Below are 144,179 nucleotides of genomic sequence, written 5' to 3' on the forward strand. Positions count from 1 at the left end.
GAACTTCCTCTCTCGTTACCGCTATTTGTCTCAGTTCCTCAGAATCCCTTCCTGCAAATGTTAGTTCAGGTTCAGGGATCTGCCCTATATCTTCCACTGTGAAGACAGATGCAAAGAATTCATTTAGCTTCTCTGCAATCTCCTTATTGTTCTTTAGTACACCTTTGACTCCCTTATCATCCAAGGGTCCAATCGTCTCCCTAGATGGTCTCCTGCTTTGAATGTATTATAGAATTTTTTGTTGTTGGTTTTTATGTTCTTAGCAATGTGCTCCTCAAATTCTTTTTTAGCATCCCTTATTGACTTCTTGCATTTCTTTTGCCAGAGTTTGTGTTCTTTTTTATTTTCTTCATTCGGACAAGACTTCCATTTTCTGAAGGAAGACTTTTTGCCTCTAACAGCTTCCTTGACTTTGCTCGTTAACCATGCTGGCATCTTCTTGGCCCTGGCGGTACCTTTTCTGATCTGCGGTATGCACTCCAGTTGAGCTTCTAATATAGTGTTTTTAAACAACTTCCAAGCATTTTCGAGTGATGTGACCCTCTGGACTTTGTTTTTCAGCTTTCTTTTTACCAATCCCCTCATTTTTGTGAAGTTTCCTCTTTTGAAGTCAAATGTGACCGTTTTGGATTTTCTTGGCAATTGGCCAGTTACATGTATGTTTAATTTAATAGCACTGTGGTCACTGCTCCCAATCGGTTCAACAACACTTACATCTCGCACCAGGTCCCAGTCCCCACTGAGGATTAAGTCCAGGGTTGCCGTCCCTCTGGTTGGTTCCATGAGCAACTGGTCTAGGGAATAGTCATTTAGAATATCTAGAAACTTTGCTTCTTTGTCATGACTGGAACACATATGCGGCCAGTCTATGTCTGGGTAGTTGAAGTCACCCATTACTACCACATTTCCTAGTTTGGATGCTTCCTCAATTTCATATCTCATCTCAAGGTCTCCCTGAGCATTTTGATCAGGGGGACGATAGATCGTTCCCAGTATTAAGTCCCTCCTGGGGCACGGTATCACCACCCACAACGATTCTGTGGAGGAGTCTGCCTCTTTTGGGGTTTCGAGCTTGCTGGATTCAATGCCTTCTTTCATGTATACAGCGACTCTGCCACCAATATGTCCTTCCCTGTCCTTCCGATATAGTTTATATCCAGGGATAACCGTATCCCACTGGTTTTCTCCATTCCACCAGGTCTCCGTTATGCTCACTATATCAATGCTCTCCTCTAAGACCAAGCACTCCAGTTCTCCCATCTTGGTTCGCAGGCTCCTAGCATTAGCGTACAGGCACTTGTAAGCAGTGTCTCTCTTCAAGTGTCTTTGGCACTTGTGGTTAGGCCTGTGGTAATTTTGCTCTTCTGAATTTATATCCTGTGCCCCTGCTCTCACAATGCCTACTTCTAGGCCTACCCCTTTTAAAATTTCATCATTTCTTTGGTTTTTATCCCAGGGGGGAGGTTTATTCCGAACCGGACCTTTCTCAGCTCCTGTCGGGTTTCCCCCCTCAGTCAGTTTAAAAGCTGCTCTGCCACCTTTTTAATTTTAAGTGCCAGCAGTCTGGTTCCATTCTGGTTCAAGTGGAGCCCATCCCTTTTGTACAGGCCCGGCTTGTCCCAAAATGTTCCCCAGTGCCTAACAAATCCAAACCCTTCCACCTGACACCATCGTCTCATCCACGCATTGAGACTGCGAAGCTGGGCCTGTCTGACTGGTCCTGCGTGTGGAACTGGTAGCATTTCAGAGAAAGCCACCTTGGAGGTCCTGGCTTTCAGCATCCTACCCAGCAACCTAAATTTTGCTTCCAGGACCTCACGGCTGCATTTCCCCATGTCGTTGGTGCCAACGTGCACCACGACCACTGACTCCTTCAAATGACATTGACCAGACCCCCCTCATAATCCTAGTAAAACCCTTTCTTCCTTTTCCTTTTTTAAAATTAGGTAGTCAGATACAGGTTTGAGTGAGAGTGAGAGAGTGAGTGAGAGTGAATGAGTGAGTGAGAGAGAGAGAGAGAGAGAGAGAGAGAGAGAGAGAGAGATGCTGCTGCAATGGCTGCCATGGCCCCCACATTCTGCACAGCCCAACATTCCCTTTCTTCCTGGAGCTTCACTTTTGCAAAGCCCAAGAGAGTTTGCATGGAAAGAGTTGTAGCCATGCCGAAGTTTAAAAAAAGAAAGAAAGAACAGGAGTGAAGGAAGGCAGTTTACTAGGTGAGAAATGGGTGAAAGACAAGAGGGCTGCAGCAGTTCAGGAGCAGTCACTCCAAAGTTGCTTTTTGAGCCTTCAGAAATAAAATGGAATTCATGGAGAGTTTAGTGGGTAGAGAAAGGGGAGTATCTGAAAGTGACAATTCACCCCCCAACAAAAAACCTCAGAGCAAAGCACCTACATGGGAGGAGCACAGCACTTTCCCTTCACTTTTTGCATTTCCAGGGGGTTGGTTTGATTCGGATTTAAAGGGAAAAACAGCAACATACCTTCCCTTTGCCTGCAACGTCATGTAAACCCTGTGAGTTAAACGGGGATGCAAGTAGCACCTATCTCACATTAAATTGCCATGTGAACCAGCTCTGAGTCCTGTAAGTTATTAAGAGAAAGCCTGTAAGTTAACTTCCTTACCTCAGAGAGTTCAGGCAAAGGGGCAAGTTGTAGAGCACTGCAGAAATATTTAATGGAAATAACACACGCACACACACCCCTTGCAACGATAACACTGCATGCACCAAGAGGCTAAGTGCCCTGAGAAATTGACAGAAAAATAGAACCTCTTCCTCATGGGAAGAATACTTTTAAGAAACTGAAGGACAAAGCTTGGCTCAGCACCAGCTGCACACAGATATTATCAGAGTAAACCTTGCAACTTCCACGTAAGGTGAGCCAATGTTACACCTTAACCTCATCTCCTGCTATTGTTTTGTGCTGTTCTGTAACTGTTTTATTATGTTGTGGGTATTGCTGTGGGACACATGCGAGTAATAAATCACAATATTAGAGACTGAGGCAAGGTGAGGATTGACAAGACAGCAGGTTGTCTAGCTTCCTCCTACCCAGGACATTAATGGCTGGGCAGAGATTTGCCCTAAGAACGTCTAGCGCATGAACTTGAGCTGGAGACAGACATACTGACAGCAGCTTTTCAGAGGGTTGACTGTGCTTTTGGAGAGGCTTCATTTCCCATGGTGGACACCAGGAGTGGGGAAACTCAGGTCTGTGGGCCAAATGTGGCTCTCCAGGCTTCTCTATTTGGCCCTCAGAACTCTCCCAAGGCCACCCTCCCTCCACAGCGACACCCTTCAAGGGACTTGCATTCACACTCCTCAAGTGTTTTCCCTGTGGCCTAGAATTCTGATAAGCAAAGATGCACCTGGGATTTGAATCCATGCAAGGAGCCCCCTTCTCCGCCCTCGTGTCTATACTGTTCTGGGGACAAGGGACTGTGGAGTTCATGTAGCTCACACAATCAGAATTCAGAATTCAACATTTTAGAATTCAGTTTTAGTGGGTATGAGGTGGAGCTTACCTTATCACTGACAGGTGGCCAAGGGTGCATGTGTCTGCTTTTCTCTCCGTTGCTTGCACTACCTGACCTGAAAAAACCCCATGGGCAGTGGCGTCACTAGGGGGGTGCGGGGGGTGCAGACTGCACCAGGTGACACCATCAGAGGGGGGTGACTCTCAGCTTTAATTTTTTTTAAAATTAAGTTTCTAGGTGGTCCAGTTCTCGAGATATACATAAAAATATCAGCCGCCCCCAGTGGTGTCACTAGGGGGTGCGGGGGGTGCAGGGTGTGTGGACCACACCAGGTGACACCATCAGAGGGGGGTGATTCTCAGCTTTAATTTGAAAAAAATTAAGTTTCTAGGTGGTCTGGTTCTTGAGATATACATAAAAACGTCAGCCCACCCGTTAAATCTTTTTTTAAACTACTGTATAGCACTTCGTAGCTTTAACCCTGCCCGTTCAGGATTGCAGCCAATCAGTGAAGTGTTTGTTTGACCTGTGGCAGTGTCTAGTAAACCTCATTGCAAGGCCAGAAAATGGTGGTTCCCCCCCACGTTTATCTGAAAATCTCATAAATTGGGTAAGTATATATATTTCAGTTTTTCCCCCTCTTGTGTGTAGGAGTCAGATCCTGGGCAGTGTTTTCAAAACCTTCCCAATACTTGCTTTTGTGGGGGTAAAAGCATTGCTAATCCCATATCTCCAGAGTAAATCCCATTGAATTCAATAGGATTTACTTTTGAGTAGACATGGTTATGAATGTGCTGAAAATCAATGGGACTTTGGAGTGAATGTAAAAAAGAATTGTGTTTGTGTTGTCTTTCTGTACCCCCCTCCCTCCAGTCCTATTTTAAAGCAAGTAGGCAGGGTTTACTTAGATATTGCAGTTTTTATTCTGTAAAATAAGGATCACCTTCACTTGTTTACTTTTCTCACTATTGAGACCACTTCATATATTACTTTTTCATACACAGAAATTCAATCTTTGTATAGGAAAAAGTATTCTGTAAAATGTGAAGGACAGTGGCTGCCCAGTCAGTATAACCACTGTACAAGATCTACTCAGCCACTGTAATTACCTTTTTGTTTTGAGTGCCCTTTTGTCTGGGTCTTGGTTCAGGTGTGTATCCAACTTTGATGTGCTTATGGAAGGGGTGTGCAAGTAGTGCGCCCCCAAGTGTGGAGGCTTGGACAAACATTGTGTTATGGAAAACCAAAGTCTGTATGAAAGTACATATTTGGGAATGCCATCAGTGTAATCCTAAACACATTTAATAAATAATATCGAACTTGCACATCACAAAATATATTACGGTCATGTCCATAAGCACCAGGAGGGTAGTCGCCCAGGGGATCTTAGTCCCTCTGCTTTTTTGGGAGCAGGGTCCCTACAGTCAGCATGAAAAGGGAGTGTGTTAGTCACTGAGAAGAGTCTTCTAATAGGCTTCCTTGCCTTTCCTGCTGATTGGAGCCAATCAGAGTGAAAGGAGGTGAGTCAGCCACTGAGAAGACTCTTCTCAGTTGCTAACACTCTCCACCTACATGCTGATTGGCTCCTAGAGATGTTTGCTGTTGTGAGAGAATGCATTAACAAAGATCTCATTCTTAATCCAGGAGCAAAAAAGGGTGTACGTGGCTGCAACTATCATGAAGGGACTCTGCACTTCTGAATTTTCTACTAAACAACTGATAAATACCTATGTAACTTTGTGCCTGGAGACTTATTATTAAGAATCACTTTCCATAATTGTAAGGAGGTGTGTCCACACACATGCATCCCAGGCACCTAAATGAGGGGAGAGAGCAGCATAGGGACATAAGCAGATGTCTTATTCCAGGGGTTCCCAAACTGTTCTTCTACATAGGCCACTTGAAAACTGCTGAGGGTCTGAAAGTATCTGAAGATTTACTATGGGTATATGCAAGATAATTAACTCCCATTAGTGATAAGAGCAAGAATTTGGGCTGTGCGTATGATATTGTAATTTAAAGGTGTAATTTTAATTTTGCTAGTTGTTTATGTCACTACTATTGCCATTACATTCAGTGATATACAGGAATTACGATTTACGAGTAACATTAGTACAAAAAACACTACTAAGGATTCTGTATGGTCTGGTACGGGAGGAGTTCCATGGGGGTGACACCATGAGTTACCGCACCAGGTGACACCAACCCTAGTGACACCACTGCCCATGGGAGGTGTCTCACAACATCTTCCCCTGGCCTTCAGTTACATTGCAGGAAGCCAGGGAGGCTGGCCACCAGGCACCTGAGACTGGGATGCTTACTGCTTTTGTTTTCAAGCAAAGTCATTTTACTTTAAAGAAAACTTTCTCCACTCTTAGCATTCACCTAATAATCTTTTTTAAAGTAAGAAGACTACTTTAAATGAGCAGCTGCCAGGCACATAATTGGCAGCCTTCCCACCTTATCTTATCAGTCTGGTTTCTTTAGCCTGATGGATTACAGATTATCTTCACCCATTCCAGTCTGAGCTCAGGCCTGGTATGGAGACTGAATGGGCTTTGGTTGCCTTTATGGATGACCTTTATTGGGAGAAGGGCAGGGGGAGTGTGACCTTGTTATTCTAACTTGATCTCTCAGCAGCTTTTGGTATCATTGACCATGGTATCCTTCTGAGCCAACTTGGTGAGATGGGTATTGAAGGCACTGTTTTACAGTGGCTCCGATCCTATCTCTAGGGTTGTTTTCAACAAATAGCATTGAGTGATTGTCTTTTTCCCCCCTGGCAGTTGTGCTGTGGCGTGCTGCAGGATACCATCTTGTCCCCAATGAAGCCCTTGGGAGCGGTCATCAGGAGAATTGGGTCAAAGTGTCAGTGTCAGCAGTACACTGATAACCTCTATTTCTCTGTAGCATCTGAATCAGGAGAGGCTGTTCAAGCCCTGGACCAGTGTCTGGACTCGGTGGTTGGCTGGATGAGGGCCAATAAACTGAGTCTGAATCCTAGCAAGACGGAGGTGCTATGGGTTGGTGGTTTTCGAGTTCAAATAACTGGTCAATTGCCTGCTTTGGATGGGGTCATACTTCCTCTGAAAGAGCAGGTTCATTGTATGGGGGGTGCTTCTGCTTTTTGTCACTATAGGCTCAGTGGTTAGGAGTGTCTTTTACCAGCTTCATCTGGTGAGACAGCTGCTGCCGTTTCTGGACCAGGATAGCCTGACCACTGTTGTCCAAGCACTGATATCTTCCAGGCTGGTTTACTGTAATGTGCTCTATGTGGGGCTGCCCTTGAAGTTGGTCCAGAAGCTGCAGCTGGTGCAAAATACGGAGGCACAACTGCTCAATGGGGCAGGGTATCCTGCTGCTGAAGGAATTGCACTGGCTGCCCATTAGCTACCAGGTGAAGTTCAAGGTTCTAGTTTTGGTGTACAAAGCCCTATACAGCTTGAGACCAGGATACCTGAAAGACCGTCTTACCCCTTATATACCCAGTTGATCACTGTGCTCTGCAGGTGAGGGCCTCCTGCAGATACCATCTTATCAGGAGGTCTGTTCCACACAACATGAGAAGCGGGCCTTTAGTGTAGTGGAGCCTACTTTCAATAAGCTGTTTAAGTAGAGACCTTATCCCAGTCTTGTCTGTACTGGAATTACTTTTTAAGATGTTTTTAAACCTTTTTTAAAAATATGTTTTTAAAGACGTTTAGTATGTTTTTAAAAGTATATTTTGTTTTAATATGTTAGAGTGTTTTTAGTGTTTTTGTTTGCCACCCTGGGCTGCTACTGGAAGAAAGGGTGGGATATTATTATTATTATTATTATTATTATTATATAGATACATACTTTTGTATGCAATTTTACTTACTATAATGCATTTTTGTATGTTATTTTCACTGATATCTGCATTTTCATGTACGCTTCCCCATAATGTATACATTATTTGGAGAACTGCATTGCAAAATTAGGAGAAGTGCATTGCATTACATTGCAAAGTTAAGAGACAGTTATATTTCAGTTTCCATATTGTTTCAGGAAGGGAGAATTAAGTAATTTCACCTTAAATGTCAACCAAACGAAATCCCTCCCCCACACCTAGCAACAACTGGGTCTTGCTGGAGAAGTAAGTAAGAAGCATCACTTGCTCCCCAGCTAAGGAGTTCTGAATACGAAACATCACCTGCTCCTTAGTTGAGCCATTCTTAGTCATTGATTTCTACTCTTTGTCCCTAAATCCATTTCTTGAACTTATTATATGAATAACTAGTGCTGTTATGATTACTACAACTGATGATGGGGAGCTAGTACACACTATACACTTTAATGGCAGCTCATTAAAAATAATATTCTCCATATCTTGGGACAATGCTCAAACATCTGAAAAAACGGTGATGTTTCTCACACACTTGTATTCACTAGGGCTGTGCACAACTCCCCCAACCCATTCTATGGCTCCAGTTTGGGAGATCTTTAGGCCAATGAGCCCTTGAATGTCCTCAGGACCATCCCGCTACCCAGCCTCATATTTTCTCCTGACTAATTTTGGGGGCAGGGCTACTGTTTAATTAAACGTGTAACAGGGAGACTAGCAGGGAAAGAAAGTGCGTCTCCTCCTCCTCCCCACAACCAAGACGGGTCAATTCTGCAGTGTGCTGGGATGCCTCCCTGCACAATCAATGCCTCAGCAGGCGCATTGGGAAGGAGGCATTGCAGCACCCTGCAGATTCACCCCCTCCATGGAACAGCTGATCAGTGGGGTCCGATTCTGCGCCGGTGATGCTAAGCATGTGACTTTCCTTTAGGACAGCCTCTTGCACAGCATCCCTCTTACCATGCAGACTCTCCAAAGGATCAGGGCCTTATACAGTAGGGCCCCACTTTTCAGTCTCCCGCTTTTCAGTGTTCCACTAATACGGCGGTTTTCAATTAGAGTAAGGCCCCACTCATATGGCACTTGTTCTGCTTTTATGGTGTTTTTGGGTGTTGGGCACCATTTTATTGACGTAGTTCTGCTTTTCAGCGAGTTTCGCTTTTCGGCGGGGATCTGGAACATAACCCGCCATATGAGTGGGGCCCTACTGTACTGAGTCAGACCACAGGTCCCTCTAGCTCAGTATTGCCTACCCTGACTGGCAGCAGCTCTCCAGGATTTCAAACAGGATTCTCTCCTTGTCCTATCTAGAGATGCTAGAGATTGAATCTGGGACCTTCTGCATGCAAGGCGGTGCTCTACGACTAAGCAACGGCCCTTCCCGCTATGGGGCGAGGTGGGAGGCAGGCAGGAAGCTGTGCCTACCTTCTCCAGGAAGACAGAGCTGGGATCTGAGGCAGGCCTTGTTTTCCAGAGCTGCGTGCCTCTTTGTCCTGTCCTATGCCCTGCCCCCAACAGCCATGGATTGCTCAAGGTCATCCAACCCAACCTGTAGTGATCTGTGGCTGTCTGAGCCCAATTCTGTCAAGGCCCAAATGCCTCCAAAGAGGCCCAATTTGCCTCTGGCCTCGCCCGAACACAGAGCACAGCCCTAGTATTCACTAGAAATACCCTCTACACACATATGCCATCCTCAAGTGCTTTTGCCTAGCTATAATGCGTCCACTCAGTCTAGAGTCCTCCGCTAACCAGCTGCAGGGTGCTGCTTTGCTTGCCAAAGAACATCCTGCTGCCTGCAGGATTGAATCCTCTGCACCAGGGGTGTAGTCATCCAGGGTCTCAGGGGGTCTTAGACCCCTTACCTTTTGGGGAGCAGGGTCCCTATGTGTCCAGCATTGTATGATCCAATCAGTATGAAAGGGGATTGTGTTAGCCACTGAAAAGAGTCTCCTAGCCACTGAGAAGAGTCTCCCAACATGCTTCCTTGTCCTTTCCAGCTGATTGGAGCCAATGAGAATGAAAGGAGAAGATTCTTCTCAGTAGCTTACACTCTCTCCTTTCATGCTTATTGGCTCCTAGGGATGTCTGTTGTTGTGGGAGAAGGCATTAGCAAGAATCTCATTCTCAACCCAGCAGCAAAAATGGGGGATACGTGTGACTGTGACTATCATGAAGGGACCCTGCACTTCTGCATTTGCCACTACACTACTGCTCTGCACTCCAGCTGGTGAGAGGAGGATTAAATCCTGCTTCTTCCTGTTTCATGAGCACCTTCCCTGTGAAGAAGGTGCTTGCAAAGGAGCACCCTGTAGCCCATAAAATTAAATCCTCCATTCCCCATCCTGCTGGTGTCCGCTTCCCCAGCATGATCCCTGCAGCAGAACATGCTGAAGCTGCCTGAATCTCCTCCTGCCTGCTCGCCCCCCCACAAAGCCCCAGATGGCTTTGGGCAGCCCAACACAATCCACAGTGATCCAGGACTGGCTCCACCCAATTTGGGGGAAACCTGGATCCACCCAAATTGGCCCAATTCAGTTCAGGATTTGGGCTTTGGCTGAATCCATTGCACAACCCTAGAAAGGAATTAACAGTTCTGGGGCATTAGCTAGACAATCTCTCTAATGTGCTCTTCCTGACATATTTTTATCCAATATTTTGCATAATAGTTAATGCAATATTATGCGTAATATTTTATGCAATGGGGGTGTTTGCTTCATGGCATTAGAAATAACTGTTTTTAGAAATCCACAATAACCTCCTTTGCTTTCTGACAAATCTTTCAACAGCTTTCATAAGTGACAACATCACAAATTCCATTGAGTGTGCTAAGAGAATTGTGCTGACATCTCATTGCTTGCAAGATTCAATAGCACCGAACTTTCAATTGTTGCGGCTGTACAGAGAAAGGTGGCTTTCACTAGGCTTCTGTATAGCTGGCAGCTTAAGATGCTTCCTCAGTACACACTGATGATGGCTAAAAGATGCTGCCTTGGTTTTAGATGGCTGGTGGCTACTAGGAGCAGTTAGTATCTAGGTGGGATTTAAGGAAACAGTCTGGGAACTGAGCCAATGTGGAGTAGTAGTTAGAGTTTTGGACTAGGACCTGCAAGGCCAGAGATCAAATCCTGACTCAGCCATTAAGCTTGTCAGGTGACCTTGGGCCAGTCACCATCTCTCAGCCTAACCTACCTCAAAGGGTTGTTGTGGAGATTAATTGGAAAGGAGAAAACCATGTAAGCCACCTTCAGCTCTTTGGAGGAAAGAAAGGATATAAATGTAGTAATAAATGAACTGGAATGTAGGAAAAGACGTGAGCACCTGAATTTTGTAGCTGACTAGAGAGAAACCCAGGGGTGGATGACTGAGTATGTTGGGAAATCTCAGCTATTTTAAAGTTTTAAATTGTTTCCTAGCTTCCTCATGCCCCAAAGGAATCATTGTAAAAATGCATGTATCTTTCAAAGTTGCATGATAGCCCAATCCTATGCATGTTTACTCAGAAGTAACTCCCAATGAGTTCAATGGAGCTTACCCCCAGGGTAAGTGCAGATGGGATTGCAGTCTGAGCTGTCAGAACTCTTTTGTCTCCTCTATCTTTATCCTCTTACGGGAAAAGGCTTATTCAGTTCTCTTGTTTTGTAGCTTTCCCATTGTTCACGGCCCTGGAGAGAAAAGAGGTTCATGAGAAAATTGGAAGAAGGGGTATGAAATAGGGCTGTGCTCTAGATTCAGCCGAGGCCTGAGCCAAACCGAGCCTATTTGGAGGCATTTAGGCCTCGGCCACAGGGCCGGTGTAACATGGTAAGCAAGGTAAGCACTGCAGGAGGACGTAATGCTTGAGGGGTAGCAAGGGAGGCCAGCTCCACTGCAAGAGGACACTGCCGTTGAGGAAGTCGTTTGCCAGCAGGTCGCTGGGCGCCTCCTCCTCTGGTTGCCATGGCGACGCAGAGCGGCGTTGGTTAATGGCGGTTGGGAGACAGTTCGCTGAAGCAGGCAGGCGACGGGAAGGTCCCTGTGGGGGGCCATGGAGTGGAGTGAGTTTCCATCCCTTTCCTTTGCTTGGATGAGGGCTTTTGGGGAGCCCCAGAAATGGCTTTCCTGGCCAGCTCAACTCCCTCCTTGAGGAGGGGTGAGGACTAGCGCCTTGTGGCACCCTTACAGCCGAACAACATTTATTACGGCGTAAGGTTTGCTGGGTCTTTAACGTGCCACAAGAGGACTCTTGCGGGTGGCATTTAAGCCTTGTCCTGCTCAGAGTAAACCCACTAAAGTTAACGGACCTGACGAACTTACATTCATCCATTTCAATGGGTCTACTCTTGAGTAGGACTTAGTTGAAGACATCCCTTGGTGGCTTGGGCTGCAACAGGGTAAGTCTGAGACTACTCTAGAAATCTTTCCTTCAGTGTTTCTTTTTTCTCTCTCCTGACCTCACACCTGATTTTGGGCAATTCATCCTGAGCAAGTGCTGGGAGTATCCCCCCTCAATACTATAGCCAGAAGATATGTAAAGGAAGTGTTCCCCAAGCCAAGAGCAGCTGCGGGGGGGGCATTATCCTAAGGCAATGAACCAGACCATGCACAGAGGGCACTTCTCAAGCCAGAGAAGGCATTTCCCAAGCCTTCAGCATCTGCAGAGATCATTTTCCTATGCTAGGAGCATGCGTAAAGGGGGCATTTCCTGAGGCATTTCCTGAGGCATGAGCATGTGCATCTGGTTTGAGCATTTCTCAAGCCAAAGAGCCAAATGGGGGTGGGTATTTTCCAAGCATGAGCAGAGGACATTCTCAAGCAAAATAGCCAAGAACATGTACGGAGAGGATTTTCAAGCATGTGGACGGGGGCTTTTCCCTAGCCAATGAGCTTTCTCCATGCAACCTATATAAATTCTAGGACCAGGCAAGAGACTGAAAATTCAAAAGCTGTCCTCCAGGTTGTCATGAACAGTCAGTACCTGAGTTCAGGAAATAAACCACTGCCTTCAGCAAAGTTTTTTTGTGCCTCACCAAATTAATTATTTTGGAACACAGTAATAGCTCAGTTAACAAACTAGATGCATTTCTGGACATTTCTTTAACAGAAACTTTAGTACCAGAGGTAGGAAAAACATGGAAATAACAGGGATGTGTTCCTACACCTACTCATGGTCAAAGGCTTTGTTGTAATCTATAAAGCACAGGGTGATTTCCTTCTGAAATTCCTTGGTCCATTCCATTATCCAAGGAAGGTTTCAATATGATCTCTGGTGCCTCTTCCCTTTCTAAATCCAGTTTAACTAACTCCAGGAGTTGTTGGAGGGCAACCCTGTCATCCCTGGCTGGCCACTTGGCTATACTGGCTGGGTCCAAGGGGATCTGGAGGGTGGGAGGCCTCCTGGGGACGTGCATGAAAGCACCCTGCTCCCTCCAGACGGGAGTGCTACAGCCCAGGCTTCCAGGTCAGCCCTCTACCGCTGCGCATGGAGGCCGCCAGAGTGGAGCGTGTGGCTCCACGGCAGTATGCGCTGATGCGATGCTCTGAGCTGTTGGCCTGCAGCCCCCATCATCACTGGCTGCGCTGGGCTGATGCTGAGAGGCCAACAAGATGCACAGGGCCACAAGCTCCCCACCAGAGGCCAGGGAGGATTCCTCTCCCCCTCAAAAAAAAAGATGGTGGAGAAGCCCATGCAACCCCACCACTGCTGCTGTAAGGAAGGCTGCCCAGGGGCCTTTCTGCGCTGTGAGCAAAAGTGCAAAGACTTTGATGAAGGGCTCCGCAGGGACCTCCAGGGCCACTCCATCTGGCGCAGAGGCGAGCAGCACCACGGCCAGAGGCCTCGCCTGGTTCCTGCCGAGCAGCTACAGGTCTTGGGTGAGTAGCAAGCAGGTGGGAAAAGGGGGCACAGGAGGTGCCCCAAAGGCCCCTTTTTTTGTGCTCCCAGAATCGTGCGCCACCTCCGGCTCTCCCCAAAGATGGAGCTTTCTTCACAGGCAGGCCAGGCTGCTGCACCCCGAAGCGGACTTGCTCTGGTCGAGGATTGGCCCTGGTAGGAAGAGGGCGCTGTGGAGAATGGCCTTTGCTGGGCGCGCCGGGAGAACGTGGCTGATACGGGCCCAGGCTGCTGCACTGGAAGAAATACCGCACGCCCAATGGAAGACCAGAAGGCAGCCTAGGCCTTGAGAACAGCCCGACCACGAGGCCATGCGGGGGCCATTGGCTGACGTGGTTGCCAGCCTTTTTTTCTGTAGTAAATTTAATTATTTATTTGGGGGGATGGAGAATTAGGGGGGAGAAAAACAGTTGCCCTCCCCCACCAAGGGACCTGCTTTGGAGCCCAGGAAAGGCCATAGGTTCCCCCACTTCTAGTTTTATTGGGAGGACACTACAGGCTGGAGCCTCCTTTACCAGCATCTCAGCAGCAGAGCAGCAGAGGGTCGCAAGGCCAATCCCCTGCATCGGTAGCGAGGCCTGGAAAAGATTATCTGCCTGAAGCTCTAGACAACCACTGCCAGTCAGTGTTGGCAGTACTAGCCTTGATGACCCTATAAGGTAGCTTAATATGCTTCTGTTGTAGCTTCTGGTAACTAAGCCAACCATAGGGGAAATCTTTTTCCTGGACTCCAACTCTCCAGGTGGCAGCATGTGTTCAACCCGTGTGTGTGTGCGTGCGTGCGTGCATGTGTGTGTGTGTGTTACACCTGTGGCCTAATGTTGTTGGACTCTAGCACCCATCAGCTCCAGACACCATGGCCAATGGTCAGGGATGATGGGGTTTATAGTCTGACACCGTATCTGAGCATTTAGCGACCCATGCACAACCACTGCTAGCAGTTCTCTACTCCAAGTCAAGAGGTCTATCGCATGTGCCTTTGTTCTGAGTGTCCAAAGCTGCAGGGGTCAGGCATATTCCACCCTCATCTTCCTCCAGTGGCAGCTGGAAGGAAGCTGCCTCCTGCTTGGACTGAAGGGAGGGATCTCTCTGGCTGGCCAGCTGTGACTAAGAATAGAAGCCAGAGGGATGCTTGGTCAGTGCTGCTTGAGGGCCGGGCAGGGGACACAAATGGCTGCCCAGGCGTGATGTGTGTTCCCAATTAAACATTAGTGAACTAATTCATAAGTTCGCAAACATGAAAGCACGTAAGGCTAAATTCATGTAACTATGTATCTTTTTGCTAAATAAAGGCAATACAAAAAGGTCGTTTTCTTTTTATTTTATTTTACTATTTACACAAAACATTTTCCTACTCCATAATGATTTTCTTATTTGTCCTTATTTGCCTTGTTATATTTTTTATAACATTTGAACTGAAAAATGAACCAAAGAAAATTATAAAAGGTAAGGGCGCCAATTTATAATTTGCAAGGGGGCGCCAAACACGCTAGCTCTGGCCCTGCTCAGCCAAGTTGGGCATAGGTAACCCCAGATCTCTACAGGTTGGGTATGGCAGCCCAGATGGATCCAGCTAGGGGTGGAAGGATCTGCCAATTTCGGTTCTCTCATTTTCTCATTTTTCCAGTCTTAAATTCAGTTCTCTACATTTCTGCAGCAATTTGCAAATTTTTAAAAGAAAAATCTTCATGAAAATTCTCCAACATTTCAGTGCAAATTTTTCCTAATAAACACATTTTTGTAGGCAATTTTTACTGATGTATTATTTATTCCATTTGTATACTGCCCCATAGCCAAAGCTCTTTGGGCGGTTTACAACAATTAAAAACATTAAAAACAAATATACAAATATACAAATTTAAAACACTTTTTAAAAAAAATGTGATGTACACATTTTTGTAAGCAATTTCCCCTAGTATAATGCTTTTTTGTTATTTTCACTCATATTCATTTTTATGCACACTAACCCTTAACATTTGCATTTTCATAAACATTGGTTGGTTGGTAAACTGCCTTGCAAAATTCAAATAAGTGCAAATTTCAGAGCATGGCTGAGTTTTGGTTCTTATATTGTTTCGGAAAGTGCAAATGTGATAGATTCAGCTTTAAATGCAAACTGAATTGAATTTCTTGCCCTTTCCTAGATCTGAGGATATCAGCGGGCAGGGAGTAGGGCAGAAAGAAGAGGCAGGTGTGGACAGGAAGGAGGAAGTCTTTGCTGCGGAAGGTAGATGTCTGCCTTTCCCGCCTGACCTTCCTGACAGGCCTCCCCAAGCCCTGCACACCCATTCCCCTTCACGAGGGGCTTCTCTGCATGCAAAGGAGAAGCACCCCACAGTAGGGAATCCTCTTGCTTATCAGATGTTGCTGAACTACAGCTCCTATCATTCCTGGCCATTGGCCATGCTTGCTGGAGCTGACGGGAGTTGTAGTTCAGCAACATCTGGAAGGCAAAAGACTGCTCACAGCTGGTATATAGGATGCTTAAAGTTCCCCAGAGAATTGGAATCAGAAATCTTGCCAGAAGTGCATTGTGGGGCATGGATGGGTAGACCCCACATTTGCCACCAACACTGATCATCAGCAGAGATAGATGAAGATCCCTGTCATACCTCCCTCAGATGAGTCCTCAAAGGAAGATGAGGAGCAGTGGATTGCACAGCAGACCCAGGAGAGGCAACCAGCAGACTCACTGAAGATGCAGCTCCAGACCTCCCACCACTGGAAAATGTTCAGGACACAGCTGAGATCCATCATTCTTCTGGTTCCCCTTGATGAAACTGAGTCCCCTGTCTCTCTTTCTATGCAAGCATTGGTGCTCCACAAGGTGGAAGAGAAAGGCATTCTTTGTATATGAATGAGGGAAAGTTTTTTTAAAATGTGTCTGCAGGTAGGCAGTGATCTTACTCTGTGGGCATCTCTGCTTGAAAACCTTCAATAAACTGAGCCTTTTGTTTCAGTCTGTATTGACAGCAGAACTCCAATCCATGCTTTTCTATTCCCTCCCGAGACTGCTTAGCAATGTCTCCACAGTGGTAGCAGCTCACACAATGGATCAGGCCCTCAGGCAGCCATATATTTTTCTATACAGTCCCCTGGTAAGAACACTATGTCATTGAGTAGAATTGTTACCACAAGCATGTGTCCCCATATCTGAAATGTGTTACTGCTGCTGAGCCATGGCCTAATTTAAAAGTATAGAGGTGAAGGAAGAATTTTCTCTGATTACCTCATTATGAAGTATTATGAAGTATTACAAGCCCCATGTGAAAGTCGGGGGATTCCCCTCCAATGTCCATGAATTTCTCTTCCCCCCCCCCATATTTGTACAATGCTGTTGGGAGGAGGGAGGTGTGCTTTCCTACTCTGAAGCCCCATCTTTGCAACCTGATCCAAAATATTCCATGGTATCAATAGCCACTGGCAGATCCAGCTAGGGTTGGCAGGCCCAGCCTCCAAGAGGTCTTCTGTATCTTTAAAAGTTGTGCAGGGGGAAGGGAGAATTCCACCTTGTGGTTTTTCCCATTACAGGGTTGCAAGAACACCTGCACTTGACTGACCTTCTCTTCTCCTAAACATACAGGATCAGTCTCAGGCCCTGAACCTGGCAACCCTAGTCTGGAACCAGGAAAATGTAAGGGCTGCTTTCTCCCTTGTGAATCTATTACTCACCACAGCCTTGCTCCATATCCACTTCCCACTGGGCTGTACCCAAATAAGAACTACTCAGAATAGACCCATTGGAATTAATGACCCTAAGTTAGTCATGCCCATTAATTTCATGGCTATGGTGCTTTTTTGTTTTAAGCCCCTTGGCCTCTAACCTGTAGGGTGCTGTAAAGCCGATCTTGACTCCTATGCTTTTAATATCTACACAAAATGAATGGGTGACATTGCTCAGAGGTGTGTGCTATGGTGTCATCAATATACTGAAAATGCTCTATTTCTCCTTTCCATCCAGATCTAAAATAGCATATAGAACCCTGAAAATGAAAATGAAATGTTGAGATTTTCCCAGAGTTGTTCTGTGATGTGGGGTTTTCCTCTTCTTTTTAAAATAAATTCAGGATACTATTATCATATGACCAGTCAACCCAGAATTGCAACATCTCTCTCTCTCTCTCTCTCTCTCTCTCTCTCTCTCTCTCTCTCTCAGAGCTTGTAAAAGTTACTTTTTTGAACTAGAACTCCCATCAGCCCCAGCCAGCATTGCCAATGGTCAGGAAAGATGGGAATTGTGGTCCAACTATATCTGGAGGCACACTGGTTGGGAAAGGCTGCTCCAGGGAGTCGTAGCGATGAAGGTCCTGGCCCTCACCCTCCTGTGCCTCCTCATTGCAGTGAATGAAGCCAAAGTGTTTGAGAAATGTGAATGGGCTCGGATTTTGAAACAGCATGGGCTGAATGGATACTTCGGCTACAGCCTGGCCAACTGTGAGTTTGCGATTCCTTTCTCTTTCTCTTTGTCATTTCATATTGTTTTTAGGGCAAAGCTGAAATGGGGACTTCTTTTCAGGAAACAGTCCACCCTTACCACTTTCTGGCAAAATGTTCCAGCTTTCATTAGACTTTGAGAAAGAGAGAAACAGGGATAAGAATCTTCACTCACTGCAGTTCTACGCAGGGGTGAACCAAAACAAATGTCTTCCCCTAGTAATATGAGATTGCCACAATGAAAAGTACTAGCCTTCTGGAGTGGAGGAATAAGTCAGAGATGAGGAACTTTGGCGGAACTACATCTCCCATCAGCCCCAGCAAATATGACCAATGACCTGGGAAGATGGGGGTTGTAGTTCAAGCCAAAGAGAGGGAGACCCTCAAGGTACCAAAAAAGCAAACAGCAGAGAGTAAAAAATGAGGAACTTTTATTGTAGCTCAACATGTTTCAGGAGTTGACACAACCCTTTGTCAAGGGCAATCTGCAAAAGTATATATAAAAACATAATTAAAATTAATTACAGAGTAAATTCTAAAATATAGAAAGAACTACAAACAGATATCTACTCAAAATAAACAAAACAACACTCTGCATGATGCCGACAAATGTTAGAATACCACCTGCTTTCAGTAAGTGGCTTCACTCACATGAGTGGGTGTGCTCTTTATCTTTTTTCCTTTCAGAGCCAGCTGTTTTTAAGGATTTCTTCAGCTATACTGATGAGATACCAGCTTTCTATCTGCACAAGGTCTTCTGGTCTTCTGTTTTGATTCTCTCTTCCATATTCTCTGTTATAGTCAATCCTGCTTTGCTTACAGCTTTGTCTACATTTTTATATTTTTCTTGTGGAGTTTATGTGTAACCAATCCAAGTTCTTAAAAGGTTTTTAGTTTCCATTTTGTATGTTTCGTTTTCGTTGTCCTTTCCTTTGGATTCTAGCATTTGTCAGCATCGTGCAGAGTGTTGTTTTGTTTCTTTTGAGTAGATGCATGTTTGTAGTTCTTCCCATATTTTAGAATTTACTCTGTAATTAATTTTAATGATGTTTTATATATACTTTTGCAGATTTCCCTTGACAAAGGGTTGTGTCAACACCTGAAAAGATTTGAGCTGCAAGAAAAATCCCTCATTGTTCACTCTCTGCTATTTGCTGTTTGCTGTTTTGGCTCCTTGAGGGTTTCCCTCTCTTTGGCTGGAGGTTGTAGTTCAGCAACATCTGGAGGGTCAAAGTTTCCCCATACCTGACCTAACTGGAGATTTCTATTTAGCACTGGGGTTTTTTAAACAAAAAAACCCTTTGCTACAATTAATGTAGAAAGTTTTTTTTTAAAAAAAGCATGCCTACAGCATAACCACATTGTGGATTTTTCCCTGTCCACTTGATTCCAGGGATCTGTACTGCATACAGACCTTCAACAGCAGAGCCATGGGAGCCATGGGTTGACTATGGGGTTTTTCCAGAGCTTGGAAAAGTTACTTTTTTGAACTACAACACCCATCAGCCCCAGCCAGCATGGCCACTGGATTGGGCTGATGGGAGTTGTAGTTCAAAAACGTAACTTTTCCAAGCTCTGGATTTTTCAGATAAATAGCCGCTGGTGGTATGACAATGCAAAATGCCCAATAGCTAATGGCTGCAGAACCTCCTGCTATGGTAAGCAACTTCACACTATAGGGATAACTAGCAAAAGGCCTCTGCAGTTTCCCAAATAGAGTGAATCATGTTACTGTTCTCCTGTTTCGGTCCAGACTATTGATGGGTGAGAGGTTTCATTCACTTCACATTCAAAATGCATCCACCTAATTTGCAGTTTCTGAAACACTCTGTGAACCAAAACACAGCCATCCTTTGAAATTCACACTTCTCCGATTTTTGCAAAGCAGTTCTCCAACCAAGTAATGTCTACAATAATGCATATAGTAGGGTAATGTGTGCATCTAAATGCATATGTTAGTGAAAATAACATACAACAATGCATTATGTTAGAAGAAATTGTTTGCAAAATGTGTATATTAGGAGAAATTTGCACAAAAATACTAATGAATAGTCATGAGGACTTTTTTAAAAAATGCACAAACTAGAAATGGGGAGAGCTGAACTTAAAATTGGGAGAATTGGAAACTGAGGGGAACCAAAATTGACATATTTGCTCATCCCTAATCCTAATGCAAAAGGTCACTTAGGATCCCTACTCCCCACCTTATTAGTACATTCAAACTTCACACACACACACACCAGTAAATCCCAAATTGTGGCCCCATATAACGCACCAGTCATTTCTCCGTTCTACTGGGCATAGGGCAGGGACAGGTTGAGTCTTGCTTTGTCCAACCCAACAGCCTCAGGCTTCTCTCTTGCTTCCCTGACTCACCATCTAGCATGGAGGCCTTGCTGCTGGAAATGCAGAAGGTAAGGCCAGCCTGCGTGGCAAACCTAGCTTGTCACAAGTTCACTGAAGCAAGAACTAGGGATGGACAAACTATCAATTTCAGTTTCTATTTTTCCAATTTCAAATTCTGTTATCCACATTTCTGCACCAGCTTATTTTTTAAAAAATGTAAGAGTCTACGTAAGAATTCATCACCATTTTAGCATCGATTTCTCCTAATATTACACACCTTTGTATGCAATTTTACTTAGTATAATGCATGTTATTTTCACTAATATATGCATTTTCATCTACACGTCCCCCTAACATATACATTATTTAGAGGACTGCATTGCAAAATTAGAAGTGTAAATTCTGAAGGACAGCTGCATGTCAGTTTTCATATTGTTTCAGGAACTGTAAATTGGGTAATTTCACCTTAAATGTCAACCAAACTGAATTTCTCCCCATCCATTGCAACAACTGTGTCTTGCTGGAGAAGGAAGTAAGAAACATCACTTGCTCCCCAGCTAAGGACTTCTGGATAGGAAGCATCACCTGTCCTTTAGTTGAGCCATTCCTAATTATTGCTTTCTACTCTTTGGCTCCAACTCCATTTCTTGAACTGAGGTGGGAGAACATCATCAACACAATGCCCTCTTCGCTTCCCATTTCCCAGACGGGATCTTTGACCCTCCATGATTACAGCATGAGAAAAAGGCATTTTCAAGCTTTCAGCCATCCAAGGTGAGAGCCAGAATGCTTTGAGTGATGCAAATTAATTACAAGAATTAGTGCTGTTAATATTACCACAACTGATGTAGAGGAGCTAGAACACACTGCACTTTTTAATGATAGCTCATTAAAAATAATATCCTCCATATCTTGGGACAATGTTCAAAAGTCTGAAAACATGGTGCTCTTTCTCGCACACTTGCATTCACTAGGGCTATACATTCATACTTCATTCTTTTTATTGCGGTCAACGACCCAACAAACGGATAAAATTTACAAAGAATGCATCAATTAAAATAAAATTTACACTCAAATACTAGAGTGGCACTAAATCAACTACAAGAGAGGTTAAGAGTAAATGACGGTCGTTTGCTCTGAGCTGCATTAAAATATTTAGCCACAGCAATCAAATGGGGACTATCATTGCCGGCTAGCAACCATGTCATCCACTGCTCTAGGGATTTGTGAGGGTGCTTTTGTATGAGGGGAGTAATATATTGGTCCCTTTCCTCAGCGTATAACGGGCAATCAAAGAGAACATGAGCAAGTGTTTCTACATGTCCTTCTTTACACAGACAAAGGTGTTGTGCTAGTGGAATCCCCTTAAATCTGCCCTCCAGTAGGACTGACTCTAGGCAGTTGAAACGGGCCTTAGAGAAGGCTGCTCTGTATTTAGGATTCGTTAAGATGTCTAAATAGGGAGCATGTTTTGGAAAGTTAACATTCAGATTGTGTTGGAGGGGGAGCAGACTTTAGCTGCAGCTTGCATTGTGGATTGACTGTCGATGTCCTTAAGCCGGGACCTGATAATCTGCCTAGCCTTACTGGGATCTTGGGAGGCGAGAAATTCTATGGATAGGCCTAGATAAGGAAGCTTTTCTAGAAAGCATTTCATCCAGGTGGAGAGATACCGATCTTCCCCAAGGAGCGACAGAAAGCCTGACGGACGTACAAAAGTAATTTGGATCCAGAGATTGAAGGCAAGGGACCAAGCTCGGCATTCGACCGAGCTGAATCCCACCTCTACTCTCAAAACAGCATTTGGCACACAATTAGGGACTCCAAAGATCCGTCAGAGAAAGTAAGACAATACTGATTCAACCGAAGGATTGAAAGCATGTACCCAAAGTTGGACACCATACAGTAATTGGGGTAGTATTTTAGCTCTAAACACCTGGATGGCTGCCGGTATGTATTGTCCCCCATTTTTATAGAAGTAGCATATAATACTCTTCATCGCTGTCCGTGCCGTCGCAACTGACGCACGTATGTGTGGCACCCAGGAAAGGGAGGAATGAAATACAATGCCTAGATATTTATAGGATCTAACTTGCTCAATAATATGTCCGTTGATTTTCCATACAGGGGTTAAAGAGGATTTTGCAAATGCTAGGATTTTGGTTTTGGAGAAATTAATTGTGAGGGAATTCTCTGAGCAGTAGGTCATGAAAATCCTAATCAGGTGTTTAAGGCCAACTTTAGAAAAAGAGAGCAGAGCCGCATCATCCGCATAGAGCAGGATGGGACAGCTCTTTCCTCCAATTTTGGGCGGGTGTAGGTCTGGCGAGAGGCATTTGGGAGCCAAATCATTCAGAAAAAAATTGAAGAGGAGAGGGGCCAGCACACATCCCTGTCTGACCCCTCTTGACGTAGTAATTGAATTGAAGAGGTCTCCCTTAGGGCCACAACGGACCCAGAGGGAAGTATTCAAATGCAAATTGCGTATCAAAAACAGCAGCCTCCTGTCAATAGATGTTTTAGCCAATTTGGTCCACAGAATATCCCTCGGAATACAATCGAATGCCGACTTCAAATCAATGAAGGCAACGTATAGGCCACTCCCTACCTGGTTTCTGTATTTTTCGGCTAGGTGATTTAATAGAAGGCAGTGGTCCATTACTGATCTGCCGCTCCTGAAGCCTGTCTGTTCCCATCCCATCACGTTTTCCTCCTCCATCCAGTTGGACAGTTTCCTCTTAAGGTAAGTGGCGTAAAGCTTGCCAATCACCGAAAGTAGGCTAATAGGTCTATAGCTGGCGGGCTCATTAAGAACATAAGAACATAAGAAGAGCCTGCCGGATCAGGCCAGCGGCCCATCCAGTCCAGCATCCCGTTCTCACAGTGGCCAACCAGGTGCCTGGGGGAAGCCCGCAAGCAGGACCCGAGTGCAAGAACACTCTCCCCTCCTGAGGCTTCCAGCAACTGGTTTTCAGAAGCATGCTGCCTCTGACTAGGGTGGCAGAGCACAGCCATCACAGCTAGTAGCCATTGATAGCCCTGTCCTCCATGAATTTGTCTAATCTTCTTTTAAAGCCATCCAAGCTGGTGGCCATTACTGCATCTTGTGGGAGCAAATTCCATAGTTTAATTATGCGCTGAGTAAAGAAGTACTTCCTTTTGTCTGTCCTGAATCTTCCAACATTCAGCTTCTTTGAATGTCCACGAGTTCTAGTATTATGAGAGAGGGAGAAGAACTTTTCTCTATCCACTTTCTCAATGCCATGCATAATTTTATACACTTCTATCATGTCTCCTCTGACCCGCCTTTTCTCTTAACTAAAAAGCCCCAAATGCTGCAACCTTTCCTCGTAAGGGAGTCGCTCCATCCCCTTGATCATTCTGGTTGCCCTCTTCTGAACCTTTTCCAACTCTATAATATCCTTTTTGAGATGAGGCGACCAGAACTGTACACAGTATTCCAAATGCGGCCGCACCATAGATTTATACAACGGCATTATGATATCGGCTGTTTTATTTTCAATACCTTTCCTAATTATCGCTAGCATGGAATTTGCCTTTTTCACAGCTGCCGCACACTGGGTCGACATTTTCATCGTGCTGTCCACTACAACCCCGAGGTCTCTCTCCTGGTCGGTCACCGCCAGTTCAGACCCCACGAGCGTATATGTGAAATTAAGATTTTTTGCTCCAATATGCATAATTTTACACTTGTTTATATTGAATTGCATTTGCCATTTTTCTGCCCATTCACTCAGTTTGGAGAGGTCTTTTTGGAGCTCTTCGCAATCCCTTTTTGTTTTAACAACCCTGAACAATTTAGTGTCATCAGCAAACTTGGCCACTTCACTGCTCACTCCTAATTCTAGGTCATTAATGAACAAGTTGAAAAGTACAGGTCCCAATACCGATCCTTGAGGGACTCCACTTTCTACAGCCCTCCATTGGGAGAACTGTCTGTTTATTCCTACTCTCTGCTTTCTGCTTCTTAACCAATTCCTTATCCACAAGAGGACCTCTCCTCTTATTCCATGACTGCTAAGCTTCCTCAGAAGCCTTTGGTGAGGTACCTTGTCAAACACTTTTTGAAAGTCTAAGTACACTATGTCCACTGGATCACCTCTATCTATATGCTTGTTGACACTCTCAAAGAATTCTAATAGGTTACTGAGACAGGACTTTCCCTTGCAGAAGCCATGCTGGCTCTGCTTCAGCAAGGCTTGTTCTTCTATGTGCTTAGTTAATCTAGCTTTAATCATACTTTCTACCAGTTTTCCAGGGACAGAAGTTAAGCTAACTGGCCTGTAATTTCCGGGATCCCCTCTGGATCCCTTTTTGAAGATTGGCGTTACATTTGCCACTTTCCAGTCCTCAGGCACGGAGGAGGACTCAAGGGACAAGTTACATATTTTAGTTAGCAGATCAGCAATTTCACCTTTGAGTTCTTTGAGAACTCTCGGGTGGATGCCATCCAGGCCCGGTGATTTGTCAGTTTTTATATTGTCCATTAAGCTTAGAACTTCCTCTCTCGTTACCACTATTTGTCTCAGTTCCTCAGAATCCCTTCCTGCAAATGTTAGTTCAGGTTCAGGGATCTGCCCTATATCTTCCACTGTGAAGACAGATGCAAAGAATTCATTTAGCTTCTCTGCAATCTCCATATCGTTCTTTAGTACACCTTTGACTCCCTTATCATCCAAGGGTCCAATCGTCTCCCTAGATGGTCTCCTGCTTTGAATGTATTTATAGAATTTTTTGTTGTTGGTTTTTATGTTCTTAGCAATGTGCTCCTCAAATTCTTTTTTAGCATCCCTTATTGTCTTCTTGCATTTCTTTTGCCAGAGTTTGTGTTCTTTTTTATTTTCTTCATTCGGACAAGACTTCCATTTTTTGAAGGAAGACTTTTTGCCTCTAAGAGCTTCCTTGACTTTGCTCGTTAACCATGCTGGCATCTTCTTGGCCCTGGCGGTACCTTTTCTGATCTGCGGTATGCACTCCAGTTGAGCTTCTAATATAGTGTTTTTAAACAACTTCCAAGCATTTTCAAGTGATGTGACCCTCTGGACTTTGTTTTTCAGCTTTCTTTTTACCAATCCCCTCATTTTTGTGAAGTTTCCTCTTTTGAAGTCAAATGTGACCGTGTTAGATTTTCTTGGCAATTGGCCAGTTACATGTATGTTTAATTTAATAGCACTGTGGTCACTGCTCCCAATCGGTTCAACAACACTTACATCTCGCACCAGGTCCCGGTCCCCACTGAGGATTAAGTCCAGGGTTGCCGTCCCTCTGGTCGGTTCCATGAGCAACTGGTCTAGGGAATAGTCATTTAGAATATCTAGAAACTTTGCTTCTTTGTCATGACTGGAACACATATGCGGCCAGTCTATGTCCGGGTAGTTGAAGTCACCCATTACTACCACATTTCCTAGTTTGGATGCTTCCTCAATTTCATATCTCATCTCAAGGTCTCCCTGAGCATTTTGATCTGGGGGACGATAGATCGTTCCCAGTATTAAGTCCCTCCTGGGGCAAGGTATCACCACCCACAACGATTCTGTGGAGGAGTCTGCCTCTTTTGGGGTTTCGAGCTTGCTGGATTCAATGCCTTCTTTCACGTATAGAGCGACTCCGCCACCAATACGTCCTTCCCTGTCCTTCCGATATAGTTTATATCCAGGGATAACTGTATCCCACTGGTTTTCTCCATTCCACCAGGTCTCCGTTATGCTCACTATATCAATGCTCATCTCTAAGACCAAGCACTCCAGTTCTCCCATCTTGGTTCGGAGGCTCCTAGCATTAGCGTACAGGCACTTGTAAGCAGTGTCTCTCTTCAAGTGTCTTTGGCACTTGTGGTTAGGCCTGTGGTAATTTTGCTCTTCTGAATTTATATCCTGTGCCCCTGCTCTCACAATGCCTACTTCTAGGCCTACCCCTTTTAAAATTTCATCATTTCTTTGGTTTTTATCCCAGGGGGGAGGTTTATTCCGAACCGGACCTTTCTCAGCTCCTGTTGGGTTTCCCCCCTCAGTCAGTTTAAAAGCTGCTCTGCTACCTTTTTAATTTTAAGTGCCAGCAGTCTGGTTCCATTCTGGTTCAAGTGGAGCCCGTCCCTTTTGTACAGGCCCGGCTTGTCCCAAAATGTTCCCCAGTGCCTAACAAATCCAAACCCTTCCACCCGACACCATCGTCTCATCCACGCATTGAGACTGCGAAGCTGGGCCTGTCTGACTGGTCCTGCACGTGGAACCGGTAGCATTTCAGAGAAAGCCACCTTGGAGGTCCTGGCTTTCAGCATCCTACCTAGCAACCTAAATTTTGCTTCCAGGACCTCACGGCTGCATTTCCCCATGTCGTTGGTGCCAATGTGCACCACGACCACTGACTCCTTCCCAGCACTGTCTACCAAACTATCTAAACGACGGGCGATATCCGCAACCTTCGCACCAGGCAGGCAAAATACCTTGCGGTCTACACGCCCATCACACACCCCATTGTCTATGTTCCTAATGATCGAATCACCCACTACAAGGATCCCTCCACCCCCTGAGATATATCCTCGGCACGAGAGGATAGCTGCTCATCCCCCAAGGAATGGGTCCCTTCTAAGGGATCGTTTCCCTCTTCCTCAGCTGGATGCTCTCCTTCCCCGAGACCATCGTTGTCCATGATAGCAGGAGAGCTATCATCGTTGGAGTGGGACACAGCTATAACGTCCCTGAAGGCCTCCTCCACACCCCTCTCTGCCTCTCTCAGCTTTTCCAGGTCCGCCACCTTGGCCTCAAGGAAATGAAGTCGTTCCCGGAGAGCCAGGAGCTCATTGCACCGAGAGCACACCCACGACTTCTGTCCAACAGGCAGATAGTCGTACATGCTGCAGGCGGTGCAAAACACTGGAAAGCCCCCACACCCCTGCTGGCTTCTTACCTGCATAGTAAGGTAGGTCCTTTCTTATAGATATGACCTTTCCTAGGTCCTTTCTTATAGATAGGAACAACAATGGCTTCCTTCCAAGACTGTGGGAAGTGTCCTTTGTTATTAATCAAGGTGAAAAGGTTGGCCAAAACAGGTGCCCACCAGTCTGGATATGATTTTAAAATCTCTGGGGGAAGATTGTCACCACCAGGTGCTTTAGCCGGTCTTAGATTTTTGATCAAGTCAATTATTTCTGTCTGTGAGACCGGTGGCCATGTAGAAAGAGGTTCATAATTATCTGCTGGAGGGAGCACTGGGAGGGGATGCTGCAGATCCTTTTGGTAGTCCACAAAATGTTGCTCCCAAACACTGGGGAGGATATTACAAGGGGCTGAATTGAAGGGTCTGGTAGCGCCATTGACTAATGACCAAAATCTTTTGGGATTTTTATCTTGGGCTGCTTGTCTCAGGGATTCCCACTCTTTGTGTAGCGCTAGCCGTTTTTTAGTAACTATAAGAGTCTTATAGTCCCGCTTGGTCGTGTAATAAGCCTCAGGCAAGGCTTTGGCATTTTGGTGGTGATAACGAATATATATCTTTTTTAGTTGTCTCTTTAGATCTAAACATTCTTGGTCATACCATCTGTGTGGGCCTGAGTGGGCATTTACTCATCTAGGAGTGTTATTAGGTACTAATAATGGTTGAAATATCTCAACCAAGGAATCGAATATATTTAGTGTTTGGGGAAGATTTGGGGAGTTCTCAAGATACTCCTGTAAGGTCTTCGCCAGGGGAGATGTTATAAATTCCGCTACTTTGGAGGCAACTGTCTGAGTCCATATAGGGCGTTTATATTGGAACAAGTGGTTGACAGCCTGATTACATTTTGCCACTAGCCGGCCATTCATCTTTAATCGCAATGAGAGAGATAGAGGAAGGTGATCACTGTCTAGTCTATTGCCAACTGAAAAGTTCATTATTGAATTCAGAAGATGGTGCGAAATGATCGCATAATCGATCACACTACTTCCTCTATTTGAAATGTATGTATATTCCGCACAGGCATCAAGGGGGCTTAGGCCATTAAGGATGGTGAGATTATGACTGCCGGTAATGCGAATCAGACATATACCCAGATAGTTAATGCTGTGATCTTTGGAGGTTCTGTCTGGCTCAGGAACTAGATGTGCGTTAACTTCACCCCTCCATAGGTTAGAAGCCAGGAGGCTCTCATTGTTCTGGCCAATCCTAGCATTAAAATCCGCCAAGATAATTACCGGGGCTTTGGGAAATCGTGCCTCCAGCTCTGTAAGGAAATTATCTAGGTCCTCCCATATTTGCTCTGTAGATGCCTTAGAGGTGGCCGGGGGAATATAAACATTAATAAGTAAGAAAGATAGCGTGTCAAAGGTCAAATGGACAGCCATGGCCAAATTGTGGCAAGATGGGATCCTGTTACAATGGGCATTTAATGCTGTGGAGATCAGGATTGCTAACCCTCCTTTAGGGCGTCCCTTAGATAGAATTGGTTGTGGGACTGCAGGTAAGGATATAGAGTTAAAGCCATCAATATTTAGGTCGTTGGTATGCCAAGTCTCCTGTAAGCAGATTACATCCTGGTGTTTTAAGAAGTTGATAAAGTCTGGGACATTTTGTTTAGCAGGCCAGCCAGCTATGTTCCAGGACAGCATCCGTAATATACAAACGGTCAACGGTGAGGTGTTAGATTTACATGTAAGGTAAGTTGCCTCTAGTGTGGGTAGGTTATGCTGGGAGGGTCAGTGCAGCGTTTCAGTATGGTTCAGTAGGTTCATTCCTCCCTTGTGTGTTGCCCTGGAGGGTAGGCACGATTTCGAGGTTGTGGGCTGGGACAAGGATAGTTCAGTTGAAGAGTAGGACGTATCCGGAGTGGAGGAGGCAGGCACTTCCTCAGTGGAGCTCTTTAGTTGTTCCGTATCTAAAAGGAGTTGTATTAGACAGTATAGTTTATTAATAACCATACCTCTCTCCAGTTCTGTTAATCGAGGGTATAGATCCATCAATTGAATCTCTTCTGGTTCCAGCACCCCCAGTAAGGTCGAGAGGGATAGTGCCAGGACAGGTAGTGTGTCCGGCAAAGTTTGTTCTTTATGTTGTGGATATACAGGGGGAGGAGTTGCCTCTGTTTCTGTCTCTGAATATTGTGGACTCATTGAGCTTCCAAGGTGAGGCCAAAGTGGTTCTGGAGCTGCAGAATTGGTATAATAACGTTGTATCAAAAAGCCTCTACGATATAATTCTTCTCTTTTCCAAAATATCCGATTAGTTATTACCGTGGAATGTAATGTCACAGTTAAGCGCCATGTTCCAGGTCTAGTGGATACATTAATCATGGATTTCATATAATTGGTTGGTTGTCCAGGGTGTAAAATTTGGGCAAAACAGTTATCCAGATAGGTTATATTTGGAAAAGAGGGCCAGCTCCTTGTCATCCTAGAGTTATATGATAGTACCAGTTTCCCAGGCTGCAGAACCAGATTCCAAGGATGAGGCTGCATTTTAGTATAAAATGTCTTTTGGCTCTGTTGTACAGACAGTGAAGTAAAGCTCTCTTCGTCAGGAATAGGTTCGCTGAGAGAGCTCCCTCTAGGGTGTGAAGAGGATACTTCCTGGAGGTTGCTTGGTTTAGATGATAATGACGAAATATGCTCTCTCATAATGGAGGTCGGCTTTTGTGGTTCGAGTAATTTGAATAATGGTTTAAAGTCCATTCCCTTGGTTTTCTTACAATTCTTTGTTTGCGTTTCCTTTTCCCTCCCACAGGAAGCGACCTTCGGCTGCTGCTGTTTGTTCTTCTTCTTTCTTTTTTTATTATTAGCTGTTCCTTTTGCAGGCACCAGCTGCTGAGCAGAGCCAGGCGTGCTAGGACCCACCACCACAGGAGCTGGCTGCTCCAGATGGCCACATACAAACTGTGACCCCCAGGACTTCACCAAGGTGGTTAGTAGGCTATTAGTTTTATTAATGAAAGATTTGGTTAGTCTCAGTTCCTGTAAGATAATAAGTTGTCCATCTGAGTCTAATCCTTTATTATTTATTTATTTATTTATTTATTTATTAGGCTTATATCCCGCCCGACTAGCGATAGCTCTCTGGGCGGTGAACAGCAGAAAAATACAATAAATACAATAAGAAAAACAATACAGTGCAAAAATCCAATTAAGTTATATTAAGTTAAAAAGTACAATTAAAATGCTTTGGGAAAGAGGAAGGTTTTAACTTGGCGCCGAAAAGATGACAATGTTGGCACCAAGCGGACCTCCTCGGGGAGACTATTCCACAGTTTGGGGGCTACCACTGAGAAGGCCCTAGATCTTGTCACAACCCTCCGGGCCTCAGTGTGAGTTGGAACCCGGAGGAGGGCCTTCGTAGCAGAACGTAGTGTACGGGCCGGTTCATAGCGGGAGAGGCGTTCCGACAAGTATCGTGGTCCCGCGCCATACAGGGCTTTATAAGTCAATACCAGCACTTTGAATCTGGCCCGGAAGCATATTGGTAGCCAGTGCAAGCGGGCCAGAACAGGTGTTATATGCTCAGACCTTTTGGTCCTTGTCAACAGTCTGGCCGCCGCATTTTGCACTAGCTGTAGCTTCCGGACTGTCTTCAGAGGCAGCCCAACGTAGAGCGCATTGCAGTAATCCAAATGTGAAGTTACCAGAGCATGTACAACTGATGTAAGGTCCTCCTTACTCAGATACGGGCGTAGCTGGGCTACCAACCGGAGTTGGTAGAACGCATTCTGAGCCACCGAGGCTACTTGAGCCTCAAGTGAAAGGGAAGAGTCTAGAACGACTCCCAAGCTACGAACCTGCTCCTTTAGGGGGAGTGTAACCCCATCCAGGATAGGGTATATATCCATCATCCGATCAGAGAAACCATCCACCAACAGCATCTCAGTCTTGTCAGGATTGAGTCTCAGTTTGTTAGCTCCCATCCAGTCCATTGTCACGGCCAGGCAACGGTTCAGCACATCGACAGCCTCACCTGAAGAAGATGAAAAGGAGAAGTAGAGCTGCGTGTCATCAGCGTACTGATGACAACGCACTCCAAATCTCCTGATGACCGCACCCAACGGCTTCATGTAGATGTTAAAAAGCATGGGAGACAGAACTGACCCCTGCGGGACTCCATATTGGAGAACCCACGGTGTCGAGCAATGTTCCCCAAGCACTACCTTCTGGAGACGGCCCACCAAGTAGGAGCGGAACCACTACCAAGCAGTACCTCCAACTCCCAACTCTGCCAGCCTCTCCAGAAGGATACCATGGTCGATGGTATCAAAAGCCACTGAGAGGTCAAGGAGAATCAACAGAGTTACACTCCCTCTGTCTCTCTCCCGACATAGGTCATCATACAGGGCGACCAAGGCCGTCTCAGTGCCAAAACCTCTACTTCTCTACTACATCTCTACTACAGCTCTACTTCTCCTTTTCATCCTCCTCAGGTGAGGCTGTTGATGTGCTGAACCGTTGCCTGGCCGCGACAATGGACTGGATGAGAGCTAACAAACTGAGGTTCAATCCTGACAAGACTGAGATGCTGCTGGTGGACGGTTTCTCTGATCGGATGGTGGATACATACCCTATCCTGGACGGGGTTACACTCCCCCTAAAGGACCGGGTTCGGAGCTTGGGAGTCGTTCTAGACTCTTCCCTTTCACTTGAGGCTCAAGTAGCCTCGGTGGCACGGAATGCGTTCTACCAACTTCGGTTGGTAGCCCAGCTACGTCCCTATCTGAGTAAGGAGGACCTTACATCGGTGGTACATGCTCTGATAACCTCGCGTTTGGACTACTGCAATGCGCTCTACGTTGGGCTGCCTTTGAAGATAGTTCGGAAGCTGCAGCTAGTGCAAAATGCGGCTGCCAGATTGTTGACAGGGACCAAGTGGTCCAATCATATAACACCTGTTCTGGCACGCTTGCACTGGCTGCCAATATGCTTCCGGGCCAGATTCAAAGTGTTGGTACTAACCTATAAAGCCTTATACGGCATGGGACCACGATATCTGTTGGAACGCCTCTCCCAATATGAACCCGCCCGTTCACTGCGTTCTGCTTTGAAGGCCCTCCTCCGGGTTCCGACTCATAGGGAGGCCCAGAGGGTGGTGACAAGATCTAGGGCCTTCTCAGTGGTGGCCCCCGAACTGTGGAACAGTCTCCCTGAGGAGGTACGCTTGGCGCCGACACTGCTATCTTTTCAGCGCCAAGTTAAAACCTTCCTCTTTCCCAATGCATTTTAACTTAAGCTATTGATTGTTCATTTGTTGTATTGTTTTTAGACTGTTTTATTGTTATACGTTTTTATTGTATTATATTGTGTATTTTAGTATTTTTGTTGTTCACTGCCCAGAGAGCTTCGGCTAGTCGGGTGGTATAAAAGTTTAATAAATAAATAAATAAAACCGGGCCTAAAGCCCAATTGAAATGTATCTAGATAATTGGTTTCATCCAATAGCGCCTGGAGTTGGCCAGCAACCACTCATTCCAAGATCTTGCCCAGGAATAGGACGTTTGCTACTGGTCTGTAGCTGCTGAAATCTTCTGGGTCCAAGGAAGGCTTCTTCAAGAGTGGTCTCACCACTGCCTCTTTCAGATAGCTGGGGACCACTCCCTCTCGCAAAGAAGAATTTATCACCTCCTTGGCCCAGCCAACTGTCCCTTCCCTGCTAGCTTTCACAAGCCAAGAGGGGCACGGGTTGAGTACTGAAGTGGTTGCACGTACCAGTCCAAGCACCTTGTCCACGTCCTCGAGCTGAACCAACTGAAACTCATCCAATAAAACATGACAAGACTGTGCTCTGGACACCTCTCTAGGATCAACTGCTATAAATTGGGAGTCTAAGTCCCGATGGATGCATAAGATCTTATGCTGAAAGTGCTCAGCAAACTCATTGCAGCGGGCTACTGATGATTCAACCATGTCCTGAGGGCCCACATGAAGTAGCCCTCAGACAACCCTAAAAAGCTCTGCTGGGCGGCAAAGGGATGATTTTATAGTGGTAGCAAAATGTTGTTTTTTTGCCGCCCTCACCGCTCTCACATACAGTTTGCTACAAGCACTAACCAGCGCATAATTGGATCCGTCGGGAGTTCGCCTCCATTTCCGCTCAAGCCGCCTCCTATCTTGCTTCATCGCTCTCAGCTCTGGTGTATACCAAGGGGCTGTATGAGCTCTGCATAGGAGAGGGCGTGCAGGAGCGATCGTGTCAACGGCCCGGGTCATCTCCGCATTCTACAGATCAACCAGGGCTTCGACAGGAGCACCAGTCCTGTCAGCCGGAAAACCCCCGAGAGCCTTCTGGAAACCTTTATCTGCTTATCTGCTTTGGCATATAGTTGTCCGCAGATCAGAGACGTTTTAAAGGATTCCAGATCCAGGATTGCAGAGTTGCAAGGAATGTAGTGGTCACCCAGATTAATAGCGGCAATTAATCCAACTGTAGGGTTTCTGTTTACCCTGCTGCCGCTGTTTTATTGCTTTTTACTGTAGTCTTTCTAATACCAGCAGATGCTAAGCAAAAGCAGCTTGAATATGCTAAGGTCAGAGTTCCAAATAATAAAAGATTAAAACACATATTTGTTATAAGAATCTACTGTCTGCAAGAGCTTACAGATAAGCTTCTTACCAGAAGAAGAGCCTTGCCGGAAGTCACATTTTAATGATAGCTCATTAAAAATAATATCCTCCATATCTTGGGACAATGTTCAAAAGTCTGAAAACATGGTGCTCTTTCTCGCACACTTGCATTCACTAGGGCTGTACACAGGTCCCATGTCTCGCCCCGTGGCTCTGATTTTGAGGGTCTTTATGCCAACCTGCCCTTGAATGACCTCTGGACCACACTCCTGCCACACTTCATATTTGGTCCTGAATAAGTTTGGGGGCAGAGCTTCTGTTTAATTGCAGCACCCTGCACAATTGACCCCTCCACTGGACAGCTGTTCAGTGGGAGGTGATTCTGCACTGGTGATGTTGAGCAGGCGACTTTCTTTTAGGAAAGCCACTTGCATAGCATCCCTGTTGCCATGCAGAATTGCTGAGGGATGAATCCTGTGAGGTGGATTTCGATCAATACTGAACAAGTCTGACTGCCATTTTCCCTAGACAGGGGCTCACGTAGACAATAGAGAATAGTGCTGTTGTAGTGAAAATGTGCCAAGGACACTGATATTGCAGGAATGGAGGGAGGATGGATGGAACAGGGGGCAGAGCATCATTGTAGCATTGTAACATAAAATAAAGCAATGTAACTGTTGCCATGATTGTGACGGAGGTAAAGGTATATAACTGTCTGTAACTAACCACCATTTTGAGGAAGAGAGTTGAGTCCTGTACTCTACTCTGGCTAAGCGCTTAGCTAAATAAACAACCTTAAAACAGGCTTTGGCTTTATTATTAAGTCTCCTCAAAAAGAACTCAGTCGTAAATTCCACCACACCTGGAACACAAGAACATAGGAAGTTGCCTTATACTGAGTCAGACAACTGGTCTGTCTAGCTCAGTATTGTCGGCACTGACATGATTCTCTCCTTGTCCTATCTGGAGATGCCGGGGATTGAACCTAGGACCTCATGCGTGCAAGGCAGATGCTCTACCACTGCGTGACGGCCCTTAATGCTGGGCAGGAGGGAGGCGGCAGACAGGTAGGAAGCTATGGCTATTTTCTCCAGGAAGACACAGCTGGGATTGGAGGTAAGTCTTCAGCTTGCTTTCCTGCTCTGCCTACCTCTTCTTCTTGTCCTACATCACACCCCCAACAGCCACGGATTGCTCTGGGTCATCCAACCTATCCTGTCAGGATCCATGGCTGTCTGAACTGGACTCTGCCAAGGCCCAAATGCCTCCAAAGAGGCCTGATTTGCCTCAGGCCTCAGCCAAACACAGAGCACAGCCCTAGTGTCCACTATAAATACCCTCAACACACATATAACCCTAACACAGGAGTGAAGAACCTCAGGCCAAACGTGGCTTTCCAGGCCTATCTATCCAGCTCTCAGGACTTTCCCTGGGCCAGTTCCCCCTCACCAGGCCATGCCTTCTCTTCCCGGCTCTTCTCCGTGCCATTGTCAAGTGCTTTTGCCCAGCTTGAATATCTCAGCTCTTTCTAGAGTCCTCTGCTAACCAGCTGCAGGGTGCTGCTTCGCTTGCAAAGGAACTCCCTGCTGCCTGCAGGACTGAATCCTCTGCACACCATCTGGTGAGAGGAGGGTTCAGCCCTGCTTGTTCCTGTTCCATGAGCGCAAAGGAGCGCCTTGTAGCCCACAAAACTGAACCCTCTGCTCCCCATCCTGCTGGTGTCTGCTTCCTCAGCATGATCTCTGCAGGAGAACATGCTGGAGCTGCGACAACCCATCCCCTTAAAGCCCCAGATTGCTTCAGGCAGACCGACCCAACCCACAGTGATCCAGGACTGTCTCATCTCAATTTGGGCGATGTCATGGACTTGTGCCACCAGCCTGGCATGCAACACAGTCCCAGGATCCAATTTCCCACCCAGGGCAATTGATCCTGGCAAATGTCTTCCTTGTAGGGCTGAGGAAACCAACAACCACCCTGCAAGGTAGGTAGACTGCCACCACTCCTTAAACTGGCAACCATTCTGATTCAAGGGGAAACCCAGAGCCCAGAACTAGACCTGCCAAGGATTCCAAAAGACAAGAGCCAAAAGAGCATTTCTTGCCTTGGAGCCTTAGGCAATAACCAAATACACTGTAGTCTGTGGTTAGTTAGCCAAGGTACCAGATTCAGTGCCAAACTCATCCTGCAGTAAACAATAAGAAGTAGCTTTACTGAATAAAATATAAGTGCATAATTAATAGCAGCAAAATGGTTCCTTAAACCCACAAGAGGGACCAGGTAAAACACAGAGTTGAGTCACAAACAAAAATAAAAAAACTAACCATAGGTTGGGTAGTAGATGGAAATGGAATCCACACAGATAACCACCTATGGCAAGATGGAACCCAGGAGAACAAAAGCTAAAGATTTCACTCCTATACTTATGGAAAAGTCCCTAGTAACAGTCCAGAACTAATTAGCCAATCAGGGGGCTTTCTTGTGACGCAATACTTCTTCAGTCTTCGAGCCTAACTAGCATGTCCTCCCTGAATCTTCCCAGGCCTTGGGTCCTTGAGTACCAGGCCCTTAGCTGATAAGCAGGTGTGGTAGCGCAGGCCTTCTAATTAGCTTCAGCTGGGAAATGAAACTACAAAAATCATTGCTCTCACACAAAGGCCTCCCTTCAGACAAGATGAAATCCCACAATACTTCACCAACAGCCATTGTAAATTCAGGCTTTCTTGTCAGGGGAAACCTGGATCCATCCAAACTGGCCTGATTTGATGCAGGATTTGGGCTTTGGCTGAATCCGTTGCACAACCCTAGAAAGAAATTAACAGTTCTGGGGCTTTCACTCAACCATTTCTCTTATGTGCTCTTCCTGACATGTTTTAATGCAATATTTTGCAGAATGTTTTGATGCAATATTTTGCATAATATTTGATGCAATGAGGGTGTTTGCTTCATGGTGATGGAAATAACTGTTTTTAGAAATCCACAATAATAACCTCCTTTTCTTCCTGACAAATTTTTCAACTGCTTTCATAAGTGACATCACAAATTCCATTCAGTGTGCTAAGAGAGTTGTCCATGACCCCCAAGGGATGAGTGTCTGGTGTAGGGTTGCCAGATTCCTGGCCTGAGACTGATCCTGTATCTTTAGGAGAAGAGAAAGTCAGCCAAGTGCAGGTTTTCTTGCAGCACTGTAAGGGAAAAACCACAAGGTGGAATTCTTCCTTCCCCCTGCACAACTTTTAAAGATACAGAAGACCTCTTGGTTGCATTAACCCAATTGTTGCTGAAATAAGAATTAACCCAATTGTTGCTGAAATAAGAAGTGGTTCTTCTTTATTTTTGTTTTGTTTTGTTTTTGTGGTTTTAAAAATGGCAATCAAGAAAGTGGCTGAGAATCTGGAAGTAATTATGTTTCAGAAAATAATGGATGAGATTGAGATAACGAAACAAACCCTGCGACAGGGCAGTAAGGAGCTGAAAATTGAACTGAGCAAAATGACGCAGGAGCTTAAAGAAATAGGGGATCCTGTGAGAGAGGAGAATGAGATCAGAGATGAGAAAAGAAAAAATAAAGGGAAGATACAAGCCCTGGAGATTGGAACAAATGTGGAATTGGAAAAAGATCTGGAGTTTATGGATATTAGAAATAAAATCTACTGTTTGGAATTTAATGTTATCTCTGAAGAAATTAATGAAGATATTAGAGATAAAGTTATCAATGGCTTGGATAATTTTCTGGACTGGAATGACGTGATGGAGCTTGATATAGAGAAAATCTATGGAATTAACTGCAGCCATGTGACAATGGAAAAACTCTCAAGAGATGAGCCAGTGCATTTTGTAAAAAAGAAGAACAGAGATATGACTTTACAACAATATTTCAGCAACACATTCAGAATCGATGGCAAGAAAATATTTGGGATAGAGGAAATTCCCATCAGACTCTTATTATATGACTATGGCTATGATGACAAGATTATTATGGAATACTGATAATGGAAGATTGGACACTGAAATTACTGGACAACAGGACTATTGAAGATGGAAGATGGAATTAATATGGATAATGGAATAATGGCTATTGAAATTATTGGACTTAACAGATTTTGATGAGATGGATTAATCGATATGTTTATTTGGACTATGGTTATGACAATAAGATTATTATTATTATTAATGAGATGGATTAATCGACATGTTTATTTGGAGAAAAATTGATAGATATATTTCTTAAAGAATTGAAACCTCTCTTTGACTTTTTGTGGAAAGAATAAAGTAATGTTTATGAGATTTGATGATTAATTAAGATAACTACTGGAGGAAAGTGATTTTATAATATAATTTAAGAGACAGGATTGTTATATATTGTAGACCTATAACTGATCTGCGACAAATGGGAAGTCAACATTTTATTTTTTTGTTTAATCATTTTTGTTTTGTTTTGTTTTTTGTCTTTGAATGTTTTATGATTTTGTTTTGTTTGTTTTATGAAAATTTGAATAAAAATTATTGTAAAAAAAAAAAAAGACCTCTTGGTTGCCAGGCATAGCCTCCAAGAGGTCTTCTGTATCTTTAAAAGTTGTGCAGGGGGAATGGAGAATTCCACCTTGTGGTTTTTCTCATTACAGGGTGCAAGAACACCATTACTTGGCTGACTTTCTCTTCTCCTAAAGATACAGGATCAGTCTCAGGCCAGGAACCTGGCAACCCTAGTCTGGTGAGTTCTTCTCTTGCTAACATCCCATTGCTTTTAAGATTCGGTAGCACCAAGCTTTCAAATGGTGTGGCTGTACAGAGAAAGGTGGCTTTCACTATAGGCTTTTGATGGCTGGTGGCTATGAGCAGTTGGTATCTGTCTAGGTGGAGATTTAAGGAAACAGTTTGGGAATGGACTCAATGTGGAGCAGTGGTTAGAGTTTTGGATTAGGATCTGGAACACCAGAGACCAAATCCTGATTCAGCCATGAAGCTTGCTGGGTAACCTTGGTCCAGTCACCATCTCTCAGCCTAACCTACCTCACAGAGTTGTTGTGAGGATAAAGCAGAGATGGTAAGAACCATGTAAGCCACTTTCAGGTCCTTGGAGGAAAGAAGGGATATAAATGTAGTAATAAATGAACTGGAAGATGATTGGGATGGTTGTGGTACAGCAATTGCAAATATTTGTGGATGAAACAGATTATCTTGACCCATTCCAATCTGGGTTCAGGCCTGGTCATGGGACTGAATCAACCTTGGTTGTCCTGATGGATGACTATTATTGGAAGAAGGACAAGGGAGTGCAACTTTGTTATTCTTACTTGATGTCTCAGCAGCTTTTGATACCATTGGCCATGGTATCCTTCTGAGCTAACTGGTGAGCCGGGTATCAGAGGCACTGTTTTACAATGGTTCCGATCCTACCACCAAGATGGTTTTCAGATAATAGCATTGGATTATTGTCTTTCAGCCCCCTGGCAGTTGTGGTGTGAGGTGCTGCAGGGTACTATCTTGTCCCCAATGCTGTTTAACATCTATATGAAGCCTTTGGGAGCCATCATCAGGAGATTTGGAGCAAGATGTCAGCAGTAAACTGATGATACCGAACTCTATTTCTCTGTAACATCTGGATCAGGAGAGGCCGTGCAAACCCTGGATTGGTGCCTGGACTCGTGGTGGGCTGGATTAGGGCCAATAAATTAAGTCTGGATCCATCTATGTCGCTAGAGGCCCAGGTGACCTCAGTGGCTGGGACTGCCTTTTACCAGCTTCGGCTGGAAAGACAGTTGTGGCCATTTCTGGACTGGGATAGCCTGACTACCGTTGTCCATGCACTGGTATCCTCCAGGCTGGATTACTGTAGTGCACTGTATGTGGGGCTGCCCTTGAGGTTGGTCCAGAAGCTGCAGGTGGTACAATATGTGGTGGTGCGACTGCTCACTGAGGCAGGGTATCGCCAACATGTCACCCTGCTGCTGAAAGAATTGCACTGGCTTTCCATTAGCTACCAGGCCAAGTTCAAAGTTCTGGTTTTGATGTACAAAGCCCTGTACAGCTTGGAACCAGAAAACTTGAAATATTGTCTTACCCCTTATATACCCAGTCAATCATTGTGCTCTGCAAGTGAGGGCCTCTTGCAGATACCATCTTACCAGGAGGTCCATTCCACACAAAATAGGAAGCAGACCTTTAATGTTGTGGCACCAAAACTCTGGAATTCCCTCCCCTGAAATATTAGACAGGTCCATCTCTGTTATCTTTTTGGTGCCTACTGAAGGCCTTTCTCTTTCACCAAGCCTTTTAAGTAGAGACCTTGTCCCAGTCTGCGTCTGTGTTGGAAGGCTTTTTAAAGTGTTTCTAAAGCTTTTTCTTTAAACATGTTTTGTTTCAATATATTTTAAAGTCTGTTTTAAAGATGCTTTAGAGTGTTTTTAGCATTTTGTTTGCTTCCCTAGACTTCTTCTGGGACGAAGGGCGAGATGTAAATTTAATAAATTGAAGTGCAGATAGGATTGCAGTCTTAACCTTCAGAATACTTGTCTCCTCTATCTTTATTCTCTTATGGTAAAAAATCATGGGGCAATTTTTAGCAGAAATATGGCCTTGGGGGATGTTTTGAAGAACATACACACAAACACACATTTCACAGTGTCATTGAGTAGCACTGAAAATGCTTTATTTCTCCTTTTCATCCAGATCTTAAGTAGCATATGAGACCCTGAACCAGTATATAGTGTCAGTAATGGATTGGATGAGGGTAAATAAACATAGTTAATCAATACAAGACAGAAGTGTTGATGGTTCCAGGATAGGATGATCTAGGAGTAGGTATGAAGCCTTTTCTGTTTATTAAGCTTTTAGGATCTAGCATGGCTTCTGTACACCTAGATAGCAGGTATAGGCAGGACCACCTTTTTGTAGCTTAGCCTGCCAACCCAGCTGTACTCTCTTCAGGATAGAAAAGGCATAGACAGTATCAGCCATGCACTGGTAACATCCAGATTAAAATATGCTCTTTGCAGGGCTGCCTTCATACAGATGATTTGTTGAGATTCAAAATACTATAGCAAATAGAGTTGCCAGGTGAGAAGCATCCCAAACCCTGAGATTTCAGGGGTGGATCCTAGTGATGTCATTGGGGCATACCCTATTGTTGTCATAGGAGGCAGTCCCTAGTGATGTCATTAATCATGATACATTAAGCATTAACCACACTTGCTTGGAGCATACCACTCAAACAAAAAAAAATTCTCTGATTAGAAATTAACATAGAAATCTTAGCTAACGGAGGGTGTTTCCAGGTCCAGCTGAAGTGACAGGATCATTCCTTCTTACCAGTTTAGAGAGCCTGGGTAAGGAACATTTAATCTAGCCTACTTGCTTCTGGCAAGAAGGGTTTAAGTGCCCTCAGGCCAGTCACCAGAAGACCGTTGAAGGAAGAAAGCCTAGTGTTGTGGAGTTGTTAGATTGGAGCACTCAGGAGTAAAGATGGATGCCCTGGAAGGCTGCAATTCTAAACACACTTACTAAGCCCCATAGAACTCAATAGGACTTACTTCTGAGTAGATATGGTTTGGATTGTGCTGTTGGTAAAGCTTGACTAGGGATCCTCTGCAAAGATATCCATATCGAAGCAGGGTTGGCAACCCCCTGCCTGGAATGCCCTGCCCGTACCTTTTAACATGGCTGCTCCAAATTTCTTTACAGATTTGACCTTTCACTTCAGAAAGAGGTCAGAGAAATGAATAAGAGAGTAAGATGATTCTCTACCCTTTTCTGTCTGCCTTGTAGACTGCTATCAACTCACTTTGGCAGCCAATCCAATTCCAGTGAGTAACTGACAGAGAGAAAACACACATGGTTTGATCTACCTTCACAGACAGCAGCTTGGGAACAACAACTGCAGCCATGCTTCCCAATATGTGAATTCTCTTTTACCATTATTGGGCAAGAAACAAACCATCATGCAAATAACAAGGTGCATCATTAGTGGGTTTAAGGGGGTTGAGCTGAGCACATGGAACCACTGTTGTTGCTTCTATGGATGTAAGGGATATTCTATGGATAAGACCCCAAAAATCTGGAGTCCCCGGGTAAATACTGGACACCTGGCAACCCTAGTAGTAACAGAAGTTGGGGGGCAGCGGCTCACATTTTAGTTTATATCTTTTGAACCAGACCACCTGTTCTTGTTGTTATGTGCCTTCAAGTCAATTATAACTTATGGCGACCCTATGAATCAGTGACCTCCAAGAGCATCTGTCATGAACCACCCTGTTCAGATCTTGTAAGTTCAGGTCTGTGACTTCCTTTATGGAATCAATCCGTCTCTTGTTTGGCCTTCCTCTTTTTCTACTCCTTTCTTTTTTCACAGCATTATTGTCTTTTCTAGTGAATCGTGTCTTCTCATGATGTGTCCAAAGTATACTAACCTCAGTTTCATCATTTTAGCTTCTAGTGACAGTTCTGGTTTAATTTGTTCTAACACCCTATTATTTGTCTTTTTCATGGTCCATGGTATGGACAAAGCTCTTCTCCAACACCATATTTCAAATGAGTTGATTTTTCTCTTATCCACCTTTTTCACTGTCCAACTTTCACATCCATAACAATGTGTATTAGGTTTTTTGGTCTTTATTAGTCATTAAGACTACAACTCTTTGTTTCTGCTGCAAGAGACTAACATGCAGTTCCCCTCCCATTAGTTAGCTAATGATTTATTATTATACTTTAAAAACTGTATTCTTTTCAGATGCATACATGGGGTTTTTTTGACTGCCTGTCTTAATTTTACTCCATTGAAAATGAAAATGAGAAGGTTTTTCCACAGTTGTTCTGTGAGGTTTTCTTCTTTTTGCAATAAATTTAACACACCGTTATCATATGAGTAGTCAACCGAGAATTGCAACATTTCTCTTTTTTTGCTATTGCCACACCCACACCCACACACCCCTACAATCAACGTTCTGTTTCCCGTCTGTAGACACCTCCCTGAACTTTCAGCTACAAAAGCCACTGGAGATCTGAGGGAATCCCAGCATCACTCTCCAGGAGTCGCAGTGATGAAGGTCCTGGCCCTCACCCTCCTCTGCCTCCTCATTGCAGTGAATGAAGCCAGAGTGTTTGAGAAATGTGAACTGGCTCGAACTTTGAAACAGAAGGGGATGGACGGATACCGTGGTATTAGCCTGGCCAACTGTGAGTTTGCAATTCCTTTCTCTTTCTCTTTGTCACTTCATATTGGTTTTAGGGCAAAGCTGAGATGGAGACTTCTTTTCAGGAAACAGTTTACCCTCACCACTTCCAGGTAAAATGTTCCAACTTTCATTAGACTTTGAAAGAGAGAAACAGGGATAAGAATCTTCACTCACTGCAGTTCTACACAAAGGTAAACCAAACCCAACATCTGCCCCTAGTAATATGCAATTGCAATAATGAAAAGTGCTGGTTATGTGAAGTGGAGGAAATCTCAGTCAGGTGTGAGTAACTTTGGCCCTCCAGATATTTCTGAACTACACCTCCCATCATCCCCAGCAAATATGACCAATAACCAGGGGAAATGGGAGGTGTAGTTCAGCAACATCTGGAGAGTTAAAAGTTCCCCACACCTGACCTAAGTGGACATTTCTATTTAGCCATAGGTTTTTTTAAAGAAAAAAAATGCAGATTTGTAACAGTTAATATTGAAAGAATGTTTTTAAATTATTCTGTTTCAAAATGTTTCAACTTTTTAAAAAACAGATACACTCATAGCGTTCTTTTCCCTGTCCACTTTGTTCCAGGGATCTGTACTGCATATTATGAAAGCCGCTTCAACACCGCAGCCGTGGGGCCACCCAACTCAGATGGCAGCCGTGACTATGGGATTTTTCAGATAAACAGCCGCTGGTGGTGTGACAATGGAAGGCGCCCAACAGCCAATGGCTGCAAATCCTCCTGCTCTGGTAAGCAACTTGATACTATAGGGATAACTAGCAAAAGGCCTCTGCAATTTCCCAAATAGGTTGGATCTTGTTTTTAAAAGAAGCTTCTACTACTTCTCCCTCCAGTTACCATTTTCCCATTTCAGTCCAGACTATTGATGGGGGAGACGTTTGATTCACTTCACATTTAAAGATGAATCCACCTAATTTGCAATTTCTGAAACAATACATGAACCAAAACACAGCCATCCTTTGAAATCCACACTTCTCTGATGTTTGCAATGCAGTTCTCCAGCCAGGTAATGTGTAGAAAAATGCAAACATGTGCATATGTTAAAGAAAATCATACAAAAATGCATTATGTTTGCAGAAATTGCTTGCAAAAATGTGTGCATTAGGCAAAATTGCATACAAAGTGTGTATATTAGGAGAAATTTGCACTAAAATGCTAATGAATTCTCATGAGGACTTTTTTTTTTTAAGCACAATGTATGGAAATGTGGAGAACTGAACTGAAAATTGGGACAATTAGATACTGAGGGGAACCAAACTTGAAAAGCGAGCCTTTCTTGCTTCCTTGACTCATCATCTAGCACGGAGGGCCTAAGAAGTGAAGGAGGTAAAGCCAGCCTGCTTGGTGGACCCAGCTTATCACAAGTTCACTGAAGCAGCAACTGGGGATGGACAAAACTATCAATTTCAATTTCTATTTTTCTTAAGTTCACTTCTCCACATTTCTGCATTAGCTTATTTAAAAATAGTAAGAGCCCAGGTGAGAATTCATCACCATTTTACCATGGATTTCTCATAATATTACACTTTTGTATGCAATTTTACATAGTATAATACATTTTTGTATGTTATTTTCACTACTATATACATTTTCATGTACACTTCCCCCAAATGTATACATTATTTGGAGGACTACATTGCAAAATCAGGAGAAGTGCATTTCATTGCAAAATTAGGAGACAGGTATGTTTCAGTTTTCATATTGTTTCAGGAAGGGAGAATTAAGTAATTTCACCTTAAATATGAACCAAACTGAATTTCTCTCCCACCCCTAGCAACAACTGTGTCTTACTTTAGAAGAAAGAACATCACTTGTTCCCCAGTTGAGAACTCTGAATAAGAAACATCACCTGTCCCTTAGTTACACCATTCTTAATCATTGCTTTCTATTCTTTAGGCTCATCTACTGTGTGTTTGGTGCTACTCACATCTCCTTTAAATTTGCATGGTTCACATGATGTTATGAGCAATCAAAAGCTATCATACAGTTTTCTCCCTGTAAATCCATACTAACCCAATAAGCTGATAAAAAGAGGAGGAAAAACCATCTGTACTGTGCTGAGTTCTTCCTTGCAGACGCTTTGCTGAGATGCTTTTAGGTGGGTGTGTCAATCATTCCCTTCTCCATGGCCACTATCTCCTCCTCCTTTCTTTCATTTTGTTTCCTGTGAGCTGACAAGCAACTTCCAGCTGCTTTCTTCTGTTCTGCTGGCCTTTTTATGTTGCTGGAAATGGTGTCATTGTTTTTCTTTTCTCCCTAACTTGAGTGCAAAAATATAACACTGCTCAAATAAAGATTTGTACTTCAGGTGTATCATACCAGTGAAAATACAAATAATTGCACTTGCTGGTTGTTGTTTTTTTAAAAAAGGAACTACTGCAGCTGGTAGAACAAACTGAGCATGCTCGATTGCCGAACAACCAGAGGGAGTTGAAATGTTAAATTAGAGGGTGTGATCATTAGGAAACTGTGTGATTGATCCTTCCCCTCAGTGTGAATAGAAAACACCATGTTTGCAGGCGGCATTGAGCACTTGATGGTGCAAATAGAAAATGGAAGTAAAAACAGTGTCTTTAGTATAAAGTAATGCTCCCGTGGGGATAAGCTCTTTGTCTCCAAATCCATTTCTTCAACTGAGGTGGGAGAGCATCATCAATGCAGTGCCCTCTTCTCCATCCTTTCCTATACAGGCTCTTTAACCCTCCATGATTACAGCATTAAAAAAAGGATTTTCAAGCTTTCAGCCATCCAAGAGGACAGCTGGAAAGCTTTGAGTGATGCAAATGAATTACATGAATAACTAGTGCTGTTATGATTACTACAATTGATGTTGAGGAGCTATACAGTTTCATGGTAGCTCATTAAAAACAATATCCTCCATATTTTGGGACAATGCTCAAATGTCTGAAAATATTGTAATCTTTCTCACACACTTGTATGCCGTAGATCCATGCACACCCTCCCCTTCCTGCCCCATGACTCTGATTTAGGGGGTCTTCAGGCCAACTAGCCCTGGGTTGTCCTAAGGGCTACCCCCCTGCTCAGCCCCATATCTGCCCCGAATAAGTTTGGGTTCAGGGCTACTATTTAATTAGGCTTTTAAAACTCTAATTAAACATGTAGCAGGGAGAGTAGCAGGGAAAGGAGACCTTGTGTCTCCTCCTTTCCCCACAACCAAGATGGGGGTCATTCTGCAGGGTGCTGCAATGCCTTCCCCCCCCCCACAATCAATGCCTCAACAGAGGCATTGGGGATGAGGCATCACAGCATCCTGCAGAATCTCCCCATTCACTGATCAGCAGAGGGGACGATCCTGCATTAGTGATGCTCCGAAAACTGCTTTATAAAGGAAAATTGTGTGCAGAGCATCACCTGCACCCTGCAGAATTGACCTCTCCACTGAACAGCTGTTCAGTGGGGGGGGTGAGTCTGCACTGGTAATATTGAGCGAGCAAGCAACCTTCATTTAAGAAAACCACTTGCACAGCATCCCCCTTACCGTACAGAATTGCTGAGGGATTGATCCTGGAACACAGGAATCTGCCTTATACTGAGTCAGACCACTGATCCATCTAGCTCAGTATTGTCTGCACTGACTGGCAGCAGCTCTGCAAGATTTCAGATAGGATTCTCTCCTTGTCCTATCTGGACATACCGGGGATTGAACCTGGGACCTCATGCATGCAAGGCAGATGCTCTACCACTGAGCAACAGCCGTTAATGCTGGGGGTGGGGAGGTGGCAGGCAGGAAGCTATGCCTATTTTCTCCAGGAAGACACAACTGGGGTTGGAGGTAAGTCTTCACCTTGTTTTCCTGCTCTGCCTACCACTTCTTCCTGTCCTACGCCCAGCCCCCTGACAGCCACAGATTGCTCTGAGTCATCCAACCTGTCCGTTCGCAATCCGTGGCTGTCTGAACCCAACTCTGCCAAGGCCCAAATGCCTCCAAAGAGGATACATGTGAATTCTCTAAATACCATCTACACACATCTAACCCTAACACAGGAGTGAAGAACCTCAGGCCAAATGTGGCTCTCCTATCTATCCAGCTCCCAGGACTTTCCCTGGGCCAGTTCCCCCTCACCAGGCAATGCCTTCTCTTGCCGGCTCTGCTCTGTGCCATCGTCAAGTGCTTCTGCTGAGCTTGAATGTCTCAGCTCATTCTGGAATCCTCTGCTAACCAGCTGCAGGGTGCTGCTTCGCTTGCAAAGGAACTTCCTGCTCCCTGCAGGACTGAATCCTCCGCACACCATCTGGTGAGAGGAGGGTTCAGCCCTGCTTGTTCCTGTTCCATGAGCACAAAGGAGCACCCTGCAGCCCACAAAACTGAACCCTCTGCTTCCTCAGTATGATCTCTGTAGAAGAACATGCTGGAGCTGCGACAACCCATCCCTTAAAGCCCCAGATTGCTTCAGGCAGACCGACCCAACCCACAGTGATCCAGAACTGTCTCCACCCAACTTGGGGGAAACCTGGATCCATCCAAATAGGCCCGATATGATTCAAGATTTGTGCTTTGGCTGAATCTGTTGCACAACCCTAGAAAGGAATTAACAGTTCTTGGGCATTCACTGGACTATCTCTCTTATGTGCTCTTCCTGACATATTTTTATCCAATATTTTGCAAAATGTTGTAATGCAATATTTTGCATAATATTTTATGCAGTGGGGGTGTTTGCTTCATGGCATTGGAAATAACCATTTTTAGAAATCCACATTACCCTCTTTTGCTTTCTAACAATCTTTCAACAGCTTTCCTACGTGATGACATCACAAATTCCATTGAGTGTGCTAAGAGAATTGTCCGTGACCCCCAAGGGATGAATGCCTGGTGAGTTCATTTGTTTATTTATTTTATTTATATATTTTTTTATTTATATCCCGTCCTTCCTCCCTGCAGGAGCCCAGGGTGGCAAACAAAAGCACAGAAAACACTTTAAAACATCATAAAAACAGACTTTAAAATACATTAAAACAAAACAACTTTGAAAACATTTTTTAAAAGCTTTGAAGACATCTTTAAAAATTGTTAAAGAGCATATTGTTTTTTAAAAAAAGGTTTTAAAACAAAGCAATTCCAACACAGGAGCAGACTGGGATGAGATCTCAACTTAAAAGGCTTGTTGATAGAGGAAGGTCTTCAATAGGCGCCAAAAAGATAACACAGATGGCTCCTGTCTAATATTTAATATTTATTTGTTGCTAACATCTTGCTGCTTTTAAGATTCAATAACAGCTAGGCTTTCAGTTGTGGCTGGACAGAGAAAGGTGGCTTTCATTAGGCTTCTATATAGCTGGCATCTTAAGACGCTTCCTCAGTAGGCATTGATGATGGCTAAAAGATGCTGCTTTGGCTTTTGATGGCTGGTGCCTACTAGGAGCAATTAGTATATGTCTAGGTTTTAGGGGATTTAAGGAAGTCTGGGAACTGAGCCAATGTGGAGTACTCATTAGAGCTTTGGACTAGCACCTGCAAGGCCAGAGATCAAATCCTGACTCACCCATTAAGCTTGTTGGGTGACCTTGGGCCAGTCATCATCTCTCAGCCTAACCTACCTCACAGAGTTGTTTTGAGAAATTGAAGCAAAGGTTAAAACTGTTTGCCAACTTCCTCATTTAGAATAATTCTAAAAAAGCATATCTTTAAAAGATGCATTATACCCCAATCCTATGCATGTTTACTCAGAAGTAGCTCCCACTGAGTTCAATGGAGCTTACCCCTTGGGTAAGGACAGATAGAATTGAAGTCTTTGCCTTCAGAACACTTGTCTCCTCTATCTTTATCCTCTTCTAGAAAGGATCATGGGATAATTTTTAGCAGAAATATGGTCTTGGGATATGTTTTCAGAAGACACAGACACACAAACATTTCAGAATGCTGTCTTGTGTGTGCATACTGAAGAGGAAAAGTTGAAACTATATTATACAGCCACAAGAGTGGCTGTATACTACAGTCAGCATGGATTTTTCACATTCCGCAATGTTAAATTGAAAATACCTCCCATGCCATTCTGATCCTTCCCATTAACTCATTTCAAAACAAAACCTTACAAAACGTATAGTCCTGAACTCAGAAACACTTGCTTAACAACCCTCTCAATCTTCATGGTGATACACAAAACAGTCAGAGAGAACCGAGAATTCAAAAAGTAGAGAGACAGAGGAAAAACCAAACCCCTTTCAGACTTTTTTCTGTCAGAGTTCTCATAATCTGTTGAAATTAATTAAAAATCAGCCATGTTCACAGAGTACCTGTAATCCTATTACTGACCTTGCCCCATACTCTGACCTTCATCTTCTGCAGTTTCAAAGTTTAAAAAATGCCTGGCTGATTTTTAATTAATTTAAGACATTTTGGCATGAACTCAATGATAATGTTGGCCATGCTCAGTAAGAACCAACTGTCAGTGTTCTAAAAGCCAGACTCACAGCTGCTAGGCTTGGCTAATCAGGGGGCCACACCCACACCAGACTTGATTTCACATGAGACAGTCATGGCTTCCCTCAAAGAATCCTGGGAAATGTAGTTTGTGAAGCATGCTAAGAGGAGGCTTCCATTCCCCTGACAGAGCTCCAGTGGCCAGAGTGGTTTAACACTCAGCTGCTCTGATTGAAGGTCTGTGAGTGGAACAGGGCATCTCCTAGCAACTCTCAGCACCCTTCACTAACTACAATTCCCCAGATATTTTGGGAGAAGCCATGACTATCTAAACAGAAATAAAGGTGGATGTGGCCAGGGACTGGTTTGGTTTAAATTTGGGTGGGAGGCTACATGTGCCTGCTGTACAAAAAAAGGTGGGGGAAACCCTGAAAAAGAATGATACTGTTCACAATGTTTTCCTTTTGAGAAGGAAAGGGGCTTCCCCTCTGCCCAGTGCCCACCCACCAAATTGCCTCCCCTTCCCTTCGCCCCCCCTTCCTGTCCTCCTCCTCCCCCTTTTTTTTTACAATAATTTTTATTCAAATTTTCATAAAACATACAAAACAAAATCATAAAACATTCAAAGACAAAAACCAAAACAAAACAAAAATGATTAAACAAAAAAATAAAATGTTGACTTCCCATTTGTCACAGATCAAATCAGTTATAGGTCTACAATATATAACAATCCTGTCTCTTAAATTATATTATAAAATCACTTTCCTCCAGTAGTTATCTTAATTAATCATCAAATCTCATAAACATTACTTTATTCTTTCCACAAAAAGTCAAAGAGAGGTTTCAATTCTTTAAGAAATATATCTATCAATTTTTCTCCAAATAAACATGTCGATTAATCCATCTCAATAATAATAATAATCTTATTGTCATAACCATAATCCAAATAAACATATCGATTAATCCATCTCATCAAAATCTGTTAAGTCCAATAATTTCAATAGCCATTATTCCATTATCCATATTAATTCCATCTTCCATCTTCAATAGTCCTGTTAAGTCCAGTAATTTCAGTGTCCAATCTTCCATTATCAGTATTCCATAATAATCTTGCTGTCATAGCCATAGTCATATAATAAGAGTCTGATGGGAATTTCCTCTATCCCAAATATTTTCTTGCCATCGATTCTGAATAAGTTGCTGAAATATTGTTGTAAAGTCATATCTCTGTTCTTCTTTTTTACAAAATGCACTGGCTCATCTCTTGAGAGTTTTTCCATTGTCACATGGCTGCAGTTAATTCCATAGATTTTCTCTATATCAAGCTCCATCACGTCATTCCAGTCCAGAAGATTATCCAAGCCATTGATAACTTTATCTCTAATATCTTCATTAATTTCTTCAGAGATAACGTTAAATTCCAAACAGTAGATTTTATTTCTAATATCCATAAACTCCAGATCTTTTTCCAATTCCACATTTGTTCCAATCTCCAAGGCTTGTATCTTCCCTTTATTTTTTCTTTTCTCATCTCTGATCTCATTCTCCTCTCTCACAGGATCCCCTATTTCTTTAAGCTCCTGCGTCATTTTGCTCAGTTCAATTTTCAGCTCCTTACTGCCCTGTCGCAGGGTTTGTTTCGTTATCTCAATCTCATCCATTATTTTCTGAAACATAATTACTTCCAGATTCTCAGCCACTTTCTTGATTGCCATTTTTAAAACCACGAAAACAAAACAAAACAAAAATAAAGAAGAACCACTTCTTATTTCAGCAACAATTGGGTTAATATTCCAGGCTTGATGACATCACAGTATAAACAGAGCAGCCTGCCTTATCTCTCTATGTTCAAGAATACAAAACAAATTTAGTTCCCAGCATCAAAACAGTTAGTGGCGTCGTGAAGAAGCAGATTCGTCAAAATAAAATAGACCAAAAAGATAATAGTCCCAGACAATATAATGTTCCTCGAAATAGAAATCCCTCTTCTGTTTATATCTTTAGAATGCACTTCCAGGACAGCTTTTTGCAATAGAAACAGAGATAAGCTGTTAATTTCGTGAATAACAGAGAAGAGTTATAGCTCACCCAGAAGTTCTTTAAAGCTGATTCATTTGACAAATCTCTTTTTGCTGCAACAATTTAAACCAAGTAAAAAAAATAATAGAAAGAAGGGTGCTTGCCTGTTAGTCCGTTTTCTCTTTGAAGAAAAGATAAACGTATCGCATTAATCAGATAGAGCTTGTTCGGAAGTCCGTCCAGCATTGCTGGCTGGACCTTTTCTCATAAATTAATGAAATCCAGTCCTCCCAACAAAAACAGGCTTTTGAGGTTGATTTCTACGTTTCTCCCTGCCCGGGAGAAATTTCATCAGTCAAAAAAAATATGTTCTGACTGATTTATATCTGAATAAGCTTCTTTTGAGGCGGGAGCCCGTCTCAAAAGCACTGTCCTCCTCCTCCCCTTCCTGTCTTCCTCCTCCCCCCCTCTCCCCCAGGTCAGTTTCACCTATCCTAAGCTTGATTGCACAGGAGTAAATCCAATTGAACTCAAAAAGCATGCAAATGATCAAACCTGCCCTCCCCACCTTCTCCCTCCTATCCCCTCCCTCTTGCGTGACCTTGGGCCAGTCACTGCCTCTCAGCCTCAGACGAAGGCAATGATAAACCACCTCTGAATACCACTTACCATGAAAACCCTATTCATAGGGTTGCCATAAGTTGGAATCGATTCCATTTCCTTTTCAAGTATGATTGCATGGGAGTAAATCCCATTGAACTCAATGCAAATGATCAAACCTGCCCTCTCCTCCTCCTTCCCTCCCATCACCTCCCTTTTGCTCCTTCCCTCCCCCTTCCTTCACCCCTCCCCCTCCCCTTCCCCTTCCAGAACCCTCCTTCCCCCCATTCCTTCTGCTCCCCTCTCCGCCTTCTTCCTTCCTTCTACTCTCTCCTCCCCCTCCTACTCCCCCATTGTCAGTTTTACCTGTCCTAGCCATGATAGGAGTAAATCCCATTGAATTCAATAACCATGCTAATGATCAGACCTGCCTTTCCCCTCCTTCCCCTCCCCTCTCCCTTCCTCCTCCTTTCTTCCTCTCCTTCCCTCTTCCTCTCCTCCCCTCTTCCTCTCCTCCCCTCTTCCTTCTACCTCCTCTCCTGCCCACTCCAGGCTTCCCTCCCCATGGTCAGTTTTACCTATCCTAAGCATTTGCACAGGAGTAAATCCCACTGAACTCAATAAACATGCAAATGGTCCAACCTCCCCTCCTCATCCCCCTCCTGCCTGATCCCCTCCCCCTGCTCCCCTCACCATCCCTGGGGTCAATTTTACCTATCCTAAGCTTGATTGCAGGGAAGTAAATCCCACTGAACTCAATAAGCATGCAAATGATCAATCCACTCTCAGCAAACTTGCACAGGATCCCATTTCTTACCTCCTGGACTAAAAAGCAGTGAAATTCACTTACAGGCAAAAAACCCCTTGTGGTTTAAGAATGTACCTATAGCCAACAGATATTTCTATCAAACTTTGAAAAGCACGGAAATTGGGCAGCTATAGTGAATGCACCAGGGGAGCAGGAGACCTGACCTCCTCTCTGAGATATTGGACTGCCCTACAAATTTATCAAAGCGAAAACACAATTTGGGTTGGTGTTTCACAGTCCAATCCACTTCCTGTGTAGCTTGGAGGAAATTGGTAACATGTGCGTCTGAGCATATGGTGAGTGGTGGCAACTCCTGCAGTCAGCCCAAATAACAGAAATGAGACATGTGCTGTGCTGAACTTGTTTTAGCAGGGAGGAAGCAACTATATTAAAACAGTTGATATTGTTCAGATAGTCACTTTAAATATGTTTGATTTACTTTGCAATTTCAGTGAAGTTTCCTATAGCAAATCATTTCCTTTTGCTTCTGTTTCTGTAAATATGTGAACTACAGCAACACTTTGCAACACTAAAAAAAAGCTCCAAAAACAATTGTGGAATAATGGCACTGACTGTTCTGCAGAATATTTTCCAACGGACATGAGGAGTGTCTCAGTTTGCACAGGATAAAACAGTGAGAGGTGAAATATATTCTAGCAAAATTCTAGGTGTGCTCTATGTTTTTAGTTGACCATGCCCACCTTTCCTTAAGTGGAGTAGTTTAAGCATAGCAGGCTGAAGACATGCATCTTGGGCAGGCCAATTTTGTTTTTTCCAACAGCTGGAGTCATTGCTTAAGTAGCAACAAATTGTAATCTGTCTGATTTTAGATTCAACCATTATCGTGCCCAAAATAGAAATAGAGCATAACCTCCAGCTTGAAACAAAAAAGGCTATTTTTCACCATCAAATGACATTGACCAATAAAAAGGCTTTGAAATTAATAAAAATAAATTTGACACAGATTTCTAGGTTGAATAATGAAGGGAATATATATAATATAAGGGAAAGACCAACCCAAATTGTGTTTGCATTTTGACAAATTTGTAGGGCAGTATAATATCTCAGAGAGGAGGTCAGATCTCCTGCTCCCTCAGTGCGTTCACTGTAGCTGCCCAGTTTCCCTGCTTTTTAAAGTTTGATAGAAATACCTGTTGGCTATAGATACATTCTTAAACCTCAAGGTTTTTTGCCTATTAGTGAATATAAGTGAGCACTGAAAACACATAGTTTGGCCCTAAATTCTCATGGCCTTTGGCTAAGCAGTAAAGATTTAGATTTGGCCTTAAATTCAGCTGCACACTGTTAAGGAAGAAGCAGATCATTTGGTGGTGCAGTTCTAGGGTGTTCAAGGGTTTCATCCACATTTCTAACCAAACTGTCCTGATCTAATACGCAGATCAGAACACAGTTCTGCTTTGGGGTTTTGCGCTTTTCCAGATTTTCTCAGCTTTTTTTCTAACTATAAAATACATACAAAGATGTGTATTTCAGGTTAAAAGGCAGGGGGAAATACACTAAAAATAATGTGAATTTTTATGAAGTTTTTTCTTTACAAAAATGATGGTAGTAGATTAATGCAGAAACAGGATGGGATAGGCTGATGGCTGTAGACATGTGGAACTGACAGTGAGTGGAAATAGACTGATTCATCCATCCCTGTCAGCTCCCACTTTCTGGGGACTAGGATAGAGAAGTTACACCGAAGTGTGCCCTTCTATACCTTTCCTCATGCATTTTACCTCTACTGGTGAAAAGTCTCTGATCTTGTTCCATAGCAAGGTCCTGACTGAAGTTTGGCAAATAGTTTTGGGAACTGACTCTTCTATTAATGGATGCTGCAGAATATGGCACCGTGTAGGATAGCAGGGAGAAGGTTTGGTGGACAAAGCTGGCTCAGGCTGGGTGAGAAGACCCTTGGTGGGCAATGGGATGGAAGCTAGTGCTTTAAGAACCTCAACTCTTGGAGAACCACCCTTGTCCACTCAGAACAGTTTACTTAGGAGTAGAAAATCATGATGATTGAAGGCTATCGATGGCTACTAGCCTCGATTGGTTACTACTTCTGCTGTCTGAGACCATATGTTTCTGAATATCACTTGCTGGGAACTGCAGGTAAGGAGAGCACTGATACACTCAGATCTTGCTTGTGGGCTTCCCACATGGGCATCTGGTTGGCTGAACTATATAGTCCTTTACCTAATCCAGTAGGGATTCTCTTATGTTCTTGTACTGTAGCTTTGCCATTATTCAAGGCTCTGGGGAGAAAAGAGGCTCATGAGAAAACTGGGAGAAAGGGTACAAAAGCAAGGGTCTGTGGCAACCTTCCCTAATCTCATTCCTTCCCAATTATTTGGACTTCCATCACCCTCAGCTAGCATGGTCAACAGTCAAGGATGATGGAAATTATACTCCAAGACATATGGAGGGCACCAGATTGGAGAAAGATGGTCTATAGGAGGTGTGGGGATCCTTTGGCCCTCCAGATATTGCTGAACTACAACACCTCTCATCCCTGGCCATTGGCCATGTTTGCTGGAATTAATGGGAGTTTTAGTTCAGCAACATCTGGAGGTCCAAAGATTCCCCACAGCTGGTCTATAGGATGATTAAAGTTCCCCAGAGGATGGGAATCAGAAATCTTGCCAGAGGGGCATTGTGGGGTATGGATGGGTAGGCTCTGCATTGACCACCAATACTGATCATCAGCAGAGATGGATGAAGAACACCACCTCTTATTTTAAGTAGATTACAAGGGAGGAGAGACCAGGGCACAAGACATCATTTGATTCTCTGCTTTATCTGGCCCAGTCAAGGGAACTGGTTTGCCAAATGCCTAACCCCTGGTCAGACACAAAGCAAATTAGTTCAAAATTTCAAAAAGCAATGAACACTTCTGGTGGTGAAGAAGTTAAATGGAAATTTAAATTAAAAGCAAGCTGTTTAAAATTAAATTAAAGCAAGCTGTTTACATTTAGATGTCATTTGCAAGTAATAAAACGCTAAAATGAAACTAATGGCTAATGGGTCTCTGCCTCCCCCCTCCCGCCTTTGCTTTTATCTTCTGTTCATCTCCTTGGCTGGAAACCTCACAAACAGCACAGTGAAGATTCTTGCTTGAAACTCAGCTTTCTTGACCTCTTGAGGCTTCAATCTGGATGTTGCTTTGAGGCTTGTTGTTACTTCGAGGCTTTTCCTGACAGTACCTTGAGGCTTAATCTTCCTGATCTAGGGGTCCTTTATTTATACTCAAAAGACCCTCTGGGAGGTGGCACCTTATACCTATGAGATCATTATCATCCCAGCACCTAAACTGCTGGACGCTCATGCAGGTGGACTTTGTTTATCTTTCCTGACCCTGAATCTGCTACCATCTCACCTTGGAAATATAGCTGTGATGTTTATTCCCAGGTTTTGCTCGTGCCCTCCCTTAATGAGCTCATGGGCATAACTGCATTGTTTTGACCACCAAGAGTCTTTCTCTGACTCTTGTTTACATAAGCAAGGTAAGAACATTTACAAACCAATTAAGGTCACTGTCCCTTCAGAGCTTGAGAAAGCCATACACAAGCCCGCCTGGCTGAGCAGGCATGTGTGAGACAAGCTTTATTGTTTTGGTTAACTGAACAACTTTCCCAAGTTATGTCTTTGAACACAGAGTGAAACATTTCTTAACTTATTATCAGAAAGCCTGTGTTGTAAGCTTTCCAGATTTCAATCTATTGCAATTGCAGTGTGCAAGAAGCACCCTAATAAATCAGGGGTATGAGGCATGAATTATGGGACAGAGCCATGCACATGCCATCCTAAGCCTCCTCATTTACATCTAGATTCTTCCAGAAATATGTGGCACTACAGGCACACATAATAAATGGGAAAGATGGACAAGCAGCTGATGCTGATGCCTCACTGTGACATTTTCCTAAGCTTTTAAATTTAAATTTTTATTTTAGATGAATTGATGTTATGGTTTGTTGATTGTATATTGATTTATATATTGTATTTTGCATTGCTGTAAGTCGCCTAGAGTGTCCGTTAGCTCAGACAGATACGCGACTAACAAATAAAATTTTATTTTTATTTTTATTTATTATCCATCTCACCCATAGTGATCTACAGAACAGCCATGTGACCCTTTCTTCTTCATTTGTTGCTCTCATCTTCACTTTTAGGGTTGCTTGGAGGAGATTTTGCAAAGGAAAAAACCTCTCACAGTGGACACGTGGCTGCAGTCTCTGAGTTCCATGATTCTGAATTAGATCCAGCATTTCTCTTGATTTCCCCTTTTATGAACCTGATTCCTCTCCCTCTACATTCAAAACTGAGCTTCTTCTTTTTATGCAAGCCTTTGTGCCCCAGAAGGTTGAAGAGAATGAATGAGGGTGCAAATGCATGCAGGGCTGGGCTGTGATTTGCTTGAAGTTGTGGGCTTTTCTGCTTGAAAATCTTCAATAAACTGAGCATAATAAAAACTCTTTTCCTATTTGATGGGTGAATGGGGGAGAAAAGAAGTCAGAAGATATTGCAATCAAACATTGCTCCCTTCCCCAATTCCACTGCGTCCTCATTGGTGAAGGAAGCAGAAAAAAATATTAATAATAATACCATCAGCAGCAGGAGGCAGGTTCTGCTGCATCATAATGCATGTGCAATAGCCTGCAGTCACCAGTGTGGGCAGGCTGATGAATCATTTATTTCTATCATACCTATGGTGGTCTCTGAGAAGTTACAATCTGTGTCAGTGCAATGACACAACTTGATCTTTATTTATTTATTTGTTTATTTTATTTATTATTTGATTTATATCCCACCCTTTCTCCCAGCAGGAGCCTAGGGCAGCAAACAGAAATGCTAAAAACACTTTAAAACATCATAAAAATACCTTAAAATACATTAAAACAAAACAACGTTAAAAGCATTTTTTTAAAAAGCTTTAAAAACATCTTTTTTTAAAAAAGGGTTAAAAACATATTAAAGAAAACATTAACATATTAGAAGCAATTCTAACACAGACGCAGACTGATCTTCCCATTGGTTATTACAAAAGAGCAAGACACATCCCCTATCAGCAACTAAAGACTCACCACAGGGCTTGACAATGCCTCCACACTGGCCTCCAAGAACCAGCATTTATGCCCACACTACAGACATCATTGGCCATACTGAAGGCCACTCTGCATGCACAGCGTGAGGGCAGAACAACCGGTTCAATAAATACTTGAGTGGCTGCTCCTTCTCCGCTCCCCACAACATACTCCCCATCCTGACATCATTATGCTGAGCAGTCCCACCCCACCACACACGGCAGCCAATGACATGGAGCACGGATGGGGAAAGACACGGCCTCTGACATCAGGATACAAGGTGGAATTGGGCACATGGCTGCACTTGGGGTGACACACATGTCTGTTTATATGGTCTATGTGTAACACACACCCCCGTCATCGCTATATCTGCAGGAGGAGCAGGCAGCTTCAGTCTGTGTTGACAGCGGAATCCCACCCATGGATGCACTAGGGTTGAGGGACGTTCAGTCTATGGGCCAAACATATTTGGCTGATAAGCCTGGTTTCCCCACACCATGCCCACCTGCCCCACATTTGTGACATCAGGTGTGGGGCAGGTACTGATCAGCAGTTTAAACTGAGCTCCTGGTTGTTCTTCTGCTGGGGCCAGGCCAGCTGGGAGACAGTGGGAGAGCGCCTTGCCCCAGGAGAGGGAAGTGGTTTCAGTGGAAATTGATTTCCCCTCAAGGGGCTGTTTGCAAAAGGGCTTTCAGACAGCCCCACGCTGCTCTTCGAACCTCCCAACACCGAAGCTGGAGCCCAACATGTCCTTAGCCCATACATCTCTTGCCTGGGTCCAAGTTCTCCTGGGTTCTCACATGACACATTCTCTTCACCAAGTAGCTCATGCCCTTTCTCCCCAAAGCCTAATTATATATGAACCATGGAAATAAGGTTACTCAGCTTTACCATGTCTGAGGTGACCTAGGGGGGAGGGACGGTGAGGAAGATCCACAGAAGACTCTACAGCGGACTGAAATAATTCCCACCCCTGCCCCCTCCCTTTTCATTGATTTCATTCCATTTTGTAACTGCGGTTAAAGGATATTTACAGGACTTTGTCAGTTTCAACATGATGGTTCTGGGCTGCTCTACAAACTGAAGAATAAACACACTCCCTGTCCTCAAAAAGGTGCGGGGTGCGGGTTGGGGGTGGAGAGTCAGGGGAATGTGCATTCAGTGTCATCTATGCGACCCCAAACCTGCATTTGTAAGCATTCCAATTGGGGAATAAATTCGATGGGACTTCTGAGTAAACATGTTTAGGACCCCTCTGGATCCTAAACACGTTGGCAGCCTGGCTTCTTTTAATTGTGTTCAGTCCGAAGTAAATCGCATAGTCTTTGTAGGGATCGCTTACAAGTATATTTGTTGGGGGAAGGGCAGTGTAGCACTGTCAAATCCTCTGCATGTCTACTAAGAAGCATGGCTGTTTGTGAGCATGGGATTGCCTCCTTAAGTCCACCCCCAGCCTAGGAAGCCGGGGTGCCCTGCCCCCCCGAGTCCCCTGCCCCACATAAAGCAAGCCCCACTCAGCAATGAAGACCTCCCCCCAAGCAAGATCACTGAGAGTGAGGTGGGGTGTGTGTCTTTTTTAAGGAAAATCTGTCACAAGCGAGTCAGAAAACTCACTAAGGGCATTTCTGTGCCAAGATCTTGTGTCTGCAAAAAACAAAAAAGGCAATTCTGCCTGTGGAGCCTCCATTAATTTTCTGATTAAACAATATGTCACAGTTTTGCATCCAGCTTTAAAAAAGATGGACGCTTTTGATGCTTCCGGGGCTTATTTATTTATTTATTTGTATCAACAAATAAATACAACAGAGAAATCCTGCCATGCCTCCAACTCTCAAGACATGTTGAGAATAGTCCTTCACTGTTGTTATTTAATACTGAAAGAGGTAATGTACAGGAATGTTGGAAAAATGAGAAGCTACATAATATTCTTAAGGTTTTAAAAATGTAACTGAAATTTCCTTTGAGTTCTCTCAGAAGGCAAGTCATTTGTAATGCAAATGAGCATTTTGGCCAATGTAGGATAAGCACTGCATTACAAACTCTTTTAGGGAGGGGGAACCTGCTTTAAGCTATACGTGGGGAGACCTGAATTCAAATCCCCTTTGAACCATAAAAATCACTGAGTGGTCTTTTCATATGAAGCAGTTTTAAAATTCTTAAAATAAAACAAAACACAATCTTTTTCTGGTCATTATTTATCATCCTGCCCTGCCCTCAGAGGCTTATTGTGAAAATAAAAGAGGGCAAGTCCCTGTGCGCCAACCAAACTCTTTGCAGGGACCCAAATGTGAATATGATTTTTTTAAAAAATGATCTACATATTTTCTTCACAAATAACTTTTGAATTGCTTGGTTGCACCTCTCTTTTCTCCAAAGGTGGTGCACTAATAAGCACACATAGCCATAGTTGGGAGCAGGAGACTGGTGATGCTGTAGACATCTGTTCTGACCAGCAAGGCCTCCTTTCGCTACAAGGATTGATTAATTATCTAAAACATTTGTATCCCACTCTTCAGCTGAATAAGGCTCCCAGAGGGACTTACAAAGATCAGTGATAAGGCAATGCCTGCCCTTAGGCTTACAACCAAAATGACATAACACAAAAGGAAAAGTGATTTGAAGGGAAGAGGAAAAGGAAAACTCAGACACTCTTTCTTGTGTAGTTACCAGCTGGAATGGAAAGATTTCAAGGCGCAGAGGAGCCCCAAACTGCTGGGCTGACAGCAGAACCAAATGGGGGGGGCTGCAGTCTCATCTCTCCCTCCACCTCATAGCGGTTGTAGATGACAGTTGAGGGGGGGAGCTTGATTTCTTGTAACACGTCTTAGTGGGTTCAATGATTGGGGCAAAAAAAGCCAACACCCTTGCAGTTTAACAACCTTCCTATAGATATATAGATACTTTAATTGCAGGAAGACCCAACTTCATAGTGAAATTTTACTGTGATAAACTGGTGCCATAGCACACCCAGAGTTTCTGTGGAGCCCCAAAGATGAGGGGTTTAGGCACCGGGGTTGGCCACTGTGAGGACAGGATGCTGGACACTGGCCTGATCCAGCAGGCTGGACTTATGTTCTGATGCTTCTGCTCCAGGCGAGTTCAGTGGTGCTGCCTACCTCAAGTGATGCCGGTGGCTCTGTCAGCCTTAGACTCTGCCTTCACTCAGCAATTCCTGTGCACCGTGAGAGTCCCCCGTGCTGTAGCCAACACAGCAAGCACCATCACCGCCCTTGCTGTAACTGCTGGTGAGTAGCTGATAGGCCCTGCTAGGGCTCTTCCAGAACCACCTTCAAGCACCACCTCACTCACACGCACACACTCTTTGTCTCCTTGAAGCTTCTAGTCCTGAGGGTTTCCTTGATTGTTTACCTCTGACTCTGGCCATGTCTCCTAACGTGTCTCATCTGCATTCAGCTTCTGTCTCCGCGTTTCATCCCCAGGAGCACATTAGGAAGCTGCCTTAGACTGTACTGAGTCAGACCATAAATCCCTCTAGGTTCTTCAGGGGTTCAGGTAGGGGACATTCCCAGCCCTACCGAGCGGTGTCAAGGATTGAACCAGGGACCTAGAGGCCCTACCACTGAGCTCAGCTCTGCCAGAGCTGTGAGGGGTTGCTTCCAGTGTCCTCTTTATGAAGCGTTCATCATGATTTGTTTGCTCCTAGTCTGCAAGAAGGTTATACCACGCTGGCTGATGATGGATCATTCACTCTGATTTGTTTGTGGGGAGGTTATACGATGCCATGTGAAGTAATTGTTTTCCTCAATGTTACTTCCTATCAACTTTTCTTACTGTGAAAAGTATGGGCTTTGTTTTCATTTTATTCTTCTTGGAAGTTGCACAAGAGGTCTGAATCCAAGTGAACTGTGCAACCGGCATTTGCTGGCTTGTGATTGTTTGAATCCTACCTGCAAAATAGTGACAGGTTGGAAGGACCCGGAGAGCATTGCAGCCAGAACAAGACAACAGTTGCAAAGACAAATGATCGTATCCCTTCATTTTCTCTTTGGCTGCTTCTTTGCTTTGCTCTCTGCAGAGCTGTTGCTGCTGGTGGTGGTGTTGGTGGTCAATTTCACATTCCTGTGTTAATTGTTTCACAGTCAGCAGATATATTGTATCCAAATCAAGGAAACAGTAGCGAAGGCAATTAATCATATCAATTTATTTTCTCTTCCTAGTGCCGAGCGTGGGAAAGTGGCTGGGTCTGAGATTTCCCTGGTTTTTAATAGCTTTTACAATATTTTTCCCTCTTAAAGATGGACAAAGGAATTGCCATCTCTATAAACATTTGGGGAATACCACTGCAAGGACATTAGAGATTGTGCACGCTAGGGAGATTACAGATAATACAGAGGGCAATGTTACATTGGAAAACTTCAAGAAGCTGTGTGTGTTTCTGAGCAAACTGCATGTTTTCCTTAGGGAATCCAGAAAATTCATAATCATCATTCCTGGCCATTGGCCATGCTGGCTAAAGCTTATGAGAGCTGGAGTCAGGTATCTTTAGGGCCACCTTTTTCTCACTGCTGCTTTACAGAGAAGGCACATAGCCATAAGCCAATTACATCGGGGTAGCCATTGTTTTGCCCTCCAGATGTTGCTGGGCTACAACTATCATCCCTGATCATTGGCCATACTGGATTGGGCTAATAAGAGTCAAACTAAATTACAATAACAACAGGAAGGCACCAATTTGGCTACCTTTGGCTTATGCCATCATTAATCTGTTTGTCTTTAAGGTGCCACAAGAGTTCTGCTGCTACAAACTGACACTGACACCCTTCTGGAAATGCCCTACTTATGTATGTTGATATATGCATCCTTTTTTTCCCCAGAGAGCCGGTTGTTAAACATTTGCAGGCACACCACTGATGACATCTATGTATTTATGATCGAGCAGACTAAAAAGGAGGAGGAGTTGGAGCATTGGGCACTCAGGCGGTTCCTAGACAGAACAAGAGATCTGAGAACCACAGAGGGAATGTTCTTACCAGTTCAACTGAGGTCTCTGGGTGTGCCTAACACCACATGTGGGAGAGAACCATGTCCCTAGACACAATGAATGGCATAGTCTCTGAGTTAAGCACCACCTTACTCCAGCCACTTGCATGCACCCCACACTTTTCAAGCAGTGCAAGATGTCTTCCAAAGCAACAACCATATCGGCCCAAGTTTTTTTTCCCTCCATGCTAGACCACGGGAGAAATTATGTTGCATGGCTTGCAATGTTGCCACATCTCAATAGTTGCACATAAAAAAAATGTATGGCAAGAAGGGATACCTGCATGTGCTGACAAAGTGTTGTTGTGTTGTTTGTGGTTGTTTTTATTTGGAAATGAACCGTGTTTAAAGTATAACTGTTGCATTCCTTTTCAAAATGATTATTGGGTGCATTGTCTACCATCACTTTAGAGTTGGTTAATTGTTTCCTCATTTTTACTTAAGTTTAAAAAAATTGTTTTTTTACAAGTCTTTCTTTATTTGTATTACTTCTAGCCAGTGGCGTAGCTAGAGCTTTTGCCGCCCGGGGCGGTCCCTGAGTTTGCCGCCCCACTCAATACAAAATACCTCCACCACCACCCCAGCTACGCCACTGAGTGTTCCTGTACTCATCAGATGCCTCTGGGAGATCCCACAAACAGGGTATGAAAGCAACAGCACTGGCATTTGGTGGCATGCTGCTACTGAACATGGAGACTCCATGTCACCATGAATTCAGCTAATTCTGATTGGGGCAAGCCAAAAAAAAAAAAAAGGGACAAACAGCCCATGTTCTGTGTACTAAAGTGGGAAGTGTTTGCAGGAGCCTGGTGGTCTGACATGGCATTCAGTGGAGCTACAACGAAGAACAAATAAAGTATTTCTTCACACAATGCACACAAGATGTAGTGATGGCCACCAACTTGGATGGCTTTAAAGGACAACTTGATGGAGGATAAGGCTTTCAACAGTTACTAGCCATGATGGCTATGCTTTGCCTCCACCTTTGGGATGCAGTGTTCCTCTGTATTCCAATTAGTGGGAATCACAAGAGGGGAGAGGGCTGTTGGGCTCGGATCCTGCTTTTGTGCTTCCCGTGGGCATCTGGTTGGCTGCCTTGGGAACAGGATGCTGGGTTAGATGGGCCTTTGGCCTAATTCAGAAGGGCTCGTCTTATGTTCTATCCATTAACATAAGATTTCTGTTCCCTTACACCTGTGGTAACCTGAGGAAAATTGCAACAAATCCCCCTCACTACATTAGCAGATAGTTGAAGCATGTGTGTGAGACACCCTATTCTCATGTTACTGGAGCTGCACCTAGCCAGAGCAGCCAGAGCAAAAGGAAGACAAAATAGGAAAATACTTTGTGGCTTCTTCATTCCTGCTTAATCTTAATGGCGTGGCAGTGCAGGTTCCAGGTATTATTAAGGAAAGAGATAGCGCAGGTAATGGTAAAGAAATTAAGATTATTGTTTGCACCCCTCCTTAGCCCTTAAGGTAACTTGCAGTGATGCCATACCCTTCTTGCAGAGAGTACCACTTACGGCTCATATTTATATTACAAGGATATCCTTGCAGTAGCTGTTACAGTATTTAAGATCATATTAAAATCTGAGAATAGCTGCCCCCATTTAGGAAGAAAGGGGCATTAACTCCTCACCAGAAGCTTCTCTCTTCAACCAAACTCTGATACTAGAAGTTATCATGACCAAGAGAAAAGCACATGGACAGAGGGATTGTGGGAAACCAGACACATATGTGTGTGGAGGAGAGGGTTGGGTCTGTACATCTCACCTCTTTTATTTTTGAAACCATCTTTCTATATGATTGGGGAAGTTCCATTTTTAAACACTGGGACCTGCTGCCATCATATCTAGTCTATCCCTGAGCATTGCAGGTATGGCAAGTCTCCAATGTTGACTATATTGTGCAGGAAGAAAATGTTACTGGTCTTTTCCGTCAAGTGTGACTTCCCCTATGCCACCCAGATATTCTTTCCCAGTTTCTGTTTCTTTTATCCTGCTCTAACTTGCCATGCTACAAATCCTGATCAGTCAGTGAGTGTGCATGAGGCTATTGTTAAGTGCATGTCCAGGCCACTGAGGGGCGGATAGCTTGATCCATCCAACAAGACTCTCATATACGAATGGCTGGTTGGCAGAAAATTTCTAGGACTCCAGTGGAACTGTACAATTTTAGATGTAACACAATTACTTCATTCAGTGCCTGTTAAAATTTCACAGGGGGCAGAATGTACTTTAAAGATAGAAAATGGTCAAATAAAGGGCACTGTTTTTATATGCAAGCTGTGTTTTGACTTTATGGGGCCTTGCATTTTATTATTGCTATATATATTTCATTTTTATTATTGCTGTATTTTTCAGTAGCACTTTTGAGTGTATGAAGTGCTTTACAATACATTGCAACAGGTCTGTGAGAATTGGGCACTTTTACTCCATTGATTATTATTATTATTACTTCTACTATTATTAAGATTTCTTACCCAGCCTTCACCATGAAATCCAAAGGCAGGCTACAACAATGTAAAAATACAGTCTGAAAATAAGTTAAAACAATTTACAATCAGAAGAACAGGGTGGATCCTAAAGTAAATATATCAGGTGTTAAAGGCCAGGGTACAGAGGTATATCTTCAGCATATGACAAAAGTTCTATAATTAATGTGCTGTGGAGAGGGAATTTCACAGCATAGAGGCTGCCACAGGGAATGCCTTCTCCCAGGTTTCTCCCCCCCTGCCCTGAACTTCCAATTGTGGATTTCCTATCATGTCAGCAGCTGCAAGAGTGTGGTCCCTTTTCTATCTTGTCTCTAGTCTAACTAAAGAGCAGGGGAGTAGTCATCCATCTCGCTGTGCCTCACCTATGCATCTGCTACAGCCTCATGGGCGCCCCCGGCTAGAAGTTCTAGCCATCCAGCCACGTTCTCCGTGGGGGGGGGGAGAACACATCTACAAGGAAAGGCTCTCCTGCCCAATGTGAACTGCAGACAAGACGAGTAAAGAGACAGGAAAGGAGGGGGACAGAGAAACGTTGAAAGCCACTTCAAGAAACAGAGGATGTTCTGTGCTGTGAAAGCAAAGGACAAATTAGGTGAACATGCCATGCTCAGGTGCAATGCTTGATGTTCCCCTTTATAGGCACATCATGTGGTTTGTTTGTTTGTTTCTGCACTGTCTGAAGCTCAGATATGGTTTGTAGAATATTAATTTGGCTCTCCTTGACTGAAACATTTGCTTTCCATCAGTTGGATTCAGCAGAGGAGATTCTTCATAACTGTGGCATGTGTGGACTCTGACATCTTCTCAGTTTGTGTTACGGTTGCCAGGTCCATGGCCTGCTACTGACCATGTATCTTTAGCAGAAGAGAAAGTCAGCCAAGCTGTGCATGGTTTGGTGAGAATTTAACATTGCGGTTTTTCTCAGTGCAATGCTGCAAGAAGACATGTACTTCCCAGACTTTCTCTTCTCCTAAAGATACAGGATCAGTCTCAGGCCATGGACCTGGCAACCCTAGTTTGTGTACACCTGTTGATATAACATGTTCTATGCTTCAGTGAATGCGTCTCTTTCTCTTGTGCTCATTCTACAGCTATGTAGGCAATACCCAAGGATGCATTTCATGTTAGACCAAATGAGAAGACATAAAATACTATACCTTGCATTTTGTGTAGTTGGTGAGATATATCCACAAAGACGATTGCAACCTATGGCCAACCTTGTTTTTTTGTGTGTGCGTGTATTAAAACGTTTTTTCCTGTGGAGGTTGATGTTATTAATGAAGGGTTCTTGTACTGTTTCGCTGTGTTTAAAGTTTACATGATGCATTACTTAGCAAAACAACGAATTCTGGTTGTGACTGTATTGGCACAAGTCACTTTCTGGAATGATGTTTTTGAATTGCATTTATTTGCAATAGGTGCAGCAAAACATGGGATTGATTTCTGCACATGTTTATTGGTTGTTTGAAGACAATGTCTTAATCTGAATGTAAGAAATAAAGTGGGCATTCTTTCCAACATTGCTTTAGTCTTAATGCTTAACAAAAATGCGCTACATCAATTATTGCAGTAAAGACAGTAGCAGAAACACTGGAAAAAAAGAGATGGACATAGTTAAATTACTCCTTTGGTAGTTAACAGATATACCACCAGACAAAAAAGGAAATGGCCTTCATAGCCCCCACCCCCAATAAGGATATAACAGCAACTTTGGGGCATTATAAGGAAAGTAAGAGTGCTAGTGTCTGTATTTCAGCCATGCAAAAGTTTGGCTGTACATTGACAGTACATTGGAAAATACTGGTTATCTGCAATGACAACATGTAAACATCAATGCAACAAAACATTATTTTGTGTGAAAAATCAGAAAGGAAGCTTTCTGGAAAACCAGGTGCCAGGGATCGGGGGAGATGGGCTGTGGCCACCCAGTTCCCTGTTGCCAGACATGCTGGCGCCAGTTAGCCGCACACAGCAGGCTCTGCTTTGGAACCTTCAGCGGGGTTTTGTCACTGTTGCTATTTTGGAGAAATGTGCCCTTTCCCTGGCCGCCAGCTTTCCTCAGCCACAGACCAAGAGGCTTCTTTTCTGGAAAGGGGGTTATCTTGGTTGACCGCCCAGGTGCTTTACCCCTCTCCCACTGAGAGAGTGCTCCTGGGCGGCCAAGGGTCTAGGCCCCAGAGGACCCAGCCAGGGGTGTAGTTGCCCAGGGTGTCAGGGGGTATTAGACTGCTTACTTTTTTTGGAGCAGGGTCTGTGTGTCTCCATAGTTCTACAAGGCAATCTGCATGAGAGTGTTAGGCATTGAGATGAACCTCTGACATGGTTTCTTGTCCTTTCCTGCTGATTGAAGCCAATCAGAGTGAAAGGTGGTAAGATAGCCACTGAGAAGACTCTTTTCAGTAGCTAACACATTCCCCTTTCATGTGGATTGTCTTGCCAGCATCACTGTACATGCCCAAAAAAGGAATTATACCATCTGTGTACTTTTTTCACACGCAGCTTGCAGCCTTCCGGAGCGGTCTGGTGTTCAGAGATGCATTCGCATGAAGAGGAGGCACCAGGTGTTGCCTTTTTATGCAGCCTGCTGATATGGGGTGGATGGAATAACAAGGGGCAACAGCCAAGGCAGCTTCCTCTTTCAACAAGCCTTTTAAGTTGAGACCTTATCCCACTCTACTTCTGCATTGGAATTGCTTTTTAATATATTGTTAAACCTTCCCGTTTTGTAAATTGTCCTTAAACCTTTTTTTAAAAGATGTTTTTAAAGCTTTTTTTAGAGGAAGGCAATGGTAAACTACCTCTGAGTAACACTTACCATGAAAACCCTATTCACAAGGTTGCCATAAATCAGAATTGACTTGAAGGCAGTCCATTTCCATTTCAAAACTTTTTTAAAAATGTTTTTAAAGATGTTTTGTTTTAATGTATTTGAAAGTCTGTATAATGTTATAAAGTGTTGTTGGTGCTTTTTTTGGTCACCCTGGGCTTCTGCTGGGGGGAAGGGTGGGATATAAATCAAATAGTAAATAAATAGATAAAATATGACAATAAATAAATAAACAAACAAACCTCTCCACTTGGGCACCCTTAGGAGCAAATTGAGGGGGGAAGTTATATATGACTATAAGCAAAGACACTTGTAGGCTCCCTGGACTGTGAAACTTATTCTGGGCAACGAAGCTACTTTCAAAAACCATCTCTGCTAAGAGCTGTATATGGTGGCTCTTTTGCCTGCGCAGGGCAGTCCCTGTTGTACACTTTGGGCCTTTTGTGAGAGTTAGAGGAGGTCCCATCCTGCCACCCTCAGAAAAGGGTCTGGGGCAGAAGGAGCTGTGAGAGTTAGCAGCCAGGCCAAGCAGAGGTTGCAGGCACTTTTCATCCTGCCAGGCAGGCGAGCTCCCACTTCTTGCTGCTAGGAATTTGTTGGCCTTTTTTTCTCAACATTATTTATTTTATTTATTATTTATTAAATTTTTATACCGCCCCACTAGCATAGCTCTCTGGGCGGTGAACAACAAAGCAATACAAGTATATACAATAAAATCCAATAAAACATACAGCAGAGTACAGAGAATGAAAGATCTAAAAACAATTACAACACACTTTAAAACTAAATTAAGTTAAATTAAAAGCCCTAGAAAAGAGGAAGGTTTTAACCTGGCACCGAAAAGACAACAGCGTTGGCGCCAGGCGCACCTCATCGGGCACACTGTTCCACAGTTCGGGGGCCACCACAGAGAAGGCCCTAGTTCTTGTTACCACCCTCCAAGCCTCTCTGTGGGACAGAGCTCAGAGGAGGGCCTTCGATGTGGAACGCAGTGTACAGGCATGTTCATATTGGGAGAGGCGTTCCCACAGGTATTGTGGTCTCCGCGCCGTATAAGGCTTTATAGGTCAAAACCAGCACTTTGAATCTGGCCCGGAAGCAAATTGGAAGCCAGTGCAAGCGGGCCAGAACAGGTGTTATGTGTTCGGACCACTTGGTCCTTGTTATCAATCTGGCAGCCGCGTTTTGCATGAGCTGTAGCTTCCGAACTGTCTTCAGAGGCAGCCCTACGTAGAGCGCATTGCAGTAATCCAATAGCAAGTTTACCATGAGCATGTGGCCCAGGCCAGATGCTGTTGCCCCGTGCTGGGATAACTTATAAAGGCCAAGGGCCACTGACATGGCACTGCAGAGCCGCCGCCAAGGGAGTTGTGATCCTGGACTTCATCCTCTCCCCAACAGACTCCACAGGCTGGGCCTCTTGTCTTCGTGGTTGCACAGGGCTGGCAGTATGCTGGAGCCTCGACTGGGCAGTCGAGTGTAGCAGGAGGATGCACAGAATAAAAACGTTAACATGCAGAACTGTTTACCATGACATCACATGACAATGAGTCACCTCCAATACCAGGCCCCCTCATTATGCCAAAAAAAGTTGAAAGACCAGCTGTGTGTATATCTAGGAAGTTTATTATGCAGGAGAGGAAAGACACATACAGTCAATTGAGCGAAATAGCTGGAATTCAAGCAAACATAAGTAGAGGAATTATTGGCACAGAAGTGCTTTGCATTTTCCTTGTATCAGAGGGAGAGATGTAAACCGTGACAGGTATACAGGAAAGGAGAGTGTGTTTACTACTCAGAAGAGTCTTCTCAGAGGCTGCCTGGCCTCCTTGCAGTACACCGAGGTACAATCAGCAAGAAAGGGGAAGCATGCTAGAAGACTCTTCCCAGTGGCTAAGACATTTTCCTATCATTCTTACACCCTTTCTTTGACTATAGCCTCTTCACCCATGTTCCTTCAGCTGCTGCCCTCCACCTTTCTTGTCACCTAGCAGTAATATGAGACTGTTTTCATGCATGGTTTTTGTGGTAGGGTGCAAAGGTGGAGAGGAGTATACGTCATATGTTCCGGACCAATTTGCTGATAGTGGGTGTGGTCTCTGGCAGATCTGGGAAAACCAAAAGAAATCACATTATTACTGTTGTCTTTCGGCATTGTTGCAACAATACGATACTTTAATATACTGTAGGGATGGCCCACGACAACTAAGGCTGGGAAGGGGGCTTATCCCTCTACATTTTCAGGTTATCTTCGTTATTCTCTCACATGACAATCAGAACAACAGACATCCCTGGAAGGCAATCATCATGAAAGCGGAGTGTGTTTTCCACTGAGTAGAGTTTTCTCAGTGGCTGACTGGCCGCCTTGCACTACAATGAGATCCAATCAGCAAGAAAGGGAAAGCATGGTTGAAGACTCTTCACAGTGGCTAAGACATTTTCCTGTCATTCTTTCATCCTTAACCTCTTCAAATATGTCTCTGGACCCCAAAATCTGCTCTGGCCCAGGACAAATCATACACCCCAGGAAAGGGGAGGGTGTCCTCTTGGAGATGCCAGTGCGTCCAACCTGGCCCAGAGCTTCTGCTGGGCACCGGGCACAGAGGAGTGCATCTATGAAAAAACAAAGCGGAGAAAAATGTGCAGGAAAACATAAGGAACTGGGGGTGCCCACCCCAAAGTCTGCTCTGGGCCAGGCCAAATCATACACCACAGGAAAGGGGAGGGTGTCATCTACGAGATGCCACTGTGTCCCGCCTGGCCCAGAGCTCCTGTTGGGTGCAGGGCACGGATGAGGGCATCTATGCAAAACCAAAGCAGACAAAAACATACAGGGAAAAATAACTAACTGGGGATCCCAAACCCCAAAATCTGCTCTGGGCCAGGACAAATCATATACCCCAGAGAAGGGGAGGGTGTCCGCTATGAGAAGCCTGTGCAGTCCTGGCCCAGAGCAGTTTTTGGGCTGTTCACCCACACTTATTATCTTCTGGTTGTTTTTGTCTATTTTGATGTTGCATAGATGCTCCCTTGGGTGCCCTGTGCCCAGCAGAAGCTCTGGGCCAGCTGGAACACAATGGCATCTCGGAGAGCAAATGTTCCCCTTTCCTGGGGTATATGATTTGTCCTGGCCCAGAGCAGATTTTGGGATGGGCACCCCCAGTTAGTTATTTTTTATGATGTTATGACATCATTATGTATTTATGATAATATCAGAAGCCTGATGATTTTGACTGCATAAATGTATTGTTGTTTTTGACGGGGAGAGTCCTCCGATCACAGTGATATAACATACAGGGAACCCCAACATATATTTTGGGGTCCAGACACATGTTCAATTTTGCTTGAAGATGCTGTAGCTTTCAACTTTTCTTCTTTTTTAGTGTTTTGAACTTTACAGCATATAAGGAACTGGGAACTAGGAACCAACTGCAGCATCGTAACTGAAAGGTGGCATAAACCAAAGCAGGCTTTTTTCTCCACCCCCCAACGCATCCCATCCCGGGTAAGTGAGGGGGCTGTGGATGGCATGTTGCTTCCATTGCAACTCCCACCCTGCCTGGCTGGGGATTTCTTTTGGCCCACGCCCACTTCCTCACTTACCCTCCGCTAGTTCCCTCGCTTGCCCTCCATTACAGGAACTGAAACTTGTGTTCAGTCTGTGTTGACAGTGGAATCCCACCCATGGATGCACTAGGGTTGAGGGACATTCAGTCTATGGGCCAAACATGGCCTGCCAGGGGCCCCAATTTGGCAGATAAGCCTGGTTTCCCCACACCATGCCCACCTGCCCCACATTTGTGACATCAGGTGTGGGGCGGGTACTGACATTCCCTCAAAGGAAAATCAGGAGTTTATAGTGAGCTCCTTGTTTATACTTCCACTGGCGCCAGGCCAGCTGAGAGGCAGTGGGAGAGCGCCTTGCCCCAGGAGAGGGAAGTGGTTTCAGTGGAAATTGATTTCCCCTCAAGGGGCTGTTTGCAAAAGGGCTTTCAGACAGCCCCATGCTGCTCTTTGAACCTCTGGACACCGAAGCTGGAGCCCAACATGCCCTTAGCCCATACATCTCTTGCCTGGGTCCAAGTTCTCCTGGGTTCTCACATGACACATTCTCCTTCACCAAGTAGCTCATGCCCTTTCTCCCCAAAGCCTAATTATATATGAACCATGGAAATAAGGTTACTCAGCTTTACCATGTCTGAGGTAACCTAGAAGGCTCCCTCGTGGCTTCAGTGGCTCCCATGGGCATGCTGCACGAATTAACCTACTATGCACTAGCAAGCACTCCAAATCCAAAGGGCTCTAAAAATACACCTTGATCACTGGAGGAGCCCTTTGATAAGAGAACAGCAAACTCTATGGCAGGTGAATCACAACTAGCGGTGGAAGGATCTATCCATTTGGGTTTTCTCCAGTTCCATTAAATTCACTTCACGACATTTCTGTAGCAATTTGTGATTTTTTTTAAAAAATCCTCATGAAAATTCTTCAGCATTTTCGTGCAAATTTCCCCCAATTAACACATTTTTGTATGCAGTTTTGGCTAACATACACATTTTTGCAAGCATTTTCTTCCAATAAAATGCATTTTTGTTTGTTATTTTCACTAATTATTTTACACACATTTTCTCCTAAAATATGCATTTTTGTAAACATGGTTTGTTTGCAAAACTGCATCATCAAATTTGGATAAGTGTGAATTTTGAAGCATGGCTTTTGGTTCTCATATTGTTTCCAACAGTATGAATTTGATAGATTCCTCTTGAAATGCAAACTAAATCAAATTTCTCCGCATCTCTAATCCAGACTAAATAATATCCTCTTTCTCAAATGTTTACCTATCCAAGAATGAAGAACAGAGGCTCTCATACCAGGTCAAACTACTGTATTTAACCATCTACCTTGGTATTGTTTACTTTGGCTACTTTACTTAAATAGCAGAGTGTCCCCAGTGTAGTGGCAAATTCAGAAGTGCAGGGTCTACTTATATTATTCACAGCCATGACCCTTCCCCCCCCTTTTTTTGCTGCTAGGTTGAGAATGAGGTCCTTTTGAATGCCTTCTCCCATATTAACAGATGCCCCTAGGAACCAATAAGCATGAAAGGGGAGACTGTTAGCTACTGAGAAGAATCTTTTCAGTGGATGATTCATCTCCTTTTACTCTGATTGGCTCATAGGATCCTGGAGACATAGGGATCCTATTGGGACCCTGCTCCCAAAAAAGTAAGGAGTTTAAGACCCCCTGAGACCCTGGAATACACCCCCAGTCCCTTCTCTGTTCTCCTGTGTGTCCCCCTTGCCTCCCCATCTATTCTGGTTGTTCCCCCAACCCTCTGGAGTAGATTTGAGGAAGCTAGGAGGGTACATGGGGGTACACAGGGGAGTGTAGAAGAAAGGGAAGTTGTATTGTGTGAGCAGAAGGTGTTCCTCTGATGCAATGACTTTGTGGGACTCACCCCTGGTATTGTAGAACAGAAGCACCCTAATCCAAACCTTTGTACATGTAGCTATGTGCATCAGCCAGACTGCACATGGTGCATAGCAGTTGTTACATCCTCTAAACATTAGCAGTCAGCTGATTGGCAGAGAGGGAAGAACAAAGGGAGATAAAACTAGCCCTCCAATATGCCAGTTTTAGACCCAGGGCTGGGGAGGGAGCTAGGGTATGGAACATTGGGCGGGGGGGGGGAAGAGTAGCTAATGTGCCCAGTCTGTTACTTGCCTGCAATAATAGTTCTGTATATGAGATGATGCACTTACAATCTGCACAGATCCTCTTTTAACACTTGGTAATCAAAGTGGTTCATGTTAACATAATCAGATTTGTTTGCTCTTAATTGTCTTCTAAACATTATCACAAAATAGCCTGAAGAGAAGCCTAGCAATGCCACAACTCCATGGTGGGACTTGTATGTACAGATGTACATATTGAACACTCGTCCCATTATGGGCAGGCATATAAGCTTGTTCCCACCATTAGTCTGAGAGGGAAAATGCTGCTGACTGGTTGGCCCTTGTGACAATCAGGAATCTGATGCTCCTTACTCAGCGCAGCTTTCAAGTTCTTAGAAAAATGGAAACTTTTTGTTAAAATAGGGGACTTTGGACAAATTTTTGATCAGGTAAACCTTTCAAGTGATTGAAAACACTTTTTCTTTTCTTTTTTAAAGACAGACTGCTGACCAGAAGCATGGAAGAAGGAATAACAAGAGAGGGAGAGAAAATTCAGCATCCTATGTGGAGATTGCTTTGAAGAAGAAAGTCGGAGGAAGCGCAGTACACTGCAGAACTGTAAGACTTGCATCTGCCAGTATCAGCAAGTATGTCAGTATGAAGGATGGCTGAGAAATTCAGTTTGCATTTAAAGCCAATGTATCCAATCTGTACCTTCTGAAATGACATGAGAACCAAAACACAGCCATCCTTCAACATTCGCACTTACCCAAATGTTGTGATGCAGTTCTCCAACTAAGCAATGTTTGCAAAAATGCCCATATCTGGGGAAAGTGTGCACAGCAAGGAATATATTTGTGAAAATAACGTACACAAATGCATTAGAGTAGGAGAAATTGCTTACAAAAATGTGTCAAAACTGCATACAGAAAGTGTGTTTATTAGGAGAAATTCTCACTAAAATGCAGGAGAACTTTCATGAAGACTTTTTTTTAAAAAAAATCACAAATTGCTGCAGAATTTGTGGAGAACTGAATGTAAGATTGGAAAACTGTGAAGATGAGAGAACCGAAACTGGCAGAACTTCGCATCCCTAGTCAGTATACACCCTAAAGCAGGGCTGGGAAACCTGCAGCCCTCCGGATGGTGTGTACCACAACTCCCATCAACCCAGACTTTTTGGCCAAGCTGCCTGGGACAGAAGAAGAAGAAATGCTACTGCCAATGCTGATGGTGGATCCTACCAGAAAAAGATTGGGGAATTTCTCCTGCTGCTGGAGAAATTTGGTGGAATGGTCTCCCCACTAGTCTCTGCCTACAAATAATGTGGATAAGAGGCCACTGGGACACCGCTTTGATGAAATGCTTCAGTTTAACTGACCCTGATTTCCAGACTAGGATAAAAAAAAGAAAAGTCCTCTCTGAGGAGGACAGCCTGTGCTTCATCCCACTGCACACGCTGTGAGAACTAGTGAAGGTGTGTTGATAAGGGAGCATCATAGCAGCAGCTTGCTTTTTTTAAATAGAGATTACTGTGCGGAGAAAGCAAGAACGAAATGGCCCAGAATTATTTACTGGAGGAACACCATGACCCGAACACCTCCCTTCAGATAGTCCACTTAAGATGAGTCTTGCCAAGCTACAGGCTCCGTATCTCAAAACATGAGAAGTTACCGCAGTCTTCTTAACCTACGTGCTTTTATGTTTAAAAATCCATATTTTGTTCCTGTTAGTCTCAAAGGCTTGCCTGCTCTTGAGATGTGTGTGTGTATTCTACAGATGGCCAAATCTGATTTCTCTCCATTTCTCATTTTTCCAGGCTTAAGTTCAGTTCTCCACATTTCCACATCAGTTTGTGATATTTGTAAAAAATCCTAATGAGAATTCATCAGCTTTTTAGTGCAGATGTCTCCCAATATACATATATTTATGTATTTTTGCCTAATTTACACATTTTTGCAAGCCAGTTTCCCTTAAGAGAATTATTTTCACTAATATGTGCATTTTAGGCAGATCCTTCCATCCATACTCAAAGTAGACCCATTGAAATTAGACATGATTTCAACAGGTCTACTCTGAGTGAGGCTAACATTGGATGCAACCCTCAGTAACCAGCCAATCTCCAAGCCCTCTCTGATGACACAAGCAAGCACTTGCAGAGGGATTGGGCAGCCTACAGCATAAAGTCTTGGGCTATAAAAAGCTGAGCCTTTGGACATGCTCTCCAGAGTCATGTAACCATGAAGGCACTTCACCTTCTCTTATTCTGCCTGCTCAATGTAGCAAATGATGCTAGAAAGTTTACTGACTGTGAATTGTTATACAAATTGAGACATCTTGGACTGGATGGTTTTCATGGTAATGATGTAAAACAATGTGAGTTCTGTTTGTTGGGTGCACAATATCCTGTCCCACCATTAGGTTAAATTTACATGAAATTGTAGTGGGATTTTTTAAAAAAAATTTAGTTTCTCATTTCTGGATGGTGTGTATATCAATGTATATGTTTTTTGTAAACCATGTTGTGGAGTTGTTTTTACCAACATTATGATCCTTACTGGCATGAATGAACCTCTACAAATAATATGGCAAATTTGGAAAATGAGGACTGATCTCCCACAAACTGAGCCAGATTAAGAAACAGCAAAAGTGTCTTATGGCACCTTAAAAGCCAACCAATTCATGATGCTATACATTTCATGAACTACAGTCCACTTCATCAGATAAAAGGTTCAAGTACGCACTGAAAAATTCACAATGCTTTAGGAAAGTATTAGAAGCTGTTAGAAATGTTTATATGTGCACTCCATGCTATTTTAAGAAAGAGAACAGGAAAAGACTGCATTTTGAAAGAATGTCAAAACTGAGAATGGTTGTCAGTATTTTGAAAGTGTTTAAACTGAAATGGAGACTGAAAGTTGAAGTAAAAAATTGCTTTCCTGTTTATCTGTTTTGGAACTGATTTTAGCAAAGAAAAAGGCATCCTGTATTCCTGATTTTTATACTCTGCTTTCCTATCAGATGTCTGTATGGCTGGGTTCCCAGCTTATTACAACACTGAATACTACAAGGTAGAAAATGGTGTTCCATTCTATGGACTATTCCACTTTAGCGGCCATGAATGGTGTGATAATGGGAGGCATCCAACACAGAACAAATGCAACATTTCCTGTGATAGTGAGTGACCTTCTCCTTTCTGCCTTTGCCGCATGTAGGGACAGGGGCATGGGTGTGCATGTTTGGATGGCTTGCTCCTGGCCTGTGGAATGCATTCACTGTGGGAGGAATTAGTCACATCCACCTTTGCTTGGCACACACAGATACTCACACAGGGAGGCACCTTGGAGTGACAACTTTGCCTCTGCTCCGTGCTTCAACAGGCTTACCTGGTGAGCATTCTGTGGACACAATATTTTCTCTTACTTTAATGTATCAGATGACATTCTTGTCATTGGCCACTATGCTGTACCAAATACTAGGTTTCAATAGATCTAAAAGAAGAACAAAGAACCTTTTTCAGCCTGAGAGCCACATTCCTTCTTAAGCAACCATCTAGGTTCACATGCTGCCAGCAGTGGATGGAGAGGGCCAGAGGTAAAAGCGGAGAGAATAATGGGTGGTGAGACTTTGTACAAGAGGCTACATCCCAGGCATGCACTCTCCTCCTGTCTATGGTCTCTGTCACTGAGGATGTCATTCTTGTGCCTTTGAGGCTTCAGTTAGCAACTATTTCTGGTCGTGGGTTTGTTCTTGGTTAACTTGTCTTCGTTATCCTTCTTTACAGAATTGCTAGATAATGATGTCAGAGATGACATGGAGTGTCTTAAGAAAGCTGTCACAGAACAAGGACTCAATTATTGGTGAGTGACATCAGCTTTCCTGCTTTTCAGAATGAGTAGCTGGGAAAAGTATGATGTAATCAAGACAAAGTAGAAGAAACTCTTTTGTAGAAGCCCCTTATTAGGTGGTGAAAGTAAGAGTCATACATGCACCATTCTTTCGGTAGTAAGGAAATGTGCTGTAAGAGACATATCCAAAGTCTTCCATCATAAATTATATCAGAAATCTTTTGGTTTCTCTTGAAATTCGTCATATGCTTAAGGAAGGTACACCAACTTTCCCACAGAATTTGCTATGGGTCATTCTATAAAGAAAAAGCTTGGGAAGATGTGAGACAGGATGAACAATTTCGGCGATTCCACCAGGCAGCTTTCTGTGAACTGGGGACTGCTCGTGCATGGGAAGTTTTTCACAATGTCCACGCAACATCATTTTCATCACAGTGCCATCCTATATTTTCTTGTCTCTCCCCCCGCCCAAAAAAAATTAATCCAGATTTACCATTTCCACTTTTTTCCATTTCCACTACCATTTTTTAAAAACTTATTAGAAGGTTACCCGTCACAGAGCTACAATTCCCACCACACTATACTTTCCAGGATTCTTTGGGGGGGGGTGTTGAGTGTGCTTTAAAGAGCTGTATTGTACCTCTAGGATGAGCCTGGCCTAAACAGGCCCTAATTTATTGTTCTCTTCAGTTCTACTGTTCAGTATCATGTACCAAAGAAAAGTTCACAGCCAGGCTTTTCTTATTGTAAGTAATTTTCCACAGCTGTCAGTTTCTTTCATTCATTTCTATCTGCCCACCACACACACCCTACCAACATGCACGTGTAGATCAATCGAACAGTGAATGGAACAACAAACTTAATGCCATTGTACATACCAGTGTTACCAAGAATATTAGTTTTTGTTTGTGATGTAACCATGTGTGCATCAGCCCCAACCTCCTGCCTACGGATGGAAGGATCTGTCAATTTTCATTCTCTCCATTCCTCATTTTTCCAATCTGAAATTTAGGTCTCCACATTTCTGCAAAAATTCGCATTTTTTTTTTTTAAAACCTCATGAATATTCTTCAGCATTTTAGTGTGAATTTCCCCTACTAAACATATTTTTGGAGGCAGTATTAACTAATGTACACCTTTTTGCAAGCAATTTCTCCCAATATAATGCATTTTGTATGTTATTTTCACTGACATATTCATGTTCATGCACAATTTCCACTGGTTGGAGAACTGCATTGCAAAATTCAGATAAGTGCAAATTTTGAAGGATGGTTGTGTTTTGATTCTCAGATTGTTTCAGAAAGTGTGATTTCATAGATTCAGCTTTAAATGTGAATGGAATTGAATTTCTCCCCCTCATCCCCACTACTGCCCATAAAGAATGTTGACAAGCAGCTAACCTATTCTCTCCCCCCCCTCCATTTTTCCGTGCCTTTAGGACACATTATCAAGTAAATTGCAGCAGAGGAGCCCTCAACATTATGCATCTCTCATGCTCTTATTTCTTGGAATATCAGTCCTGGTTCAGAAAATTAGTATTGCAGGGAAGTGCAAACAAACCTTTAAAAGTCCACATACATTTTAATAAAAAATAACCAGGAATTCCTGTGTTGCCTTTTTATGCATTTTAAATCTATTCCAAAAGAAAATAAAAGTAGGCCAATTGCACAAGGCTTGGTTTCTTCTCATTGTCTTCCCAAGCTGGGTCTTTAGTGCTACAAACGTCTAGCACAGTATGCCATATATATCTTTGTGAATTTTCTAAACAGGGAAGCCACTGTTGTATCAAGTCCTTTGTGAATATGATCTTGGCTGATATGAAGAGAAAGAAATTCCATTCAACTCTTTGTATTCCCCCCTCTCACAATTGAGCTCTCCACTCTTAGTATAGGAGTTGTGTGTGTGTGTGTGTGTGTGTGTGTGTGTGTGTGTGTGTGTGTGTGTGTGTGTGTGTGTGTGTGTGTGTGTGTGTGTGAGAGAGAGAGAGAGAGAGAGAGAGAGAGAGAGAGAGAGAGAGAGAGCGCATGTAATTCTGGCTCCATGCCTTAAGAAGGGATGCAACAGGAAGAGGAAGCTGGCTAGCAGCTTTACAGTCAATAGCTCAGCCAATCAGGGTTGGGTGTGCCTAGTGCCTGTTGAAGGTGCCCTTGCTTTTCTCATGCAGATTTGTCGCGACTAGAGAAACCTAAGACAACTGTGGCTCAAACCAGAACTCACTGACTACTACTAAACTGAAATGCCCCTTCCCCAAATTACACCCACACACAGCACTATATTTCTAAAGAATTATAGTATATTAATACATAGGTTTTTATACTCAGTTATATGCGGCGTTGTACATATCTGTTTACATACTGGTTACTTCAGGAAACCTGGAGTGTATATGGGTATAACAGGCATATAATATTATATGCATAATAATGCATATAATGATGCATATAATATGCCAAAACTGTTTGTATTTTTAGCAGAACCAGGAAAAAATAGCTCACTTCTAAATGAGATCAAAGAGTGAGGCTGGAATTTGAAAAAATCCTTGTGGATAAGAGCAACATCAAGATGCTCAGAAAATTCCATGCCTAGTGCAAGCAGCCAGGTTTTCTAGCAGCTTGGAACAGCTGGTGTGTATTTCTAAAAAGAGTGGCCAAGTTTAAAGGCAGCCCTCAGGCCACTTTATAGTTCCAGAGTATGTTGGGGATGAGGAAGCTGTGACCCTCCAGACGTTGCTGGACTCCAACTCCCATCACCTTTGACCATTGTCCGTGATGATTGGGGGTTGGAGTCCAACTACATCTGGAGGGGCCCTGGTTTCCCCCCCCAAGGGAGTTTGGTAATGATTAAAGTTGCATTTTATATGAATTCAGGCGGAGTATTCTTTTTTCAAAACATCACAAAGAGAAACGGAGCTGGGATGGAACAGATTAGGAAATACAACTGAAAGTGAGGAAATGGGCCAGCAATAGTGAAGGAGGCTGACTTGTCCATTCCTAGTGGTCAACAGGTGGCAAACTTCCTCTTCTTTTCTTTCTTAATAAGCAAGCTGGCACTTCACAACCCATAATGCCCATAAGGCATTTCTGTACATTCTCCCTAGAAAAAGAAACGATAGTGCATCACCATGAACTATAATTTCCCCAGGGTAACGGAGGAGTCAATTCATGGTGCACTGCAGCTGTGAGCTGCCAGCTTCTCAAAAGCCCCACCTCCCACCTGTCATGCCAAACGACTACACCAAATTGGACATTTTCAGGAAATTTATTTTCAGTTCTGATCAGGTATGCGTATGCATTCTTCTCTCCATTCCACCTGGTTTCTGTTATCCCCACCGTATTTATGTTCTCCTCTAGGTCAAAGTGCTCTAGCTCACCCACGTAGCTCAGAGGCTTCTAGCCTGCACACCTGAATATGCAGTAGCAGGCAGTGGGGCTGTGCTGGTGGGGCTGGCCTGCCTTGCTCTCCCAGCCGGCTCCCAAACACCGTGTGTTGCTCCCAGTTGCCAGGATGGAGGGGGCAAGGCAGCAGGGAGCTCAGCACACTGTGGCACAACCAATCCCACACTCCTGATGCTGCTCCCACGTGAAGCCATGTCTCCTGCTGTATGCAGCGTCTCATTCCTTATTTGCTGGAGGCAGCCTCCACGCACTCGCTCTAGCCCTCTTATACTGTGAATTTAAAAAGCAATGGAGCCCGTCGTTCATCATTGTTCTTGACTACATTGCCACACAAACACAAAAAGGGTTTCAATTGTCAAACACAAAATCTTGTTTTCTACAAACATTTAAAACATAACGTTAGCTTGAACTTTTTCAGCAGATGCACATACATGACCATTTTCTATTTATGAAATAAAATGTTGCAGTGAGGGGGGAGGACTTAATCACATATAAGTGGCATTACTCTGTGTGGAGGAGAGTGCCTGTGAAATGTGTTACGCCCACAGGAATTCATACGAGGACAGAAGGAAAAAAATGTCCACAAGGCGCTAGACTGGCCTTCCTTGATACCTGAGTGGGGGAAATGAGACAGGATGGCAATCAAACCAGTGATAGGCTGCAATTCTAACCCCACTTACCTGGGACTAAGCCCCAAATAATTCAGTGGGACTTATTTCTGAATATAAATGATTAGAATTGCAGTCATAGATGGCTTTGTGATGAGCCATTAGCCACTTCATTAACTTTGTCTTTAAGTTGTCTTTAAGGTGCCACAAAACCCTTTATTGTTTTTGCTGCGTAATTCCAACATAGCTACCTCTCTGGAAATTCATTCACTTTGAAAGGGAACACATAGGGAAGGTAGCTGATTTGTACATATTTGATGATCGCTGATGTATGTGCATATATCCTACGCTATACATAACATTATATTATATTTCTGCAGACTATGAAAGGGACTATGACATGGTAGGAAGATGTGTGCAAAATAAACAAACTGTAGCAGAACTGAAAATACAGGACAAAAGTGCAAATGAATGTCAGAATGAATTGAGGCATGGTCTTGCATCCCCAATTGTAGTCAAGCAGCATCTGAAAAGCCCAGAAGCTTCAACTCGTCCCTCTGTGTGTGTTTTTAAAAAGCAGGAACAGCCAGCAAGGAGGAACAGCACCATGCACCTGGCCTTCTGGCAGCGGCATTGCTGCCACTTACCAGGAGAAAAGGAGGGACCAGGCAGTAGAGGGGTTGGGCCTGTGCAGACACACTGGCAAGAGCACCAGATTGGCTTCAGAGTCAACTTCTCTGTCATTTCACTGCTCCCACTATCATTTCTGGCAAGTGGTAGCAACGCCACTGCTTGGAGGCCAGGTGTGCAGTGTGACCCCTCCCTGCCAGCCACTTGTGAAAAAAAGTGGTAGCAAGGGATCTAAATGGAGCTTGACAAGGTGCAAACACTTTCCTGTATCATACTGCAGTTGCTGAAGTGAACTTTGGGGCTGTCCTGTGGTTTCCTTTCACAAACATGTCACATCTAGATGCCACTCACTCACACACAAAAGTGTACATGCAAATGGAATGCCCATGTGCATGTATTTTGGAACGAGGCACAGCTGTGTTTCCCAGAGATGCGGACAACTGCAGTGTTTTGAATGTGGATGTGTGCACATGTGTTATGGTAGTTTTAAATCCAGTGTTTCTTGCCACAGTCACAGAAGTGGAACTGCCCAGAGGATGTGGGAAGGGCTAGCCTGTTGCTACAGCAGTTAGTCAACCTATAAGGAAGGGCCACAGCTCACTGGCAGAGTACCTGCCTTGCATGCAGAAAGGCCTAGATTCAATCTCCAGATAGGGCTAGGAGGGGCTCCTGTCTGAAACCCTGGAGAGCCACTGCCACTCAGTGCAAACAATACTGGACTAGATGGACTAACAGGCCTGACTCATTGTAAGATAGCTTTCATTGTTCCTGTCAGATGTCATAAGGAACACCATTTACACATGTACTGGACTGCCTACAACCTGGAGCTGCAGGCTATAAAAAACTGGGGCTTTGGAGGACACACCGTTCTCCGAAGACCAGTGGCAATGAAGGCCCTTCACCTTTCCTTATTCTGCCTGCTCCTTGTAGCACATGACAGCAAAGTGTTTGACCCATGTGAACTCTTTTACCTACTGAGAAGTTATGGAATGGATTACTACACAATGACTGGCTTGCATCAATGTGAGTCCTGTTTATTGGGTGCACACCTTCTTTCCTGTTATGACTAACTTAGGTCTGGTTTGCAGTTGTTGTTTTATTTCCATCCATTTCTCTTTCCTGGTTGGAGGGTATGTCAATTTATGCATTTTTTGTTTACAATGATCCTTATTGACACTAACAATCCTTTTTCAAATAATGTAGCAAATATAGAAAATAGGAATTAATAAACCATAGAATTTGCAAGATTAAAAGAGACACTGAAAAATTTGGAATGTTTTTTTTAAAAATCTTGGAAGTTGTTATGTGTACTCCTTGATGTGTTACAACGTTGCTTAACAATAAAGACCAAACAAAATACTTATAATTTTTTTAAAAAAATTATTCAAATCCACATGAAATGTCAAGGAGTCATCTTGAGTTAGGATTAATGTGAGCATTGATGCTGCATGCTTATCACAAGCTTTGGGATTCTAGGCACCATGAAAGATACGATACATCTTCAGTTACTTTCAGCATCCAGTCTCTTGTGCTGCTTTGTTTTAATGATCATTAGAACAGAAAAACCAGTTTCGCAAAGATATGTGGATAAAAATAATAATGATGGGCTGAGCCTGCTGTCCTATTTTGGGGTATACAGGAAGATATTTCAATCAAAGCATTTCCAAAGTGAATTGTTTGAAATCAATTCAATGGCAATTGAATCAAACTTGATCTTCAAAAGCTCCTCTGGGAGATGCTCTGGCAACGATTGAATGTCAGTGACACAAGGGCTCCCCTGATGCTTCCAAGATCATGCCTGTGAGATAATGCTGAACTACTCACACCTGTGATGTGTACACATCACATAATAATCTGTGTACAGTCTTTTCACCTTCCGAACATAACATTTCATATTTTTATATTTTAATATTGTTATTTTTTTATTTTTATTGTACATATTTTTGGAATGCCCTCCAATGTCCCTCCTGAGAATGTCATATGCCTCCCAGGTTGAAAAACACTGTCTTAGACATTTTAGAAGTCATTGGAAATGTATATAGCTGCCCTGGATACCTGTTGAAAGGCAGCATATAAACCAAATAAAATAGAATGATATATACTACTTGGTATTTTATGACATTGCAGCAGGAAAGACAGAACAAATCATGCATGTAAAACTGAGAAATATTAATATCAGTCGTCTTAAAACATTTAAATCGAAACTGGGGCTAAAATTGGAGTTTTGTTGTTATTGTTTTACAAAAATTTCTATCCTCTTTCAATTCTGAGGGACTGATTTTAGGCTACAAAGGAAATTCAGCATTGCTGATTTTTATACTATGTTTCTGTAACCAGTTGTCTGTCTGGCTACATTTGCAAGCAACTTGACTACTAACTACTTTACGACTGAAGGCGGCAATCCATACTATGGATTATTCCGGCTGAATGGCCTCGAATGGTGTAACAATGGGAAGCAAGTCTCACAGAACAAATGCAACATTACCTGTGATAGTGAGTGACCTTCTTCTATGACTTTGCTACGCGTGACTCAAGAGCAGAGGCTTATTTCTAAAACAAGAAGTGCAAAGGTTTTAGTTGGTGGAAGCCTCAGCTGTTTGTCCAAATACCAAGTGTGGAGGTCTCCTTGCACATCCTCAGTGGTGATGGCAAGGCACTCCACACTTTGACCAAGTGTGAACAAAGGCACTCCTGTTTCCTTTCATATATTCCAAAAGCACAGGCTTGGATTTCAGAAGAGCTTGGAGGGCAGATCTTAAGAGAGCTCTGGCTCAAATTCCTTAGACAAAACAATTCCCCATTACATTTTCTATTTCTTTCTTTCTTTCTAATCTACATAATTCAACAATGTCCTTTTCAAAGTGTTGGGTGATTTTAGAATGTCTCTATTTGGGGAAGATTACCAGACTATTTTATCATGTAGGTGGCTTCCCGCTGGCCTAAGGAGAATATTCACAAAAGGGGACTGGCCACATTCACTTTTGCTTGGCATACACTCACCAAGGAGAGGAAGAACTTGTTCTCTAGTACATGATTTGACAGGCTATCTCAGTTAGGGGTGGAATCATCTGCCAATTTTGGTTCTCTCAGTTTTTCATTTTTCTAATCTTATATATGGTTCTCCACATTTCTGCAGCAATTTACATTTTTTTTAAAAAAATCCTAATGAAAATTCTTCAGCATTTTAGTGGAAATTTCTCCTAATAAATACATTCTTTTGTATGCAGTTTTGACTAATGTACACATTTTTGCAGGCCATTTATCCTAATATAATGCATTTTTATATGTTATTTTCACCAACATATTCATTTTGTGCACACTTTCCCATAATATATGCATTTTTGTAAACATTGGTTGATTGGAAAACTTCATTGCAAAATTCAGATAAGTGCAAATTCAGAATTTAGAAGGATGGCTGTGTTTTGGTTCTCATATTGTTTCAGAAAGTTTGATAAATTCAGCTTTAATGCAAACTGAATCAATTTTTCTCCCATCCCTAGTCTCAATCCAAGTATAAACTGGAGTTGTGTTAATTTATGATTCACACTTAGCATTAGTCACTGTTGTGCCACACACACTAGCCTTGGCTTGAGACTAAGATTTTGACTCCAAGACACCCTGGAAGCTTTTACACTATACACACTAACCAACAGTGAGATGTTATACTTGATAATGCATTATTCACCTGGTTAATGCCATCCCTACTTGGAAATCTGGACTGGCCTGAAGCTGCCTGGTGCTGTTCTTTCTAGGAAGATAAACAGGTTTGGCTTAGCCAAAGACAGGAGAGGTGACCTGCCTAGGAGATCCTTGGTGGGTGGGAGAGATGAATTAATGAATTGTAAAAAGTGTAAAAACTATGCAACAAGACATCATGGACCTGTAATATATATATATTATGAAGAAAAGAACACAGAGTACTGGTGAAAGGAGGTTTGTTTAGGGGAGGTTTAGGCTCAAGTTGTTCAGTCTTCAGCCTAGATTTGGAATGTGTTTCAACAAATCAAATCATAATAAACCTGAACTTAACAATGAAATATAATACTATGAAGAGATATTTGATAACAACAAATCAGCTTCTTCATGTCTTTTACAGATGCTCAAGGTAGTTCTTACTTCAGATATTTATCTTTCTTTGCTAGGTTGCAATTTCTTTCGCTGATATTACAACACGTATTTTGGAAAACAGAAAGAGAGTCCTTGGAGTTCTTTACTAATGTTATCACATCTGAGTGTTCCTCAACATTAGGGAACTAACTGGAAGGAGACAAGCAGTACACTTTCAGTTATTGCAAAAGCCTATCCTCCACATATACATGGCCTCTAGCAACAATGATGCTGCCCTTCCTCCCAGTAGGATCCCAGGGCGGCAAACAAAAGCACTAAAAATACTTTGAAACATCATAAAAACAGAATTTAAAATATATTAAAACAAAACATCTTTAAAAACTTTTTTTTAAAAAAAGCTTTAAAAACGTCTTTTTTAAAAAAAGGTTTAAAAACATATTAAAAAGCAATTCCAGCACAGACACACACTGGGATAAGGTCTCTACTTAAAAGGCTTATTGAAAGATGAAGGTCTTCAGTAGGAGCCGAAAAGATAACAGAGATTGCACCTGTCTAAAATTTAAGGCGAGGGAATTCTAAAGGATAGGTGCCACCACATTAAAGGTCCATTTCCTATGTTGTGCAGAACGGACCTCCTGATAAGATGGTATCTGCAGGAGGCTCTCATCTGCAGAGTGCAGTGATTCTTGCACCTGTTGGATGTCTACCTGGACCAGGATTTGTTCTTCCTTAACTGGCTTTTATTAATATCCTCCACAGAGTTCCTAGATGAGGATATTAAAGATGACACTGAGTGTGTTAAGAAAGTTGTCTCAGGCAAGGAGAAGATGAATTCAATGCAGTTCTCTGAATGGTGAGTAGTCAGATCAGCTACTCTGCATGTAAGAATATAATTTAAACCAACCAATCAGCTAAAAACGTTAATACGTGTGTGTGTGTGTGCGTGTGTGTGTGTTTATCAAACACTGCAACAGAAGCAAACTTGATATGATTGTACACATGGTTTTAACAAGATTCTTTGTGTGTTATTTTAACTGTGAGCAGGAGCTCATGTGCGCATTAGTAAAAACTCTGCACAAATAGAATCTAGGTGTGCTGCTAACCTACTTTTTCCCCACTGCCCTTTTAGGCCACTCTATAAGAAGCACTGTGGCGCACAAGCAACCACCATCATCGCTTTACGATGTGTAATCTTTTTTCGAATGGGTGAATGGTTCCAAGCGCTGACAAAGAAAAATAGAGAAAATCCATTACACATACAGGTTCATAAATGACAGTCAATACTTCTTGTTTTCATGTGTGTTAAATAAATTCCAGTTGTTGATTAAAGTAGACCAACTGTAAAACACTGACTAATTCTCTTGTCTGCCCAAATAGAATCTTTTATGCTACAGTTCTTTATTTATAAATATATTGTGAAACAATTACTTTTGCCACATTTCCACAGATCAAAGCCTTTGCTGTTTCCAGAGGGTGGTATTCCGTGCTAGTACTGCTTAGAATAGACCCATTGACATTAATAGGCATGAGTAACTTTGGTTCATTAATTTTACTGGGTCTACTCTGAGTAGGACTTAGTTGAATACAACTCAGTATTTCATAGCTCAGATAATAGCCATCATCTAAAATTTTCCACTCAGTTATTGGTATTTTCCTTTCACAATTGGGCTCACTAGGTACCTGCTATGGTGTGTATTTGCAATTTTGCCTGCATCTCTTAGATCAGGGGAGAGGAACCTGTGGGCCTCCAGATGCTGTTGGGCTATAGCTCCCATCATCCCTGACCACTGGCCATGATGGCAGAGGCTGATGGGAGATGGAGTTCAACAACATCTGGAGGGGCACAGGTTCCTCATCCCTGGCCAGAAATAGATCACAAGTCAGTGAAGATATTGTAATAACTACCAAGTGGAGGTTTCCAGACACTTTTCAAATGCTATGTACTACATAAACTTCACTTTATAGTCTGATCATGATGTAACTAAAGTATATATCAACATGGCTAAATCTACTTTCTCTAAGAAGAGGTGTAGCTGCGACATCAAAGGCACTTTGGGCCATGGACAACATCTGGTTATCAAGGTTCAAAGCCAGATCAAGGAGAACCCCCCAGATGCCAATGTCCACAAGGCAGAGAATATTTGGTTTCCTCAGCTCCAGCCCACAGAATGTCTTCTAGGTACAACTATATTTAGATTATTTCCTATCTGTTCCAGCAGACATTGACTTGTGAAATTGGCCTCTGTACTATTACAAACTTCAATTCTGCCCTTCTGGACTCCTCTGAACTCCTTCCAGAACAACAACAAAAAATCTTCAGATGAAGATTATATGTCTCATTTGAACTAGTTTTCCAGACAAGGATCAAAGATTAATCCTCTTTTTCTTTTCTTTTTTTAATGATAAGCCACACTTCATCCACCTATACACTTTGTGGGTTACAATGAAAACACATTTATCAGGGAATTGCATAGCATTCTCTTCTTATTCTATAAAAAAAGATGAAGGAAGCCCAGATTGCTGTATTGGAGAGAGTAAAAGTAAATGGCCCAAAATAAATATCTGGGGGGGACGAGGTGGCCTGGAGTCCTCCAGCATCATCAGGTATCAACCTGAAAATGCACCCTGGGAAACCAAAGACCTCCATGTCCCAAAACAAAAGAACCTATCACAGCCTGAGCCTGCAGCCATGTACCATTCTCCAAAAATTCAAATTTTGTCCATGAGAATCTTCTTGTCTCAATGTGTATATATAGTCATATGTATTGGTGCACAAAAACCTATAGGGATAAGGTGATGTAGTCCCATCATGTAACATGCATCCACACATTACATCAGCTCTGGACAGAGAGTCTTCTACCAGAGCTTATTTAAACACATGTCACTCTACCCGCTGTTGAGGGTTTGTTTTTGTTTTGCAATTTGGTATCTGAGACACAAGATGCCCCATCAATCTTCAGCCTAATGTTTAGGCCAGAAGCCCAATTTGACACAGACTGCCTGTACAGCAATGGCCATTTGGGAGTCCTCAGCAGCGTGGCCCCATCTTAGTTTGTTTGCTTGGCCACTCCTTCTGTATTTTGATCTGAACATCACCAGTCTCCTCTGTACCAATGTGGCAGAGTGTCCATTTTTAAGCCTCTGCAGCCTCAGCCTTTTGTGGCCATGTGCCTGATTTCAGCGGCTCTTTGCCATGTCTTTTCCTTGCCAATCTTCTTGGTCCTGACTGGACATTGCCAGTTTGCTTTGGTAATGATGCTGTGTGGCTGGTATGGGGGGACCCCTTTCTTCAATGTGGAAGGTTCTGTGAGAGGGGGTTCCAAACAGTTATGTTTGGTGCCTTTGAGCCCACATCTCATGTTTAAAGTGGTTAGAGAAAGGAGGCTGAGACAGTTTTAGTTTCGTTTAGGTTCCAGTTTACCTGTTCAGTGATCACATGCAACTCACATGGCTAGAAATTTGAAATCTGTTGTAGGAAAGAAGAATTTGGTGCAGGCCAAGATTCATAAGAAAATCAGAGAGTATAGCTTTTTAGGGCTATTCAAGTTCCCTCCTTTCTCCACATTGTGGTTGTCGCCACTTGGGATAGTTCCTAAAAAGATTCAGTGAGAGTACTGCCTTATTCACTACCTGAGATATCCCGAAGTCTGTGAATGATGCCATTCCTGATTACCTTTACAAGTTGCACTAGACATCCTTCAACAGTGTTGTCCAAATAGTATGGCGCTGAGGTGGGAGTGGAGGGTGCTTATGGGCAAATGTGATCTCAAATCAGCTTTCCACTTTCTTCCAGTCCATCTACCCGATTTTGATCATTTAAGTTTCTCTCTCCTTTGAACATTTTAGTTCATCCTTGGAGTGGGCCCTGACGAGGTAAGTTTGTCCAATGTGGTTCATTGCCTGGGTGATTTTCTGCACATTCAGATCAATGTCAACAATTGCTGCAGGAATTTTGCAACTTAGCAGAAGAACTAGGTGTTCCTTTGGTCTCCAAAACAACAATAGAGGGGGCTCTCCCTTCACTTACCTTTTTTTGGCATTAAATTCTGAGGACCAATGTTACCATTTGCCTTAAGAGTAATTATGGACCTGAAATGTAAACTTGCCATTTTGAAGAGGGCTAAAAAGATTACCCTCTGAGAACTTCATGAGTTGCACCAGATAGAGCCTTCCTGAGGAGGATTTGTGATCTTTGAAGGGTCTGTGTAGGTCTCACTACAGTTAGAGTTTCCCAAGAAATGAGGAAGGGTCTTGCAATTTGGACTGACTACCTCAACCAGTTTAATGGTGTTTTGTTTTGGAGGGGAAACATTCCTTGATGCCATGTTCACTCTGATGTATATGTAGCTATGGGATTTGGAGCTTTATTCTGGCATATGTGGTGCACTGAGGCTTGACCCACAGATTGTACTAAAGAGGGCATTACCAAGGACCTAACCTTTCTGGAAATATTTCCTCATAGGGGTGAGCCTATTTGACTGTGGGCCTATTTCTTGACCAATTCAGTGATAACCACGTCACAGTATTATATAGCCACAACAGGGGCTGTATACTATAGCCAGCATGGATTTTTTTGCATTCCACAATGTTAAATTGGAAATACCCCATGCCGTTCTGATGCTTCCCATAAGCTCATTACAAAACAAAATCTTACAAAGCATATAGTCATGAATTCAGAAATGTTTCTTAACAACTGTCTAGGTTTTCATGGCAATACACAAAACACTCAGAGATAATAGAGAGTTCAATGTGTAAAAAAAAGACACACAAAAATCCAGACCCCTTTTGGACTTTTTTCTGTCAGTGGTCTCATAATTTGTTGAAATTGATTAAAAATCAGCCATGTTCACAGAGTACCTACAATCTTATTACTGATCTTGCCTCATATTCCAACCTTCATCTTCTGCAGTGTAAAGGTTAAAAAAAAATGAAGGCTGATTTGTAATTAATCTAAGAAATTTAACATTGGCGTCTATGATAGCACAGGCATGCTCAGTAAGAACCAACTGTCAGTGTTCTAAAAGCCAGACTCACAGCTGCTTAGATTGGCAAATCAGAGGGCCACACCCACGCCAGATATTTATTTCACTTTAAACAGTCATGGCTTTCCCCAAAGAATCCTGGGAAGAGTAGTTTGTGAAGGTTGCTGAGAGTTGTTAGGAGACTCCTATTCCTGACAGAGGTCCAATGGCCAGAGGAGTTTAATAGGCAGGCCCTCTTCTGGTGATTGTAGCTCTGTGAGGGGAATAGGGTGTCTCCTAACATCTCTCAGCACCCTTCACAAACTACCCTTCCCAGGATTCTTTGGGGAAAGCCATGACTGTTTAAAGTGGAATAAATATCTGGTGTGAATGTGGCCAGGGACAGTTTTGGTTTATATTTGGGTTGGAGATGTGTCTGCTGCAGAATAAAAAGTTAGGGAAAGACCCAAAAAATAATGATACTGTTAACAATGTTTTCATTTTGGAAAGGAGAGGGGCTTTCCCTCTGCCCAGTGCCCACCCACCCAATCTCCTCCCCTCCACCTTCCTCCTTCTTATCCTTCCCTCCACTTTCCCCCTCTTCCACCCTCCCTGACCCTTCCCCAGGTTAATTTCACCTTTCATAAGCATGACTGCACAGGAGTAAATCTAATTGAACTCAGTAAGCATGCAAATGATCAAACCTACCTTCCCCTCCTCCCTCCTAACCCCTCCCTCCTATCCCTCCCCACCCCCTTCCTTAGCCCTCCCCACCCCTTCTCCCTCCCCTTCCAATTCCCTCCCCCTCCTTCCCCTTCTCTCTCTACCCTCCCTTCCTTCCTCTTCCCCTTCCTCTCCTCTCCCTTCCTCCTCCCTCCCTCCTCCTCCCCCCCTCCCTGCCCCTCTTCCTGGTCAGTTTCACTATGCTAACCATGACTGCACGGCAGCAAATCCCATTGAAATCAATAAGCATGCAAATGATCAGATTTGCCTTTCCCCTCCTCTCCCACTTCCTCTCCTTCCCCTCTCCTCCCCCTCTTCTTTCTTCTTCCTCCACTGCACATTTCAGGCCTCCCTCCCTCTCCCTGTTCCTTCTCCCCTGTAGTCAGTTTCACCTATCCTAAGCATAATTGCATGGCAGTCAATCCCACTGAACTGGATAAGAATGCAAATGATCAAACCTGCCCTGCTCCTCCTCTTCCCCTCCTACCTGCTCCCCTTCCTCTTCTTCCTTCTCCTCCCCCTCTCCCCTCCTCCCTTGTGGTCAGTTTCATCTATCCTAAGCATGTTTGCAAGGAAGTAAATCCCATTGAACTCAATAAGCATGCCAATCATCAATCCATTCTCAGCAAACTTGTACAGCATCCCATTTCTTACCTCCTAGATTAAAAAGCAGAGAAATTCACTAATAGGCAAAAAAACCCTCACGGTTTAAGAACGTACATATAACCAACAGATATTTCTATCCAACTTTTAAAAGCATGGAAATTGGGCAGCTATAGTGAATGCACCAGGGGAGCAGGAGACCTGAACTCCTCTCTGAGATATTGGACTGCCCTACAAATTTGTCAAAATGCAAACACCATTTGGGTTGGTCTTTCACAGTCCAATACACTTCCTGTGTAGCTTGGGAGAATTTGGTAACATGTGCGTCTGAGCATATGGTGAGTGGTGGCAACACCTGCCATCTCCAAAGATGGAGAATTTCATATTTTTTATGTTTGTTGGTGTTCTTACTTTGCTTCTTTTCTGTGTTACTACTGTTTCTACAGAGAATCTAACCTAGAAAATTATATTTCTCTCGTTATTCATCCCAGAAACCTGTGTCAAATTTATATTTATTAATTTCAAAGCCTTTTTATTGGTCAGTGTCATATGATGGTTAAGACAGCCTTTTGTGTTTCAAATGGGAGGTTATGTTCTATTTTTATTTTTGGTGCATTAACCGTTGAATCTGAAACTGCAGTTTGATGTAAAATTAGACTGATTACAATATGTTGCTTCTTAAGCAATGAATCTAGCTGTTGGAAAAAATAAACTTGGCCTGCCTAATATTTATTAATTTATTTATTATTTGATTTATATCCTGTCCTTCCTTCCATCAGGTGGCATGTTTTCAGCCTGCTATGCTTAAACCACTCTACTTAAGGAAAGGTGAGCATGGTCAATTAAAAACATAGAGCACACAAATAAATTTGCTAGACTATATTTCACCTCTCACTGTTTTATCTTGTGCAAACTGAGACATTCCTCATGTCCATGGGAAACTATTCTGCAGAATAGTCAGTGCCATTATTCCACAATTGTTTTTGGAGTTTTTGTGTGTGTAAGTTATATGTTGCTGTACTTCACATATTCACAGAAACAGAAGCAAAATAAAATAATTTGCTATAGGAAACTTCACTAAAATTGCAAAGTAAATCAAACATATTTAAAGTGACTATCTGAACAATATCAATTGTTTTAATATAGTTGCTTCCTCCCTGCTAAAACAAGATCAGCACAGCACATGTGTTGTTTCTGTTATCTGGGCTGACTGCAGGAGTTGCCACCACTCACCATATACTCAGACGCACATGTTACCAAATTCCTCCAAGCTACACAGGAAGTGGATTGGACTGTGAAAAACCAACCCAAATTGTGTTTGCATTTTGACAAATTTGTAGGGCAGTCCAATATCTCAGAGAGGAGGTCAGGTCTCCTGCTCCCCTGGTGCATTCACTATAGCTGCCCAGTTTCCGTGCTTTATAAAGTTTGATAGAAATATATGTTGGCTATAGGTATGTTCTTAAACCACAAGGTTTTTTTGCCTGTTAGGGAATATAATCTAGGACAAAATGTCTTGTATAATAACTGATTGGAGTCTGGCAGAGACAGCAGCAGGAAGTAGCAGAGGGGAGGAGTCACTCGAGCTCCTTCACCAAATGGTGATATGCTGTCAGAGAGGCAAAGAATCTCCTGGAGTGAGGAGTTCCATAGTTTTATCTGCTGCAGCTAAAAGGGCCCAACTATGCCAGATGTTTATTCCACTTGAAACAGTCATGGTTTCCCCCAAAGAATTATAAGAAGTGTAATTTGTGAAGGCTTCTGAGAGTTGTTAGGAGACTCCTATTCCCCTGACAGAGTTCCAGTTGCCAGAGTGGTTTAACAGTCAGGCCCTCTTCTGGTGATTGTAGCTCTGTGAGGGGAATAAGGTGTCTCCTATCAACTCTCAGCCATCTTCACATACTACATTGCCAACACACCAAGGAAGACTCGTGACACATGTATGGTTGAAATGTTATATTTATTAAAATATAACACATAATCAAATTCCAATCCGCCAATTAAAGAATCTCAAATCCTTCGGGCAGGTGAGGCTCAACCTATCTATGAGGGTCTAGACCCTCCCAACCAGGAGGCAAGTCAGTCACATTGTACTGCAACTCCCCAGACAAGGATGTGGGAAAACTTCTCCCTCCTTGCAATCGGAGTCAGGTTTGTGGTTCCAACCTCCGCATCCTGGCCCCACCGTACAGGCGTTCACCATGATGAGCAAGCCAGTCCCATGTGGACACCCCCCGGATCCACACCAGACATTACGCCTTAATGTTTCACCAGGGGGTGCCCTTTTCCCAAATGCCTCATCCACCTCAATTTTATCCCTAATTACCTCACCTGCCCGAATCCAACGCCACAAGAGGGGATCAGCTGAAGCTTGGTCCCCTCAACCCAAAGAAAACAAAGCCCCCAAACCCAACCTATAATCCTCCAATAGCAAATCACACCCAATATCCGAAAGATGAACACCATCATCTCGAAACAGATATGCAGCATGAAAACGAATCCTATCATGTGGAATAAATGCCCCACCCAATGACAAAACTAACTTCCTAACTTTCTTATTCACCCACTTTCTGGATCTGTCGATCCTGTTGGGGTGCAGTGCACCCCTCCAAACACGCCGCACCAGCATGTCGGACCACACTATAACAAGGTCCGGGTATGACCAGATAAGAGCATTAAAATCCCAGGTAATCTTAAGCAGCAAATCCATACCCGGCTGCTGCACCAAGTCTTTTTCCCCTAAATGAACCACCAACACATGTGGCTGGTTACGCGATGCCATAAGGCAACACACCAAAGGCATGAGCGCATCCCAAAGCATGCTCCTCCGAGCGTCCCAGCCAACCGTTGCTCTAGCGGAAAGCTGCAGCTGTGTCCCAGCAAGCATAGAGAAGGCTCTCCGATGGGCCCAAAATAAAATCGAGTGGCCACACAGGACGACCCTCGCAGGCACCGGAAGGCTCAGCACACCTAAGAAAAGAAAGAACAATACATCAGAATCAATACCTGATATAAGACTTGAAAGCGGAAGAATGCCACCGTCCAATCGCCTGAATATCCTGAACGCTCATGCCCATGAGGGCGGCGGCCGTAGCCGCCCCAATCTGAAAGGAATGCAGCCCATAGACTCCAGCATCACGACCACTGGCCAACAAGACCCACTGAACAACGGCCCAAAATTGAAATTGAGTCAGGGCAGAACCATCCTCATGTATAAAGAGGTAACGCAGGCCCACTGGCCTCATTGACAGAAATAAACGCACTGCAGCCACTGGGCACAATTCAGGGACCTGGCAAACTCTCAATGAAATAATACTGCCACGGCCCTTTTGATCAGTCTTAGAGACTCGAAGGGAAAGCCTAACTATATCTGCACCTAGCGTGCAATCGCCAAAGCAAAAGGCTCGGTAGGACACATCACGCTTCGAGGAAGCCAGTACTTCGCTAGGGCGAAAAGCACCATAGAACATCGTCAGTGTTACTGTGGCGAACAGGTGCGACTCATACTGAGATGAGCACAGAGACCTAAATAAAGGCAGGATCTGAAGGAGAACATGGGCCTGATTGGCCTCCTTCGGTCAGTGGGCCTGTGAGCGGAACGCGACCAACCCCGAAGGACCTTCCTGACCCTAAAATCTACATAATGATCCTGTAGAGGCATTCCTCTTGCCTTGGAAATAAAGGCCAGCGCAGAGAGGTGTCCGGCGACAGTAGAAACAGAATTATTTAACCCTTTTAAATATAACATAAACTGCAGCAAGTGCGATACAGGAATAGGCCACTCATCAGGTAAAGCACCCTTGGCACGAAAAGCCCGGAACGTCACAAGAGCCCGCTGATACGCTCTCTGAGTGCTTGGAGCAAGCGCAGACGCTATGGCGGCCCCAACTTCTAACTCCCAAGGCTCCACAGGAAGAAAGGGACCGGGACAGAATCCTGAGCCGCTCCTGGCGCCAATTCCCTGAAGCGTGCCATCTGTAAGCGTGAGAGAGCGTCAGCAACACAATTCTGTAGCCCCGGAACATGGCGCGCTACAAATAAAATGTTAAATTGCAAACATTGTAACACAAAGGCCCGCACCAGGCGCATCACCTGAGGTGATTTGGAAGTCTGGGTATTGACCACGCACACTGTAGACTGATTATCGCACCAGAAACGTACAGTGCGATTTTGAAATGCTAGAGGCCAAATGTAAACCGCCACCACAATTGGGAAGAATTCCAAAAAGGTCATATTTGAAATAATCCCAGAAAGTAACCAATTAGCGGGCCATATCTCAGTGCACCAATGAGACCTAAAGATTACCCTGAAACCAATGCCCCCCACGGCATCGGAATGCACCTGAAGCTCAGCTTCCAATAATAAGTCCTCACGCCAGAAGGAGAGGCCATTATAATCATTTAAGAAGGTAAGCCACATTGCCAAATCCTCCCTCATCCCTGACGTGACCCTAACAAAATGGAAGCAAGAACGAACTCCCTTCATAGCGTCACAAAGACGACGAAGGAATGCCCTACCTGGCGAAATAACTTTAGAAGCAAAGACTAAATGACCCAGAAGCTCTTGTAACTGAGCAAGTGTGACCTTTTTAAGAGCCAAAACTGAACACAGTCTCTGCCGCAGTGTTAACAACTTATCCTGAGGCAGACAAGAAGACTGGGACTGTGTATCCAAAATAATTCCCAGATATGAAAGGGAAGTGGCAGGGCCCTCCGACTTTTCGGGAGCTAACGGGACAGCCAATTCCCTAGTTAACTCCTCAAAAGTTCGCATCAAATGCAAACAGTGAGAAGAGCCTGCAGGGCCAATGAACAAAAAATCATCCCGATAATGAGCAGACAAGGAGGAACCTGCCCTTGTCCTCAAAGCCCACTCCAGAAATGTGCTAAAGGTCTCAAATGCCGCGCAGGACACGGAGCATCCCATAGGCATTGCCCTATCTACATAGTATTGGCCTTGAAATTGAAAACCTAATAAATCCACATCGCCAGGGTGAACTGGGAGCAACCGAAATGCAGACTTAATGTCGCACTTCGCCATCAAGCGCCCTTTCCAGCCTTCCTTACTACCTTAACAGCCTCATCAAAGGAAGTATAGCGAACGGACGTATATAATGATGAGATTCCGTCATTAACAGAGGCACCTCTAGGGAAAGACAAATGATGAATAAGGCGATATTCGCCTGGCTGTTTCTTGGGAACAATTCCGATAGGAGAAATTTTCAAATTGGATAAGGGAGGATAATTAAAAGGGCCAGAAATCCTGTCAGCTGCTATTTCTTTATTTTTTTTTATTTTTTTTAAGGACTACAGAAGTCAAAGCCAACACCGAAGACTGGTTGGCAGTGGAAGTGGGAACCCTCGGGCCTTCAAAAGGAATACGAAAACCCTCCGAAAAACCATACCAGAGGCACCTAGCTGCAACTCTGTTGGAATAACTGTTCAATAATCTGGCTAGGGGAAGCAACCTAATAGGGCTACTGGCCTTGCGACATACTGCCGCTGTTGCCGGATCCACGTTTAGGTTGTTGTTGTTCCCCTGGTCCCCGGCGAGCCGGACGGGCTCTCTGGCAAGTGGAACTGGGGTGAGTGCCACCGCAGAGTCCACATGCATGCCTAAACCGACATTGGCGCCTGTAACAACGTCCAGAAGTGTTAAAGGACCAACAGACTTGAGGGGGTTGAACCCACTGCCAGCCCCGGGTGGAACCGGAGGCTGAAGTCTGTGAACTCACCAAAAGATGCCCACTATCGGCTCTATCTCCCAATGAAGGTCTGGCTGAAGTCATAGAACGCAGCCAAAGACCAGGATGTTCAATGTCCCAGCGAAGCGTGGGGTCCAAAGCGGCCCTCTGCCTAAAATTTCTCATCATACCACAACCAAGCGGTCCCAGAGAATTCTCTAAAGGCTCTATGAATGATGTCTTGATACTTAATTAGAGACATGGCCCTGGATGGATAAACCTGAGTCATCACACCCATATATACGGTAAACGCATTAAGCCAATTAGGCCATATGCGATCCACCTTCTTTTTATCACTACTTCTCGCTCGTTGGAATCTGAGCCATCCTTGTGTTTCACTTCAGATTCCCAAAAAAGTAGTGTGAATATATCGATGTATTCACCCCGCCAGATCTTTTCCTTAGTTGAAGACAGCAGATGATCGCCCAATGGCAGGGAAGCATCACCCTGCGGATAAACGCCAGAGGGGAGAGGCAGCAAAGTAGCCGTTGTACTAGTGGAGGCCAATGACGGCTGCCATGGGGTTACCGCTGCCAAGGGCCAAGGAAGCACGGGCTGCTGTGGGACTAAGATGCCTTCCATATAGACTAGGGACTGTTGTGCAGCACCAGGCGCAGTAATAGCTACAGGATTTTGCTGTGTCTGCTGAACCTGCGCACCATCAGAATGTAAAGGTACACCCCACTCACCCATATAAGCAGCTGGCGATGCGACCACTGCCAATGTGGCAACAGCAGAAGTGACCGGAAGAGAAACTTGCGTGTCCGGCTGAATCTGCTGAAGTTGATCCTGAGGAATACTAGCACCAACAAAGACCAGAAGACCAGGAGAGATGAGTGCCGAAGGAGCCACTGATGGACCAGCTTAGGCCAAAGGGACAGTGGAGGCATCTCTCGGTGCCGCCGCTTCAAGGGTACCAATTCTGGCAACCAAATCAGAGAGAATAACAGATTTAGTCGCTTTTGTAGCCAAGCGGGCTGACTTCTTACCTGAAGGGATGGTGCTAGGCCCAGCCCCTGGCTCAGAAGGGCGCCCTCTCTCCCTCTCAAGGGCCTCGACACGCACCACCAGAGCACGAACTGTCCCCATGTTGTCTTCATCATCCGAGGAAATGCACTCTTGCCGTGCAGGGGGTCGCTTAGCGGCCGGCTTCACCACACTAACCCCTCTCTTTTGTTGAACCTTCTTCGGAGGCATGATGAATTCCAGTGAAACTTGGCAATAGTAACAACAAGAACAACAACTATTATAGGAATATACGATGCAACCGAACGAACAATGCAAATAGCCCAAAAGAAGTTGAAACACAATATATTTTAAAATTGAGGGGGAGGGGGGTGGGCTAAAAATTGAAGCACCAATCACTTCCCAGTACTTACTATAATTGATCGCTTCACGCAAAGAAATTTCCCAAATATATATTAAAACACCTACTAATCAATTAATTATCAATATAATGCAAATATTAAGTTATACTGAAAATTTAAAAAAAATTAATTTATTTATTTATTATTTATTTATTTAATTAATTCAAAACCAATTAATTAATCCCTACTTGATTGCTATATCAAATAGGGGGTGGGAGGAACGCTGCAAATATAAATTATAACCAAACTGGGGAGAACACCAAAAAAGCGGGAAATTCAAATGGATACAAACGGCTGGAAGGAAACAAGGAAAAGCCTCCTGCGCCGCCTCACAGCTGATCCAGCCTCACAGCTGATCAGCGGAAGAATAGAACTGAGAGAAGGGGATGGGGAGTTTTAAATGAAATAGCCTGGTAATCTAATGGCAATAGGCAAACTCCCAAAGGCGACAAAAAATAGCTAACTATAACTGCAATCCCAAACAATCAAGCCGGAGGCAAGCACAGTGCGGGGACTTAAACGGCCGCACACGATGCAGACCTGCGGGCGTCGCCCCGCCGAATCCTCCGCAAATAAAAACTCCCAAACAAGCACGGTAAGCCCACAATGCAGAAATAAACAAAGCAAGGGGCTGCCCAGCACGCGCCGAACCGCAACGCGGTAAATGAGCAACGGATTTTATATTATATTAATGTAACCGGCAACAGCAGAGCCGCAAAAGCACAAGAACAGATTATAGAGCTAGGAAAATAAAGAATACGCTACGTTAACGTCCCAGCTAAAGATTGGGGAAAAAACAAATATTGCGGGGAGTGGAAGAGGGTGGGTGTATAGGGCAATGGGGGCTACAGGGAAAAGGGGGACACCACTAACACAATTAAACTAAGCAACAAATTAGAAGCAGGAAAAAACTCGTCACGCAATACAACCACCAACGAAACAGGAGCTAGGGCGAGGCAGCGAGGTCGAGACCAGTCACAGAGCCTTCCCAACATGCCGCAAGGCGAAAAAAGGCGCACACTTAAGGAGGAGCAGGCTATATATAGCCTGCTCAAAACCCTTGCCCAATTGGTCAATATGCACCACCTGACCTATTACACAATTTTCTGGAACCTTCCCGAGCCTTCCCTCTAATAGGGTGTAGGCAAATTCGCCCCAGCCAAATGGGCAGGAACGTTATTTTCCAGGATTCTTTGGGGAAGCCATGACTTTTAAACGTAGAATAAACATCTGTTTCGGATGTGGCCAGGGACAGCTTTGGTTTAAATTTGAGTGGGAGACTACATGTATCTGCTCTAGAATAAAAAGGTGGGGGGTAACCCCGAAAAATAATGATACTATTAACAATGTTTTCCTTTTGGACAGGAAAGGGGCTTTCCCTTCTTCCACTCATCTTCTGTCCCCTCCTCCCTCTCCTCCCTTCCCCACTCCAGCCCTCCGTCCCTCCTCCCTCTGTCCCTCCCGCTTCTCTTCCTCCCTGTGGTCAGATTCACCTGTTCTAAGCATGATTGCACAGGAGTAAATCCCATTGAACTCAATAAGCATGTAAATAATCAAACCTGCCCTCCCTCTCTCACCTTTCTTCCTCCCTCCCCCTCCCTGTCTCCCTGTCTCCCCCCTCCCCCTCCCCCTCCCTATTCCAGCCCTCTCTCTCACTCCAGCCTCCCCCTTCCCCTACTCCTTCGCTTCCTCCAGGTCGGTTTCACCTATACTAACCGTGACTGCTGAAGTAAATCCCATTGAATTCAAAACCATGTAAATGATCAAACCTGCCCTCCCCCTCTCACTTTGTTCTCCCTTCCTTCTCCCCTTGCCCTCCCTTCCTCCACCCCTCTGCCTTCTCCTCCTCCCCTATAGTCAGTTTCACCTATGCTAAGCATGATTGCAGAGTAAATCCCACTGAACTCAATAAGCATGCAAACAATCAATCCATTCTCAGCAAACTTGCACAGCATCCCATTTCTTACCTCCTAGATTAAAAAGGAGAGAAATTCACTAATAGGCAAAAAAAAAACACCTTGCGGTTTAAGAATGTATCTATAGCCAACAGATAATTCAAAAAAGTGAATAAGTTATTAGTTCTCTGACTTCCAGAAAACTTTGGGTATGGGAGTTGGTCATGGCCTTTGTTAGCCAGTGTTTCCACTTCAATATACTTGTGGACCACATTCTGGGCATTGACAGTTGCATTGCAGATGCTTGTCATGGAACCAGTTGGCACATATTCTGGAGGTGTCACCTTGCGCCAGGATTTGCCCAGAGCCAATGCTGCTAGCAACTGTTGGAGCTTGGTGGTCTGAAGTGGAGAAGGCCATAATGTTGTCCCTTGCTCCCAGCACACATTCCCATCATGTCAGAGCAGGTAAAGAGTTTGACACTTTTTGAGCTCTCCAAGGTTATCTACAGGATTGGCCCATGCTAGTTTATCAGATCATAGAGTTCTGTCTGGTCCTGACAGTCTGGTGGCCTGAAAGCCAGAAAAAATAAGGGTTAAGTTAGCAGGTTTAGCTTTGTGGGGAGTGATAACACTGCTGAATTTCAGCTTTAGAAGATTCAAAGCCAGTCCCCCTCACCCAATATTCAGAGTCCCATGTCTCCAATATTTTATTGGGCCTTATGGAGCTTTTTCCAATTTGAGGCCTGTGTGTTGCTTCTGACAGCATTGGGGATGGGACACCTTCAGGATGGGTCTCCCACATTCCATACCAGTATTGTTCTATGGGTTCAGCCTGCTCTATACATCACTCTGACTATCCAATTGTCTTACGTGTTCTACTGTAACAGATAATAGCTTTGATTATAGCCATAGTTGGAGATGCGGTGGGACTATGGGAGACTTTGCTTGTGGAGATTGTCAAGAAATTCAGATATACTGTCTGTCTGTAAGATGATGTATTAAGACTAATGCTAACAACAGTTCCTTCTATGCTATTCTGCAGGGTCTCACAAAAGATTTTTAGGGTGCAATGGGCTTAAAATACATTAGCAGACACCTTCATTGGCTTGAATGCCATTTAGCCAGCAGCATGGCAGCACAGTTTCACTCACTGGGTTGGATGCAGAATAAGTGGTCACCTTATGATCTTGTGGACTAGGAGGAAAGGAATCCGAATGGACTATGCTAGAGTGAGGAAATACAAGGGCAGAACAATTGATGGGACCACCCCATGGAGGTGGAGCTTGAAGCACCAAATGTTGGGGGGGTGCTACAGTGGACCCAAGCCAGGATTGAAAGGGCAAAGAGGAGCTGGAAAGGAGAATTTAAGGAGGAGGGCATCAGAATTATGAGGGAGTTGGAGAAAAAAGTTGTTTACAGGGCTCAGGAGGAGGTGAAGCGGAAAGAGAAGGTGGGCCTTGAATTGAAGCCTAGAATACTTGTAAGAGGAGTGTGGAGGCTGCTGCATGCTGGGTGCAGGCCAAAAGCAGGGGGTAGAAAGAGTTGGTGGGAGCAGCAAGTATTTCCCAGATGGGAACTATGGCAGAAACCACACACAGCAGAATTGCAGGCAATATGGGCACATATTACTCAAAGATTGATTCACCAGCATAACTCTTACCCCTAGAGAGGCCACATGGGATTGGCGGTAGAGAAAAAGTATCTGAATGTTCTGAGTTAAACCAACAAGTGCTGGCAGCCCTGCTATGTGGTCCCAGTCTGCTAATGTCCATGTGAAAAGTTAATCGTGGCTAACTTAACTCACATTGATATCATTGGGAACTAAGTGTAACTTAACTTGGATTAGAGATGGAAAGACCAGTCAATTTTGGTTCTCTCTGTTTCTCTTTTTTTTCAGTCTTAAATTCAGTTCTCACATTTCTGCAGCAATTTAGGCTTTTTAAAAAAAAAATTCTCACAAAAATTCTCCAGCATTTTAGTGCAAATTTCTCCTAATAAACACATTTTTCCAAGCCATTTCTTGTCATATAATGCATTTTACATGTTATTTTCATTCTTATCATTTTTATGCACTTTCCCCTAACATATGCGTTTTTGTAAACATTGGTTGGTGAACTGCATCACAAAATTCAAATAAGTGCAAATTTTGAAGGATGGCTGTGTTTCAGTTCTCATATTGTTTTGGAAAGTGCAAATTTGATAGACTTGGCTTGAAATGTGAACTGAATCAAATTTCTCACCCAGCCCTAAGATCCAACCTAATGTTTTTTCAGTTCAGAAGAGGACTCCATAGCATGTGTGTTGACTTTGTTCTAACGTAATGCTAAATCATAGTTTAATAGTATGTGTACTGGTCTATCCTCTGGCATGGCTGTGAGGACGATATCAGAAACATCTATTTCTGTGTTCTACTAACTGCAGTTTGTTTTGTCTGAACTGGGAACTGTGGTTAGTTTTAACTATGATTTTATCCAAACAACCCAGGATCAGAAACCACAATATGATCTTGGCTTGTTCTAACCATGGTTTTCCCTGATTCGGACAAAATGACAAACTGGGATGAGCTGAAAGCAGAAGTAGAGAAGAGCAAAGATGGAATGCATGAGTCTGAGGTTTGTACATATAGTGCTACCTGGGCCTTTTTTGTGACAGTACTCAACGGTATGGAGTACCAGCACCTCTTTTCTGTTGTTGTTGCCCATGGCAGCTATTTTGTGCTGCCACCCATGGCACTTTTATCAAGATATGAGTACTAGCATCTCATTTTTTACCAAGAAAGCACTGAGTACCACACTATGTTTGGCCTTTAAGTAAACTGGATATTTACCAAATATGAATATTTCTGGAAAGTTTTGGAGTAGGATATTTATGTTTCCATTCAAATACGGTTTCAGAATTTTTGTCTTTGCTTCAGAAAAGTGGAGAGGATGTGGAGAAAAGGTTTTGCTTGTTAACAGGGACTTTTATTTAGTAGGGATTTAATAACCCCATCATATGGAATGCAATTATCTGTGTATTTTGTGTTTGTTCCTTTTCCCATTTTGCCTCATTTCAAAAAGAATAATGCAATAGAAATATTATATACCTTCATGTGTATATTTCAATGACTTGCTAAATATAATTTGGAATGGAATTCCATAATCATAGTCTGAATGGATCCAATTCATATACTGATTTGCAAGATTCAGCCTAGTTGTAAGTGTCAGAAATATCCTTTGTAAAACAAGAGTTATGATTGTTTTGAAGATTATCCTAACTTTTGATCAAGTGTTTTACGCCTGCCTTCTTCATGAATCAGCTGATGCAGGATGAGAGGTGGTAGTATCACAAGTGCAGAGAGTGACAAAGGTTTACATTGGTTCCTGTATTTCAATGCCTGTTACATTCCCAATACAATATTGAAGGCATAGGGTGTATGCAGTATTCTTCAAAGGTCTTCCTACAGGGTAAAAGAGAGAAAAACAGAATAAATTACTTGCAGATAGCAAATTTTTCACTATTCTTGAAACATGATGGTCCGGAAATATTTTTATCCGCCTGGCAACAAGATACATTTCTAAACACAGTATTCTCCTATTCATATTGAACACATTTGTGCAAATGTATTCCATCTAAGTTCAGCAGTATGGAACAAGAGTATGTGCCATTGTTAATCTATCACATTGATGCAATATGCAAACATATTCCATCCAAGCTCAGCAGTACAGAACAAGGGTGTTTGCCATTGTTAAACAATTGCTAGCTTTGCAAAATGGTGAGAGCGCTGGCTCTTTGTCATTCCCAGAAAACACCAACAAGTAACAGAAAGAGGTAAATAAAGGAAAGTCTTCTTGTGAGGGGGCAGTTTGCATTTCTGTTCTAAAAGGTATGCTGAACTTTCTCCACATATAATATAACCTGAAAAATGAAGCCCAGTCTACCCAAATGGTCAGAGAAGTCACCCATGAACTACCAAAGAGGCGAGAAGTGACTTATACAAAAGCTCTCTCTCTCTCTCTCTCTCTCTCTCTCTCTCGCTCTGTGTGTGTGTGTGTGTGTGTGTGTGTGTGTGTGTGTGTGTGTGTGTGTGTGTGTGTGTGTGTGTGTGTGAGAGAGAGAGAGAGAGAGAGAGAGATGTCTTTATGCTCCCTCCACACAATTGAATCATGCCTCCCCCATAGAATTTTTTCTCTAAACTAAAAAGGTCCAGACACTTTATCTTTTCATTGTAGGGGAATGTTTCCAACTCCTTGATCACTGATAGACAGGTAGACATGTTTGGGCCAAATGGCTTCACAGTGGGCCTGGAGACCCTAATTAGGCCTGCAAGGTGGAGGCTGCCCAACACTGCCTAATAGGGTTAAAAGATCGCAGCCAAATGTACACTGAGCTTGCCACTGTTCTTCATTACCACAGACTTTCATCTTTCTGGTTTTATGATGAAGTTGCACCATTGGATGATGTGCATGCTCCCATTTACATATACTTTGTTCTTCCCTGCCGCCACCGCCACCACCACCACCCTAATCTCCTTTAACAGAATCTAAGCCCACCATGGACTTAGTTGAGTCCACCATCATGAAGATCAGTGAGTTCTTCTTCCTCTCACACATTATTTCCTCTATTTCCTCTACCATGTTTCATAACGGAATGTCCTGAAGTAAAATGTAAAGGGTTCTTAAACTGTACTTACGCAAACCCTCTTTTCACCACATTGTAATAAGGGGCTTCTAGTAAAAAAAATTGTACTTGATTTGATTATATAATATTGTCAACTACATTTCTGTTATCATTTTTAGACATCGGGGAGCTGATGCCACTCACCAAACAAACATCCCTTTCTTGCTTGCAGAAACTTTCTTCACACACTCAATATCATCTGCGATATTGTCATCCAGGAACTCTGTGAGGGAAGTTAATGAAACCAATAAAGAAGGGCAAATCAAAGTTCTGACCAGGACAAAATAGGGATCCTGCTGGTGTACTATCCCCCCTGCTGCCTGCAGTCTCCCTTCCTGAGCTAAGTGGTCTCAGCCACGGTCTGTGAGGAGAAAACTACTGTGGGGAAATCTTGTGGTTTTAATGTGCTTTAAATATATATTGTGGATGTAATCTCGATCTGGTTTTCTGTGTTGGATAGAATAATACTAGTAATTGGGTTTGAGGAAATTTTCTATAGTTCTGTTATCATGGCCAGGTAGCTAACCTGGCAGGGTTGAGACTTAGTGGGGCTCAGAACATCTTGAAGGATGAAGGACCCAGTCAGGGATGAAGGACCAGCAGTGTCTTTGAGCAAGAGCAGAGTGTCTAATGCTCACCAGTGAGTAGAGACAACATAACAGGTGCTTGCAGGGCAAAATGTATGGCTATCAGGCAGGCTTAAGCTCTGACACATCTTGTTTCCCAAATAAACACTTTATCTTGAGTCAGAAAAGGCAAAAGTAAAGAGTCATCACTTACTCTCACAGTCAATATTGCACCCATTCTTTGTGGGATGCCTCCCATTGTCACACCACAATAAGCCACTCAGATAAAATAATCCATAATATGGATGGCCATCTGTAAACTCGTAGTGTGCTGTGTCAAACTGACTGGAAAATAGGACCAAACACAACCCTGGCAGGAAAGCATAGGTTGACCATTGGAAATGTGGAGTGTAATTTGCTTCTTTACCAATCAATTGCAAAACTTCAAAACAGAAAATTGCATTTTATATGTCTCAACATTCTAGCCAATCTAAGTTTTTCAAAATGTTAACATTAATTATTCTCACATTTGGCATTCACAGATTCAAGATTCAGTCTTTCACACAGAACAGGAAGCAGCACAAATAAAAATGTTTTCAAACTTCTAACACTTGTTGAAAGGATTTCAAATGTCTCAATACCCAATTTTGGTTCTATGGGTTACTAGGACCCATTCTGAAAATGTAGAATATTAGCAAATGTTCAACTCAGAGAAAGATCGTATACGTTTTAAACAACAACGCTGAATACAACACACTTGATTCACAAAAAGAAGCTGAAAGAAACACAGCAAATAACAATTAAAATTGACCTAAATCAAACCTACAATTTTAAAGGACATTGTGCACCCAAATGACAGAACTCACAGTGTCCTATACCAATACCATGATAACCATCCAGTCCTCGGATTATCAGTTCATCATGCAATTGGCATTTTAGATACTTTTTGGACTCAGTTGCTACAATGAGTAGGCAGAAGAAGGCAAAGTCCAGAGCATTCATTACTGCAGATCTCTCAAAGGCGGTATGCCCAGAGTCCAAGAGTTTTTATAGCCTATGGCTCCAGACTGGGGGGGGGGGAATGACCCACTCTGTCTACAATTGGCATTCCTATGTCATCAGTGAGGGCTTAGAGATTGTGTAGTTGCTACAACCACATGCTACAAGTTCCCTAAGGCTCTGAGCAGCTCCACATCTTATGGCTGCTACAGGAAACATTGGTGTTACATTGGACATATATTTTTAATCAACTATGCATGTACAGTCATCTGTGACATCAACCGAGTGATTGTTCCCAAATACCAGTACATAGTTGTTAAAAGTGTGTGTGAGAGAGGGGGGGGAGGGAGAGAGAGAGAATTGTAATGCATTGTGGTACTCACCATTGATGTCAAGGAAGAGCTTCTTTTGAAAAGCATGGATTTTCAATACCTCTTTCATAAAGCAGAATGCTCCTCACTATTAGCTCCCATTAGTTAACCATTCAAGGCTATTAACCATAAATATACTCAACAATTCAATTATAAACCAGCAGCATAACAATATATACTGGGGCATTGGTGGAGATCCTCTGGCCCATGGACTTAATCAGGCCTGCCAGGCTCCTTCATTTAGCCTGCAAGGGAGTTTCAGCCAAGCCACACCTACCTGTCCTATACCTGATGACATATGTGACATCAGGGATATGGAAAGTAAAGACTCAGCTGGACCAAAAGGGAGTTTGCAGACACCAGCTGATCATCAGAGTTTGCAAAGCGCTTTGCAATATTAAGTTGAGTGCATCAACTGCAGTGCCCCACACCACTGATTTGACTTCCCTGAGAACTGAGACCCCCAAAATAAGTAACAGCAACTCAGAGAACACCAAACATTTGCAGGGGGAGTTGCTAGTGTTGGTAAAGGCATCCATGCCAATTAGACTGGAGTTCTATAGGACCTCTTTAGCATCTCTCCCGGGTACAATAATGTTGATTATTTGTTGAAGTGACATGGATATTTTTCAAAGTCTGTGTCTACAGTCTAAGGCAAGGGTTCACAAACTGTGGTCTGTGAACCATCAGTGGTCCACAAACTTTATTCAGATGGTCTGTTGTGAACACTTACCATATGAATTCTATGGAATTTAAATTGTAATATAATAATATAAGAAATAAAAGAAACAATATAAATGCATCTAAAAATATTTAGCACCTCACATTACAACTGCTACAACAGACAGAAAAATCATTAAGTGGTCTGCCAAGAACCTCAGCAATTGTTTAGTGGTCCATTAGGAAAAAAGTTTGGGAACCATTGCCCTGAGATATTGGCTACCCTGAAAAATGAAAAATGTTTGGATGGATATTAAACAACAGTGGCATACCTAGCATATTTGACACCCAGAGTGGATCATTTTTAACACTCCCCTCTTCTATACAACCTTGCGTGGGGCCCTAGTGAGGTGGGACCAACTGCTTCCTATAGACATCTTTTGCCTCCATGTCTTCTCACATGGCAGTTGCTGCGTCAATGGGGGGAAATGGGGACTTGTCTCTTGTCTCTCTGACAGGCGGGCGGGAGAAGCTAAAAAAGCAAAAGCAAAACCCTGCATGTTGTATAATCCCCTCACAGTCGCAATAGTCCGATCTACCACCGCCGCCACCTCAACTAAGAAGGTGGACAGTGGAGAGAAAGAGCCTCGGTGGATGAGTAGGATCCGCCACTCGACAGTCTTTCTTGAGGGAAGCAGCGAGGGAAAGGAGGGGAAAAGGGGCTGCTGAGGGAGCTTGGCCACTCCCCCCATGGGCTCCACACTGCGCACTCTCAAGCTGAGAGGGTCAGTGGGGCTTGAGCAGTTTTTTAAATTAAGGTGGGGGAGGGGACATAGAGGTAAAATGGAATTGGGCAAATAGGTGTGGAGAGAAAAGAGGCTGAGGGAGAAAAGTGAGGGGAGACGCAAAATGGGGGAGATGAGGAGAGGCTGAGATAAAAAGTGGAGGAGGAGGGGAGCAAGGGTGTATAAATGGGTGGAGGCTGAGGTAAAAGGTGGAGGAGAGAGTGGCTTAATGGGGGAGAGGCTGAGGTAAAAAAGTGGAGGAGAAAGTGGCTTAATGGAGGGAGAGGCTGAAGTAAAAAAGTGGAGGAGAGAGTGGCTTAATGGGGGGGAGGCTGAGGTAAAAAGTGGAGGAGAAAGTGGCTTAATGGAGGGAGAGGCTGAAGTAAAAAAGTGGAGGAGAGTGGCTTAATGGAGGGAGAGGCTGAGGTAAAAAAAGTGGAGGAGAGAGTGGCTTAATGGGGGGAGGCTGAGGTAAAAGTGGAGAAAGTGGCTTAATGGAGGGAGAGGCTGAGGTAAAAAAAAAGTGGAGGAGAGAGTGGCTTAATGGAGAGGCTGAACCAATACAAACAATAAGAATCCCGTTAAGACTCCAGGCACCACTGACAGAACTTACTTTCTGAGTAAACCTGCTTGGGATTGGATTGCTAGGATGTAATCCTAAACATGTTGACTTGGAAATAAGTAGGATTCACTTCTACTGGCCTTGGTTGGGATCTGGCTCTAGAAGATTTTTTGCTTTTGCAAGGGAGTTGCAGTTCTAAAACAGCCATTTTGGGAACATTCAGAAACACACTCCCTGTTCTGCCAGTTCCAATGTGTCTCCACCTCTCTTTTCTGAAAATGGGGGTACACAATGCGAGTCAAATGCTGCCCCTTTGTACTGTTAAACCTCCTGGGAGCAGTTTGAGCGCGTTTAAAAAAAAAAAAGCACCAAAGAGATTTTGCAGCTGATCAGCAGATCAATCTGTTCCCCCTTCAGGTGTGGTGAATGGAAACACTTTGATCTGGTGACTAGTGTGTTTACAGCCACAGGGCAGATCTATGTTCTGATCCCCAGTCAGTTGTAAATCTGGCTGAGTGGCCTTGGGCCTCACTATCTCTCAGCCTAATTTACCTCCACGGGTAGGCTAAAATGCCACTTTGGATTCCGTAGAAAAAAAATGGAATTAAAAGGTGATGAATAAATTTAAAACTCTGTGGTTAGCAGGTTACACTTAGCAGATTGCCAGGAGAGGGATAAATCACTCTGCCAAGGTCTGAACCGATCACTTGCATACAGCTTTTTTCCCCTCCCTCCTCCTTCCATCACTCCATCCGCTCAGCTTTACCCCCTCCAGCCCTTACTCCCACTCCAAGCTTTCCCCGCCTGCAATAAATAACAAGTCCCACATGCTGCCCAACCCTGCTCTAAAAGCTCTATGGCAGGCAAGAATTAAGCTCTTTTTCCAACATCAGTGATGGGGAAAGCATTGCCTGTGCTTAAAAAGAAGGCAGCAGCACTATAAAGCAAGAATGGCTAACCTGTGGCCCTCCAGATGCTGCTGGACTACAGCTCCCATCATTCCTGACCACTGGCTATGTTGACTGGGAATAATGGGAGTTGGCATCCAACAGCATCTACAGGATGACATGGCCCCTAACCCTGCTATAGAGAATCCTTCGTTGCAGAGTCCACTGCTGGAGGTTCTCTTCCCTTTCTCTAAGGCAGGGGTGGGGAATCTTTTTCAGCCCAAGGGACTCATTCTCCCTGGGGACCACTTTATTTATTATATTCTATCCCACCTTTTCTCCAACAAGCTCATGGTTTCCCCCCCCTCAATTTTATCCTTGCAACACCCCTGTGAGGTAGGTTAGGATGAGAAACAGCGGATGGTCCAAGATCAAGCCAGTTTTATGGCCAAGTGGAGATTCAACCCTGGTCTCCTAGGTCCAAGTCCAACACTCTAATCACTACACTATCATCATCATCATCATCATCATTAATAACTTCAAACAGTAGTGCAGTGGCAAATTTAGACGTGCAGGGTCCCTTCATGAGTCATGCCATGCTCCCTTACAGCCTCTCTCTCTCTCTCTCTCTCTCTCACACACACACACACACACACGCACACACACACACACACACAATTTGAGCAACCCCCTTCAGTAGGTAAGCACACCTGCTTATATACCTTTACCCCCCTCTACCCCCCACCCTTCAGCAAAGATCCTCCCTGGGCCAAGGAAGCACCTGCTACCAGCTCCACCTTGCTTGCAACGAACAGCATTCTGAGCATGCAGGGACCCACCCACTGCTCCATCCTTCCCTCCATAACTTTTTTAAAAGCAAGCCCCCATCACACCAAAAGTTTGCTGCTGGCTGAGCTTGCAGTGATATCCCTTCCCACCCTCCCAACTAGCCCCAGCCCCCAGCACAGTTTTTTTAAGTAATTCCAAGCCACGGGGCAAAGGAGGCGAAGACCACCGTTTGAGAACCTCTGCCTACAGAATTAAAGTAAATACCTGGGCTTGACTGTCCGCCCTCCTTGCCTCTCTTTAAACCTCTTACTGTCAACTGCTCAGAACTCTCTCCTTCCCACAACAGATGGTGGGAGTCAATCAGCATGCAAGGGGATTGTAGGGATGAGACCGGCAGCCACTATGGATTTGCCGCCAATCTGCCACCGCCACCAGAGAGAAGGAGGCAGGAGAGGAGCCCCCCCCAACCAAACAATAGAGTGGAAGCCTCAGCAATAGCTTCCCCAACAGGGCCATACTGTGGATGAGAAAGAGAAACAGGAAGAGGAGGCACCACACAGTCGGGCAAGACACAGGCTATCTGCTTGGGTGGGCAAATACCCACTTAATTCCACCCCTCCCCAGTTTTTTGCACATCCCAGCCTGCAGCCTGCCTCTTTCCCCGCAGTATGGCCCTCCTCTTCCTCTTCCCTGATCTGGCCCTGGTTGGGGAGGCTGTTGCTGAGGCCTCCACTCCAGTCTTTCAGCCCAGGGGACCAGGGCCGGTTCTAAAGGGCGGCCAGGTTGGGCACTGGCCCAATGGCCCCTGGAGCTACAGGGGGCCCCTCAGCTGCCCCTCCGCTCCCCTTCCGCGATCCATGGGGCCCCTACACCCCCACCTACTTTTCTGCTGTCTTTTACCATTGCCCTTAATGAAGATGGCGGCTGCAGTTTCCCTAAGGTACTGAAGCCCCTGCTGCCATCTTAGTTGATGGCAGAGATGTGCGCGCATAGCACACACGTGTGCCATCAACAAAGATGGCAGCAGAGATGTCATCTCGTTAGGGAAACCACGGCCGTCATCTTCATTAAGGGCAATGGTAAAAGACAGCAGAAAGGTAAGTGGAGACATGGTGGGGCACGTGCGTGCGTGCGTGCACATGTGATGCATGCATGCACGCACACACGCACGCACACACACACACACCAGGGGCCAGGGCAAGCTGATGCCCAAGGGCCCCAGCATTCCTGGAGTGGGCCCTGCAGGGGACCCTCCTCTCCTGCATTCTGGCGGCTAACGCAGGCAGGGGGCGGCAACATGGCAGAGTGAGCAGTGGCTGTACGGCACCCCCTTATTGCCTGCACCTGGGGTGCCCCGCCCACCCCGCCCTTGGTACGCCACCGAACAACAACATCCACCCCATCCCCCATTTCAGGCAGCATGATTTGAATTAAAGCTGAGCCAGAAAAATTAAATATTTCTTTTTTGACCTTTTCTTGGGATGATGGGGATGAAGCAATCCCACTGAAAGTTGGGGAGAGAAATTCTACCCAAAAAAATAGGAGGGTGTTCCCACTTGCCTTATGTAAGAAAACAGGTTAAAAGGCAGAGGAGGAAAAGACATGGATGAGTGGCTCCTTATCTTCATTGGGGTGCTAAAGCAAATGTTTTTGAGCATTACATTAATCAGTCATTTTTTCAGGTGTGACATTTTGAGATTAAGAATTTTTATATGCATGCATATACACATGCGCGCACACAGACTGACAGAAGAGTCTCAAGAAAGAAGCAAGCTCCACCTAGTAGCTTTGAGATTCTCAAGTGCAACATTTGAGTTTGGTTTTTCAATGGAACATGGTATATATCATAACACACACTTTTCTCTAGATCAGGCTATGATAGGTCCACATGTTTTGTGATACTGAGATCTTGGGCTTCTAAACATGCATTTTCAGGACTGATTGAAGTGGGATACCTCCTTGAAGAAAGGAAGACTCAAGGCTGCATTATTCCTCCAAACAGTATTTGGGGACCATTTCAGTGTTTTTCATTCTCCAACACAAATAATCTTGCCCTCCTTCAACTTTCTAAAGATAAAAGAAAAATGACTATGACATTCCTTTGTCGATTTTCTTCCATCATATCTCACAATGTATTCTGTGGGATGAAGCATAGTTTGTTCTCAGTTTAAAAAAAGATTTCAACTTTGATCCTCATCTGGAAGGCTCAGTTAAAATGATGCACTTAATCTGAATCTACAGAGTTTTTGTTCTGGGGATGGAGAACAGAGAGGGTCAGAACAACAAGGCAATGTGTGAGATAACAGGGATGCCAGATTTACAGTCTGCACCTGCTTAGTAGATCTGAAACACTCTAAATATAGTTCCACCTACAAGCCAACTATATTTAGAGAAACAAAAATAAGTATTCTTTTAACTTCTGAATGTTGGGGCTTTCACATAACCCAGAATCCATTACATATTCCTACAAGAGGCTTATTTTGCTTTAGATGAACCTCTGGTTTGAAGTAGGAGGATACATTTGTTTCATAATAAATGTAAAACTGAACAGAATGGGTTGTATTCATTCAGTTTTAGAGTGCAAGTGAGCAGTTTTTAGGAGAGTCTACTTTTAGACACCTGGATGCCACTAATGCTCACAGTCAACCAAAGTAAAAAAAACCAGGCAGATTTTGAACACTTTAGGCACCAGGTTGACAAGCTGAAAGAAGTTGAAAATGAATAGGCATATGGAAAATGAGTGACATTATAACAAATGTTGATGTTTGCTCAAACAAATGTTGATGTTTGCCACCCTGGGCTCCTTTAGGTGGACGTGTGGGATATAAATTAATTAAATGAATAAATGTGGTTTTAATGAATCAATAACAATATTAATGAGGTTATAAATGATGAAATCAAATGGAAAAGTGAAACAATGTTTTCCCCTTGTACATTCATACTTTGGGAAGGCACTCCTGTCTATGGCTAGATGGCATATTTTTCTAAACTTTCCTCTTCGAGGGGCCCCTGTGTAAAAAAGCAGTCTTAGAATACAAAAACTATGAAGATTTTATATATTATTTATTTAGAACATGTATACACCAGCCTTTCATTGCAATCGCATTGCTCAGGGCAACATACAAAAATTTTAAAAATCAACAAAATGTTAATAATGCCATAAAACAGAGAATGATGTCAGAATATCTATTTATGACCAGTTTTACTGACCTTTTTGATTACATACATTAATAGGATTTTCCTTGTTTCTGAATAGTGTTTGTCAACATTTTCAGCATGCGTGTCCATTTCAGAACAAATGAAATTGAATTGAATGTGGCCTATTTGGTTCAATTTTCATTCATTTTAAAATGAATGTTGTGAGTAATGAATAAAGACTTCGATGCTGATTGAGCAGAAAACAATATAATAGCCTCCAAATATTGTTTTTTATTCTTAACTCCCCAACCATTAGTCTGAGATTTGTCAGGCTTTATCCCCTAAGACATCTGCTGCAAATTTCATCCAATTGTACAAAAAAAGCCCTATAGACAACAACACCTCTCAAAGACATCTGGCACAGACCCACACACCCATTTGTCTTAAAATGAGTAGTTATCATCCTAATAAGGGGCTATTATGCCTGCAAATGTCATCCAATTCTGACAAAAAATATCGACGTTATAGTTGTTTGTTGGGTTTCCCATTATGGTTAATAAGGAAGTAATCCAACGCTTCAGAAAGTGAGATGAAGTGAGGTTCTGACTGGATCTGATGTCAGACCAAACCTAAGTTGAGGTAACCCACTATACAAGCTGATGCAGGTTCCGATGCAAATATTTTCTTCTTTGCACAGATTTACCAAAAAGACACTGTATATAGTAATGATTTATCAGAGGTTGTTTGCAGTATATCTGATAGAGGGGCCTAATGGAGCAAACAGGGGTGGGGACAAAACAAATAGGTTATTTTACATGTCAATACTCCAGATTTCTTAAAAGAAAATAGTTCTGTAAAGCTCAATCGTCATCCAACTGGCAACATACAATTTTATTTATTATTTAGAACAAAATGTAAGATATGAAGGTAAGGGTTGTTCACTCTGTCCTTGACATCTGGAACTCACAGCAACACTACTTCCTTCTATTTAGCTACCATAGGTAAAGAGCCTTCAAACAGGCTTTTCCTCCATAGATGTGACCAATGTGGTGCCCCCCAGATGGAACTCCAACACCCATCAGCCCCAGCTAGCATGAGCAATGGTCTGAGATTATGGGAATTGTAGTCTAACAACAACTGGAAGGTATCACCTTGTCTAGTACTGATCTAAACCATTTCCAAAGCTGTCTAAGCTAGAGTTCCTTACTTTTTTTTTCAAAACAAAAGGCCCCTTTCCTTGTGGGAAAGGTGTCTACATCATTTATTATTTTAGTGGCCTATTTGAATTTTTCCCCATCTATGCTTATTTTTAAGATGGAGTGATCAGAGCTACTCACAGTAGTTTAAATACTGTTAGAGCAAAAGTTTAATTTAATTATATTATTTATGCTCCATTTGCTAATAGTCCCCAAGATGAAACTGCCATTTCCTTTTTCTGCTGCACAGCAAGTTGACATTTTCACTGAGCTATACAGTATTTATGCTTTCCCCCTTCCTGGCCATTGTTTGTTCTGTGTTGTCTTGTATTTTTAGAAACATCATCTTCCTACTTTTATGTTAAATTTGCACCATTGCATACCTGCAACCATCTACATAGGTACCTTGGTGTGCCCACTCCAACCAGCTAATCTCTTTTAGCAGAAAATAAGCCCAGTGTATAATAGTTGGGTTCACCATCTTGGAAATCAACTAGTTCTTCCTGTCTCACGTGATTTTCCCCTCCACTTTTCACAACAGATTGGCCTAAAGCAAAATCCAAAGGACATTTGAAAAAATGGAAATGGCCTGCCTTCAAGTCGATCCCAAATTATGGCGACCCTACGAATAGGGTTTTCATGGTAAGCAGTATTCAGAGGGGGTTTACCATTGCCTTCCTCTGTGGCTGGGCAGTGACTGGCCCAAGGTCACCCAGTGAGCTTCATGGCTGTGTGGGAATTCAAACCCTGGCCTCCCAGATTGTAGTCCAACACTCTAACCACTACACCGCACTAGCTGTCAAAGGACACTTAAATGGTATTTAATACACAAAGTGCTGGTCTAATGCATTTAGCTTTTCACTGCCTAATGAAGAGCTTTGACTAAAAGTTTCAGATTGATAAAATAATATTTTCCAGCCCTTTTTTATCTTTATTTGTGTGTACGTGTGTGTTTTCATTCCTAGAAGTAGGGAAGCTGATGCCACTCACCAAGCGCTCATGTCCTTTGTGCTTTTGACAATTGTTTTAACACAGAGAGCATCATCTGTGATATTATCATCTAGGAAGTCTGGAATGGGCATTAATGAGGACGAGTTAATGAAAAACAGCTCCAAGACTAACTATAGATACAAGAGTATCTGGTGGGTATATGCAGAGTGTGGGTTTTGTCCATGAGATACACACAGGACTAGCCCATTAAATCATAGTCCAGAGGAGAGGTTCTCACTCCAGTCTTCCTCCTAGATTATATACCAGGCAAAGACGAATGCGGGCAGCAGCTGTCCATAGTGGAACCACTAGACAAGCCAGTAAGCAGCAGCCCACACTGCAGCAAAGTCCCAAAACATTTCCTATGCATGCATCAACACCAACATACTATAAAATCAGCCCACAAATGGAGTTGAGATCCCTTGTTGTTTTGTGTAATAAAGAGAGAGGCAATTAGGTATTTCCATGAGTTGGGTGTTTGCTTGTCAGTGTTATTTAACAGCTTGGGACCAGGATACATAAAGGACCACCTTCACACATTTCATATATGCCTGCCCATGCATTTAGATCTTTCTCTGGAGGCTCACTGATGTATCTCACCAATATGCAAGTTTTCTTGGTGCCCATATTGAAACTCTGGAACTCCCTCCCTAGGAAAGCCTGCCTCTCCTCCTCTCTGATGGGCTTCCATCACTTCATGAAGGACTTTCTTTTCCCTCAGGCATTTGGCCTGTAGGATTCAGCACTGTAATTTCCCTGGTGGTTTAGTTGATGACAGTTTTTATCTGCTGCATCTACACTTTTTTTTAAAGTGGGTTTTCGTTAATTTTTTATGGACAGATAGTTTTTTATATTGCAAGCCACCTTAGGCATTTGTATGGAAAGGAACAATAGAAGTTTTAATACATTAATAAGCATACACAATGCTTTTTTGGTTAAAAACAATGAAGTGCCAGTACTCATATCTTGATGAAAGTGCCGTGGGTGCCAGCACAAAATGGCTGCCATTAACAGCAAAAGAGAGAGAGAGAGAGAGAGAGAGAGAGAGAGAGAGAGAGAGAGAGAGTGAGAAGCACTAGTATTCTGTACAAGAGAGTACTGTCACACACAAAAAAGTTCTGAGTAAATAAATAGGACAGTTGGCAGAAACAATCTTTAATGTGACCAATATTTAACTAATCCAAATATTCTTTAACCAGAATTTTTGTCTGGGTGTGAAATTCCTAGAAGTAACAGAGCAAATACGTGTTTCCAAACTAGGGTTAATGTGTCCCTTGCCTCAGCCCTACAATCTCTTTTAAATAAATGAAATAAGGATGAAGGCAAGTGCCTTTCCCTCATCACTGAGAAAGCACAACCAGCCCTCTTACATTTGGGATTCAGGGGAATGTCTTGTCAGGCATTGGGTTCAGCTCCCAGGCTGCCTTAATCCTTGGCACGTCTCATTTTAGCAATAAACTTCTTATCTTGGATCTCAGAAGGCAAAAACAGAAAAGAGGTCACTCACTATCACAGGACGTGTTGCATTTGTTCTGTGAGGGGTGCCTCCCATTATCACACCATTCAAGGCCACTTAGCTGGAATATTCCATAACGTGGAACACCATCTATATTCTCATAGTACAATGTGTCGAGCTTGCTTGATATATCAGCCGCACAGACATCTAGTAGAGAGGCACAGCACAATAATCAGGAATGTACAATGCATTTTGTTTCCTAAAATTGCTTCTGAAAGATTTAAATGGGAAAATGTGGTGATTTTTTTAGACTACTATACCTTCAACTTTAATTTCAACACTGTCAAAACTTTTACTTTAACAGTTCTCAAGTTTTGACATTTATGGATTCAAAATTCAGTCTTTCCTATTGCAACTTTGTCAGACAGCAAGCAGTGCTTATAAACCATATTAACATCTCTGTGTTATTTCTAAAACATTTCAGGTTTTTCAAATGCCTCCTTTGAGTCATGCTACTTTTATGGATTCTTGGTTCCCATTTTCAGAATTTGCCACGTTATTTGAAAATGTTTACCAGCATCAATGTAATAGTATGACTTTTTTAAAAAAATCTAAATGACACAAATGAAACACATGGTAAGTATCCAATGCCCTTGTTTCATCATTGTTTCCTGATCTTTTTGATAATCCCCCTATTGTCTAATATTTAGCCCTTTGGGAATTTTTTTCTTCTGTTTGTATCCCACACACACACACACACACACACACACACCTGGTGGTTACTGAGGGTAGTATTCAACTACCTTGTCCCATGAGTACAATGATTTCTGGTTCTGCAAGGGAACTTCCCCCTCTCCAAATCTGCTCCGAAGGGCTGAGAGAACCCCCCCCAGAAGAGATTTAGGGGTTTAAGGGCAGAGGAGAGGGGGGCATTCCATTGTGCAAGCATAAATTCTTGCACAAAAAAACTGAGAGAGTGAAACACACTCCACTCAGCAAAATAAAAAAGGAGGGGGGGGAAACACAGCAGATGACAATCAAATTGGACCCACAGTATTCCTTAAAATACAACAGAAAGAAAGTGGTGCACCCAAACAGGAAGAACTCACACTGTTCTGCATAGATGCCTTTAAAAGGATCCAGTCCAAAATGTTTTAGTATATAGTAGAGGTTGCATGTCTCATATATTTTGGCCTCATTTGCTACTGCTACAAGTAGGCAGAATAGGGTAAAGTCAAGAGTCTTCATTGTTGCAGGTCTCTGAAATTTGTGTGTCCAGAGTCCCAGAGCTTTTATAGTCTGCAGGTGACATTCATATGTCATTCCAGAAGGCTTAAATGTTGATGCTGGCACTTCTGTGGGTAGCTCCAGATCTTACAACCACTGCAGGAAACACTGGTTTTTTAAAAACCCCAACACATGTAGACATACATCCACCAGTAGTTTTATGTGGATATTTGTATTTCTATTATGACTGTAGCCTATTTACTAATATGTTTTATATTTGATTATTCATTTTTTTAAAATGTCTATTTCTATTCCCTTCTTTTTCCCCCAGCATTATTGTCTATTCTAGTGAATCATGTCTTCTCATGTTTCCCAAGTATGATAACCTCAGTTTCATCATTTTAGCTTCTAGTGATAGTTCTGGTTTGATTTGTTCTAACACCCAATTATTTGTCTTTTTCACAGTCCACGGTATCAGCAAACCTCTCCTCCAACACCACATTTCAAATGAGTTGATTTCTCTTATCCGCTTTTTTCGCTGTCCAACTTTCACATCCATACATAGAGATCGGGAATACCATGGTCTCAATGATCTTGACTTCAGTGATACGTCTTTGGATTTGAGGATCTTTTCTATTTCTCTCATAGCTGCCCTCCCCAGTCCTAGCCGCCTTCTGATTTCTTGACTATTGTCTCAATTTTGGTTAATGACTGGGCCAAGGTATTGTTAATCCTTTACATGTTCAGTGTCCTCATTGTCAACTTTAAAGTTACATAAATCTTCTGCTATCATTACTTTAGTCTTTTTGACGTTCAGCTGTAGTCCTGCTTTTGTGCTTTCCTCTTTAACTTTCATCAGCATTTGTTTCAAATCATTACTGGTTTCTGCTAAGAGTATGGTATCATCTGCATATCTTAAATTATTGATATTTCTCCCTCCAGTTTTCACACCTCCTTCATCTTGGTCCAATCCCGCTTTCCGTATGAAATGTTCTGCATATAGATTAAACAAATAGGGTGATAAAATACACACCTGTCTCACACCCTTTCCGATTGGTGACTAATCAGTTTCTCCATATTCTGTCCTTACAGTAGCCTCTTGTCCAGAGTATAGGTTGCGCATCAGAACAATCAGATATTGTGGCACCCCCATTTCTTTCAAAGCATTCCATAGTTTTTCATGATCTACACAATCAAAGGCTTTGCTGTAATCTATAAAGCACAGGGTGATTTCTTTCTGAAATTCCTTGGTCAGTTCCATTATCCAACATATGTTTGCGATATGATCTCTGGTACCTCTTCCCTTTCTAAATCTAGCTTGGACGTCTGGCATTTCTCGCTCCATATATGGTAAGAGCCTTTGTTGTAGAATCTTGAGCATTACTTTACTTGCATGGGATATTAAGGCAAGAGTTCAGTAATTACTGCATTCCCTGGGATCCCCTTTCTTTGGAATTGGGATATATGTTGAACACTTCCAGTCTATGGGCCATTGTTTTCTTTTCCATATTTGTTGACAATTCTTTTTCAACATTTGGACAGATTCACTGTACATATATTCATTTGTATGGACACTTTCCCCTAAAATATGCATTTTTGTAAACACTGGTTGAAGAACTGCATCACAAAATTCAGATAAGTGCTAATTTCTCATATTGTTTGGGAAAGTGCAGTTCTGTCTACTGAAATTCACCTGTAACAGAAGGAATAGAAAGGGAGGCAGAGCTGTACTATATGTTAAAAATATATATGCCTGCACAGAAATACAGGAGGATGAGCTTGGTAGCCCCATTGAGAGCCTCTGGATTAAAATAAATGGAGCAAGGAATAAAATGAACATGATGGTTGGAGTTTACTACCGATCACCCAATCAAGGAGAAGACGAGGGTGAAACTTTTGAAAAGCAAATTGCCACTGTTTCAAGAAAGCATGATGTAGTAGTAATACTAATACCAGTAGTAATCTCAGTAGTTATCTCAGCCAGATAGCAAGCAATTTATTGAATTAGAAAGGCTTGCATCATTAAGGATTCCTAACATTCATTTTCCAGTCTTGATTGCACAAGGCAACATCTGTACAGAAAGGGTGTAGGTTGCCCTTATTGTTTGTATAACTCAGGAATGCCAAAGGAACACAACAGCACTCTGCAGATAAAAATTCACTACTCCCACTGAAGATGACGAGAAATGGTTGAAACACGTTTGGGATATGTTCAGCCAAAATACATTTTATTATAATACATGATTGTCTTATACAAGGTTTTATGAATGCTAGCCTTTTTTTAGATATACATTAAACTTACGTGTATTAGATGGGATTAATTGTTACATATGATTGTTTTATATAAAGTTTTATGAATGCTAGCTAATGTTTGTATATATAATAAATTTTTATGCATTAGAAAACCCTACCACTAAGACTTGTATAGATAAGGATTTTTTTCAATCATGCCTCATGACTGATAGTTATTCAGACATCACAAAATCACATCTAATGTTTGAATAGATCAATTACTAGCCCAATTGACTATGTCCAGAGGATTCCCACAGTCTATGAGGAAGGTTACCTGATCAAAAAAATGAGGTAAGATTAATCGGGAAGGATTTGTTCTTGATAAATCCATGTTGGCTACTAGTAACCCCAGCATTGTTTTCAAGGTGCTTTATAATTCCCTCCAGAATTTTCCCAGGGATCAATGTCAGGCTGACTGGTCTGTAGTTGCCAGGTTCCTCCTTTTTGCCCTTTTTGAATATAGGGACAGCATTAGCCCTCCTCCAGTCATCCAGCACTTCACCCATCCTCCATGAATTTAGCAAAGATAACAGACAGTGGTTCTTTAGTCAGTTCCTTCAATAATCTAAGATGCATTTACTCGCTTAAAGTAATTATGTATATGTTGATTGGAATTGCACATTTTGCTGCTCTGTAAGGCTCTCTGATTTTATTTATGTTGATACTGTGTTGATAGATTTGTATTTTCTTTCTGTACTTGGGTTTTTTATGTAAATCATTTGACATGGTTTTTATTGTACTTACTGTGTGTTTGTGTGTGATATGCGTGTGATTCTACTCTCCAGCAGCTGTCAACTCATGAACAGGACAACCAAATGCCCCTTATTTGAAGAGAATATTTTACAACCTCACAACTCCTCTGACCCCCTTTCCCCCACCTCCAGTGACCCCCACTTGCCTACCCCACCAGTGGTTATCAGCCACCACTGCTCTTAACCTACCAGATGTATATCAGATGAATCCATATATCATCCCTAGAACTGACAGAAAGTTGCAGTGTTCTGTGGAAACAGAAAGCATTTTGGGGATCAGTTAACACAATTGACAACACTGGGTTTTTTCCTTCTTATGTTCCTCTTTCTCAGTACTAGATCATGCCTATAAGCATATTTTGTGTGTTGCAGGAATGTAATCATGAACTATCCATGCACACACAATTCTCCACACAATCCAGAATACAGAAAGTACCTGATGTTGGAGAAACAAAGTCAGTTTTTACTAGGTGGACCTTCCGGTATACTAGGGATGGTTAACTTTGCCACGCTCAGGCCTGGAAACTAGGGCTGTGCTTCATGTTCGGACAAATCATGAAAAATGTTAATTCTCTCTCCAAGCAGAATGCAATGCTTTAGCAGAGCCCCGTACTGTAGCAATAAATCTTGTCTCTTAAGCCCATCTGTTTTATCTTTTTCCCTAGTGCCTGCAGGAGGAAGGGGACCATTGCTGTCCAGGGAAGGAGAGCTGTTGCTGCTGTCTGTCTGTCAGCCTGCCTGCCTGTCTGCCTGCCTGCTGGCTTGCTGCTGCTGCTGCTGCTGCTGCTGCTGCTCGGCTACCACCACCACCACCCTCTCCCTGTTGGACTTCTGCTCAGCAGGTGTCACTCCTTACAGGACCAGGCCCCAGGTCCTCAGCCAGCTGTTGCTGATTTCTTCCACTGTCCCTTCTCTGGAGGGGATACATAAGCTGGCTGGCTGGCTGAGGTGCCTCCTGCTTTGTCTGCCTTTTTGTGGGTCTTAAGTCATGTGCCTGGGAGAGAGGACTCAGAGCCAAGTGGAGAGACCTGAGGGGCCCCCAATTAGTGTAGTGACAGGTCGAGGGAGATATGATGTTGTGAGGAGGACTTGCCAGATAAGGCACTTAACGACTGTGCCTTGTTCCAGTCCTCCCCAAACCTGCAGGTTTGCTGGTTGCCAGCTCTCAGGCCTCCGGATGCTGCTCCTAAATGCCAGATCAGTGCATAATAAGATCTCCCTCATTCACTATTTAATAGTGGATGAGGCAGCCGATCTGGCATGTATAACCGAGACCTGGGTGGGTGAGCAGGAGGGAGTCAGCCTCTTCCAGCTATGCCCGCCAGGGTACCTGGTTCAGCATCAGGGTAGGCCTGAGGGCAGGGGAGGGGGTTGCTGTGGTCTATAGGAGCTCCATCTCTCTCTGCAAGCACCCTGTTCATGTGACTACTGGTCTGGAGTGTTTGCACCTTATGTTGGGTCAGCGGGACAGACTGGGGATTTTGATAGTGTACTGCCCACCCTGCTGCCCAACAGACTCCCTAGCTGAGCTGACAGAGGTGATCTTGGGTGTACTGCTGAGATCCCCCAGACTGTTGGTTCTGGGGGATGTCAACATCCATGCCGAGGCCACCTTATCCGGGGCGGCTCAGGATTTCATGGTCTCCATGACAACCATGGGACTGTCCCAATATGCCATTGGCCCAACACATGTAGCAGAGCATACTCTAGATTTGGTTTTTGCATCTGGACATGGAGTTGGTGATCTGAATGTGGGGGGCCTTGCATCAGTCCCTCTGTCATGGACAGATCACTGCTTTCTGAAGTTTAGACTTACAGCATCTTTTCCCCTCTGCAAGGGTGGGGGACCTATTAAGTTGGTCCGCCCCCAGAGCCTAATGAATCCGGATGGTTTCCAAAGGGCTCTGTGGAGTTTTCGGTCTGATAGGGCTGGCGCTCCTGTCAAAACCCTGGTTGAACTGTGGAATACAGAAATGACCTGGGCTGTTGACATGATTGCTCCTGAGCACCGTCTCCTGTGTAGAGCTCGTACGGCTCCATGGTATACCCCAGAGTTGAGAGTGATGAAATAATATAGGAGACGGCTTGAGTGCAGATGGAGACGAACTCCTAGTGGATGCAGTTATACACTGGTAAGTGCCTATGGTAAGCTGTATTTAGGGGCAGTGAGGGCTGACAAAAAATAATATTTTGCTGCCACTATCAAATCATCAGGCTGCCACCCAGAGGAGCTCTTCAGAATTGACTGGGGGCTATTACACTCTGGCCCCAGGGACAAGGTAGAACCATCTGAGGCCTGCTGTAATGAATTTGCTAGGCACTTCCAGGATAAAACCTTTAGCATCTGCCAGGACTTAGACTCCAGTGTTATAGCAGATGAATCAAGCGAGGTATCCAGAGCACAGCCTTGTCCCAATTTCTTGGATGAGTTTCAGTTGGTGCAGCTTGAGAATGTTGACAAGGTGCTTGGACAGGTTCATGCAACCACTTCTGTGCTGGATCCTTGCCCTTCTTGGCTAATAAAAGCTATCAGGGTTGGAACAGCCGGCTGGGCCAGGGAAGTGGTTAACGCCTCTCTGTGAGAGGGGGTGGTCACTGGCTGCTTGAAAGAGGCAGTAGTGAGACCACTCCTGAAGAGGCCCTTCCTGGACCCAGAAAATCTTAATAACTATAGGCCGGTAGCAAATGTTCCATTCCTGGGCAAGGTCCTGGAACGAGTGGTTGCAGGCCAGCTCCAGACACTCTTGAATGAGACCGATTATCTGGATGCATTTCAGTCAGGTTTCAGGCCTGGTTTTGGCATGGAAACAGCCTTGGTCGCCCTGTATGATGACCTTTGTCGGGAGAGAGACAGGGGGAGTGTGACTCTGTTGATTCTTCTTGATCTCTCAGCGGCTTTCGATACCATTGACCATGGTATCCTTCTGGGAAGACTGGCTGAGTTGGGAGTGGGAGGGACTGCATGGCGGTGGTTCCACTCCTACTTGGCAGGTCACCTCCGGAAGGTGGTGCTTGGGGAACATTGCTCGGCACCCTGGACTCTCCACTATGGGGTTCCACAAGGGTCAGTTCTGTCCCTCATGCTGTTCAACATCTACATGAAACTTGGGTGCAGTCATCCGGAGCTTTGGAGTGCGTTGCCATCAGTACGCTGATGACATGCAGCTCTATTTCTCCTTTTCATCTTCTTCAGGTGAAGCTGTCAATAAGAACATAAGAACATAAGAAGAGCCTGCTGGATCAGGCCAGTGGCCCATCTAGTCCAGCATCCTGTTCTCACAGTGGCCAACCAGGTGCCTGGGGGAAGCCCACAAGCAAGACCCGAGTGCAAGAACACTCTCCCCTCCTGAGGCTTCCAGCAACTGGTTTTCAGAAGCATGCTGCCTCTGACTAGGGTGCCAGAGCACAGCCATCACGGCTAGTAGCCATTGATAGCCCTGTCCTCCATGAATTTGTCTAATCTTCTTTTAAAGCCATCCAAGCTGGTGGCCATTACTGCATCTTGTGGGAGCAAATTCCATAGTTTAACTATGCGCTGAGTAAAGAAGTACTTCCTTTTGTCTGTCCTGAATCTTCCAACATTCAGCTTCTTTGAATGTCCACGAGTTCTAGTATTATGAGAGAGGGAGAAGAACTTTTCTCTATCCACTTTCTCAATGCCATGCATAATTTTATACACTTCTATCATGTCTCCTCTGACCCGCATTTTCTCTAAACTAAAAAGCCCCAAATGCTGCAACCTTTCCTTGTAAGGGAGTCGCTCCATCCCCTTGATCATTCTGGTTGCCCTCTTCTGAACCTTTTCCAACTCTATCATATCCTTTTTGAGATGAGGCGACCAGAACTGTACACAGTATTCCAAATGCGGCCGCACCATAGATTTATACAACGGCATTATGATATCGGCTGTTTTATTTTCAATACCTTTCCTAATTATCGCTAGCATGGAATTTGCCTTTTTCACAGCTGCCGCACACTGGGTTGACATTTTCATCGTGCTGTCCACTACAACCCCAAGGTCTCTCTCCTGGTCGGTCATCGCCAGTTCAGACCCCATGAGCGTATATGTGAAATTAAGATTTTTTGCTCCAATATGCATAATTTTACACTTGTTTATATTGAATTGCATTTGCCATTTTTCTGCCCATTCACTCAGTTTGGAGAGGTCTTTTTGGAGCTCTTCGCAATCCCTTTTTGTTTTAACAACCCTGAACAATTTAGTGTCATCAGCAAACTTGGCCACTTCACTGCTCACTCCTAATTCTAGGTCATTAATGAACAAGTTGAAAAGTACAGGTCCCAATACCGATCCTTGAGGGACTCCACTTTCTACAGCCCTCCATTGGGAGAACTGTCCGTTTATTCCTACTCTCTGCTTTCTGCTTCTTAACCAATTTCTTATCCACAAGAGGACCTCTCCTCTTATTCCATGACTGCTAAGCTTCCTCAGAAGCCTTTGGTGAGGTACCTTGTCAAACGCTTTTTGAAAGTCTAAGTACACTATGTCCACTGGATCACCTCTATCTATATGCTTGTTGACACTCTCAAAGAATTCTAATAGGTTACTGAGACAGGACTTTCCCTTGCAGAAGCCATGCTGGCTCTGCTTCAGCAAGGCTTGTTCTTCTATGTGCTTAGTTAATCTAGCTTTAATCATACTTTCTACCAGTTTTCCAGGGACAGAAGTTAAGCTAACTGGCCTATAATTTCCGGGATCCCCTCTGGATCCCTTTTTGAAGATTGGTGTTACATTTGCCACTTTCCAGTCCTCAGGCACGGAGGAGGACCCAAGGGACAAGTTACGTATTTTAGTTAGCAGATCAGCAATTTCACATTTCAGTTCTTTGAGAACTCTCGGGTGGATGCCATCCGGGCCCGGTGATTTGTCAGTTTTTATATTGTCCATTAAGCTTAGAACTTCCTCTCTCGTTACCACTATTTGTCTCAGTTCCTCAGAATCCCTTCCTGCAAATGTTAGTTCAGGTTCAGGGATCTGCCCTATATCTTCCACTGTGAAGACTGATGCAAAGAATTCATTTAGCTTCTCTGCAATCTCCTTATCATTCTTTAGTACACCTTTGACTCCATTATCATCCAAGGGTCCAATCGTCTCCCTAGATGGTCTCCTGCTTTGAATGTATTTATAGAATTTTTTGTTGTTGGTTTTTATGTTCTTAGCAATGTGCTCCTCAAATTCTTTTTTAGCATCCCTTATTGTCTTCTTGCATTTCTTTTGCCAGAGTTTGTGTTCTTTTTTATTTTCTTCATTCGGACAAGACTTCCATTTTTTGAAGGAAGACTTTTTGCCTCTAAGAGCTTCCTTGACTTTGCTTGTTAACCATGCTGGCATCTTCTTGGCCCTGGCGGTACCTTTTCTGATCTGCGGTATGCACTCCAGTTGAGCTTCTAATATAGTGTTTTTAAACAACTTTCAAGCATTTTCGAGTGATGTAACCCTCTGGACTTTGTTTTTCAGCTTTCTTTTTACCAATCCCCTCATTTTTGTGAAGTTTCCTCTTTTGAAGTCAAATGTGACCGTGTTGGATTTTCTTGGCAATTGGCCAGTTACATGTATGTTTAATTTAATAGCACTGTGGTCACTGCTCCCAATCGGTTCAACAACACTTACATCTCGCACCAGGTCCCGGTCCCCACTGAGGATTAAGTCCAGGGTTGCCGTCCCTCTGGTCGGTTCCATGACCAACTGGTCTAGGGAATAGTCATTTAGAATATCTAGAAACTTTGCTTCTTTGTCATGACTGGAACACATATGCAGCCAGTCTATGTCCGGGTAGTTGAAGTCACCCATTACTACCACATTTCCTAGTTTGGATGCTTCCTCAATTTCATATCTCATCTCAAGGTCTCCCTGAGCATTTTGATCAGGGGGACGATAGATCGTTCCCAGTATTAAGTCCCTCCTGGGGCATGGTATCACCACCCACAACGATTCTGTGGAGGAGTCTGCCTCTTTTGGGGTTTCGAGCTTGCTGGATTCAATGCCTTCTTTCACGTATAGAGCGACTCCGCCACCAATACGTCCTTCCCTGTCCTTCCGATATAGTTTATATCCAGGGATAACCGTATCCCACTGGTTTTCTCCATTCCACCAGGTCTCCGTTATGCTCACTATATCAATGCTCTCCTCTAAGACCAAGCACTCCAGTTCTCCCATCTTGGTTCGCAGGCTCCTAGCATTAGCGTACAGGCACTTGTAAGTAGTGTCTCTCTTCAAGTGTCTTTGGCACTTGTGGTTAGGCCTGTGGTAATTTTGCTCTTCTGAATTTATATCCTGTGCCCCTGCTCTCACAATGCCTACTTCTAGGCCTACCCCTTTTAAAATTTCATCATTTCTTTGGTTTTTATCCCAGGGGGGAGGTTTATTCCGAACCGGACCTTTCACAGCTCCTGTCGGGTTTCCCCCCTCAGTCAGTTTAAAAGCTGCTCTGCCACCTTTTTAATTTTAAGTGCCAGCAGTCTGGTTCCATTCTGGTTCAAGTGGAGCCCGTCCCTTTTGTACAGGCCCGGCTTGTCCCAAAATGTTCCCCAGTGCCTAACAAATCCAAACCCTTCCACCCGACACCATCGTCTCATCCACGCATTGAGACTGCGAAGCTGGGCCTGTCTGGCTGGTCCTGCGCGTGGAACCGGTAGCATTTCAGAGAAAGCCACTTTGGAGGTCCTGGCTTTCAGCATCCTACCTAGCAACCTAAATTTTGCTTCCAGGACCTCACGGCTGCATTTCCCCATGTCGTTGGTGCCAACGTGCACCACGACCACTGACTCCTTCCCAGCACTGTCTACCAAACTATCTAAACGACGGGCGATATCCGCAACCTTCGCACCAGGCAGGCAAAACACCTTGCGGTCTACACGCCCATCACACACCCCACTGTCTATGTTCCTAATGATCAAATCACCCACTACAAGGATCCCTCCACCCCCTGGAGATATATCCTCGGCACAAGAGGATAGCTGCTCATCCCCCAAGTGTGCTGAACCGGTGCCTGGCTGCGACAATGGACTGGATGAGGGCTAATAAACTGAGGCTCAATCCAGACAAGACTGAGATGCTGCTAGTGGGTGGTTCTTCTGACCAGATGGTGGATGTTCAACCTGTCCTGGATGGGGTTGCACTCCCCCTAAAGGAGCAGGTTCGTAGCTTGGGGGTTCTCCTAGAACCATCTCTGTCACTTGAGGCTCAGGTAGCCTCGGTGGCACGGAGTGCCTTCTACCAACTTCAGTTAGTGGCCCAGCTGCATCCCCATCTGGACAGGGATAACCCGGCTTCAGTTGTCCATGCTCTGGTAACCTCCAAGTTAGATTACTGCAATGCACTCTATGTGGGGCTGCCTTTGAAGACGGTTTGGAAATTGCAGCTTGTGCAAAATGCAGTGGCCAGATTGGTAACAGGGATCAGACGGTTCGAATATATAAAACCAATTCTGGCCCGCTTGCATTGGCTGCCTGTATGTTTCCGAGCTCGATTCAAGGTGCTGGTTTTAACCTATAAAGCCTTACATGGCTTGGGACCACAATACCTGATGGAACGCCTCTCCCGATATGAACTCACCCGTACACTACACTCAACATCTAAGGCCCTCCTCCAGGTGCCTACTTCAAGGGAAGCTCGGAGGGTGGCAACAAGGGAGAGGGCCTTCTCAGTGGTGGCCCCCAAATTCTGGAATAATGTTACTGATGAGGTGCGCCTGGTGCCATCACTGTTGTCTTTTCGGTGCCAGGTCAAGACTTTCCTCTTCTCCCAGGCATTTTAGCATGTGTAATTAAATTGTTTTAAATTTTTTAAATTGTGTTTTAAATTGTTTTTAAAAGATGTGTTTTAAATTTGTATATTTGTTTTTAATGTTTTTAGTTACTATAAACTGCCCAGAGAGCTTCGGCTATGGGGCGGTATACAAATTCAATAAATAAATAAATTATAATTGTGTTAAACTCTCTCTGTGTGTGTGTGTGTGTGTGTATTAGTGGCATGCATCATTTTTAAGGTTCCTAAGCTTATGTTTTCTTTTCTATTCACCCCCTCTTCATTGTTCTGAATCTGATTTGTTTTTGCAGCCTAATTCTTTCATGTTTTAAGAGCAAGCCACACAATACCCTGCATCCTCTTGGTCAAACTCTCTCGGCAAGCTTTAATAAGCCAAGAAGGGCAAAGGTCGAGAGGACACGTTGCTGGGTGCATCATCACATAAATGTAGACTGAACTCTTTGCAGTTAATGGAGGTAAAGGGATGCTATGAGGCTCAGAATGATGTGGGCAGATATTGTCCAGCTGGTTGCCTCAAGGTAGAGAACATGGCACAGTACATGTCTTATCTAAATGTACCCTGTACTCCGATTTGAGGACTGAATATCTTGAGCCTTTATTAGCCGAGATTAGCAACAACTCCCCTTTAAGTGTTAAACAAATAAAAAAACAGGACAGTCCCAAGACAATTGAAGGAAGAATGATGAGGGGGAAGGACAAATGTTCAGAGAGCTGTGCAGCAGATTATGAGTTTGGAATACTGGAACAATAAAATCATCATGTCTGACTAATTATGTTTTCATTTAGCCTTGTTCAATGACATCTTAAAACCTCTTCATGTCATTTTTATGCATAGGTAGTAAAGGCTCCTTTTCCAAGTGCAGACTGAACTTCGATTAAAAAAGCCATTCTAGAGCCAAATCACCAGGAGCTGAATAACTCCAGCTCTGAACAGAAGTATGCATGCAAGCATGGACCTGACCTTTGGCTCACCTCTGACTTTTTCCTCCATCAGAATGCACTAAATAGCCCATTGAGGACTGTAGCTTGTTCCATATGCATGCATTGGCAATTGTTATGGATCATTCCCCAGGCCAGGCTCCATAGAACCATGACACTAGTTCCATCAGCCCATGGTGTCATCAGACTTCTCTTTGCGATACCTCAAACTTGGAGGCCAAATGTGACCTTCCAGGCCTCTCTCTCTGGCCCTCATGACTCTCTCCAGGCCACACCCCTCACCAGACCTGCTCTGTGTCCTCCTTGAGTGCGGTGTGCGTGCATGTGTGCGTGCGTGCGTGAGCCTCTGACTTTTTCATGGCCATGAGGGAATGCGGCCCTTGGGCTTAAACAGATTCTTCACCTCTCTAATACACCAAATGTAGGTTATGCAGCTTGGCAGTGAAACAATTTCTACTAATGAAGCCATGAGTTCCTAAGAAAGCAGATGGGGGGAGGAGAACAATGCATGGGTCAACTCCAAGGGTGGTCAGAGAAAGTCACCCACCCACCCACCATGGGTCCCCCACAGATGGGTAGCCTCAACCCCTACCCTTGAATTTGGTCCTGGAAGTTTCTTCTTCCTGCCTGCATTGATTCATTAGTTACTATGGGGCAGGAGAAAGGATGGTAAGATAAGGGTAATTTTTCTGAGTCCTCAGATTAACTCAGAAAAATTATCTCTTTTTTTCTGAAGAACTCGAGTAATTTCCAAGTTAATCTGAGAACCACTTTGAGCAGTTCCCCCTTCTTTACTCTCAACCCATCCCCCTCTTGGTCCTCCCTTCCACCACCTTAGCAAGGGATGGGGAACCTTTGCTCCTTCAGATGTTGCTGGACTACAACTCCTATCATCCCTCCCCATTGGCCATGCTGGCTGGAGCTGGTGGAATCTGGAGTTCAACAATACTTAGAGGGCATCATGATGAAGGCAGCACTAACATGATTGTGCACTAGATGGCCAGCATTTGTGGGTGATGGTGAGACCAAGCTGGTATATCCTTTATGTATGTCTATGTTGTATGACATAGATATATGCATTCTGAACATGTGTGCCTACTCAGTTTTCACAGATGGGCTTCTAACATGAGGATGGGGACACAAAGAATCACTGTGGAACCCATGTAGGTGGAGATAATAGTTTTATAGGAAGGTTCAAGACTACATGGGTCAAGAGCCGCGGTGGGAAGGAAATGGGTAGGGTGATGTCCACCCATTCTGCACCCGGATACAATCCTGGTCACAATGGATTAGAGAAAGAGAGGGAGAACTTGCTTCTAAAGCATTTTATTGAATATTAAAGCAGAGAAATCAAAATAAAAGCAGCAAATCTTGAATCATAACTAAACTAAAGGACTTCTCCTTTCCCTGTACCACCCGTGCCCAATCCAGCCAATGAAGGCTGCCATGTCCCAGTTTCGCAAACTTCTTCTGACCTCAAGAAAGTTAGTTGTGCCTAAGTTGTGCTGGAGCTGGAGAGACTGGTTAGCTATTGATGTAGCCATAACTAATTTTATCTGGATTTGAATCTGGCAGGCTTTGCTTTGTATCTTGGAGCCAGCTGATATTTATATTTCACTGGTTCACAGGAGCTGTGAAGTTCTGAAATGTTATTTTAAAACAAAGGCCACCCTATTCAAATGACACCAGGTGCAGGGTACGGTGAAATGGGATGGGGCATTATCACAGCGTGCACAGCTTTAATTATAAAGGGCAAGGAGGAACTGAGATCTCAGAAACCACAATCACTGAGATAGTTGAAATATTTCTTTGTACGACATCTAGTTCTCCAGGTTGTCCTGAAAATGTAGAAAGAAGAAAAAAATCAGCAACATTCCTTGGATTTTCCCTTTAATCAAGTGCATATCAAATAATCATAAATTAAGAATGGTTCTGGAAATATGAAACATGAAATTTCACCCTGACTTAGGAATGAAATCAAGGTTTGGAATATAGATAGTTTGCATTTGATGCAGAAGTACACACAATGCAGAATGAAACATAAGGACTTGCTGCCAAAAAGTGCAATGATGGGCATGACAGAGGTGTATAAAATTATGCATGGTGTGGAGGAAGTGGATAGAGAGTTCTTCTCCCTCTTGCATCATATTAGAGCTCAGGGACATCCAATGAAGCTGAAGGTCCAAGGTGGGCTTCTAAGCGCATATGGCTGAACACACTTAGAACCTTCCCCACAAACAGGAACACTATGTTATCAGGAAGTCTAGCCATGAGGAGGCTTCAACTATGTCCAGCCTAATGCATGTAGAAAGCCCCTTTCAGACATTCCTGCTCAGCATGGGAATGCTCAGGTGAAACCAACACATACAAGGGATGTTGGGAGCAAGGCTAGCCAGGCTGGGGTTTTGTTTTTCTTTTTCAAATGCTAAATGAGAGGTGCTAAAATCCATGTGCACACATTCACTTTGCTCATGTCTTTTTAAAATCTATATCAAGGTCTCAGCTGCCATCATTTTGGGGTCATCCTGCATTGAATTCATTGCAGGAGGGAAAGAATTGTGCCAATTCTACATTGTAGAAAACAAATTTCAAACCTCAAACTTGCAATTCTGAAAGTGCCTACAAACAGAAAATGTGGAAAGGGACATATCTGAAAGCATACCGCTCTCAGTATAGCCCTACTCTCACCCCTACTGCATCCTATACAGGGATTTTGATTTTACTCAGTAGATTTAGACAAGTTATTGTTGTATTATGGGCTTTAGTTTTTTGGGTTTTTTTTTAAGATTGGAAGGACCTTCTGGCTCAACTATAAAATGATTTCAGTAGATATAGCATGTTCAGCAGCTTCTGCTTTATTTTTATTTTATTTTCCCTCTTTTGTTGTCCATGGTAGAGTTTACGAAGCTGATGTGACTCACCAGGTTTGTATCTGTATTCTGCTCTTGAGCATTATCCTAACACATGCAATATCATCTAGGAGGTTGTCATCGAGCAATTCTGCAAAGATATGGAATAAGACAAGCAGTTAGAGGGTTTAATAGAGATTAATGGAGGGGGGGAAATGAGGTTTTGGTGGTGCCTTTTATTGCAGTGGCTGTTGTTGATTTATACCGAATGGCCTTCTCTGAATGGGGATCAGGTAATCTACTAGAAAACCTGTACTAAGTGCTTTCACTTTCTAAAGTCTGATGGAATAGTAGGGTCACCACAGGAACAGGTGATCCATTTCAGCCACATAGCAACATAATCTTTGCAACAGGAAGTCCTTTTTTCATTAAGTACTCCCTGTTCCTAGGAGTGACTTCCTGCTAGCATTTTCCTTCTGTTTCTCAATATGTCTTTCCCTTCCCTCATACTCTGCAAATTCTAATGTCTATAAGTACATTGCTCAGTGTTAAGGGAGCTGGGGCTGGAGCCCACCAGGCTGCCGCCGCGAAGCCACTGCTCTTCCTGGAGCTCTTCCCTTGGCCCAGCTTGTGCACTTACATGGTGCTCAGTGCCCTGGCCTTGCTGGGTGGCAGCCTCAGCACCCACCGCGCCCTCAGCCAGGCCACCGCTGAGAACCGGGAAGAGCCCGGACCGCCATCAAAGCAGCCGCACCTGGGGGAGGAGAGCGACCTGTCGCTGCGGCAGCTCGGGCCAACCGCCTTGGACATTGCCTATCACTTGCTCTCTGACAGCCTCTGCGCCTGGGTGTTTGGTTAACATCAGCTACAGGATGGCTGGCAGCGAGGCCAACTGCTTGCCATTTGCTAGCTACTCTTCTTTCTTGACGGTAAACGAAAGCATCAAAGTAGTGTGCACCAAACATAAAGATCACAGCTGACGCAAGAGAAGTAGGAAATCAGAGAAGTGTCGTAAGAACTGAAGAGCTGCAAAAGAATTCATCCAACTTGAAAAGGCCTGTGGACGCCAGAGAGTCTGCTAAAGATGTCTGAAATCAAGAAGAGGAGGCTCTTGGCGGGTTTTGAGCCCCTTCCTCAAATGTGTGATGGTCATATTGTTTTCTTGACAATGTTAATATTTTGTTATTTAAATTTTTGTGCACTGTATTTTTTCTGATGTGTGTTTTGTATTTGTGTTTTTTTTTTTTTTTTTTTTTGTGAGCCACCTTGAGGACCATTTGGCCGAAAGGCGGCATAGAAACAGAATTAATAAATAAATAATAAATTAATAATACATTAAGAATAAATCCAGCTCCATAAAGAAACATTCCCTGAAACTTACATCAAAAACAAACTGATCTCCTCCTCATCCTCATCTCTGGCACTTAAAGGCAAATCTATCAAATCTGCACTTTCCAAAACAATATGAGAACGGAAACGGAGCCATCTGTCAAACATTGCACTTATCTGAATATCACGGTGCAGTTCTCCAAATAATATTTACAAAAATGTATATATTAGGGGAAAGTGTGCATAAAAACGACTATATTCATGAAAATAACATACAAAAATGCATTATAAATTGGGGAAATTGCTTGCAAAAATTTGTACATTAGTAAAAACAGCATACAAAAATGTGTTTAGGAGAAATTCACTCTAAAATGCCAATTAATTTTTCAGGAGGATTTTTTTTAAAAAAAAATCACAAATTGCTGCAGAAATGTGGAGAACTGAATTTAAGAATGGAAAGGTGAGAAACTGAGAGAACAGAAATTGTCAGATCCTTCCATCCCCAGACATAGCAGCGCACATTTGAATGAGGAAAAGTGTATGTGTTTCCTTCTAAAAGCTGTGAAGCCACAGATGATAGCCAAACAATGTGCTTTTTAAAAAATTTACATCCCATGATTTGGCCTAGACTGACTCTCATTGTGCTTTACAGCAAGGATGGGCAGACTTCAGGCTTGCAAGATCAACACAGTTTTTTTACTAAAAACCCTGAGATCCAGCAACTGGAGCCCAGGTGCAAAATAACGACTGGGGGGAGCAAAGCTAGACACAAAATGGTGGCTCACAAGTAGTAATGCAGTGGCAAATCTGGAAGTGCAGGGTCCTTTCATGATAAACACACCACACACCCTCATAACCACATCCCCATTCCACTTCCTCTTCTCCCTTCCTCTCCCTGTCATCTCACACGTCCACACTCCTCTACAGCAGACATCCCTAGGAGCCAATCAGCATTAAAGGGGCAGCTGTGTGTTAGCTACAGAGAAGAGTCTTCTCAGGGGCTAACTAACTTCTTTTCACTCTAATTGGCTCCGTTCAGTATGAAAGGACAAGGACTCTTCTCAGTGGCTAACACGCTCCCTTTTCAGGCTGGGACCCTGCTGCCCGCAAAAATATGGGTCTACAACCCCCCACAACCCTGGACTACACCCCTGCTCACAACACACAGCTAACTACCTACTGTATATATAACCTGTATATACAAATCCACAACATACCACATATTCAGGTTTTTATTTTAATGCCACGATTTGCGGGGAAGTATTTTGTTTTGTTTACTATTCTACTGTTAAACCATTGCAAATCAGAAACCCTTGCCAATTTACTGTAAATCACCCCGAGATCTACCAGAAGATCTCACACTACATCATGCCATCCCAACATCCCATAAGTAAACTCCTGGTAGTCTTGTCCTAGACTCCAAGGCGGACTGTGCTACCAGATAACTGGTGTGCATTTAAAAGCAGATGTTGTAATCGTTTTCAAATGGGATGCTACTAATGATGGGTGAGACAAGTAAGAGGTTAATCTTTTGCTAGGAGCAAAAATAATTGTGACCGACCACTGGAAATCAGTATCTGTACCAGCTGCAAAGGAATGGCTATTTGAAGACTCCCAAAATTGCACATTGGAGCAAACTTGGCAGACATGTAGGATGATGTAATCATTTCTACAAATCACAATAACTTGCGTTATTTTGGAATCAGACCTACACAGCTGAAAGGTTGAAACCGTCAGTTTTTCTATACAGTATGCATTCTTGGAACATACTAGCAGTAGTAGCAGTTAGGGATGGATAAACCCATTAAAGTCTGGTCAATCCCAGCTTTTGGAGAAGACAAGACTCAGTCAATTGTATTAGAAAATCCTTTAAAATCTGCCTAGGGAAAAAACTACTTGCAACAGAGACCAAGGGTTGCATGCTGTCTTTGTCCCCACCCTCCAACATTTTTTCCTTTAAAACTTCTAGAATAGGATATGCAGCTCCCCACAGCCAGAATGGCTACTGAGTGAAGCTCCTTGTTGCTGCACACTTTGAATGGACATAAAGCAAGCCAAACACACACACATACAGGAGTGACAGGAGAACTTGGTAACTTTCCATCACTCCCAAGGGGAATTGTATGGGGGGGGGAGCATGGCTGCTGTCCCTGGTGTTTACAGTATGCGACCTTCAGACTGCCTCGCAATGGAATCCACCGGACTGCAGATTCCAAAGTGGACCATTGAACAGATTCAGATCATGATCCACTCAGATCAGATCAGGTGAGTCTGCTTTGGAATCTGAGCAGGGCAAATTGTCCTCCATTCCCTAGTAGGAGTATGAAACATATTTGTAGTAAAGTAAAATCCATTGCAAAAAGCCAGGGTAAAAACTTTCTAAACAAAAGGTTTACACGACAATAATAATCCTCTTTATTTCAGGCCAAAGGGAAGGTTGGTACCCCTCCACCCAGCTCTGCCAGCTTTGTCAGCTTCTAGCTACTCTCTAGCCAGCCCCTGCATGCAGAGTGATGCTTCTGCTCACCAAACATGTGAGAGGAAGTGCCTTCAGCAGGAACCTCGCCAGTGGCAGCCAAACAGGGCTTTCTGGGGGGGGGGGGCAGAGACTGGCTGAACCGGGACCAATTGCTGCACAGTTCCAGGCTGGCTCTGTGATCTGCCACACATACACACACTCCCTTCTGCTCAAGCCACCATGGACTGCAGGCCTGCAGATGCACCACTGATCCCACCATTCCATAAAGCGCCAGCAGCCTGGGTTAGGATTGCACTCTGAATCACAGCACAGCAGCAGGAACAACACTAAAATAATTCTTTCTGCCATACCAGCCTTTCAAGCTAAAAAGATTCCTTAAGGGGGGGAAAGAGGATTTGCTAGGCCTTCTTGGGGAGGGTTCTAAAGTCAGGGCACCACCCCATAATCTTTTCCACCCACTTCAGTCATTTTTAAGGCCCCCACCTCATGTCCCACCACCAGTGGAGGTGTGGTTGCAGGGTGGGCCCTTTTCAGCTGCAGCAGTGGCATCACTAGGGGGGTGCAGGGGGTGCAGACCACACCAGGTGACACCATCAGAGAGGGGTGGCTCTCAGCTTTAATTTTTAAAAAAAGTAAGTTTCTAGGTGGTCCAGTTCTCGAGATATACATAAAAACATCAGCCGCCCCCAGTGGCGTCACTAGGGGGGTGCGGGGGTGCGGGGGGTGCGGACCACACCAGGTGACACCATCAGAGGGGGGTGATTCTCAACTTTAATTTTAAAAAAATTAAGTTTCTAGGTGGTCCGGTTCTCGAGATATACATAAAAACATCAGCCGCCCGCATTAAATCTTTTTTTAAACTACTGTATAGCACTTCGTAGCTTTAACCCCGCCCATTCAGGATTGCAGTCAATCAGTGAAGTGTTTGTTTGACCTGTGGCAGTGTCTAGTAAACCTCATTGCAAGGCCAGAAAATGGTGGTTCCCCCCCCCTCTTTATCTGAAAATCTCATAAATTGGGTAAGTATATATATTTCAGTTTTTTCCCTCTTGTGTGTAGGAGTCAGATCCTGGGCAGTGTTTTCAAAACCTTCCCAATACTTGCTTTTGTGGGGGTAAAAGCATTGCTAATCCCATATCTCCGGAGTAAATCCCATTGAATTCAATAGGATTTACTTTTGAGTAGACATGGTTATGAACGTGCTGAAAATCAATGAGACTTTGGAGTGAATGTAAAAAAGAATTTTGTTTGTGTTCTAACTCTTTCTGTCCCCTTCTCCAGTCCTATTTTAAAGCAAGTAGGCAGGGCTTACTTAGGTATTACAGTTTTTATTCTGTAGGAAACGAATGCTGATTTTTTTAAAACTAATACTGATTTTTCTGCAATGACCAACTGGTTTGACAATAAACTATTATATGGGCTGTATGTATTTATACATCTGTAGTGTGTGTGTGTAGTCTTTCCAACAACCCTGTGAGGTAGGGTTGGAAACCAAGGCAGCTCACAACAAGAAATAAAGCCATTTAAAATCCAATAACCATAGAGCAAGAATAAACAGTTGGAAAACAGCCTAAAGAGGTATGATTCTGAATTTTGGGTTGGGTGAATGAAGTTTATTTATTTATTATCTGATTTATATCCCGCCCTTCCTCCCAGTAGCAGCCCAGGGCGGCAAACAAAAGCACTAAAAGCACTTTAAAACATCATAAAAACAGACTTTAAAATATATTAAAACATCTTTGAAAATATTTTTTAAAAGCTAAGGCTTAAAAACATATTAAAAAGCAATTCCAACACAGACTCAGACTTGGATAAGGTCTCAACTTAAAAGAACAAGTTGAAAGAACAAGTTCCTTATCACTTGAGGCTGTAGTTCTCTGCACATTTCCCAGTTTGAGTAAGCCCCATTGAATACATTGGGACTTGCTTCTGAGTAAACAAACATCGGATTGCACTATAAATATATTTAAAGATTGTGTAATTCATAAACATATTTGATAGTCATGTTTATATAAATATTTCTTCATACTGTGTCCCAATAAGTATTTGATTTCACACTATGGTTGTAGATGATTTTGTCCTCTACATTTTAAGTGTGCCCTTCTTCCTGGGGGTGGTCATGGTTCTCCATTGTTTTCATCCTGAGGGGAGGATAGGCTGAGAGATGGTGAGTAGCACATTTAAGGTCTTTTCACCTCCCCCCCTTTTTTATTTATATTTATTTTATATTTCTCCAATATCTTCCCCTGGTTGTTTTTATGTATTTTAAATATTTTTAGATTAAATAAATAGGAAATCATAATTGTATAGGAAAAAGTATTTTGTAAAATGTGAAGGACAGTGGCTGCCCAGTCAGTATAACCACTGTACAAGATCTACTCAGCCACTGTAATTACCTTTTTGTTTTGAGTGCCCTTTTGTCTGGGTCTTGGTTCAGGTGTGTATCCAACTTTGATGTGCTTATGGAAGGGGTGTGCAAGTAGTGCCCCCCCCAAGTGTGGAGGCTTGGACAAACATTGTGTTATGGAAAACCAACATCTGTGTGAAAGTACATATTTGGGAATGCCATCAGTGTAATCCTAAACACACTTAATAAATAATGTCAAACTTGCACGTCACAAAATATATTACGGTCATGTCCATAAGCACCAGGAGGGTAGTCGCCCAGGGGATCTTAGTCCCTCTGCTTTTTTGGGAGCAGGGTCCCTATGTCTCCAAGCATCCTACAGTCAGCATGAAAAGGGAGTGTGTTAGTCACTGAGAAGAGTCTTCTAATAGGCTTCCTTGCCTTTTCTGCAGATTGGAGCCAATCAGATTGAAAGGAGATGAGTCAGCCACTGAGAAGACTCTTCTCAGTTGCTAATGCTCTCCACTTTCATGCTGATTGGCTCCTAGAGATGTTTGTTGTTGTGAGGGAATGCATTAACAAAGATCTCATTCTTAATCCAGGAGCAAAAAAGGGTGTACATGGCTGTAACTATCATGAAGGGACCCTGCAGCTCTGAATTTTCTACTAAACAACTGATAAATACCTATGTAACTTTGTGTCTGGAGACTTATTATTAATTATCCCCCTGACAAAACTCCAGTGGCCAAAGGGGTTTAACAGTCAGGCCCTCTTCTGGTGATTGTAGCTCTGTGAGAGGAATAGGTTGTCTCCTAACACCTCTCAGCACCCTTCACAAACTACCCTTCCCAGGATTCTTTGGGGGAATCCATGACTGTTTAAAGTGGAATAAATGTCTGGCATGGCTGCGGTCCCCTGATAAGCCAAGCTAAACAGCATGCTTTTAGTACACTGAGAGTTGGTTCTTACTGAGCATGCCTGCGCTATCATAGACTTCAATGTTAAATTCTTAAATTAATTAAATATCAGCCAGGCATTTTTTAAAAACTTTTAAACTGCAGAAGATGGAGGTTGGAGTATTGGGCAAGGTCAGTAATAAGATTATAGGTACTCTGTGAACATGGCTGATTTTTAATTAATTTCAAAAAATTATGAGACCTCTGACAGAAAAAAGTCCAACAGGGGTCTGGATTTTTTTTCTTTTGTTTTGCAGGTTGAACTCTCTAGTCTCTCTGAGTGTTTTGTGTATTGCCATGAAAACTTACAGAGTTGTTAAGCAAGCGTTTCTGAATTTAGGACTATCAGTTTTGTAAGATTTTTGAAGTGAGCTTATGGGAAGCAGCAAAATGGCCTGGCGTTATTTTCAATTTAATATGGCAGAATGTGAAAAACCCATGCTGGCTATAGTAAACAGCCATGTCCTGGATTTTAAACCTCATTGTAAACTACCTTGTGAGGGATGACAGATGTCATAAATAAATAACTGATTTGAATGACATACAGAGTGTTATGTCCTGAAATCTCTAGTAATGATAATCAAGAAGTCATGACTGATATTGTCTCTCACACTGCAATGTTACCTAACTAAGCCAGACATGGTTCTTTAGCAGGTCTCATTTTGAGCCAAAGTTCACATTGGTTGTATTTCTTTGCACACTTACATGGGAGAAAGCCCCATTGAACTCAATAGAATTTACTTCTGAGGGGACATGCACAGGATTGTGCTGCAAGACTGAGGTCTGTAATTTAAGATGTAAACTACAGAGTTTCTTGAGGAGTACAGAGTTTTTCTGTATTAGGAAAAAAATTTCAGAATGCATCTTCATGAAAAATTTATCAAATATGCACTTCTCAAACCAATATGAACCCTGTGGAATTCCCTCCCTTGAATATTAGGCAGGCGCCATCTCTGCTATCTTTTTGGTGCCTTTTGAAGACTTTCATCTATCAACAAGTCTTTTAGGTTGAGACCTATCCCAGTCTGCGTCTGTATTAGAATTGCTTAATATGTTTTTTAATAATGTTTTAACCCTTTTTTAAAAGTTCTTTTTTAAAAATGTTTTTAATGCTGTTTTATTTTAATGTATTTTAAGATCTGTTTTTATGACGTTTTAAAGTGTTTTTAGTGGTTTGTTTGCCGCCCTGGGCTCCTGCTGGGAGGAAGGGCGGGATACAAATTAAATAATAAATAAATAAATAAATATGTAAACTGAAACTTGGCGCTTTGCATGTCTCTGAATTTTGCAACAGAGTTCTCCAATGAAAGAATACATTCAAAAATGTCATTTGTGAAAATAACATGCAAAACTGTATTGCGGAAATTATTTGCAAAACATGCATATACTCTGCAAAACAAACCTGTGCAAATGGGGTATACTGGGAGAAATGCACACAAGATGTGCAAAAATTTACATGTGGACTTTTAAAAAACATACAGAAACATGGCACAAACAAGTGGAGGATAGAGAAGGATGATGTATGCCTGAGCATCATTCCTTAGAATGATAAAACTTTCCTTATTTAATACATTAGCCAGGGTTGCTAGGTAATATAATGCAAAGGAAAAAACACATCACTCACGGTTGCAGGAAATACCACAGTAGTTACGTGACTCTATCCTCCCATCACTGCACCAGTTTTCATTGTCGATCCTGAATAAGCCATAGTATCTGCGCAGACCTGTGGAACTCACTATGGGGTTAGTATTAAAACTGTCTTCACCACCAAGTACACACATCCCTGGGGGTAAAAACAGAAGATATATCTGATTATTAGATACTGATGAATAAACATACAATGCAGAAAAGATGACATAGTACAGTGGTTAAAAGATGAAACTATGAGTTCATCTTCAGCTGGAAAATCTTCAATTTGGATCTTCTCCCTGCTGTAAATTCACTTAGAAAGCCACTATCTTTGGATCCCAGCTGAAATAAAGGGGCCATGATAATGCCCACTTTTTTATTTATTTATTTATTTATTTATTTATTGTATTTGTATACCGCCCCATAGCCGAAGCTCTCTGGGCGGTTTACAGCAACTAAAAACATTAAAAACAAATATACAAATTTAAAACACATCTTTTAAAAACAATTTAAAACACAATTTTAAAAAATTCAAAACAATTTAAAACACATGCTAAAATGCCTGGGAGAAGAGGAAAGTCTTGACCTGGCACCGAAAAGATAACAGTGATGGCACCAGGCACACCTCGTCAGGGACATTATTCCAGAATTTGGGGGCCACCACTGAGAAGGCCCTCTCCCTTGTTGCCACCTTCTGAGCTTCCCTCAAAGTAGGCACCTGGAGGAGGGCCTTAGATTTTGAGCGTAGTGTATGGGTGGGTTCGTATCAGGAAAGGCGTTCCATCAGGTATTGTGGTCCCAAGCCGTGTAAGGCTTTATAGGTTAAAACCAGCACCTTGAATCGAGCTCGGAAACATACAGGCAGCCAATGCAAGCGGGCCAGAATCAGTTTTATATGTTCGGACCATCTGGTCCCTGTTACCAATCTGGCCACTGCATTTTGCACAAGCTGCAATTTCCAAACCGTTTTCAAAGGCAGCCCCACATAGAGTGCATTGCAGTAATCTAACTTGGAGGTTACCAGAGCATGGACAACTGAAGCCAGGTTATCCCTGTCCAGATAGGGGCGCAGCTGGGCCACCAACCGA

At 43.4% G+C, this 144,179-nt stretch overlaps 3 protein-coding genes across 17 annotated transcripts in view; 1 reads left to right on the forward strand and 2 right to left on the reverse strand.

Moving 5' to 3' along the window:
- The first annotated feature begins 29,736 nt into the window (after positions 1-29,736).
- LOC133379316 (lysozyme C-3-like) lies at positions 29,737-67,709 on the forward strand. Of its 15 annotated transcripts, none has more exons than XM_061614344.1 (9): positions 29,737-29,886; positions 34,494-34,640; positions 38,150-38,238; positions 41,292-41,329; positions 42,484-42,698; positions 43,283-43,444; positions 47,469-47,547; positions 60,700-60,851; positions 62,442-62,963. In XM_061614344.1, the coding sequence occupies exons 2-9, from the start codon at positions 34,520-34,522 to the stop codon at positions 62,657-62,659; spliced, it is 1,074 nt and encodes a 357-aa protein (XP_061470328.1). In that variant the 5' UTR covers positions 29,737-29,886; positions 34,494-34,519; the 3' UTR covers positions 62,660-62,963. The 15 variants fall into 15 exon arrangements, with proteins under 15 accessions (XP_061470328.1, XP_061470327.1, XP_061470330.1 ...); XM_061614343.1 differs by having other exon boundaries at positions 29,738-29,883; XM_061614345.1 differs by lacking the exon at positions 62,442-62,963 and adding an exon at positions 67,606-67,709 and having other exon boundaries at positions 29,742-29,883.
- Positions 67,710-104,817: 37,108 nt separating this feature from the next.
- On the reverse strand, positions 104,818-107,675 carry LOC133382074 (lysozyme C, milk isozyme-like). The gene is made up of 4 exons (XM_061621726.1): positions 107,540-107,675; positions 106,888-107,043; positions 106,252-106,330; positions 104,818-104,887 (listed from the first exon to the last, which is right to left on the reverse strand). Exons 1-4 carry the CDS (start codon positions 107,673-107,675, stop codon positions 104,818-104,820), a joined length of 441 nt encoding a protein of 146 aa, XP_061477710.1.
- Positions 107,676-133,213: 25,538 nt separating this feature from the next.
- The window catches only part of LOC133379318 (lysozyme C-like), a 45,003-nt gene continuing 34,037 nt past the window's right edge, over positions 133,214-144,179 (reverse strand). Inside the window, exons 2-4 of the mRNA XM_061614362.1 lie at positions 143,087-143,245; positions 134,424-134,502; positions 133,214-133,340 (exon numbers count right to left, since the gene is read on the reverse strand). Coding sequence (XP_061470346.1) covers positions 133,274-133,340; positions 134,424-134,502; positions 143,087-143,243 — 303 coding nt within the window. The 5' untranslated portion in view covers positions 143,244-143,245 and the 3' untranslated portion in view covers positions 133,214-133,273. The remainder of the gene's footprint in view (positions 133,341-134,423; positions 134,503-143,086; positions 143,246-144,179) is intronic.

Source organism: Rhineura floridana, chromosome 3 (assembly GCF_030035675.1).
Source record: "Rhineura floridana isolate rRhiFlo1 chromosome 3, rRhiFlo1.hap2, whole genome shotgun sequence".
NCBI classification, from domain to species: domain Eukaryota; kingdom Metazoa; phylum Chordata; class Lepidosauria; order Squamata; family Rhineuridae; genus Rhineura; species Rhineura floridana.

What these genes read in the sequence shown, in the direction of transcription:
- LOC133379316 (XM_061614344.1), top strand. Translation starts at nt 34,520, where the DNA reads ATGCGTGCAAGGCAGATGCTCTACCACTGCGTGACGGCCCTTAATGCT. An exon ending in CCCCAAGGGATGAATGCCTG is followed by an intron (nt 47,548 to 60,699) that starts GTGAGTTCATTT and finishes CTTCTGCTCCAG; the next exon opens with GCGAGTTCAGTGGTGCTGCC. An exon ending in CGCCCTTGCTGTAACTGCTG is followed by an intron (nt 60,852 to 62,441) that starts GTGAGTAGCTGA and finishes TTTTTTCCCCAG; the next exon opens with AGAGCCGGTTGTTAAACATT.
- LOC133382074 (XM_061621726.1), bottom strand. Translation starts at nt 107,675, where the DNA reads ATGAATGCTCTGGACTTTGCCTTCTTCTGCCTACTCATTGTAGCAACT. An exon ending in TGGTATTGGTATAGGACACT is followed by an intron (nt 107,044 to 107,539) that starts GTGAGTTCTGTC and finishes CTTTCCTGCCAG; the next exon opens with GGTTGTGTTTGGTCCTATTT. An exon ending in AAGAAAGGGATGTTTGTTTG is followed by an intron (nt 104,888 to 106,251) that starts GTGAGTGGCATC and finishes TTTACCCTGTAG; the next exon opens with GAAGACCTTTGAAGAATACT.